General features: G+C 39.3%; 1 protein-coding gene and 1 non-coding gene across 2 annotated transcripts; one reads left to right on the top strand and one right to left on the bottom strand.

The window, feature by feature from the left end:
• Positions 1-23,101: 23,101 nt before the first annotated feature.
• On the bottom strand, positions 23,102-129,914 carry HIBADH (3-hydroxyisobutyrate dehydrogenase). Its single transcript, XM_059396670.1, has 8 exons — positions 129,715-129,914; positions 118,582-118,742; positions 109,439-109,548; positions 106,649-106,770; positions 37,906-38,039; positions 35,563-35,639; positions 28,402-28,558; positions 23,102-24,049 (listed from the first exon to the last, which is right to left on the bottom strand). The coding sequence occupies exons 1-8, from the start codon at positions 129,803-129,805 to the stop codon at positions 23,891-23,893; spliced, it is 1,011 nt and encodes a 336-aa protein (XP_059252653.1). The 5' UTR covers positions 129,806-129,914; the 3' UTR covers positions 23,102-23,890.
• On the top strand, positions 61,773-61,854 carry LOC132017070 (small Cajal body-specific RNA 18). The gene has a single exon (XR_009404147.1). It is a non-coding gene; the product is annotated as a small Cajal body-specific RNA 18 (non-coding RNA).
• Positions 129,915-144,179: the final 14,265 nt, after the last annotated feature.

Here is a 144,179-nt window from a genome sequence, read left to right as displayed (position 1 = left end):
CCAAAAGTAAGGGATCTAGGAGAATGAACTTTCGAAGTTGAATTCAATTTAAATCACATTTAAGGGGGCGGACTGGTGGCTCAGTTGGTTAAGCAACTGCCTTCAGCTCAGGTCATAATCCTGGAGTTCCAGGATTGAGTCCCGCATTGGGCTCCCTGCTCAGTGGGGAGTCTGCTTCTCCCTCTGACCTTCTCTCCTCTCATACCCTCTCTCTCTCATTCTTTATCTCAAATAATTAAATAAAATCTCAAAAAAAAAAAGAAAGAAAGAAAGAAAGAAAGCAAGCTAAAGGGCACCTGGGTGGCTCAGAGGGTTAAGCCTCTGGTCATGATCTCAGGGTCCTGGGATTGAGCCCCTCATTGGGCTCTCTGCTCATCAGGGATCTTGCTTTCCCCTCTCTCTCTGTCTGCCTCTCTGTCTACTTGTGATCTCTCTATATATATATCAAATAAATAAATAAAATCTTTTAAAAAATCACCTTTAATGAATTCTTGGGGTGGAGGTTATAGGGTATATCTGGGGTATTTTCTGAAATGCCAGCAGTCTTTAATATAGTAACTTCAAGATGTCTGTGATATGCTTTTTTAGGAAAAAAAATAATCTATGTTTACGATACCACTTTGGACAAATAAACAACACATTTACATATAACCAGATGATAGTATGTACACTTAAGAAATCTAAAAGGACATACAACATGGTGTTAGTAAAATTAGGAAGGGAGGACTTAGTTTTTTACCTTATACACTTAGTTTTTTGGATTTTTTTTAACATTTTGTTTTTCTTAAGTAATCTCTATGCCCAATGTGGGGCTTGAACCCACAAACCCAAGATCAAGAGTCACACACTCTACTGACTGAGCCAGCCAGGCACCCCTATACTTTGTTTTCTTTGTTCTTACAAGTAAGAATTAGTTTCTAATAAAGATTAAAATTTTTAAAGTAGAGGCTTTAGAAGAATTTCATGGAATGCTCAGAATTTTAAGTTAGATTTAAAATTCTGTTCTGTGATTTATTTTTCATTCATTGTGCATATATTTTTAAATATCACTATTCTTAGCATTTTATCACTAGGTGATTTTTAGAGTTAAAATGGATTGGGTTGGAGGAGAGAAAGGAGAGTAGGAAAGAACCACGAAAGGAAGAGAAAAAAACTAGAAGACAGGTCTTTTCCTTAAACTTACATAATTTATCCATCCCATCCATCCATCGGTTAATCTTCTCGTTGACTACATACTACCTACTACTTGCAGGACCCTGTGCTAAATACTTCAGGGCATAAAGAGATGAGATTTTTTCCTAATAGATTTTCTTTATTTGAGAAAGAGCAGAGCAAAAGAGAGCATGACCTGGAGGGAGGGCAGAAGGAGAGGGAGAAGCACGCTTCCTGCAGAGCAGAGATCCTGACTCCAGGCTCCATCCCAGGACCCTGAGATCATGACCTGAACTGAAGGCAGATGCTTAACTGACTGAGCCACCTAGATACCCCAAGAGGGCAAAGAGAATTTTAAAAAATCACTCTTACCCAAGAAGTTTATAAGCTAGTAGATTCCACTGTCATGGCCCTAAAATGTTTGTACTAGGTCACAGACAGAGTGATGCACCTCCCACAGGCCCCTTCAACAAAAGGCCTGTTGTCCCAGCTGCTGCGAGTGTTGGGCAGACAGCTTTCAGTTTTGCCTCAGTACAGACCACACCATCACGTCTTCCCTGGGACTGCCTCAGCTCCACAGAGCCACCTCGCCCAAGGTCTGGCCGGCCCCTTCCCAGGTGGCCAATATCCCATAACCTACCAATGAAGGGGTGTAAAGGTCTGGAAATCTTAGCCCAACTTGGGAACACTCTGAGGGCCTATTCGAGGTCTAAAGCTCCGTGTGGAAATGGACTAAGTCTTGCTGGGCCTGAATCACAGCTTGGCTTGTCCTTCTGTCCATTAGCCTCCCCTCCCCATCTTCCACAGGTGTCAATACCAAAGGCATCCTTTAATGAATATTCTATTCATGAAACTCATCTCAGAGTCTGCTTCCTTGGGAATCCAACCTGCAACACACTAGCCGTAGAGGCCTAATGTTTACAAAAATGTTAGAATAAGTTAGGTTCTTCTCTTTCTTGGCTTTAGTCTAGCCAGGGCTACAGAAGCAGTAGTGATAGGACATGGTTTGGCCTAGGTAAAGGGCCAGTGAAGGGCTGGATAGTAGGGCTTTGAAGGCCACATGAAGTTCCTGTTGCTTATTCTTCTGTGTGTGTGTGTGTGTGTGTGTGTGTGTGTGTGTGCATGTGCGTTCACAGCTCTTTGAAGTGTGAAGATCACGCTCAGCTCATGGCAGTAGAAAAACAGGCTGCAGGCCAATGGGCTGTAGGTTACTGACCTTGATATAGAGTATTACAAGCACAGACCTGTTAGGAGACAATTCTCCATGGGTCCTTTCTGTTTTTGCACATCTAGCAAAGCAAGGACCTGAATGACACTGTTCCATACTATCTTTTGAAGTATTCTGTATAGCGTACAGCCTCAGAAGATAGACTGTCCCCCTCCACAGGAGAGCTCAGGAATGCTCTCTGCCCAGTGTATAAGACCGAGGTTCCCCTAATCTTAGGATTCCTTTCCTGCAACTCAACTCACAACATGTAAAAGTGTTGCTGGCACTCTTCACACTGCTTTGTGGGAACAAAGTTCAGGGGACTGGTATGAGAAAATGTTGATGCTCTAGCTAGCTACTGCTATTCTGTAAGCAATAAACCGTTGTCTCTGACCCAGGAGTATCATGACTGTGGCATTCCTGAAATTGTAGCAGGCATCCCTGAAAATGCCAGCATCACAGCCAGCATCCCTGAAATTGTAGCAGGCTCATTTGTTAGGCTGCATGTAAAGTAAAACCCCAGACCCTTCCCAGTCCTTCATGTCCTGAGTTCAGATTCTGGCTTTGTCACGTACAGGTTGTAGGACACTGGGCAAGTTATAGGACTTCTCTGAGCCTCAGTTTTCTCATCTGGAGAACAGATGTGGTGATACCACTAATAGCATCTGTCACATAGGGCTCCTGTGAGGATCACATTAGGGGACCCCATCCATGACACATTATAAGAGCTTAATAAAGATGAGCTCTCTTAATTATTATTGAGAAATAGGTTATTTAATTCCCAGGAAGGCTCAGAGAAAGGGATGGGGACCATACCTGGAGACTACCCCCAAACTCCAACAGCTGACCCCATATTGGAACTGCCTCTTGCCCTGGGGCACAGACTCTGTAACTGCCCCCAAGCAAGCTTGCCTAGTCCCTGCATTTCCTCCTCAGTTCATGGGATAGCAGTGGCTGAGTGTGGTCACCAGACCTGCAGCTGGAGCATCACCAGAAGATGAGCTAGAAACTCAAGTTCTTGGACTTGGCCCAGATCCTTTCCATTGGAAACTTAGGGGTGGGACCCAGCGATCTGTTTGAACAAACCCTCCAGGTGAGAGTGATGCAGCTAACACCTGAGCAAGACAGCCCGAGAGCGTCTGGCTCCATTGAGATCAGTTCTGCCTCACAGCCGAAATTCACACTCCGCCACCAGAACTACAAAGGTCTTGGGACCTCCAACACGCTATCGTGCCTTTCGGGTGAATTTCACCCCTTCTGGGTCACTCAGACACCCATCCACTGACATATTCTAAGCACAAATCAAAGAATTGTACATGCTTCAAGGTCAAGGGCTCCTTTGAGCAGACAACAAATTCAAGCCTGAACATGTGTCAGTCTCCAGGTACACATTTTTCCCCCATCTGAAAGCTCATTACCAAACTTTTCTCTGTGTTATTCTGAGAGAGAACACACACCCTTTTGGTAAATAGAAAAAAAAAAAATCTCAAAATTTTCCTTAAAATGTTTGAATTATTATTATCTTGACTTAAAACAACTCAAAAATCAAAAAAAAGAAAAAAGAAACACCCAACACCCTTGTTATTTGTAAAAGGTAGGGCTACAAATGCACAGAAAAGGAATAGGTAACCAACTGTCAAGTGCTGCATACACACTACCTCGGTTAACCACATTTGAAGGCCGGAGCAGAGCCATTCATTTGTTCAGGGGGGCTCCAGTCAGGCTGCACTAGAATCACCTGGGGAAACTTTAACAGACTCGGGCTGCCCAGGTCCCTTGCTACCCGCTCCCCTCCCCCAACTCGATAAGAAACCCTGGTGATGGCATCTGGGCAAACACTTTTTTTTTTTTAATTTTTTTTTTATTTTAATTCCTCACACGGTTCTTACCTGCAGCAGAGTGGACAATGGCTGAGCACTCGCCCCTGGGGTTAGGGTGTTGGCAGAGGACAGCTAGTGGGCCCTGGGGCCGCCAGTCCTGCACCCCTCGGCAGATGGGGTGGAATGGAGGGGGAGTTCCCACGAGACAGCGTCTGCTTCCGCTCCTACCCACGCGCACAGCCCGCTCACTGGCTTCTAGGTGTCTGGGAAACCGCCAGTCCTGGGTCTGCCTGCCCTGGCCCCTGGCCCTGGAACCAAAGGCTTGAGTTCCTCCACAGCTGATGGCACTTTGAGGTTGGCAGTTGCCAGGAACATTGTGTGGCTTCATGTGTCTGCCAAGAAGGTGCTCAATGAAAACAGAACGTGCCCAAGAGGAGAAAGAGCAGTTATTGCCACACTGGGATGCCCCTGGTGTGGGCTAGGGGCTGGAAGCTTACGGGCCTCTTTGGGCCGCTTTCCAGAGCTCGTCCGAATCCACTCTGTGCCCCGCACACTTACTCTCCTCGTGGTGCCAAGTGGGGCTGAGCACTGCAGGTCTCCCCGGTACAAGAGCTGATGATCTAGCGGAGCTCCCGGCTGCTTCCTCCTCCTCCTTCCTTACAGCCTGCCCACCTTTTGGTCATTTCGCTGCTCACTGGTACTTCCTCCAGAAGGTGACCTGGTTACAGGAGGAGGCGAAACTCAAACCCAGCAATTCTCCAGCCTGTTAGCAGCTCTGATAAAAGCCTTGATGAATGAGCAGGTTAATGCAGTCAGCTAAGGCTCTAGCCTCCTGGCAGCCCTGACCACCCTCCCTCCCTGCACCCTCCCTCCCTGCACTCCCTCCCTGCAGCATTTACTGAGCACCTACTGTAGCCACCAGAGTAACAGCTGAAGACCCAAGAGGCGCTCGGGAGTGCCTGAAGCACGGCAGAAGACGTTAAGGCAGGATGTCCTCCCACAGGCCTGTCTTGCCATCTCTCTTCTTTTACAAACGTGGAAGTGCGGCCAGGACAGACAGGTAACTTGTTCAGATCACAGCCAGTGAGTCCACGAGGAATGCGGATCTGACAGAAGTCAGAATGTGAAGTCTACGTGCCTTCTGATTTTCTACGCTGCCACTCTCCGAGGGAGGTTTTCAAGTCCCAATCCTCAAGGGACGTCTGACCCAGTGTGAAAGGAATGGCATCTTTATGTTAAAAAGAAAAGAAAACCACAGAAACAACAGTGCAAGTGGCATGCGGGCACCACAGCTACTGAGCAGAGGATAAGCCCCCACCCAGCAGGAGAACGAGGAGGGGCCTTGTCGGGGCAGATCAGGGCACTTGGAAAGGGGCAGGTTACCACGAGAGGAGATGGGAAACAGAGACAGGAGAGGTGGGGTCTGGGGCACAAATCCCTTGGGACAGATGAGGGTGGTCAGGTAGGGGTGGTGGGGCCGGCTGGCCCAGGCAGTGGAAGTAGGTGCGGTGCAAAGGCCCGCCGCCCTCGCAGCATGGACAGGTCAGGGCCCCGGCGTGGAGCTGTGCTCCAGGAAGGCTCACAGGAAGGAAGCCTGTGTGGGGTAGGCCTCGGGGGAGAGCGTGGAGGAAGCGGGGATCAGCACCCTTGCTGCCATAACCCAAGCTGAGCCAGGAGGGAGAAGGTGGCTGGGAAAGAGGGCCCTGAGGAGCACAGGGAAGCCGCACACGAACAGACCCTGGCCGGTGCTGTGAAACGAGGCCATGGGTCTTCCGTCATGCCAGGTCCCCTTGTTGCAGCATCAAAGGGTTAATTTTTGGTCCCCAGATGGCTGAGATATCTGCTCTGGGATTTATAATTTATAACATAAATATATAAATTATATGTTATAAATTTAGATATAAATATAACTTATAATTTTTCTAGAACACTCAAATTCTTAGAATTCTTAAAGATTTTAAGCCCTTCCATAATAATGTTTAAACTAAGTTCTTCTCTAACAGTTTCTTCCAGGCTTCACAAACTCAGCTCTGCTATTAGGCTCTTTGAAGAGAAGTAAGGGGATCCCTGTCTTCTCAAGGATCGCCCAGCAAATGCCAACGGGTGGGACCCTCTCTCCCCAGGTTCCCCTGGGGAGCTGGAGAATTACATACATTGTTCTCTATGTGTGTATGTATGGCAAGTCTCTAAAGTCACTGGCCCACAGAATGTCTTAAAATGAATGTTCAGTTCTCCACATTCTCCTTCCCCTCTTTCCTACCCTAGAATAGGTCTGGTAATAAATGAATTTGGAAACATTTTCTATTCCTTGGCTCAAAGTGACATTGGCTTTGGGAAGTATCTTTCCCCAAGTGCATTCCGTAGTTCATGCTGGGGCTCTCATAAACTGTGATGAGACTTATGGGTGGCCGAGAGCCCTTCTCAGGCCTTCTCCCTGCCTGCCCACTGAGGGGCAGACTTTCTGCAGACCACTTGCCTGTCCCTGTCCCCAGCTGATCCAAAAGTCTATCTAGTCCAGTGACTCATGGATGCCTGTGAGAAGAGCACCACACTGGGCCAGATTCAAGCTCTTGGATATGATGATGGAGGGAAGGACCGGGGGAGCCACGATGGGCCAGTAGAAGCCAAGGTGGGGAGGCAGCAGAAGCAGGGGGTAGCTTGTCCCTAGCGCTGCCTCAGATCTTCCTTTCAGATTCCGGCTCAGGTCCATGTACATCCCCTTCAAACTAAAAACCTGCCAATGAGACTGAAACACAGTATGTGCCACACTCAGGTATCAGCTCTTCTCAGATTTAAATGTGAAAAAGAATCCTCTGGGGAACTTGTAGTACTTTGGATTCTGATTCACACGTGTGGGCTGGGGCTGAGATTCTGTGTTTCTGTCCTGTTCTTAGGTGATAACCCTCCTGTGGGTCCCCAGCCCACGAGGGCAAGAGGATAGGTGACTGCTCTTACTCATGCGGAAAGAAAGAAAAACCTAAACCAGAAAAGCCAACAAAAACTAGGTTTCCAGCGTGTCCAAAAGATAGCAAAGAGGTAAAACTGATAATACTTTTCCAGTTCTTTTCCTTTCTATGGCAATTAGAGAGTAGATATAGGTAATCAAACCTGAAAAACAATCAATAAATACAAAAATAAAAACAAAACAGAAACAAAAATATAAGGCAAAAGTATATATAAGGCAAAAAAATAAAATAAAATAAAAACCCACAAAAACCCCTGATATGACCAAGGGCCTTGGAAGTTTTAGAATACTAGAATGTCTTCAGGCAATCTTCCTTTAATTTCTTTTAGAGCAGAACTCTTGAGTTTTTAAATCAATCTCTTCTCTGGCATTGATAAATCCACTCATTTTCCTAAGTTGATTGATTTGGAATAATTTCTATGACCCACTCATTTTCCTAAGTTGATTGATTTGGAATAATTTCTATGACTCTAACACAAAACAGACTTCACTAGAAGGCAATACGCTGGAATTTGTAATCTTCCTAAACTCAGTGGGTATGTTTCCCCCTGCACTATTTCCAACAGTCCCGCTTTCTGTGGCTGCTGTCCTGTGTCGAAAGTAGAAGCCTAACTCTTGACTGAATGTAAATGCTAACATCATTCTCCTTTCTGTTCTAACTGCAAGATCTGTCACACCGCACACCTTCTTCAAACACTAGGAAAACCCCACTGGGGTAGAGGTGGTGTGAGATAGGAAGTAAAGGGAAGGCAGGCGTCACCTTTCTGCAAATAGGAAAGCCAACCTTGGATCTGCTTTAATCGAATTAAAAAGCATAAAGTAAAAAGATGAGCTCTAAAGATATCCAGTAGGCTACACACTCCCTCATCTTTTCGAAAAAAAAAAAAAAAAAGGCTTTGCCTCAGTGGCGTTATCATCCGGGTTAAAATCTTGGGCAATGGCTCGTTTAGTCCATTACAAGTTGTGAGCATTTACTGCCTGTTATAAACTGGAAACATGACCACGAGCTTTTAGTGCTTCAGGTAGGCTGATCACAGCTCTCCAAACTGTAAATTACTTGAGGAACTCCTCTAGCAAGAAGGAACTGAATGAAAGAGAAGACCCAAGGCTTAAAGGACCATCCTTTACTCCTTCCCTACCCTGGTGCTTATTGACATGGGACACTTAGGTAAAAGCGGGCTTTCCACCATCCCCCCTCCCCTCCCTGACAAGCCTTTTTAGTCGTATTTTGTGTAAACTTCAAAGCCCTCTGTCAGTCACGCAATAGATGTAAACACAGCTCACCGTGACAATAAACACAAGTGCTGTCGGAGGGCTAGCTGCTGCATTTCACGTAATCACATTTTAAAAATGTTTCTCTTGGTCTTACTGATCTACTTCTTCACTATTCAAACAGCATCTTTAATCAAAAAGGTTAATACAAGGGTAAATGCTTTAAAACCCCACTAAGGTCATGAAAACTATGCCAGCTATACACGAGACCATTCGTATCTAGGACGCAAAATAACTGTAAAGATATCACGCTGATCACTTCCTCTGAATCCAAAGTCAACACACATTATAGAGCATACAGACTTCTTAAGGAAACAACAGGACAAATTACTTGGAAGTGGAACTATTTTTTTTTAAGATTTTATTTTTAAGTAATCTCGACACCCAACGTGGGACTCAAACTTACAACCCCAAGATCAGGAGGCGCGTGTTGTACTGAGAGAGCCAGCCAGGTGCCCAGAACTCACTTTCATTATCTGCCATGGGTTCAACACTTCATGTACACTCTCACATCTCATTTAATTCTTGCAGTAGCTCTCTGGAATGCTTTTCCATTTTAAAGATAAGAAAATGAGGGGCGCCTGGGTGGCTCAGTGGGTTAAGCCGCTGCCTTCGGCTCAGGTCATGATCTCAGGGTCCTGGGATCGAGTCCCGCATCGGGCTCTCTGCTCAGCAGGGAGCCTGCTTCCTCCTCTCTCTCTGCCTGCCTCTCTGCCTACTTGTGATCTCTGTCTGTCAAATAAATAAATAAAATCTTTAAAAAAAGAAAAAAAAAAAAAGAAAATGAAACTTCATGAATAGTTTGCTAACTCTTGGCAAGGCTGGTGTGCAGATACAAGTCTACTGTAATCCAAAGCCCTCCCGTTTCCCTTGTCTCCCCAGATACCAGCCAGGCAATGGTAGTCCTCCATCACCTGTCCTCCAACACTCCCGACCCCTGTCTTCTCCTGGCGCGCACAGCTGCTCTATTTACCTCCTAGGGCTCTGTTATGCTAGCATCAGGCTTGGCTGCCTGTAAACAACCATTTGTATTCCCTTCCAAACAACTCGGAAGGCTCCTGGTGGCTGGAAGCAAGAACGGATAGATCATTTTCACTGGCCCTGCGATGCCTCCATTGACAACCTAACAGATAGAGGATACATTCTGGGGTTCCGAGAGTTTGGGTAGCTCTTCTACCTTTCTTCCACCTGCAGAAACAAACCCTCTTACCAGCTGACTCTGGGCTTGGTCAAGAGCTGGAAAGAGTCTGATAAGGAGACCAAGGCACAGAGAAGGAACCGACCAAATTGTTAATGCTCTAAAACAAAGATGAATGAGTACACCAGTAAATACAGCTTTACGTGTTTAGTTATAAATAGAAGCTTTATTATTTCTCTACAGTACCTTCCTGGGGATGAAATGCTGGGTCACAGAGTTTACTCTGTGGCCAACACTGTACCACACACTACACACAGACTTCTTGAAGCCTCTCTGCTCCCTGGTGATGTAGGTACAGTTATCATCCCCATCTTAAGATGAGAAGATAGGCAGAGAAAGGCTGGCAGTTGTCGAAGGCCACATACTGGCAAATGGCAAATCTGGGATTCCCACTCAGGTCTGACCCCTTCGTGGCCCAACATTACTGTCTCAATGCTGCTATGTTAAAAGATTCTGCAGATGACCCTATTTAGGGTAAATAGCCCTAAAGATACAAATGTAATGATCTGAAGGGACATGTGCACCTGAATGTTTATAGCAGTGATGTCCACAATAGCCAAACTATGGAAGAAAGCCAGATGTCTATTGACGGATGAATGGATAAAGAAGATGTTTTATACACACACACCAACAGACAGACACACACACAGAGAGGAATACTATGCAGCCATCAAAAAGCCCCAAATCTTACCATGTGCAATGACATGGATGGAACTAGAGGGTATTATGCTAAGCGAAATAAATCAATCAGAGAAAGACAATTAACATATGCTCTCTCTGATATGAAGAATTTGAGAGGCAGGGTGGGGGTCGTGGGGAATAGGGAGGGAAAAAATGAAACAAGATAGGACTGGGAGGGAGACAAACCATAAGAGACTCTTAATCTCACAAAGCAAACTGAGGGTTGCTGGGGGGTGGGAGCGAGGGAGAGGGGGGGTGGGGTTATGGACACTGGGGAGGGTTTGTGCTATGGTGAGTGCTCTGAAATATGTAAACCTGGCAATTCACAGACCTGTACCCCTGAGGCTAATACTATATTTATGTTAATTTTAAAAAAAAGATTCAGCAGGTGTGTGGGGGGGAAGAAGGATGGTTTTCATCATTATTTTCAAAAGTCTGATTGCAAGTCTGTAAAATAAAGGAAGGTTTTTAAAAAAAGATTTATTTATTTGTCAGCGAGAGAGCACAAGCAGGGGGAGCAGCAGGCAGGGGAGAAGCAGGCTCCTCGCTGAGCAAGAACCCTGATGTGGCTTGATCGCAGGATCTTGGGATCACAACCTGAGCCAAAGTTAGACGCTTAACAGGCAGAGCCACCCAGTCGTCCCTAAAGGAGGGTTTTGAAACTTATCTCACTCATATATAAAACCTCAGGAAACCAAGACCAAGCAAGGCTCTGGACTTTCTATCATGAGGGGTTCCTGTGTTGGTAGAAGGAGAATCTCAGAGCCACAGGTCATCTCCTGTCACAGATCTTCCCGGCCAGTATCCGGCCACAGACACACTAAGATGTGGACGTTTATGAGTTATCTGCTATAGGTCAGAGACTGTGCTAATAGCTTAACAGGTGCAACTGGCCATTTAGAGGGACTTTTCCTGATGTCTTGGAATTAGCCTTGGGACCCATAATAATAGGGGCTAAGTGTTCTTTGTTTCTAATGCAAGAAAGCTTCCAAACTCTGGGGCCGGACACCATGTACACAGCCCGGTCCCAGGCTGTTTCAGAACCGGCAAACCTGCCTCACCACAACCAGACCCATTCCCTCCAATCCCGCTTGCCCTGGAGCCCTTAGAAGCAGAGCTCTTGGAAACTTTGGCCTTAGCTCTGTTCCCAGTGAGCCAAAGGAGCAGGAGTGTCAAGTATTACTACTAAAAACTGGGGATGCTTCTAAGATAAATTTGGTATCACTCTCATTCATTCATTCATCCATTTTCCCAACAAATGCAGTATTTAATGAGTCCCTACAATGCGCCAGGCACCATACTAGGTGCTTGGACGGTATCAGTGGCAGAAGAATGGTCTGGCCTACACAGAGCTCACATTTGGACATTGGCTCCAGCAGTGGTCTTGCTGACCTGCCTCATGCCAACCTGAGCTGGAAGAAATGAACTGGGCAGCGGCGTCTGCAGAAAGAGGGGGAGGAAGTACAACAGCCCAGATTCCCCCTGTTGTGCACCAAAGATGCAGCTGTCCCCGGGTGTCAAGAGGACCACTGAGAGGCAGACTGGAGCCTTCTTGTTAGTACCCACCTAGAGGGCTTCCCCAGGCAAGCGCACCGGCCTGGGAGACGTCATCAGGTATATTCCCATATGGAAGCTATGAGACATAGAGAAAAGGACAAGCTGGAGGGAGATGGCCCCATTAGGAAACAGTGGAATGGGCTTGCTAGAAAGGGGTTCGGCAAGGCCCTCCAAGGCTGCACCCGCGTTCCCTTGAGGGATACAGGATTCACATGACTCTGCTCTCCTAAGGAGTCTGGGAGTCTTACTTGGTCACAGATGGATTTTACTGAATCCTCTCCTGAGCAGTCTTCAAAAGCAGGCAACCCAACATGGCCTCCTCTTCTTCCTCAGCCTAATCAAATCCATTTGGAGAAGCAAAGGGCATGGCCTCCCTTTATGTCCCCTATCCATCTGAATTACCTGGACAGGGCCTGGAGTCCTGCCCAAATCAGTATGAAATTGTCCCCAGCCTCTCTTCTAACACTTACCAGACAGAGCTGGACCTTTCTCTCTTTTTTACTCCCTGAGTGGAATGTATCCAAGGTGACATTTATAGGAGTGTGCTGACTGGATCTCGCTTCCAGGAAGCAGTGCAAGGCTGAGGTGCTTGACCTTGGTGAGGTAGGACACAAAGGCTGAAGGTTGTTCTTTAAACCCAAGTTCCCAACTGAGCAACTTAGTGTCACCCATGTTTACCACGTCCAAAAACATCTCTTACAAGCAGAATAATGTGGCCGTTCGCCAGACAAAGAAGCAGGCCATTGTCCGCCATCGGCTCATGGCACTTGTGGGAGAACCCGGTTGAGAACTTCCTGTTTTATTTTGAAAGTGCTTCTTTTCCAAGTTACCCTTCATCCCTACAGAGTTGCTCCTCTTGGTATCTATCAAGTCAGCAGAGTAAACAAAGGTTTTGATATTTTCTTCACTCCAAAATTTACAAAGAGGAGATACTCCTGACCACTGACATCAAAGCGATGACTGAGTCTTCTGAAAATCAAAAATAAAACTGGAATTCTATTGATCAGAGGGGATTTTTTTTTCTCTGGGAATACTGATCTTGCCATGTTTCAAGCAAATGGTTTCTAATTAGTAAAAATTTCAGAATGTGGGATTATGCTGGCCTGTTTCCTCTCCTCTACTTCTCCCATTTCTTTACAGTGGCTCTGGAAAGTAGGCTCTGTGAGGGCAGGGCCTTCCTCTGTCTTGAGCACGGAGGGAGGCCGGGCCTAGAGAATCCAGCCTGGCTCCAGGGAGGTCCTCCATAAACATCTGTAGAGAAATAAATATTTGTGGTCCGAGCCTGCAGCTGCATGTTACCTCTTCTACTATAATTTGGATTAATCCTCCCTTATCTCTCAAATAACATAGAGAAGAAAACCTTTGTGTAACCTAATTTTAAACTCATAGCCTACTTCCTTCATTATATCCTTCACCATTTAGAGCAAGCAAAACAGGTCTCAGGTCATCATTTTCCCATTAGCTGAGGACAGCAAGGATTCACTATTCTTTCCCTTTCCCACAGAGTAATTATAAGATTTCTAGTTAGGAAGAAAAAAACAACAACAACGGTGTCATTTCCAACCTGGAAATGGCATTGCTCATTAAGGTTGAAAAAGTGACTGGGGTTTGCTGAGTCCTATGCAAATCAGTCCTGATGAGCCCTTAACTAATCTGTTTACAAACCAGACCTGCTAGACAGGCCTCCGTGATTTTCTATCAAAGCAAAGCACTGCTCTTTATGGGCATCTGGCTGGCCCTGAATGGGTAGTTTAAACATAGACTCTTTCCTTCAAAGTAAGATCAAAGGCTTTATTACTCCTAAATGAGTGCATTATTTCCACTTACTACCTTCTTGTTTGCAATTTGTGTTTATGAACAGCACTGTCTCAGGTTTACTTTGTGAATTACTAGTTTCTGAAAACAGTATGGCAGTTTTATGAGGCACGGTATCCATTTGTGGAGATTATGTAGCATATAATACATAGAATGGCCCATCAGATAGGACATCAGGCGAAGAAAATTCTCTACAAAGATGACAATACCTGACCAAGCAGAATTCATTTATGATTTTTCTATTTTTTTTTAGAAGAGGAAACCATCTGGCATAACAGGTTAACACAAGAAGATTCCCCAACTCTGAAGCGCTGGAGATTAGATAACTCCTTGACTGCCTTAAGGAGAATTTTCTTTGAAGTTTGGTTCCTTCCGAAGAGAGCATGTATATACAGCTGGACCGTGGACGAGGGATGCCATCAGTACCATTCCAGGAGAAGCACGGCGAGGTATTTTCAGAAAAGAATAAGGAGATTATTTTTTAAAACAAAAAAACCCAAAAAAGATATTCCAGCATGAGCCAGACCCTGTCTCGGAGCCATAGCCAGCGGCCTCCCCGGAGCCTAGGTGAGGACGGACAGAGGTGTCCGCCCATCCTGGTCCCAACATGGAGATGAGAGCCCTGGCCTTCACTCCCGCCCTCTGTTCATCTGAGGAAGATGGAGCTACCCAGAAAATTGCATCTTTTAAGATTTGTGGTGACACGGGTGTATAAGCTTGAGGGTGTCACCGACCCGCAGAAGGAGCCAGGCTGAACTGCTTTGAGTACAATGCAGCGGAGGAACACCCAACCTCAGGAAGGGGCAGCTTTTAATGTCCCTAGTTGGGCCAGCCAGAAGTTAAATGGGATGGCCAGGAAGGGCCATAATCAAGGATCGAGCCACCGCTCAAAGTCATACCACTCCTTAATCGTTTTCTCTTTTTCTTTTGACACTGAAGCAAGCATAAATTCACAAGGATAAAAACACATTTATCAGAACCCCATGGTCAGATCCCTACCGATCCAAAATGAGTTGGGCTGAAAGTGGTAAGCTTGAAAACAGGGAAGCTAAACCCATCGTAAATCTCTTTTAAAAAGTCTCTTCTTGCTTATCACCTTGTACGTGTCCTTGATGGTCCAGTTCTGCCACTGCCACATTGGGGGTAAAAAAAAAAAAAATCAGAGAATATGTATTAAACCCTGAGTGAAAAACCCATTCCTGTACTCACAAATAGTATCAGAAATTGGAGAAATGAGACACTCAGATTGCAAAGACACTAGCAGAGAAATGCGTGACTGGCAGACATTAGGAGGGCTGGAGCTCCAATCCGAGCAGGAGGGCATGAGGCCATAAGTGCATAATAAAATACGTTCTCAGTGAACATGTATAATGGATCTGTACCGTGGTGGTTGAGGCTCAGAATATCAAGTCTCTCTCATTCTCCGATAGTTTGCTTTCTCTTTCTTTCCAGTGCAGTGGCTGTGTCCCGACTCGCATGTTAAGGTTCACTGTTCGAACCTCCTTTGTCTAAAACATGGGCCTTGCCTCTGAGACAAAGGGTCAATTCTAGGCAAAAGTAAAAGCCAAATAAATGAGTTAGGAGTTAACTAGTAGAGCATACTTATATTAGCGCAAATAAGCTATCAGGTCTCCTTGGTCATCTTGGCTCATTAAAGGGACAAAACTAAATCAAGCAAGGAGAATGAATCATGTTTGGCACTTATAGAGAACAGACCTGGGGTCAGGGTTAAGGTCACTAAGAGGAGGAGAGAGACAGGGATTAAAATGACGTTTGCTCTTAGAGTCTCTGAGATTGGAGCTCCAAGGGGAAATTTCTGGGAAAGGCTGCAAATAGTCTAAAATTATCATATTTCAAATTCTACCCATAAATGGAATGAAAATTAAGTTCAACAGGCCCAAAACAAATGTAAAAGAATAGGGAACTTGATATTGTCTGAACTCTGCTTAGAGGGCTGAAAAGCTCCATCTGGAGGTGGATTAACTCTTTCAGGGCACAAGGCTATCTCTTACTGGTGTCGGGAGGAGTAATTCACTTCCAAAAGTAAGTCACTTCCAGACCATTCATTTTTATAAGGAGTACTGGCAACAATTATGCCCAATTCCATATGATTTAAAGGGAAAATAAGGAAGGATTTTTTTTTTTTTTAACTTTCTGGTTTGACAACGTCAGTGAGAAGTTTTCAACTCTAAGATCATGTTGGGTACTGAAGCAATATTTGTTCTAACCTACAATAATCCCAACTCTAAAGCATTTTAGGCATTTATCATTTTTAATGACTACAGCAAATGCCAAATTTTGTCCTTTTGAAGATAAAATGCTGCACGCAAAAAGTCATGGGATTTGCATATATAGCCGGGGCTGGGAAGCACACCCCAAACCTGCCCTTTGATTTTATGAGTCTGGCTGTGAGGAAGGTTTCCATCGTCTTTCCCTCTGCCAATGTCATTATTTTACAGAGAGGCCTGCCAAAATGCAGCTCGTAGCTAAGCTTGTGTGTCAGGTTTATTCAAGTGGCTCATTCTAGATGAGCTCTCCTGCCATCTCTTTACCAGGCATGACGGACCATCATTAATAAAAATGTATTGATCTCTGAATCTATTCCCGGCTATAAAAAAACCCCTAATAAATGAGATGCCTCTATGAGCAATAAATAATACCTGACCAGAGAGAGTCCCAAAACTGTCAGAAGCACATGCCTCCCATTTTCTCAAACCCCTAACCAAAAGGAAGCAGAATTTTAGAGCTAAAACAAATGTTGCAGATCAGGGCGCTGCTCTCATTCTCAAAAGAAGGAAACTCTCCACGTGATGTCACACAGGTTGGTATTGATCTGGGGACCCAGGTCTCCTGTCTCCTTACCGGGCAGCTCTGGTAACCAAAGGCACTGGACAGCACAAGGGCTTCTGCTTCACTGTATTTTCCTGTTCACGTTCTGAAAGAGGTGAATTCTAGTTTGAATGAAGAAGTCTTCATCCCTTTTAGGTATTCTTGAATTATGAAATGATGAATACAATTAAATAGTAAAAGGTCATCTTCCATCTCTCTGCCACCAATGAGAGGCAATTCCATGTGTGCATTGGTGCGATGGACACACTGGTTTATGGGTCTGACACCTTGCACGGAACATTACAAATCCCTCTGATGGCCTTAAGATTCCTCTTCAACTGAACTGAAAGTTAAAAACCCCGCCCGGGCAGATGCCTCGCCATTGGCCAGCCCTTTGAAAATGCTCGAGGGTGCAGTTACGCAGCGGAGGCTGGAAGCAAGTTGTGCTGTTTTCCCCCAGCAGCAGCAGGGTCCTGACAGTAGCCTGGGTGGGATTTATGCACACGGATAACGCTGGCCCACCTTCCACTCAGATCTGCTTTATCTCCCGTCGCTTCCCATTCCCCAGAAGAATTGGACAGATCATACACATTTCTGATTGTCTGGAAGAGAAGTCAAGATCAAAATTCATTGCATGAGGGACACCTGCATGGCTCAGTTGGTTGAACATCTGCCTTCAGCTCAGCTCATGATTCCAGGGTCCTAGGATCGAGCCCCACATTGGGCTCCTTGCTCAGTGGGGAGTCTGCTCTTCCTTCTGCCTCTGCCTGCCACTCTCCCTGCTTGTGCTCTCTCCCTCTCTCTGACAAATAAATAAAATCTTTAAAAAAAAAAAATTCATTGCATGAGAAAAATGACCAAGGAGTAGGCCCAAGCTATTTGGAGTTCACTTACCACTGGACTTCACTGGGGCCGAGCATATGCTTCCTTATGGTGATGTCAGATCAACAGAATAGCAAAAGAGTCTCCTAAACAGGAACGAGTCACAGAATTCCTTAAATAAGTCAAACCTGTGTTATTATGAAATTCACCTTCTGTCTCAAGGTCCATGTAGGAGATTACATTTGGAACAACCGTGCTTCATAAAGGAATATGTGCATGCAAGTTGACGTTCAAAGTACATAAACAGGGGTGCCTGGGTGGCTTAGTCGGTTGGGCATCTGGCTCTTGATTTCAGCTCAGGTCATGAGCTCAGGGTCTAGGATTGGCTCCATGTTGGGCTCTGTGCTCAGTGGGGAATCTGCTTGGGATTCTCTCTCTCCCTCTCCTCCTGCCCTACCCCCACCCCACACTCACTGTCTCTCTCTCAAATAAATAAGTCTTAAAAAAAAAAAAAGTACATAAAGAGACAAAATCTTGCTAACAAAAATGTCTATTTTTCCCCAGAATATCTTTCAACTAAGAAAAATTTATCAAAATTTCACATTCTGGAAGACTTCTTGGGCAACCGTGTGTAACAAACTGCATCATGGATAACACAGAGTAAAATAAACCTGATCTGCTAAGGAAGAATCTTTAAGAAAGAAGTTCACGCGCTTAGTTCACCTGACACAAATGCAATGTCATAGCTTCCACTGAAGTCATTCACACATTCACACATTCACTGAGCTCTTACTCAAACACAAGGTGCTGACCTCGACACAGGACTCAGAGCTGAACGCGCCACCTTCTGTGCCCTCAAAGAGCTCATAGACTCCAGGTGTGGAAGGAAGTCGGGCAAGCCAGCACGTGACGTAATAGGATAAGTCCTATGATATAAGAGATGTCATCAAGGAACTATCTATGGATACAGAGGGGAAGCGACTTGGCCTGACATGGCTGAGGAAGACCTTTTAGGAGATACGGCACCTGAGCTGGCCGACTAGGAGTGGAGAAGGGCATTTCAGGTGAAGGAAGTGGCACACGTAAAGGGACTGAATTGTGACACACGTGGTGTCCTCAAAAAATGACAAGTGCTGTGGCTCACAACCTTTGGCACTCAGGGTATCACAGACAAAGTTGGTGAAGAACAACAGGCGCCAGAGCGTGAAGGGCCATGGACGCCATGCTGCAGAGCTCGGACTGCATCCCAGGCTAAAGAATTTCATGCAGGGGAATGATGGGACTGGATGTCAGTCTGAGAAAGATACCTCTTGCAAGGATGTGAAGGACGAACTAAAGAAGCAAAATGGTGGCCAAGCAGCACCTGTGAATCTGAGACAGAAAGATGAGTGGTTACCTCTGGCTAGAGGGTGGGCGGTAAGAATAGTCAATGACCGGGGCGCCTGGGTGGCTCAGTGGGTTAAAGCCTCTGCCTTCGGCTCAGGTCGTGATCCCAGGGTCCTGGGATCGAGCCCCACATCGGGCTCTCTGCTCAGTGGGGAGTCTGCTTCCTCCTCTCTCTCTGCCTGCTTCTCTGCCTACTTGTGATCTCTGTCAAATAAATAAATAAAATCTTAAAAAAAAAAAAAAAAAGAATAGTCAATGACCGTAAACAGGCACAAGAGATGTGGGGGTGGGGGTCGCGGTAACGGAAACGTTCTAAAGTCAGATTGTGGTAATGATTGTACAACTCTGAGAACTTACTAAAAATCACTGAATTGTACATTTAAAACGAGCAAGTTTTATTGTATGTGTATTGTACCTCAGGAAACTGTTAGAAAAAAAGGAGAGCAATTGCAAAGATGGCGGAGCATCTCAGACAAGCAGCCAAGAAGGCCTGAAGCAGGATCCAGGGGTTTAGACCTCACAATGCGGAGTGGGTAGAGGGAGAGGGGAGTTGGGGAGGGTTCCTGGGAGCCTGGATGGGACAGGGGTCAGTCAGAGAAGCAGGTCTGCTGGGCAGGAGGACAGGGAGCTCAGGCTTTGATATACCAAGTCTGAGGTACCTGTGGAACGTACACATTAGCAGGCTCTCTCACACTGCATGGTGGACACTTGGGGCAGGGTAATTTTTATTGTGGGGGGTCCAGTGCACTGTAGGATCTTTTGGCAGCATCCCTAACATATACCCACTGAATGCCAGGAGCACTCCCATCCCCCCCATGACAGCCACACATATGCCCACACACTGCCGTATGTCCCCTCAGGGCAAAACTGCCCCAGTTGAGAACCACTGAGGAAGAGAGAAAGATTGCAACTCATGATAGTTTGCCTTAGTTTTTCTTTTTCATAGGGATATAATTCACACGCCATAAAATTCACCATTTAAAAGTATACGATTCAGTGGTTTTTAATACATTCACAAAGTCATGCAACCATCACTATCTAATTCCAGAACATTTTCATCACCCTAAAAAGTAACTCCACTGAATAGCAGTCACTCCCTATCTCCCCCATCATTAGTCCCTGGAAACCACTTATCTACTGTGTGTCTGTGGATATTCTGATTCCCGACATTCCATACAGAATCCTAGATACATGACCTTTTGTGTCTGGCTTCTTCCACTTGGCATCACGTTTTCAAGATCTGTCCATGTTGTATTACATGGTAGTATTTCATTCCTCTTAATGGCCATTCTTCCATTGCATGGATTTGCCAGTTTGCTTATGCAGTCATCAGTGGGGGGGACATTTGGATTTTTCCTCTTTTTGGCTCTTATGGCTAATGCTGCTATGAACATTTCATGCGCAAGTTTCCGTGCAGAAGTATATTTTCGTTTTTCTTGAATACCTATCTAGGAGTAGAATTGCTGGGTCCTGTGGTAACTCTGTATTTAATTTTTCAAGAACTGCCAAAGTATTTTCCAAAGTGGCCACACCACTTTATACTCCTGGCAGCAACGTATGAGGGTTTTACGTCTGTCCACATGCTTGTCAACACTTGGGATTGTCCTTCACTCGTTATTTTCTTGTTTCAAGTTTCCAAGCAAGCATTGACTATGCAGCTCCATCGTTTATAACAACTTCATAGATGAGAAAAGTAATGGTCAGAGAAGGGCGGACTTCCATATGCTGAGAGGCTGGCCAAGTCCTTCTAGCACTAATAGCCTTCACGTAAGATGCTTACGAGTCCGACACAGAGATCCAACCCTGCCTGTCCCCTTCCCTCTCCGCTGGAAGAAATCGCTTGACAGGTGTCCTCTCTTCCGTGCATCACTTCTTTCCTTTACTGGACCATCCCACTTCCATCAGGATAACCCAATAGCATCTCCAATCTTAAAATGTCAATAAATGTCAATAAAATTTCCCTTGACCCCCTATCCCTGCCAGTTTCTACCCCACTTGTGTTTCCTCTTACAGCAAAACTTCTTGAGAGTTGCCCCTACTCTTTGCATCCAACTTCTCTTCCCATTCCCTCATGCTCAATGCCATTTCCAACACACCAGCACACTTGTCAGAGCCACCAATGACTAGGCCAAATCTGAATCATCAATTTTCAGCTCTTAACATTCAATACTCAACTTATCAGTAGCTTTTGATACAAATACCCATTCCTCCTTAAAACACGGTCCTCATTTGGCTGCCAGGTCACGGCTCCCATTGTTTTCCCAGCCACTGTCACTCCTCCTCAGTCTCACTCGCTGGTTCTGCCTCCTGTTCCCAACCACCGAAAGTGAGAGTAACACAGACCGGGGTCTTGGACCTTCGCTTTTCCCCACTTATGTGGCTAGTAGGCACTTCAAATACAGTTGTTTTTTTTTTTTTTAATTTATTTATTTTCAGCATATCAGTATTATTTTTTTACCACACCCAGTGCTCCATGCAATCCGTGCCCTCTATAATACCCACCACCTGGTACCCCGACCTCCCAACCCCCGCCACTTCAAACCCCTCAGATTGTTTTTCAAATACAGTTTTTTTCTCCTAAAACCCTCACATCTTCCCCACAGTAAATGGTGACTCCTTTCCTTCACTTTTCCCACTAACCTTGGATTCTTCCTTGGACTTCCTATCCCTCAGTTATTGGATCTTTTATATTCAACTCTAACCACTTCTTGCCTCCCCCATCATTTACATTCTGGCCCCAGCCCCTACTGCTTCTCATCTGGATTACTACAATTCCCTCCTACCTTGTCTCCTTGCTTCCACCCTTGCCCCTACACTCCACTTTCCACACAGCAGCCAGAATGATCCCTTTAAAGAGTAGGTGAGACCACATCAATCCTCTAAATGAAATGTTCAATGGGCTGGCATGATAGGATGTTTGCAAACTGGCCACCTTAGTGCCTTTCTTTGTGCCCATACTCTAATGTTGTGCACTCCTCCTTGGACTTTGGGCTTGACTATGTGATTTGCCTCGACCAATGGGACAGTAGAGCCATGAAACAAGCAGAACCCCGCAAAGTGTCTGTTCACTGGGGCTTGTCCTATGTTGCTGTTGAGAGTCTTTCCACCACCAGGTGAAGAAATCCAGATTAGCCTCCTGGACCGTGTGGAGAAAAGCCCCATCCATTCTAGCTGTCCCAGCTGAATGAGGCCAAACTAGACCCTCCAGCTCCAGAGGAGTTGGCCCAGTGTAGAAGAATAATGGAGCCAACCCAGAGAATCTTGAAAAATAATAGACATTTGTTATTTTAAGCCACTAAGTTTTTGGTGGCAATGTAGCAGTTAGCTTTTGTTTTGGCTGACTGATACAATGCTAATTTTGCTCGGAATAAAAGCCAAGGAGCGCCTGGGAGGCTCAGTTGGTTAAGCATATGACTCTTGGTTTCAGCTCAGGTAGTGATCTCAGGGTCTTGAGACTGAGTCCTGCACTGGGCGCTGTGCAGAGCGCAAAGCCTGCTAAAGTTTCTCTATCCCTCTTTCTCTCCCTCTGCCCCTTCCCCACCTAACTCTGCCCTCTCTCTCTCAAAAAAAAAAAAAAAAAAAAAAAAAAAAGCCAGTATCCCAACCTAGCCTAAAAGGCCCTACAAGATCCGGCTCCCCTCATCTTGTGACTTCACTTACAGCCTCCTTGTAATTCATCATATCTAACATTATCCTACCTTTGGGCCTCTGTACATTGTTACTTGTTCCTAGAATATTCTTTCCTCGGACACCTGCATGGCTTGTCTCCTCACTTCCTTGTCACATCTCCGTTCAAATGCCACCTTAAGCACCCTAACAGAACGGACAGGCACTTCCCAACCTCCCCCCTTATCCTGCCTTCTTGCCTTATTATTATCTGACATATGCATGAAACATTTATTTCTTGTCTATCACATTCCCTCACACACACACACACGAGACACCAGAATTTATGGTCTACAAGGGCAAGACTTTGTTCTGTTCATCGCCATAGCCCCAGCCCTTTTAACAGTGCCTGGAATTTTTTATGACCAGCAAAATGATGACAAGAGTAGTACTTCTGCCAAATTTGGTGTCTAGGTCTATCAACAAGAATACTCTTAGGGGCTGTGGTAGGGAAAGTGGCAACTGTACTCAACACTGGGGGATATTCCATTTAATGCAGGCTGAGTTCCCATGCACCCACAATCTAGAAAATATTCAAATGAATGCCCATTAAGGATTCAAACAGAGCCCAGCAGGACGCTGACCTCCACCGCCCAAGCGAAACTCTGTTCCTTTTGACTTCCCTCCCGTCCTTTTCTTCCCACCCTTTCCCCATCAGTCCCTAACACCAGTTTGTCAGATCATTTCGTTGTTCACCAAATGGCTGGAAAGACACAAAAACTCCAAGAAAGTATTATCTGCATATAAATTTATTTGAGTTCAAAATAATACAGTTATATTTAGAATAATGTAATAATTATCTAAAGCATATATCATTGGCTCTGAAACAATTCTAAAGATGTCATTCTTTTGAAGTCAAAAAATAGGTAGTAAGAATGTACAAGGAAGCAAAAATATAAAAAACAAGTTTGCTGAGTATTGGGAGTTGTAACAAGGACACACTAAGGTAATGTAACAGAGTCCAAATTCTAAAACATGCAGCAAGGAGTTCTCTAGCTTTATCAACTCCCTGGAAAATTGGTGACCCCAATACTGCACGAATACCACCACTTGGGTAACAGGACAAACTTCCCGAGGGACACAGGCAGTCACTCACTATACGTCCCCCTATTCTCCTTCCTTTCCCCAAATCAATTTCTTTTCTTTTCTTTCAGATCAGTTTCATCCTGGCGAAAACATGTTTGGTTTTATTTGCGAAGTGGAGTAAATAACACCCTGATTGAAGTATGCAATGATGTAGGTGAAGATGCTCAGGGATCAAACTTTTGAAAAAGGTTAATCAGCTGGTTAGCAGAGACCATCAGTGGCTTGCAGGAAAATAAATTCCAATAACACATTTGCTAAACAGATAAAAAGAATTATCAGTTAAAAATGGGTGAAAAAATCCTACAGTTTACTGGGACCTAGACAATCAAAAGCAGACGGGTGACCTTTGATTAGACCCATTTACTTGTGGAGTGAGCTAAAAGGAGGCTCCAAGATAGTTTGGTGTTCAACAGTATCCACGGCCAAGGGCAAACTCAGAAGCTCTCCTCCTCTCGTAGAAACTGGAAGACGGCCGAGAAGTCTTTCTTTGAGTAACCCTTCGCACACATCATCCTGTAGATCTGATGGGCTTGGCTGCCCAGAAGGATTGGGCTCTTTGTGCTGGTGGCAGAGTCTTGTGCCAACCCCAGATCCTAAATCAAACAAGGGCAGGAGGGAACACATTGAGACTGGCAGTCAGAGCTCATTTTGGAACTGTGGCTCCTAATGCTTTGGTTTCCAAGAAGGAGAAATGAGGTCTGAAAAAATGAGATACTTACGAATACTGTGCCAAGTTATATGTATTTTTGTAAGTACTTTCATAGAGCTGTAAAACTGCTCTGGACAGAAACCTTAATTTCTGAGCGTCCTCTCCACTCCTCCGCCCAGACCTGTTTTGTTTTGACTTTGGACAGGGGTTACTATACAGATGAGAGCACATGGGAAATGTTTTTTCAAATCTGCAGAAGCCTGGAAGCCTAAGACAAACCCCATTATGACTGAATACCCGTTCAATCTCTTATTCAACACATTTTAGCAGTTGCTTTGGGTTGGGCACTGTTCCAAGGGCTGGTGATACAAGCATGATGAGACCCAGTCACTGTTCTCATGAAGCTTGGGGAAGATGGACAACAGAACAAATATTAGAACTTCAGACAATGACAAGCACTATAAAGAAAAATAAAGCAGGGCAAGGGCTTGGGAAGTGGCGAACAGCAAGGGCCGGGTGGAAGGAAGGGAGTCCTGGTAGAGGATATATTTAGGGACGCCGTCTCTGAGGTGAAGACCCCTGACCTACAATCTGAATGTCGGGGAGTAGTGAGTTCTTTGGAGAGTAAGGGGAAGAGAGTTCAGGTAGACGGAACATCAAGGTGTTGGGGGACATGGCTTGGATATTCAAGAAATAGCAAGCAGGCCAATGAGGCTGCATGTGAGCCAGGGGGCTGGAGAGGGAACTGAGTCCAGGATGGACACAGGTAAAACACGGCAGCTTTCAATTGTGTGGTAAGGAGTTGGGACATTAAGTGCAATAGGAAATCTGCCTTCATGACAAACAACCTTCAACATCTAAGAGAGCGAATGCTTCATTCTGAGGGTTTCAGAAAACTTAAAAATAGGCAAAAGTTAACATTATACATCTTTGATAGTTAAACTGTAGCTAATGAAAATCCACTACCATAAAAATGGAATTTTGTCCAAACCTGAAATACATGGGGTTGCTGGGAGACAATGAAGGCTAGGATAATTGAAATAATATCCCCCAAATTTCATTTTATTTATGATTTTATAACAGCTGCAAACTGGTGGCAAAACCAATTAGATGATCTTCTTATCATTACCATCCTAACTTCTCCCCCCAGTGGAAAAGTCAGCAAAAAATGAAAGGGGAAAACAAGAAGCAAGATGAGAAACACTTCTACTCTGAGGAACATCCTTGATAACAGAGCAGTTATCAATACTACCCACTCAAAGGAAAACCATTATTCAAAGGAAAAATAAGTCTCTTGAATTTGTATGATGGTATACGTGCAAACATGACTTTGTGCTTATCTGTATAATTTTCACAGGTAGACAAGAGATTTGAAAAAACTGCTTAACCTTAAATTCTTCTATAGCTTCCTAAAACTAAAAAGGGAGTTTAGTCATTACCCCCCCAGTGAACAAACATACAAGTGCCGTACTGCTTACGCCCAGCCAAACCTCTCTTGTTGCTATTGTTTGGCAGCGTATCTGCAAGATGTGTTATTTTCAAAAGATGGAGAGAAAATCTACATAGACTGCATTCAACTGTTACCCTAGTTAACTGGAACAGAAGAACTTGGACTTAAACATAACATACCGAAGGGGACACAAAACTACTGAAAAGACAAGTCAAGCGATTTTCAAATGGCAAGTGCATACCCCAGATAAAACCTAACAAAACCACAGACACGGACAGTGTGATAGCTTTGGTGCCTGCTGCCTTAAAGGGTGCACATTCTGAAAAGAGAAAAATGGTTAGTGTCTCAAAGTGTGAGAGGCTTGTCCATCTTGAAATGCAAACGGCATAAAGAAGGTGTCCTTTGAAGCTTATAATATGTAATTTAAAGTAAACAGATTTTCCACTTCACTAATCAAATAAAATATTTATGAATCCAAAGCTAAGTGGCTAGTTCAGGAAAAAATACAAAATAACTGTAATAAGGTTTCAACAAGTTAATGGAGGACCAAGTTGTTATGTTACCAGGAAATGGTCCTCCCTTGGGGGAGGACCAAGAGTCATCATGCTTTTCCATACGTTGTTCTGCAGTGGCCATCACAGACATCTAGGCTGGAGAGTGCAAAAGATTAATCTAGTTTTCATATTGACTATGTTCTGATTATATACACATAGCATGTTAGAATTTTATGATGTTAAGACCTAGAAATAAATGTATAAGCCTCTACTTCAACAACACACTAACATCATATCCCCTAGAACAATACATTTAATAGCAGTTGAGTAAAACATCTCTTAGGAAGTAAAGACTTGATCTGCTCAAGCAGGAAGGACTGCTTTAATCAATGGGGCATCAACGGGGATTTCTTTAATCTCCATCAGTTTCTCTATACGAGTTTAATTAGCTATGGTGCGTTTTTGTTAATAGCAATCCAAAGTGATGACAGATTTTTTTTTAAGTTCCTTTTAAGTTCCTTTCTAAGTCCTCGCATTCCAAGCAAAATTGGTAAGTCTTCCTCTTTATAAGGGAAATTGCAACTGATGAGAGCAAAGGAGAACAGTAATTTCCGTCTGTTTCACTCCCGTGCGGTCTCATGCTGTTAGTGGAAAGTGCTATCGTTGATGATCAAGAACATCGTTTTAAAGAAAAGACCTTAACCGTGGCAGCTTCTTCCTGGGGAGGGTCCCCACAGCAAACGGCAAAAGCACAGGTGTACCACACAGGGGAGGACAGCAAGGGCGGAGTTCCCAGACAAAGTCAGCACTGCAGAGGACCTGAGGCCAGACAAATCCACCTGACCCTTTTGACGAGAAGCCTCCTACTTCTTACTACTCTCCTTGTTAGCTGCTTGCTCTGCTCTGACCATTAGCGGTATTGCCGGAACCGAATAAGCTAGTGCCTCACAACCCACTTCATATGGAGATAGAATGGAAACTGAGCATAAATGCGATTCTTCCATCCTTCCACGTGCCCTAATAAATCACCCGCAGCTTCAATGAAAACAATACACTTAAGGAGCTACTTCCTGTTTCTAACAACAGCCACACGGCACAAGTACAAAAGCCTGTGTGGAGGCTATGGATGCAGACGGGCATAAAAATCAGTATTTTCTTAAATGAAACACGAGGGGAAATCAAACTGCAAAATAAGAAATGGTTCAAGCACTGCTTTATCCCATTAATGCTTAAAGCATACTGACCATACGGCAGGAGCCGTGCCAGAGGCTGGGATGGAGGGCGCAAGGACAAACGGGGTGTAGGCAGAGGGGAGCAGCCAGGCTGGGGGTTTGCAAGTGAGAGCCAAGGAGAAATGAGTTCAGTACGGCCAAAGCGAAGAGAGGGGCTGCAATGGCAGAGACGAGCAGGTAGGCCAAGCAAAGACTAAATCATCAGCTTGCTGGTGGACTTTCACCTACAAGTGATTGGAAACCATGAGAGAAACATGGTGGGAGAAAAGGGACACTCGGAGTTTTAGATCTCAGGGGCCCTCTCTTTCCCGTGATGTAGAAAATGAACCAGAGAGGACTCTGAAAGGCAAGGAGACCAGTAAAGGGCTGATGTGGTATAATCTAAAGGAAGCTCAGCCAAGGCACTCGTAGTGGCAGAGGAGGGGACTGCATGAATTCAAGGCATACTAAGGCACAGAATGGACAGAAGGCCATGGAAATAAAGGAATGTAAGCTGAATATGGTGTCCAGGTATAGGCTTTATTACTTTTGTAAAGAGTCAGGGCGGAGAGTCAATTATGGGGGCAGGGTGGGGTAAGGAATAGCTCTATGCAGAAACCTGGAAGGCTATTCCCCAACAAGCTATTTTCTAAAGTTGAGATCACAGATATGAGGTCAACAATTTGTTTTTTCAAATGACTTTTCACATAAATACACACATGTTCTTAAAGCAGGAAGATGTATTTAGAAATCTAGTATCACAAGAAAGATCTCTCTTTTGTGATGGGTACACCCAATATCAATGTATTATCAGAAAATTCTTAGCCCTCCCATTCTAAGGACTTGGTAAATTAATGGAAATTACTGATGAAGAATGAAATTTTACCAACTCATATTACAAACAAACCCCAAAACACACAAAATCAAACTCCCAGCCTATTCTTCTCATCTGAAATGAACATGATAAGGGTTTTTAATCAAAGCTTTTAATTGAAGTTTTTAATCATTTCCAGTGAGTGAGTGAATCACTATTTTAGTAATTTTGCCTTCTATACACATATGCTTTGTTAAAAGGGGGTGGGGGATTAGACCACTGAGCACTTCTTCCCTCTCCCTTGGGTCGTCTCTGCATTTACCATACCTTAGCCATGAGTGTTGCTCCGAATCCACCCTGATAGTTATTAGCCGACGGTACTCCATCCATCACCCCCGGCACAGGATTGTAAGTGTCACTTGACCAACACCGTCCTGAGCTCATATTTAGGATTTTAGCCAATAGTTTTGGGTCAAGCCCTAACCTGTCAAAGGTCAAAGAAAAGAAGTGTTAGATGTCAAAATGTACAAGTCATGCGTGACTTACTTATGTATGAGGATGTTCCATCTTCTTTCTCCATTTATTGTATGTCTTCAAAAATCAAAGCAGATTGATGAGAGCAAAGAACTGAATCTTAAATTATAGGGCATTAAAAGCCAGTGATTTAATATTTCAGAGCCAGGAAGTTCTGCCCTGAGAGAAAACCCTCCACACTATCCTACTTTGGAGAAACATCCCACAATTGCCGAAGTGATGTTGGTTTATCACACACATGGGTTTTCTAGTCTTTTGGATACTATTGCATTTATGTGTCACACAAGAACCTTAAACCAATGTGATCATCTAAATTCTACATTCTTCACTCACAAATGATATATTTCAGAAAGAAATAATGACAGATAAACTGTGCATCATGGGAGTCCTTGTGGATGCATTTATATGCATGTTTATTCTGTTAGCTTTTACAAAAATGGATGCAAGAGATGAGCCATGTGCCATAAGATGAGCTTAAGTTATCCTTATAAAAGAAGACATTTCTTGCCGCAAACTTTTCCTTATTTATTAAATCTTCATTAGATGATCCTGCTTATGAAGCAAGTCTGCACAGAGCTGTGACATATGCTATCTATTCAGAGACATGCATTATAGTTCTGGGTCAACTGCTGATAAGGTTACTGATCCTGATAAAACAAAGCTTGCCCAAGCGGAAACATCATTTGTTCTATCACTGAGCTGATGGCATCAACGGCTGTTCAATGTGGACCCAGAAAAAAAGAGCATCAGAATGCTGTAATACTTTGATTCTGAGTATCTTAATGCAGCTTGGGAAGCAGAGTTTGACTAAGTATCACTGAATCGAGTTTCAAATAAAACTTTCTACCTAGCAATCTATTAGTTTCTTTCATACAAAGAGCCATTATAAGATAATTGTCATACAAGCTTTCTGCTTTTTCTTAGGACCAATCTCTTCCAGAATTTAAAACAAAACAAAACAAAACAAAAAGGCTGAAAAGAGACACACAAAAATGTAAAACAGATTGCGCATTTTGGCATGCCCAAGTTCTTGTTTACTTCCTGTGTTTGAAACCTATGTCTTTATTTCCCAGTGTGAGTATCATAACCAGTACAACATTCTTCCAATGCTAGAGCGGAGGGCTAGGGCTCATAGTCAGGATATATATGGATTTACCACATAATACAACTGTTACATGATCAGGCTTTCGAGAAGTAGCCATGGTCCAAGGAATATATATGACATGCCACATATGTGAATCCATATGCTGGGCCATATTATTACAGTGGGTTTTCTTAAGGATTATAACAGAGAAGATTCACTCTAAATTGGCTGCCATACATTCCATTCAATGGTGGACGGCCAGAAAGAAACCCAACAGTTCATTCATTCTTTTATAAAAATCCAAGTTTGTTACTGGTGTAGTTTGCTATTGCTGCTTTCTTTCCCCTTTTAAATAAAATGAGGCCATCAGTACGCTGTTCTAGCAGATAACTTGGGAAAAGATAAAGCTGATGTGCATAGGGAATAATGTGAAAATTATTAATTTTTTAAAAATCCCATGTATATTAACAACGAGTTCATCTGCTCTAACTGCAAAAATATTCTTTAAGCACCACTGTTCAAGAATGTCGATGCCTATTGTGTTCCATGAGTGGGGAACATTTTTAAGACCCCAAAACGTGGTTCTTCCCTTTCACTTGAAATATCATTTAGGCGCTTCGGAATTTAGGTTTTCTTTCAAAATGGCTCATCATATTTAAAGCAGCAGAGATGCTCCTCTCTTTGTAATCTCCCTGGTTATACTCAACAGTAGCTCACAACAGTATTTCCCGCTACAGCAGTTCATGCTCTCTCTCTAGTACTCACCAAAATGGTAAGCAAAGCTTATTATCCTTTGTAAAACCCTACATTTCATTTTTCTTGAGTGTTCAAGGAAAAATACTGGCACTGATTTATGGAACCCTGTTTGGTGAACATAGTACTATTTAGAAGCATCCCGAGGGGCACGCAAAAAAAGCCAGGTGGCAGTTGTTATGTGCTCACTTTCAAATCTGATGCATCCCCACTGTGCTGACTCCCCTTTAGGAGCCGGCTGCTCCCTCTCTGCTTTTCCTCCCCCGACTCACCACCCTACAGCAAAATGTATCATTAAAAAGAGCAAGTTAGAAGTGTTTTGCATTTCATCTTTCTGAGGATTCTTTCACTGGCACATATATAACTGACAGTTAAAATTAGACATAATATTAAAATCAGTTACTGAAGTCCTCTGTCTTCCACTGTGCCTAAGGCTTGTAATGGTCTGAAACCAGCTAGAATACACAGTAATTGTCATTCAGAGAGTCTATCCTAGAACGTCATGCTTCACTGGAGAAGACTGAGTTTCCATTTGAAATCAACAAATTAATCCAAGACAGGTATCTGAAAGGGCAAGTTTAATAGGAAGCAGCTACTGGGCTCTCAACCATGATAAAATGTTATTGCTGTTTCCCTGTAAATTGGCTGGGAACATATGATACTTTCTGCATAAGAGCCCCATTGCTGTTCAGGAGATATACAGCTCAAGCCATCAAAAGGATGACAGTCTGTCAGTCCCCATAATAACTTGCCACTGGATGTGGTTCGAGAGTGTGCGCGTGCATGCATGTGGCTTTACAATTGCTGGAATGTTCTCTGGTATAAACAGAGAATGAATTCATTGCTCTGACCGCATATATAATACAACTCAAACAAACGTCACTGTGTCAAATCTACTCACCTTTAAATCACAAGAATTCTAAATGAACTTTTGAGAGAAGTAAAAATGATGCATACACTGTAAAAAAAAATATTTTTAAAGAGAATCCAAATGTTTGCCTTCACGTAACTGAGGCTTTTAAAAAAGACCAAAAAAGTTTGTTGACCTTTTATTCTCTAGAAGTATCTATGGTGTCTGGTTTTATGGAAGAACAAAACAAATTATGTCACTAAACTGAGATGTTTGTATCACAGAAACAGATCTGAAAATGAAATACTTAAGACTATGTCAGTTTTAATCAATCATTCACTTACTCATCATTGTTTACAGGATCTGCCATGTGCAGGCACTGTGCTTGGAGCCAAGGAGACAGAGTAAAGAAGCTAAGAAGAGGCTGTGTCTGCCTTCCAGGAATGAGCACATTGAGACACATACACACAGGTCACGTTCACCTGAGGCAAGAGAAGTGTCTCCCTTCTCTATCTCTTCCCTTTTCATCCATGTGACAAACCTTCACTAAGGACGTACTATGTGCTAGGTATGTCCTTAAGATGCAGCAATGAGCAGATAAAACCAACCCCTCTCAGGGAGCATGCATTCTAGTTGGGGAGACAGGCAATAAATAAACACACAAATAGACACAACAGCTGGTGAAAAGTGCTATGAAGAAACTACTTTAAAAGTAAAACTCAATTCAAACACTAACCACCAGCACCGCCAACAATCACATCGATATCTATCACATAGAGCATAATAATGCGCCAGGAACTGCTTTCAAAGATTTACATGGATCAACTCATTTAATCTTAGCAACAACCCTGTAGCTAGGTACTATTATTTCTGTCATTTTATAGATGAGAAAGCTTAAGTCTGTAGTGGAGCTGGGATGCAGGTATGGACAGACACCCAAAATCCCACCATCCCGAGTCTCATGGCATTACACAGGTAGTGAACTTAATAGTCAATAAGCCAATACGATGGTGTTTTGTCAGTTTATTAAGAAACTCGGTCAAACTTTTATTATGAATCTTTTGCCACTTGGTATCTACTGCGTATGGATTAGGTATACAACTAAGAGGCTTCAGGTCATCATCACCTAAATGAAAACCTAACAGCATCCAAAGGGCAGTAGTCAAGAAACTAAAATTATGCTTGTGGGAAAGTTCTCATCTTGAACAGCCTTCCAAAAGTTCAACTGTTTTAAGTTTCCTTTAACGTGGGAAGAAGACAATGTGGTTGTTGCTAGAGGGGCCTGGGCCCTCCCTGGTTAGTAATGCAAATGGCCTGCTACACCACTAATATCGAATAAAGAGAAAAACAAAAAGTCAGATCCAGTGGAGCAAAAATAAAAACACAGTAACAAACCCTCCATTATCACAATTCTTCCTTCCTGATGCACAGGAATAAAACTTCTCTAATGCAAGCAGGTCACCTTTGGTGTCAGAAAACTAACGTTCTAAGTTCCAACTAGAACCCAACTGGAAGGTAGAAAGGTCCAATAAAAAAGATTCTCAAAATATGTTGTATACCCATATTTTTTATACTTCACTTTTTTTATAGCATTTTAAAAATTTCACTAACATCCATAAAGAATCACTGTAAAAGATCATAGGGTCAATAAGAGTTTTAAACTATAAGATTTTATTCTTCCAGTTTTTAAAAAAAAATGGGAAACAGCATTCTAGGAAAAATGCTGACTTATGAGGATGAAGTTAATCAGAAATGATCACTTCCTAGGATTAGGTGACTCAATTTGTAAATGTTGACATTAATGTTCTAAAAAAATTTCACTTCAGAGTGAACAGAATATAAATGTGGCTGAGCCACTTGGATGCTATACTACTTTGTGGGAATTTACTACTTGGGAATTTATGTTGCTGATGCCAATTTTCTCTTTCACCTTGCAAAGCTCAATAAATCGTGGCCACTCTCTATACTCTATTAGAGAACAATCCTGTCATTTTAAACCACGTCTGTAAACCACCGAGCAAAGACAATAGCAAAAGCCATCATTTTTAGGACTTTCAACCCACTGAAAGTCTTTGTAAGACAAAACTGATAAAATCCTAATGTTATGAAAATAAGCAACCCATTAGTATAACCGGAAGCACCAGAAACTTACAAATTATTATAACAGTTAAGTAAAACTAGGGAGTTCCTAATTGTGTCCGTTCTTTATGTGTAGTATATGTAAATATATAAATATATAATGGTACAAATTTATATAAATATATATGTGTGTGTGTATAGAAAGATATTTAAATATAGATATATACATAATTACTGTATGTACAGTTTCCAAAAAAATTAAACATTAAAAGGTTCATCTTTCTAAACACTGTTTTTATCACAGTGTATTAAGGTCAATTATAAAGGAAAATCTATTGTTGCTTTTGCTCTTAACATTTCTATTTGGAATTTTATCACTTTTCATTTTCTCTTTGTAATCACAATTCACTGTAATAGCCAATGTATATATTTCATTGTACACATTTATTCAATTCATTTGATTCGAGTGACTTTCATACTATTCTTTATTACCTGGTGTTTGGAGTTAGACTTCTATAAGCACTAGCCATATAAAAATTTCATTTTAGAATAGCAAGTGACCATCTAATAAGAATTTTGCTAGGAACATTATCTGAGGAAGACCAGAGGATGTATCATTGTGCCTCAGGAATACCCTGATCCAGTGATGCTCAGATAAGAAGCAGGATATAAAACAAACTGGCAAAGATAGAGAGGGAAATTTCAGTAGAGCATAGCCTAGGTGATCTATGCTTTTGCTTTTTTATTATTCATTTATACCCAGAAGAATGAAGATAAAATTCTGAAAATGCATATGCATCCTAACGCTCTAATCCTATTGTCAACACCAATTAATTTTGTATGCAGTTTTGGTTCCAGAAGTTTACATATTCCTCTTTCATGAAATTAGTCTAGAGGACAGACATGAAAACAAGTTACTGGTAACAAGTTTCTCACTTATGAGGAAGTGACCCATAGCCTAAAACTGGCTACAGTACACACCACTCTGAACAGTTCCCTGTATACTACCAGTTTTATTACGGCTTTGTACAGATATGCCTTACCATCTTACAGACATTCAATTTTAAAATGTAAATGGTACAGGATATTGATAAACCAATTAGCACTGATGCAAAGCAAATTCCTCTTTTATCTCAATTACAACATGACAACTTAATAGGTCAAGATAGTTTAACATCTGAGACAAGGGCAATTCAATAAACAACGGCATCTTGATATGGTAATTAAGAGGAAATGTGAATCCATTACTGTGTTTTAAAAAATATCTCAAGCACTTTGGCTCTTTTTATTGCTTTTATCAAAAGCTGTGATATGAAACACTATTCTGATTTGTGATATATCTGGTAAGCAGCCGGGGGAAGTGTGAAGAAAACACCTGAATAAAGCATCTGCCTAATTAAGCATTTTCTAAAGTAAGAAACGTAAATTTATTTTCATGAAATACAAAACATTCAAAAAATTAATTAGGTGATTAATCATATGTAACATTCCTAACCCAAAAGATTAAAGGCTAAAATTAAGACATTAACCTTAAGCATTCTAAAGGATGATGATCATCACAGGAGAACAAAATTCCTGAATCACTTTAAGCAAAGTATAAATGCCAATTTATTTTAACGGAAAGATAGGTCCTTAAGGTAAAGTAACAAAACCACAAGCAAGTTAAAATGAAAGAATTATGCACATGAGCTGCAGCTCTATGACTGCCATCCAGTTTGTCCCAAGACTAAAAAGCCGAGGGCCCTTTTAATGTAGATTTTGGAGACTATATTTAAAGTAGATACATAAAACCAGTCATGTGGTATGATAACACTTGGAAGTGACTATACATTAAAATGCTGTTTTATACAAATTTGTCCTACACTGCCAAAGTATGCTTAAATTTTATAGTAAAAGTGTTTCTTGTATTTCAATACAATAGCAGAAATGGAGCTCCTATATAAAAGGGATAATGTAACTTCGAACATACAGCACAATACATTTTATGGCTATGGCAGAGTATTCATGCTCTCCAGGGTCCTACTGGTCGTCAAATAAGCAAAGTCTATTAAAGTTCAATAATGAAGTACTTTCATAATGTTCCTGGATCAACTCATTTATCTCTCATGAACTTTTTTTTCAACATCAGAAAATCAAATAGGGAAGCTCATAAAAATTGTTAGTACATGAAAATATATAGTCAACAAACCTGATTCCAAGATTCATAGCTTCAGCAGTTCCAATCATACTAATGGCTAACAGCATGTTGTTGCAGATCTTTGCAGCCTGAAAATAAACAGAGTACATATTAAATACCTTTTATTTTCAAGTCATAGCTCACAGGAAGTTGTTTTTTACCCAACTCTCAGAGCATTTAACTGTTGATCCTCTCAAATGGGCAAAGGAACGTGGTGCCACATGCTTCCTTCTGAGCTTACCAGGTCATCTGGGAGCAGACCCTTCCACTGGGTCAGAACCCCACTGTGGTGACCAAGCACCTCCTGTGGGCTCTGACTATAAGGCATACCGATCGATCGATCTTATGTGGCATGACTGCTCTTTTTTTTATCAGTTTCATTGAGATAGAGTTGACATATAGCACTGTGTAACTTTAGGTTGTCCAGCATAATGATCTGACTGACACACATCATGCAATGGTTACCATAAATTTAGTTAACATCCATCATCTCATACAGATACAAAAAAATACGTGTACATATATATTTTTTTCCTTGTGGTGAGAACTCTTAGGATTTACTCTTAACAACTTTTATATACATCATACAGCAGTGTTAGCTCTAGCCATCATGTTATACACAAAATCCCAAGCACAAGTGCTCTTTATGGAATGGGGCTGACATTCTAATTGGGGCAACAGAGTTAACACAATAAAGATAAAGGCAACAAACACACGAACAAAAACAACTGAGTGGAAAATTGTATGGCTATAAGACAGAGACAGTAGAAACTCCAAGATCACTGAGGGCAGAAGCAGAGAGGAAATGGAGCTGAAACCCATCTCTTAGAAGGCCAGGCAGGAATCTAAATAGGCAAGAGAGAGAAAGGAGGAGATCAAAGAAAAAGACAAATATGTAAGAGGGATTAAATATATCAGAGCATGGGATGTTCCTGAGAGCAGTAAGAAAAGTGACTCATGTACATATGTTTTAAGGAATGGTGAGAAATTTAATAGTTAAGACTGGGGTAAGAGCCATGAAAGCAAGGGTGGAGAGTTAAAATTTGACCTGACAGAAAATAGGCATCTATTCAAAGTTTCAGAATGGGGATGTCTATGTATACAAACATCTTAATGGAGTTGGTCTCGGTTATAGTGTCAGGCAGAGCAGTAAACCCGGCATCCACGGTTTCTGAGCAGTACACAGAGCTAATGAGAAACTGGACCAGTTATTGTGAGGAATAGAGAAGACTGTCAACAACGAGAGACACTGAAGCAAAAATCAGCAGAACTTGGCAACTGGACAAGAGAATGGAGACAATAGGTATATCTGAAATAATACCAAAGTCTTGAGTAAGATAAGGAGGATGCCAGTGACCAGGACCAAGGATTAAGATGAGGGGAGATCTAGTGAGAGCATGTGTTTTGGTGAGAGGAGGACAGCTAGTTTGATTTCAGAGTTCAGTGTTGTCATTCGCCTCTATCTGATTAGAGAATTGATATATTTCTAAAGGAAAATTATTTGCTTTTCAAGAAAAAAATTAAAGTGTGTAGGTTATTTCTTCCTGACTGTATTACAGACAGAGCTTATAAAATAATTAGATGGAGGATAACAGCAACTCAGATTCCACGAGCACTTCAAATGGAAGCAGTTTTAAGAATGATTTCTGTGGTCACTAGGATGATACATCAGAATCTGAATGATAGAACTTTCAACATCTTTTTATTTTTTTATTTTTATTTTTTTTTTAAAGATTTTATTTATTTATTTGTCATAGAGAGAGAAGCGAGAGCAAGCACAGGCAGACAGAGTGGCAGGCAGAGGCAGAGGGAGAAGCAGGCTCCCCGCCAAGCAAGGAGCCCGATGTGGGACTCGATCCCAGGACGCTGGGATCATGACCTGAGCCGAAGGCAGCCGCTTAACCAACTGAGCCACCCAGGCGTCCCTCAACATCTTTTTAAATAGTTAATTGGCTGATGTCTGCCAACAGGAATGATGGAAAACTAATTTATTCCAAATTAATTTAAGAAAATCTGAGCAAAAAAGGGGGCACCAGGGTGGCTCAGTCGGTTAAGTATCTGACTCCTGATTTTGGCTCAGGCCAGGGTCTTGGGATCGTGGGATCTGGCCTGGAGTTGGACTCCACACTGGGCATGGGCTTGGGATTCTCTCTCTCTTCTTCTTCCTCTGCCCGTACCCAACCCCAACCCCATGCGCACTCTCTCTCTCTTTCAAAAACAAACAAAACAAAAACTCTCAGCAAGGAATCCACAGATTGAACAGAGTTGAGAAGAATACAAATGTGGTTGGAAAGAGAAATAAACATTAGCCAATTCTATATCATCAAGTCAGTGTCATTAACGTAAAGATGTTACCTGCCCGGTCCCAACAGCTCCACAATACACCACATTGGAGCCCATGCACCCCAGCAACTCCTGGGCAGCAGCAAATTCATCTTCGACTCCTCCCACCATAAATGTGAGGTTCCCAGACCGAGCAGCTCCCACACCTGAATGGTTTGGGGGGTAAAGGGATAGAACAAAAGGACACATTTCTTCAAGTGTTTAAGTAGATAATAAAATTACAGAAAATCTCAAAACAAATAAAAATATCTTGCCTCCAAACTGTATTTATGTCAGGCATGTAAAAGATAGTCTAAATCGCTCCTGGAATATGTGTGTGTGTGTGTGTGTGTGTGTGTGTGTGTGTGTGTGTGTATTTTTAAGGAAGCGCTACACCCAACATGGGGCTTGAACTTATGACCCCAAGACCAAGAGTCACGCTTACAGACTGAGCCAGCCAGGTGCCCTCTTCTAGAATATTTTGAAAATTAAGTAGCATGGAGTTTAATCCTAAACCAAAAGGGACATACAGATTCAAACTCTTATTCTCAGTTCATGGCATGAGTAATATGGGAAACTAAAATATGCATTAATTCACATGCACCTATTATTCTAAGAAATCTATCCAGTAACAGAAAGTATATGAAAAAGGTAACTTGTGCCCTGACCAGTACAAGAACAGCCAGAGCGGTCTGCTGCCTAAGTCTGGATTTGGGGGGTCTCCGGCCCATTTGCTTGCTCTCCGTGTACCATTTGCAGATGATATCTACAAAGTGGAAGACCTGGCTCTTTCCCCTGGCAAGAGTCCTTTTCAAGGTAAAGAAAACAGTTGCTTATTTAGACTGATTATTCTGATGTGCATTTTCCAATCAATATTATATGATTTTTCTTTTCCTTCCTCCTATATGCCTTTTGGGCAATTCTTCCTAGTGCTGTGAGCAGGAAGAAGAAATGAGCTTTGGTCTGGCTACTCCTTCACAGCTCTTAACAAAGGTCTGATGCATATTCATTGATTGAAATGATTGGTTAGCACACAAAACCTGTCCTAGGCATATCCTAAAAAAAGGAGGGGAAGCTTCATTCATCTAAATTGTTATTAACTCTAAATAAAACCAAGAGTATTATTATTGTTTTTAATATTAGAGAAATTTTAATTCATAATTTTCAAGTTAGATTTTGTTGATCAAAACCAGAAAAGCATGTGGGAGAGCTGTATTAATATGATTTTTGCCTTTACACTTTATTTTATAGTACAGCTAGGAATAAAGAAATCGTAATTGTCTGTGCCATGTATCAAACCTGGCCATTAGAACAGACAACTGCAAGTAATGGCCTACTTTTTAATTTAATTTATTCAATGAAATACATAGTTTATATATAAAAAGCCCAAGTGGAGAGATCCATATTTCACTGAAATTGTGAATATTTTGCTATTGCCAAGCCAAGCAGCCTTTTCCACTTTACAGTTGATGCTATTTTAACTAATCATTAAAAGCAAAAGAGGTCAGCATTATGTTAGCCAAATAATTGTGGAAAAGGGAGTGCCCATGTGTTATGAAAGCCTGAGATGCTCACGCATAAGGTTAAATTACATTTCACAATATTTTCAGACACACTTTGGAAATGGTTATGTACAAAACCCAATTATAACAAATGCTTTTAATTAGCCAGTTTGTGTTCTTTGAACATTCTATAATGTTGAAGTTTAAGTGACTGTCACTTTGTTAGTTTCTAATTTACTTCACTAAGATGGTAGATCATCATTACTATTTTCCAATTCTTTTGCTCAATTTCTATACCCATTTTTATTCAAACCACATAACCACCCTTAGTCCTAATCCTGTTGCTCTGACCTAGGAATTAAGTAGACAACTTAAGTCAAACCTTACAAACAAATCCAGCACTATCCATCATAGGTCATAGCTTTGTATCTAGATTACAGATTACTAAATAGCTTCAGAGAGTCATTTATTAAAGGAAAATTAATGCTGACGATGGTTCTAAGCTGGTTAATCTTTTGACAGGTATACTTTCTCACTTGTTCAAACACATGCTTCAAAAAGAAGAAATAAGTTACTTAAGCAAGAGACCACAAAAGAAACAACTCATTTTTCAAGTCAGAGGTCTGTGGTACTTCCACACTCCTTCTCTCAAGGTGGTGGCATCATTATTAGGACTTTTTCATAGCCCACAATCCAATGTCAGGGCCTACTAAACTGGGTAATTCTAAAGGTTTGGAATTCTTCAGGACCAAATCCTGTCTTCCATACACATTCCTCTAAATGTGTGACTCTATGAAGCCTAGTCCCACTGCAAAGAAAAATTAAGATCTAAGTAATCCTAAAATAAATGGAACCATTTTGAGCTTAGGAAATACTATCTAGGAAGGTGGAACTCTAAAGCTATGTAAGACATCCTATAGAGGGGCGCCTGGGTGGCTCAGTGGGTTAAGCCTCTGCCTTTGGCTCGAGTCGTGATCTTGGGGTCCTGGGATCGAGCTCCACATCGGACTCTCTGCTCAGCGGGCAGCCTGTTTCCCCTCTCTCTCTGCATGCCTCTCTGCCCACTTGTGATCTTTCTCTATTAAATAAATAAATAAATCTTAAAAAAAAAAAAAAAGACATTCTATAGATTATAGAAGATCCTGTACAGATTTTGGATTCTATCAGTAATAAATAATACATTTATTATACTGTCATGCCACTTTAATTCAAGTCTATTTCCCAAAACAGACTACACACTTACACAGTTGCTAGAATATTGGGAGTATTTTAACTTTACATTTTAGTAACTGTATATACAAAATCAAAATATATCCTGTACTTAATTGTATTACAGCATTTACAACTCCAGTGCTTCTCGCCCATGACCACAGAATCAGAAAAACTGAACGCATTTGTACAAATGAAAAGGCAAATGTCCAAACCATACAAAGTAGGTGGCTGGACCATCCTGTTTTTAAAAGGACAGCCACCTACCACTTCTCCTGGAATCTACTTCAATTTCAATCAACCTTGGCGGGGAGAAACACTTTAAATCTAATCCAAGTCTCAAAGTCAGCCTCTTTCTTTCTGTCAAAGATATCACAAGAAGCCTCCATTACCTAAACTGCCTTCCTTCTTTCTTTCCTTCCACTCCTATTTATGGTGGACATAAAAAATGTGACCACTGGAGAGCCATCTGTCAGTGGTTCTTAACCCTGGGAAGAAGAAATATCCTTGTCCTCAAGGAGTTTGAAACCTAGTCTTTGTGGTGGTGGAAGTGTGTGTGCACATGTATATGGAGATGGGAGAAGAGAGAAGGCAAACAACTGTAAAGAGTAAAAGACAGATGCATACTACAGGAGAGGTCTGCATATGGTCATCTGGAGGTTCAAAGAGGAAAAATATCATCAGCAATTATCTGTTCAGTGCCTTTAGCAATTTGCTCCATCCTTGTGCATGGGAGAATATTTAAAATACAACTATTCCAGAAGGTCCAAAATAAAAGGTCATAGTAGGTATAAAACACAGTCTTTTGCCCTCAAAAGGTATAAAATACAGTTAGGGAAAAGAGACACATACCACCTACTCAGAAGTAAAGGCCAAAAGTGTACATCATGTACCAAGTGTCATGGATGAGGACAGCAGCCACCAAAACCTGATTCCCTCTTTCCTCCCATCTGTTTACCTCCATCATTGAAAGGCTAAAGAGTTCTCAGGAAGAGAAAGGGTGAAAAAAGAAATACTGTTCTCAAAGAGTAATGGTCTTGCCATCAACTACCGGTAAGCTTTGAAAACTCTGACAAGAATATAGGTATTCTGGGGCGCCTGGGTAGCTCAGTTGGTTGAGCATCTGCCTTCAGCTCAGGTCATGATCCCAGGGTCCTGGGATTAAGCCCTGCATCAGGCTCCCTGCTCAGTGGAGGGCCTGCTTCTCCCTCTCCCTCTGATCCTCCTCCCCAGTTGTGCTCTCTGTCTCAAATAAATAAATAAAATCTAAAAGAAAAGAAAAAGATTACCTCCCCCTTTCTTTAAAAAAATAAAATAAATAAAATAAAAAGAATACAGGTATTGTCAATCTATTTGCAGACCATGTTCAGAGCAGTTTAAAACAACATGAACTGAGCAAATGATTTTGTATGTTTTACATATGGACACTGAGTTCTGCCTATTATCTAAATACACACAAAACCCTATTTCTCTTCACAACAGACTCAAGTTTGCTTATTAGACAAAAAACAGAAAACTGAGGATCAGGATTAAGAACAAATATGAAACCATAAGATTTCACAATGAATTTTAAATATGGGTCTGAGTATCTTAGAGGTCCTGGCAAACACTGTTTGGGAGTGGAATAAAGCAGCCTCAAGGGAAATGGAGTTCTTCCTTAAATTGAGTTACACGGTTTAAAAATTCTCATGGTTACTTTATGAGGGAGATGGTAAATCAAATAGAAAATGTTCATCATATTTTTGTATCAAAAGCAGAGGTAATTTTTTCAAGGTAATTCAATTCTTGTTTTATATATGTTTCTAATTCAGCCTACCCACAATACAGATCAACATTAACAATAATCATCTCAGTCCAATAGTTTATGTTTATCTGTGTCTCAATCTTTGGCAGTTTTATTTGTTTTAAAAACCAAAACAGGCTTAAGTTTCAAATTATGTGTCAACATGAACATAACTAGCAGCTGAAGACATTATTCACTATTACTCAATATTTGTACATAGCGTCTCATTATCGTTTTCTTTCTTCTTCTTCCTCTTCTTTTTTTTTTTTTTTTTTTTTTTTAAGAGAGAGAGAGCACATGCTCAAGCAGGGGACAGCGGCAGAAGGAGTGAGAGAATCCCAAGCAGGCTCCAGGTCCGGTGGGGAGCCTGATGGAGCACTTGATCTCACAACCCAGAGATCATGACCTGAGCTAAGATCAAGAGTCAGACGCTTAACTGCCTGGGCCACCCAGGCATCCCACACTACTGTTTTCTATTAAGTAAAAGTTATTCTTTCTGAAGTACTTGTGCATTTATGTTCACCAAAAAGAATTACACAACTCACTCTTCCCTTTGGTCTTGAGTCATAGGAAACAATGAACTTTCTTTTTTTTTTCTCCTAAAATGGCTTCTGATTTTTTAAGTTTTACTTCTGTCAGTGGGCTCTAGCCACTTCTCTGGTTTTCTCATCTATTCTCTGGAACAAAAACCACCATGCTAGACATACCCAACTATTTACAGTAGCTGGTATGTGTAGTGATTTTTTTTTTTTTAAATGTATCCACGCCTTTCCTGGGCAACTCCCTTGTATGAAATTCCCTGGCCCTCTTTGCCTGGCATACTCCCAATTATCTTCCAATGCTCAACTCAAGTCAACTCTAAAAAGCAATTCACGACCATAATCCCCTTTCTCTATCTTTATAACGTTCCCAGTGGTATCTGTAATAAAGCACTTACACTACTCTAATCAATGATTTTTCTGGTGTGTCTTTATGGGCAAGAGCTGTTTGAATCTCAGCACCTAGCATATAACATGTGTGTGATAAATGTTCATTGTCTTTTTAAGAGGTGAGCAGAGAAGAAATCAATGGTTACTAAAATAACCAAGAATACTAAGTAAGACAGTGTTTTCTAGCTTATCAAAAAAGCTCAACTTTGGAGTAGGATTATTTTAAAGGTAATAGCATGTTCACTTATTGTTGCATATACACACGAAAGCAAAAATGCGTATGTACAGAGACGTTATCATGAAGACACCAAAAAATGAAGAACATGTAATCTGAGTTGACACCTGAAGTAAGGTCACAATTCAAGGTCACCCCACTTGGATAAGTTTGGTTCCTCCCTCTGAAGACAGTGATAAAATCACTTGTCATACACACTCAATGTAAGCTCAAATGTAAGCTCAAATGTAAGAATACTTTGGAGAGGTATTTTACATGGTTATCACACAAATGTTATAAAAAAATTAAATATAACAAGTAAACTTACGCAGCCTGAGTATCTCAAGGTCTATGGCCTAAGAGCAGCACAGAACTGAAATTTGGAATTTAGCCTTACTAAGAAGCTGAACCAAGGGTTATGACAGAAAATCCATTATGCAAGTGCTGATAACTTAGAATAACCATTTACAAGTCACAAATAAGGAGATCATTTTTAATCCTAGGACTATCAAAAAGAGACCTTCAAATCCAGAGAGAGAAGAGACTAAAATCTAGAAAGTACAATCAAATTGTATTTATTTTTGGTACTGTAAAAAATCTTGCCACCAAAGCACTCTCACTGATATATAGCAAAACGCAGTAAATCACTTAATTTACTCAAAAGAACTTAAATGTTTTAACCAGTCTGCCATCAAAAGAGATCAAGAAGAGGACCAATGGGACTTGGGCTGCAATGTGAGCCGTCTTTAAAATGCAATTGTTCTAATCATTTTCTACAGATGCAGCCTCACAAGGGGCTGCTGTCACAGGGACCATTTACGACTTGTTATGGTGTCTCTATTGTTTACCGGGGACATTCACTGAAACAGGCGACAGCTGGGACAGAAAGCTGCTACTCATCGAACAATATAATCCCGTGAAAGTAATCAACAAATTTAAGGGTGTTAATTAACTTTACACTTTATCATGTTCAATTAGTTGTCCTTTCTAGAAAAGATTGCCGTGCAGAATCAGTTTAGAGCGTGCCATGTTTGATTTGTAAGTGATCACTGTTTCTGTTTCAGAGTCCATGTCAGATGTTCTCTTGGGTTTTGGTGACACAGATGAATGGCTCTGCACATGTTAGGGGGTGATCTGGTTTAACATAAGCCAGCATAACATAACCCCTTGTTAACACTACTTCTGGCATTATCTGTGCTGGAAAGAGAAAAGCAAAAACACTCTCGACACTACTGTAGAGTCAGATAAACAAAGTTTAGTTAGTTTTTCCTGAAATAAACACAGACACGGACACATGGGAGAAATAAGCAATTTTTCATCATTATTTTTCAAAATAAGACCTGTCTTTCAGGGGCATGTTTGGGATCATTTCCTCCCAGCAAGATCTCAAAGCTCTGCTGCATTATGCACAAAGCAGCACTGCAGCCTCGTGCTTTACATAATGCAGATCGCCTTTTCCGCAGGTGAACAAATGCTAGCGATGTGCTGTTAAGTACTCGCTGCTGTTAAAGTCTAGAATGTGACTTTTAAATCCAGAAGCTATATTTTGTAAGTGTGGGAAATCTGCAGGGAAGGACATTCATCTATGAATGTAGTGTGCCTTTTCTCTTACCTTTCATACACCTGTCCCTCCCCACTTGCTAATAGGACAAGGAAAAGCTCACGATGGAGTGACAATATATTCAATACTGCATTTTAATATAAATCACTGAAGTTCCTCTGCACTGATAGAGCTTTTGCATCAAAATATTTCGGAAGTCCCTGATGAGGTGAACAAAACCAGAACCTGAGGTTTAACAGCAGGCGTCTTCTTAACTTTAGGAAAACAATACCAAGGGACAGGTATCGATCTCTTAAAAACAAAACCAAAACCAAAACATCTACACAGCCTTCTGAAACATCTTCATAAAGCTATACCTTGTTCTTCTACGACTAGCCGTTTCCTGCATAATTCAAATGAAATGCATATAAATAAACTATAGCTGGTTAGCTAGTTATAGCATGCGTAAGGACAAAGCCGAACTTCTTCAAAATAGAAAAGTTGTTAACTCTGAAAGCTAATAATGTCCTAAGTTAAATATTAAAGAAGGAAATTATAGGCTATATCTGAAACAGCTGAAACCACAATACACAGCAGCAGAAAACATTAGTTTTCTGCAGAAGATCTGCAGGGAGAAAGGAAGCGGTCGATAGATCCTTAAATTGGAAGCAATAGCCGTTCTTCTATCCCAAGTTGGCAGCTGCTACATTTGCAGACCTGGTTCATTATTTACCCATAATGACCATCAAGCTGCAGTCAAAGTCAGATCACAACAACTGTCAGCAGCTCTTTTAATTAGCCTTGTTTGAATTCAGATAAATATCACAATAGACCTGCTTATGCTGAAAGAGCAACAGAACGTTCCACATGGAGCTGGGCGGGCTTGAGAAGGACCAGTGAGTGCAGTATGGAAGCCATCAGACAGAAACACAGTGGGGTTTTTAAAGGATGGGGAAATCAGAGAATAAAATGGTTTGCTTTCATTTTAAAAATCACTTTAAAAACCAATTCCCTGACGTTCACCCCAGATGAAGATGGTGCCCAGTGTTGAAGTGCAATGTTAAGTCTAGGCTTCTGAAAGCTTGATGTCTGGAGTCCAAGGAGAAAGTTAACTTAATGCCACTGGAGACTGTGATCTTAAAAACTCCACCTTGTAGACAATGTGTCTTTCAACTTCAAAATTAATTTCTAAAAGCCAAGTTTTTTAAAAAAAAGCTTTCAGGTGCCTAGGTGGCTCAGTGGGTTGGGCCTCTGCCTTCGGCTCAGGTCATGATCTCAGGGTCCTGGGACTGAGTCCCGCATAGGACTCTCTGCCTGCCTCTCTGCCTACTTGTGATCTCTGTCAAATAAATAAATAAAATCTTAAAAAAAGAGAGACAAAAAAAAAAAAAACAACACCTTTCATTAAATGCTTGCAACTTTATTAGACTTTTCTTATTTCTATTTTACTTTCTTTAGGAGCTGCATAATTTGCAACATTTTTCTGTGATAGGAATTTGTTATCTTCTATACATTCTTTGTGTTCAGCATTAACAATCACAAAGCAAAAAACAGGGCCAGATTTTGAGTAATCCAATTCCTGCCATATTCCACCCGCTCTGGGGCTTTCCCCCCTCCAGTCTGCTTGAGAAAAAAACAAGTGTGATGATCACCTGCCCTCTATTTTACAGAGAACTGATTGTTCACATATATTCTTTACAACTTTGGGGGTAGGTAAAAAGAAGAGACGGTAGAGAGTAAGAAAGAATAAGAAAAGGCAAGATGATAACCTCATAGCAAACCAAAGTAAACTGAGGACAGCAAGAAACTAAAGAGAAGGCTGTGCAAAAAAGCTACGCTCAGCTAACGAGGAATTATAGTCTCTGAATCCACTCAGGAATCCCTTTGAGAATCTGGACTCTTGAATTTTGGAGTGGGCACAGCTGAAGAAGAGGTGCTTCTAAATGGAAGCTGGACTCCGTCCACTCTCATTCCTTCTAGGCCTTCAGCTGTTACTTATTGTTCTGTAACCATTTCTGATGCTGCAAAACGTAACATTAAGGAAGAGTAACCACATTTGCATGTGGGTCAAAGACATGCTGTTTACACAGGGTTTGGATCTCAGTTGTTATTTCCTTATTAAGAAGAAAAACACTCCTATAGGAAGCAATAAAAAAAAATCATTATATTTGTGGTCGACTTCAAGTACTGAAAACCTGTGTAATAAAACATTTACAAAGTGTTGTGAGACCAAGTATGTGATAAAGGCAACTACTGAATGTTGACAATATAAGTGGGGAGAATTCTTCATCTGGTTTCATGAGAACAAATCATAGCAAAAAGGAGTACTTCTTCCCCCTTTTTTGAAAATAAACAATAAACTACACACATCACCATCTCATAGACAGCCTTCCCTCCTTACCCTTTAATACACCCTACCTCCTGACTATGTGCATAGCCAACCGTTGTGACTTCGTCAGTATGTCAAGTACCAAGACAACAATCAACTTGTCATTCAAGTCTAGACTCCAGCTCAATATATATGAATCAGAATTCATTACCAAACAAAGCCTCATACCCATGAGGATGGCTACTATAAAGCAAAATAGATACAACAAGCAGTGGCAAGAATGTGAGAAATCAAATGCTTGTGCACTCTAACTGCACAATTAGAATATAAAATGAAGCAGCCACAATGGAAAACAGTATGGCAGCTCCTCAAAAAATAAAAATAGCATCACTGTAAGATCCAGCAATTCCATTTTTGGATATATATCCCCAAAGAACTGAAAGTAGGATCTTGAGGAGCTATTTATACACCAGTTTTCATAGTGGCATTATTCACAATAGCCAAAAGGTAGGAATAACTCAAATGTCCATCAATGTATGAATGGATAAACAAAATGTGATATATACACACGATGGAATATTATTCAACCTTAAAAAAGAAAGAAACTCTAACACATGCTGAACATGGATGAACCTTGAGGACATCATGCTAAGTCACATAAGCCAGTCACAAAATGACAAATACACTGTCATGGTTACACTTATATGGGGTGCCCAGATAGTCAAATTCACATAAAGACAGAAAGTAAAACAGCGACTCTCCTCCAGGGGCTGGGCAGAGAGGGGAATAAGGGGTTGCTGTTTCATGAGCATATAATTTCAGTTTTGCAAGATAGAAAGAGTTCTGGAGATAGATGGTGGTAATGGTTGCACAAAAATGTGAATGTAGTAAATTCTAGTGAACTGAACTGTCTACTCAGAAATGGTTAAGATGATAACTTTTATGTTATGTATATTTTACCACAATTAAAAATAAAATAAATTTTAAAAGAAAATTTAAAGAATTTCTTTTTGTTGGTGGTATTCTGATTCTCACACACTAAAACCCCAGAGGATTTCAGTGAAATGCTATTAACTTTTAACATGCTAGTAATGTTTAATATAATGATTTTTATGAACCTATATGTAGTTGTCTAAAGAAAACTGAGGAAAGCCTAGTCTTATAATAATTAATAAAAAATAACAATTAATAGAAAATACATAAATGTACACAGTTGAGGCAAATGGGTAAAACTAAGATCCTCCAATTCCCAGCACTATCTTAACTTAACTAGGCCAGGTGGCTCCCTCAAAGACAATATGTACAAGTTCTGCTAAGAGGTCATCGAGGAGTTAAGTTGAAAAAAGCAAGAGACTAACCAAAGCACATGACCTACAATCAAGAACTGGTTAAGCCAAAAACAGGCTACAGAAAGAAGCAAACGATTATAAATCCATAGGAACTGGTATTTAAACTTCAGCCACAAACATGGTAGTTGGGAAAAAAAGAAGTTCCACCATGTTGTATGTGCCACAGATAGATATAGATATAGATATAGATATGCCAACATTCATAAAAATTAGATGCCACCTAGAGTCTTGGCATGGTTGGGCTGAAGGGTGGGGATATAAAATATGAGAGGATGTAAAGTGAAATGAAATGACTCTAAGATTTTAGAGAAGGCAATAATCCCAAGATAATAATTGGGAGCAAGGTGAGGGCTGCTGCTCTGCCTAATTATGAAGCCAGATTTAGGCCAAGAGGCTACGTTTATTTAATTTCCTTTTTCCCTATAGGTATAAGAAATGGTGGTGCCTTTGTATGAATTGTAGAATGTTTCAATTCAAGGCAGACCACCTACAAAAAGGCAGCCCCTGTGCAGAAGCAAATGGGAAAAAGGCTTTACCCTAAGCAGGCAATTACGTAAGAAGACCCAAGTTCTGCATATGGAGAGTGAGTAGCAGTGTAGGGAAGGCACAGCAGAGCTCCATTCAAGCTCCAGTTCTGACACTAACAGTATTATTTTGTGCAAATCAACAGCTTGGAGCTTGGAGTAGAATCCCATCTCCAATTCTACTAATTTGTGAAATTGATCAATTTATCGCAGCTAATTCATATATCCTTTCAACTTTAGTAAACTCCTACTATAGTTCACAGCACTGTGCCAGGCAACTTCAAGGCAGGATGGTATTTTAATAGTCTCTAGGCTCAAAAATCTTCCAATCTAAAACGAAACAAACAAAGTATTTCCAATCTAATGAGCTCCACATGTTTAAACAACTTTTGTCTTGCCATTCTCTCACGCAGACACCAAACTGGTTCTTCCTCCTATGTGTCCTCTCTCAGTTAAGACACTACTATAGCACTAGAAATCCCAGGGCAGCAGTTCTCAAGGTCAGTTCCCAAGAATATGACTGCCACAAGATATTAATGGATATTTACAGTTATGTGGCAGCCATGTTTTGTTTCCAGCCAATAACCTTTCCCATCCTCCTTCTGTCAACAAATCGTGCTACTCTGGCCAAAGGGCTGTACTCACGGACAATGAGGGCATCCCATCCTTAGGGCAACTAGCCCATGGGGCCAAGCAAATACAACAAAACCGAGAGGTCTTCCCTGGGTTGCTAAGCTATGGCTGCTGAGGGCTCACAGGAAGAGTGTGTGCAGTAAGGTAATGGGGTTGACATGCAAAGCATAGCAGAAACAAGCAAATAATAAAGACAGAAAAAAGGAGAGTGTTTTCAGCAGCACCATGTGGTCAATTCTTGGTTCCTGAAGCTCTTTTTTCCATTTGAAAGCTTTCTTAGTCATTTCCAAATTCCCACCCAATAGTTCCTCAAATTGATTAAAGATTTTCGGATAAAATAGATATACCTTGCTAAACAAAGTTAAATGTCTAAGAATTTAACGACTTAATATGCAAATATGAACCTGAATATTTCCAAGAGGGGGATAGGAAAATACACCATTTCTCAAATTTATTTGATCACAAAATTCCTTTTTTTAAGGAACATCCTCAGAATTAAGTTTTCCCTAGGGCTATGCTCCAGGAAATGCTACCTTAGAGTCATCTGACATCTTCCTACCTTTCTTTCTTTTTTTTTTTTTTTTAAGATTTTATTTATTTATTTGTCAGAGAGAGATAGAGAGCAAGAGTGAGCACAGGCAGAGTGGCAGGCAGAGTCAGAGGGAGAAGCAGGCTCCCTGCGGAGCAAGGAACCCGATGTGGGACTCGATCCCAGGACGCTGGGATCATGACCTGAGCCGAAGGCAGCTGCTTAACCAACTGAGCCACCCAGGCGTCCCAATCTTCCTACCTTTCTATATCCACTAATCTATTAATTTCTGTTGATTCTGGTCTGAAATTTCTCTTTCTGTTAGTACTTTCTCAGTTGGTTATTTTCTTTCCCTTTTGACATAGCTTTTCCTTTTTAAAGACAACTGGGCATGTCTCAAGAAGAGTAGATAGCTAGATTTTTAAATCATAATTTCATGAAAAGTAATTTAATTTGCTTACATTTATTGTGATTAGACATATTTCTAGCACATTTTGTATTTATTTTCATTTTTCCTTGAAAAAATTTTTCCCTCCTCTCTTGCCTTTTATTGTATTGATAAAAGTCTTCTAAATTCCTTTACTTTCCTGTGGTTTTTTTCTAGCTATCGATTGCTTTTCTGTTCTTCTAAATGATAATCCTTTAAAACTTTAAACACATATAACTAACTAATAACATCAGAAGTTTTTCAGGATTTCTATTTTCTCTTAAATATGATGTGAGCCTTAGTATGCATTAAGCCAGGAGACATCACTCTACTCCCCCAAACACAATACATCTTACTGTCCAGAGTTTTAGTTTTACCTTTTTTTAAAGATTTTATTTATTTATTTATTTGACAGAGAGAGAGAGAGAGAGAGAGAGAGAGAGATCACAAATAGGCAGAGGGAGGGGGAGAAGCAGGCCGCCCACTGAGCAGGGAGCCCAATTTGGGGCTCGATCCCAGGACCCTGGGATCATGACCTGAGCCGAAGGCAGTTGCTCAACCAACTTGAGCTACCCAGGGGCCCCTAGTTTAACCTTTTTAAACACACACAATAACATGTTTTTTAAATTGTCAATAAAGTTAATAACGACTTCAAAAAATCATTCTGTGCTCATCATTGTTCCTTATATTCTCTTTCTCCTTAGACTGATTTTTTCTTCTTAGATGTACTAAAGTACATCATTTAATAATTCCTTCGGTACAGTTATTTTGTTGTCTATTTTCTTTCTTATGTATGTAGAATTTCAGTTTGCAGACTCATTGTGCCTGGAAAACTTTTTGTTTACTCCCCATGCCCTTGCCCTGGCCATCTGTGCTCACTTCTCCCTATGATTTTATGGTTTTCTCTTTTTGGTTTCCGAGGTCCCAGTTTAGGACCAGTTCTTAACACTGGCTGGGGGTTGGGGGGTGTCTGCTCTTTAGGGATACTAGGAATCACAGATCTTGTCATGGAGCCAGCAGATGGCTTAGTTCAGTGCCTCGTCTTACCACTGCAATGTCTTTCCATGTCCTAGGTTCAAAGCTTGCTAAAAACTATAGCCCTAGGCAATGGTCAGTGGGGGATTTGAGCTTCCTGGTCTGCCAGCTGTGTACCTGGGACCAGTCCCCATCACTCCCATGGAGTACTTTTTTCCTAAGAACAGAACTCCCACCCAGTATTGCCCAGTTCTGGACCCAGAACTTAGCTAGCAGATGGTTTAGCGTCACTCAATACACTGTATTTCCAGTCTGGTTTTGGTCCATGGAGACATGTATCTCATCCTGGAACACAACTATGTTCCTACTTATCTTCTTGTATATTCTATTACTATATTCTATGATTTTCATGCACTCTGAACAGAACAGGTACATCGAAACATGAATTTACTCTACCAACTTAACAAAACACATTTTATTTTTCCTCCACTTTTCTTTCCATTCCCAGCTACTGGCTCTAGTCATGGCTCTGCTCATCTTTCACCTAAAATACTAACACCTTAATTGGTCTTCCCCTGCCTGCACACTCTCCCCTGAACCCAACTGTCACCAATGCCATGAGAACCATTCATCTTATCTGTCTCCTTGAAATCTTTCAACATCTCTAACTTACCTCAAGATTACAAGTTTCTCAGCATGGCATACAAGGTTCTTCCAAGTTTGATCTCAGCTCACCTTTCTAGATTAACTTCTCAGCCCCTGACACCCACCACCCGACATTCTAGCCAAATCAGATGATTCCTTTTTTCCCCTATGTACAAAAGATGAACTTCCTCTTTCTTGCCTTCCTATGCTCATGCTGTCTCTTCCTGGTATGCTATACTTACTCCCAACTCCAGCACCCATCTCAGGCTCTGCTTAGCTAGCATTACTAACTCTTCTAAAGTTCAGCCAAGTGTCATTTCCAACCCCCACCCCATAAGTACCCAATAAGCCTGTCTGTGCATCCCCCACACACATTTTATTTGATCACATTGATCTCTATTATAGTTGTTCACCTGTTTGCTTCCCCTCGACCCAGAGCTCTTTGCATAATAACCATCTACTAAACTGAGAGTAAGAAATTTCCAGCAACAACAACAACAAAAAAAAAAGAAGAAGAAGAAGAAGAAGAAATTTCCAGCAACACGAGAAGTGGAAGAGGTCTTATAATGTAGAAAATAATGAATAGCATTTTATTAAAAATTTTAAAGTTTTAAAAATGTTTATTAAAAATTTTTCCTGATTTGTTAATGAAAACAGAAGATGAGGAAAATCACAGAAACCTGTAAAGTATGGTTTAGAAAATATTATATCCAGAATACGTAAAGAACTTATACAACTCAAGACACCTGAGTTTAGCTCAGTCAGTTAAGCATCTGCCTTCAGCTCAGGTCATGGTCCCAGGATTCTGGGATTGAGTCCCCACATCGGGCTCCCTGCTCATCGGGGAGTCTTCTTCTCCCTCTCTGCCTGCTTTCTGCTCTCTCTCTTCTCTCTGACAAATAAATACATAAAAATCTTAAAACAAAAAAAAAACCTCTATAACTCAAGACCAAAAAAACCCAAATACTCCAATTTGAAAATGGGCAGAGGACCTGAATAGACATTTTCCCAAAGACGACATTCAGACAGCCAAGACCCATAAAGAAATACTTAACATCACTAATCGCCAGGGAAAAGCAAATCAGAACCACAATGAGATATCACCTTACGCTTGTCAGAATGGCTAAAATAAAAAAGATAAGAAATAAGTCTTAGTGAGGATGTGGAGAAAAAGGCACCCTCATGCACTGTTGGTGGGAATATAAATTGGTGCAGCCACTGTGGAAAACATACAGAGGTTCCTTAAAAAATTTAAATAAGAAATACCATATGATGCAATAATTCCACTACTGGATATTTACCTGAAGAAAACAAAAACACTCATTCGAAAAGATACAGACACCCCTACATTTATTGCACAATAGCCAAGACAGAGAAGCAACATGACACCATAAAAAGGTCCAGATCTTGACATTTGCGACAACATCGATTGACCTAAAGAGTATTATGCTAGGGGAGCCTGGGTGGCTCAGTCCGTTAAGCAACTGCCTTCGGCTGAGGTCCTGATCCCAAGGTCCTGGTCATTAGGGAGACTGCTTCTTCCTCTCCCTCTGTCCCTCCATCCCCCCACTGGTTCTCTCTCTCTCTCTCATACTCTCTCTCAAATAAATGGATAAAATCTTTTAAGAAAAAGAGTATTATGCTAAGTGGAATACGTCAGAGAGAAAGACAAATGTCATATGATTTTCATTCACACAGGGAAACTTAAAAACAAAACAAAAGGATAAACAAAAAGCAGAATGAGACCTATACAGAGAACAGACTGATGACTGACAGAGGGAAGGGGTAGGGGAAAGAAATCATACAATATTTGTCCTTTTATGTCTAACTTATTTCACTTAGCATTACATCTTCAAGGTTCATCCATGTTGGAGCCCGTTATCAGAAATATCATTCCATCTTAAGTCTGTTAACATTTTATTATATGTACACACCACATTTTGTTTATCCATTCACCCATCAATGGACACCTGAGCTGTTTCTACTTTCTGGTCACTGTGAAAATCGCTACTATTAGCACTGGTGTACAAATAACGTTTCAAGTTCCTGTTTTCAATTCTTTTGGGTATATGCTAGATTATATGGTAATACTCTGTTTAATTTTTTGATGAACTACCATAACATTTTCCACAGAGGGTGTACCATTTTACTTCCCATGAGTAGTGCACAAAGGTTTCCACTTTTTCCACATCTTCACCAATACTGGTTTTTGTGGTGGGTTTTTTTAATTTTTTTCCCCCAAAATAGCCTAGATTCTAATGAGTGTTAAGTTGAAGTGGTATCTCATTGTGGTTTTGATTTGCATTTCTGTAATGACTAGTGATGTTGAGCATCTTTTCTTTTCTTTTCTTTTCTTTTTTTAAGATTTTATGTGAGAGAGAGCATGCATGAGTAGGGGTGGGGCAGAGGGAGAGGGAGAAACAGATTCCCCACTGAGCATGGAGCCCAACATGGGGCTTGATCCCAGGACCCTGAGATTATGAGCCAAAGTCAGACATTTTAACCAACTAAGCGTCTAAGCCAAAGTCAGACGCTTAACCAACTAAGTCACTCAGGTACCCCATTTCTTCATTGTTGTATTGACTATTTGTACACTTTCCTTGGAGAAGTGTCTACTCAAGTCCTTTGCCCATTTTAAAAATTGTGTTACTTGGTTTTTGTTGCTGTTAAGTTCATTTTATCCTTTAATATATATTTCATTTTTATTCAGGAAATTTTTTTTAATTTTAGAAGCTTTTTTAAGATTTCATTTATTTATCTAACATAGAGAGAGAGCACAAGCTCTCTCAGCAGCCAAGGGAGAGGGAGAAGCAGGCTCCCTGCAGATGTGGGGCTTGATCCACACTAGTATGGTGACCTGAGCCAAAGGCAGACTCTTAACCAACTGAGCCACCCAGGTGCCCCTAGAAGCTTTTTGTAACACTCAGCTTGTTTCTTTATCATATACTTTCAAATTCCATTCAAAATTTGCATTTACTTTTTCCTAAAAGTTCTGTGTTAGCTGCATCCCCACTTTAGAGTTCTAAATATATTTTCTTATATGACTTCTTTGATTAAAGAATATGAATTCTTTAGAAATGTGATTTTAAATTTCAAATGTACAGAAGATTTATTTATCTATTTATTTATTTGCTTTTGATACTAATTAAATTGCACGTGGTTAAAGAATACAATCTATAAGATATAGATGCTTCAGTACTGAAGACTTGCTTTGTGGTCTATTGTGTGATTAACTTTTTTTTTTTTTAAGATTTTATTTATTTATTTGACAGAGAGAAATCACAAGTAGGTGGAGAGGCAGACAGAGAGAGATAGAGAGGGAAGCAGGCTCTCTGCTGAGCAGAGAGCCCGATGCGGGACTCGATCCCAGGACTCTGAGATCATGACCTGAGCCGAAGGCAGCGGCTTAACCCACTGAGCCACCCAGGCGCCCCTGTGTGATTAACTTTTAATAATTTTTCAAGTCTTTTTCTTTTGTTTTTTGTTTTTTTTTTTTAGTTATCTCTATACCCAATGTGGGGCTCAAACTCACAACCCCAAAATCAAAAGTCACACGCTTCTCCAACTCAGCCAGCCAGGTGTCCCTAATTTTTCCAAATCTTGGGAAATACATTTCTCTTTCAATTTCTGGGTAAGAGGTTCTATATACACCTCTTATGGTGTGTGTACAGTGGTAAACACCACTATGATGGTATGCCATATCTGTCAATTTCTCCTTGTGGTTCTATACTTGTTTGCATCTTGCATTTTAAGGTTATTCTATTAGGTGCAATACCTATGTTTTTAGAGCAGCTCTTCAGGAGGTAAATTTTCTTAGTTTTCCTTTAGCTAAGAATATCCCTTCATTCTTTAAGAATATTTTGCCATATATGACTTGGGTTTCAGCACTATAATGTGTTGTTCCACTGTCTTCTGGGATTCATAGTTTCTCTGAACTCATTCCAATCATTGTTGCCCCGTTAATGCATCATTTTTCTCTGATTGCTTTCAAGATTTTTCTTCTTTTTCTCTGGTTTTCAGCAGTTTGATTATACTATATCTGGGCATGGGTTTCTTTGTTTTTATCCTTTTTCAGGTGCACTGAGTTTGTTGGATTTATAAGTTTGTCTTTTGTTAAATTTGGTGAGCTTTCAGCCATTTTTTTCTTCAAATGCCTTTTTTTTTCTGTACCACACTCTCATCTCTTTTAGAACTCCAATGTCACAAATGTTAGGCCTTTTGATATTATCTCATAGGATCTTGAGGCTCTATTTTTAAAGTCTTTTTTTCTCTCTGTTGTTCAGAATGGATACATTCTATTCAAGTCATTTCTGTCTTCAAATTCACTGACTCTTTCATTTGTCATAGCCACTCTGCTTTTAAACACACCCACTATTTTTTTTTTTCAAATTTCTAGTTACTGTATTTTTCAGTTATAAAATTTCAATTTGGCTTTAACTGCTTCTATTTCTTTTCTTCTCAGAACATGGTTATGATAGCTGTTTTAGAGTCACTGCCTTGTAATCTCAGGTTTGGCATCTTGATTGTCTTCTCACTTGAGAATTTATCAGACTTTTCTGGTTCTTCCTGTGTCAAGTAATTTTTATTTTAATCATATCACAGAGATCTGGAATATTTACATGAGACTCTAGGTCTTGTTCAAATTCTATGAAGAATATTTGGGGTTTGGGGTTTTGTCTGTTTGTTTTACCAAGCAATCAACCAGGTTAGGGTCAAACCAAATTGTAACATGCCTTTTGTGAGCTGTGGTCCCAATGTCAGTTCAGTTTTCAAAGTCTCTGCAGTACTATTTGAATCTGTTCTACACATGCATCAGCCAGGGGCCAATCTGATACTTGGAGGGCTGTCTAACCCATAAAGTTCTTATATCCTTTGGTATGCTGTTCAGGAGAGATCCATACTGTATGACTCAGGGGGATCCCAACAATTTATACAACATACAGGACCCCTTTCTTGAGTTTCATCCTATGAACTGCTCCCCCATGGACACTCTAGTTCTCCCACTTCCAATCCTCCCTTTGTGGTCCTCTGTATATAATGTCCTATGATTCCTGAAAAAAGGTATGTCTCTGGGGCCAAGGATAAGAAGAATAAAGAAAGTAAAAAGCAACAGGGATTCCTCCCCACTCTTTTGACCATACTTCCTCTGGTCAGAGAGAAGGAATCCCCTGCTCATTTTTTTTTTTTAAGATTTTATTTATTTGAGAGAGAGAGAGAGAGCGTGCAAGAGCATAAGAGGGGAGAAAGTCAGAGGAAGAAGCCGACTCCCTGCAGAGCTAGGAGCCCCATGCGGGACTCAATCCCAGACTCTGGCATCACGACCTGAGCCAAAGGTAGTTACTTAACCAACTGAGCCACCCAGGCACCCCCCAACCCCCACTCATATTTTTAAGAGTCTGCATGGCTACCATTGCTTCCACAAAATTGCAATTTCAGGAGAAAGGCTCGTCAGTTTGGCAGTGCTAAGAGTAAAATAAGAAGTGAATTGTTTCATAAGGCCCCTGTTCCTGCTTCTTAGACCAGAAAGTTCCTTTCTCTTGCAACTTTTTGTTTTGTTTTGTTTATACCCATGCACAGTTCCAGATTCACACTGCCTTAGATTCCAGGCTGGAAAATACAAAGTGCAGGGGAAGGGTTTTAGGGAGTTTGTTGGCAGAGCTTTTGTACTTCAGGTTCTCTTCTCCTTCTCCAATCTACCTCCTACCACTTACTTTTCTGAGTTCTCAAATAGCTGCTCCATGCATTCTGCCCAAGGTTTTTAGTTACATTCAATAAAAGGTCAGTGTTTTTTCATTCTATCTTAACCATAACTGGAATCTCCCCAACATTCTTGAAGAATAGCTTTGCTGGATGCAAATTCTAAGTTGACAAGTTATCTGTCAGTACTTTGACAAGATTGTTCCATGTCTTCTGGCTGCCATTGTTGCTCTTAAGAAAGTCTGCTATTCACACAAAGACTATATATTGTATGAACCCAACAGGCATATTTATATGATGTTGTTACATATTCTAAAATAGACAAAACTACAGTAATAGAAAGCCATCAGTGATTACTAGAGCTGGTGGCAAGGAGTGACTACAAAGGGGCCTGGTTCAGTTGGTAAAGCATATGACTCTTGATCTTGAGGTTGTAAATTCAAGTCCCACATTAGGTGTAGAGATTACCTTTAAAAATCTTTCAAAATGGGGGGCATGAAGGAACTTTCTGGGGTGATGGAAATATTCCATGCTTAATTGTGATGATGATTATCAGTTGTCTAAACTCATCAATTTTTAAAACTTAAAATGGGTAAATATTATTGTACCAAATTATACCTCAATTATGCTCAGAGGAAGTCTGGTATCAAACTCTTGTTCTTCTGTAGGTGATCTGTCTTTTCTTTCTAGCTATTTTCATCTTCTATCGGTATTTTACAGTTTTACAACCATGCCCTTAGTAAGATTTCTTCTTCTTCTTTTTTGTTTTTACTACTATTTGGTATATCTTGTGCTTCCTGTTTCTGTGGATTTATGCCAATTCTGGAACATTCTCAGTTATTATTATGTTGACCATTTTCCTCCATTCCATATGGAACTCCACTCAGATGCATGTTTGACTTTTTGTTCCTAGCTATATATTCATTTTTCTTAATCTTTCTTTCTTTTTTCATATTTTCTTTCTTTTCATATTTTCATTTTATCTTTTCCATCTCTAAGTCTTTCAGTATTGCATTTGGGTTATTTTTTTGGATCTCTCTTCCAATTCACTAATTTTCTTTTCAGCTCTCATGCGTCATTTAACTTATCTACTGATTTTTAAATTTCAATATTTTTTCCTCAAAATTTGATTACTCTTTTCTAATATTCTCTTCTTCCTTTTCCACCTATTTTTAATTCCACCTTTTATTTATTTAAATGTTTTATATATACTCATTTTGTACTCTATTTGAGGAGCTTCAGTATCTGTAGGTATTAGATATTGAATTGTTTGTTCCTATTGACTCTTGCTCTGATAACTTATCTGGGCCTGGGGGTTTTTTTTGGTTTGTTTGTTTGTTTTCCTTTTTTTTTTTGCTAGCTCACATTTACTGTGTGAATTTACTTTGTGAATTCTGAGAGTCCTGGATTAAAGATGATTTTCTCCAGAAGGATTTTTATTTTTTTTGTAGGTGACAGGCCCTACCAGCCTTACCAACTCAAAACTGCTTAAATTTGGGGCACTGGGGTGGTTCAGTAGGTTGAGTATCTGACTCTTAATCTCAGCTTAGGTCTTGATCTCAGGGTTGTGGGTTCAAGCCTTCCATTGGGCTCCATGCTGGGCATGGAGACTACTTTTAAAAAATAATAATGAGGGGCGCCTGGGTGGCTCAGTGGGGTAAAGCCTCTGCCTTCGGCTCAGGTCATGATCCCAGGGTTCTGGGATCGAGGCCCACATCGGCTCTCTGCTCAGCGGGGAGCCTGCTTCCTCCTTTCTCTCTCTGCCTGTCTCTCCGCCTACTTGTGATTTCTGTCAAATAAATAAATAAAATCTTAAAAAAAAAACAATAATAATAATGATAAAGCCTTTAAATGTATTGATTGAGTGTTCTCCCAATTGGGTGCACTGTTTAAATCTGAACTCTTCATCCATGAGAGCCAAATTACAAAAATTCAAGGGACACTGATGTATTTTATTTCTTATAACCTATAATCAACAAAGACAGATAGATTTACCAGTTAGTCCCCTTTACCAGCAGGCACACCAGGCCACCCTTTTCCCTGAGGGAATGGTCCCTGGGTATTTTGGCTTTGTACAGGGGGTGAATGGAATGCAGGGATCAGCTTTCTTACTTTCTGTGAGCACAAGGCCGAGTTTTCCATTAAACCCATGATCTTGGGGCGCCTGGGTGGCTCACTGGGTTAAAGCCTCTGCCTTCGGCTCAGGTCATGATCCCAGGGTCCTGGGATCGAGCCCTGCATCGGGTTCTCTGCTCAGCAGGGAGCCTGCTTCCCCCACTCTCTCTCTCTGCCTGCCTCTCTGCCTACTTCTGATCTGTCAAATAAATAAGTAAATAAAATCTTTAAAAAAAAAAAAAAAAAAAAAAACCATGATCTTTCACCCATGAGTATAAATACCCCAAGCTCCTGGTTCCTAGAATCAACATTGCCCCAAGAGCAGACAGAGCTTCTGGGTTCCCTCACTCTGATTTCAGGCTACTCTTCAATTATTTAGTCATTAAGGATTTCCCTTATTTTTTGAGGACTCTGAAATGCATTTAAAAGTATGCTAGCTGTAACTGATCCAGCACGTGGATGTTTTATGACAGGAGGGTATTTTAACACACCTAATCCACCATACTGCCAGAAGCAGTGGATGGCTATGCAAAGAAACAAAATGGGTCCTTAAATGTCAAAGGAAAGATTGATTCCCATCTTATTTTTATGCCAGGATATCTTTAACTCTTTTCTGATAATAAAACAGGTTTCATCTTTGCCATTAGTACCTGTATTACACTAAAAATTTACAACAGAATGTTGCTTTTATGACATCTACTTTTAAAAGTGAAATCAAGAAATTTCATTCAACTAGATACAGCAGTCAATCAAGTTTATGAATACTCTCCATGAAAGTAATCTAAAAGGAAACATTAAGTACTGGGAATCTCTAGATCACTTTAATGTTGTGCTTTACTTATTTAGTTTTGTTTGTTTGAAACATCTCATAAGATATTTACTATACACAAATTAAGTATTTACTGAATATCTTCGATATACAAGTTACCCATTCTTGGCTCTTTGGGGTATACAAAAATAATTAAGACAGGATTCCTGTTCAAATTAAGTTCTGTGATCCAAACAAGAGTTATTGCACCATAAAATTAACTTTAATTATAAGAAAATTAGTTGTCTTAAAAATGTTCAAAATTCAAAGGAGGAAAACTTTACAGCCATTTGTGGACTGAAATTAGGAAAAATGAATAGGCAAAACTTTACTGAAAAGATCAGATCAACATGGGCCAGGAAAGATGATTAAGATCCTGATATGCTGCGCCTGGTGAGGGTGGGGATGGGTGGGGGGGTGGGCATGGGTTGGGCGGGCAGGTCAGAGGTGGTGGCGATCAGCGTCCCAGGGAGTGTAGCAAGTGTTGGAGGGCAGGGAGTCCCCAACCCCTGAGTCCCCAATGTAGCCCCCATATGAGCTTGCAGTATTCTCCTTGTATGATCAGTCCCATTGTTGGTGGCACTGTTCGCCTGGAGTGTGGCTCAGGACTGGGGTGGGGAGATGAGTGGCAGCACGCTGGGCTGGAGATGAGGGAGAGTTAGGGAGGCCTCTGCTGCTGTGACTGTGAGCCCTGGTCAATGATGACACGACCACTGAGCAATCAGAGTTCTAGAACCAGATGATGGAATGTGTGCTAAGAATGGACTGAGACCAGAAGAGAAAAAAGAAAAAAAAGAAAAAGATCCTGATATGCTGGCAGGGAGTGACTTGGGGCAGAGAGAAATTCTCGGTGAAGTGAACTGTGAAAGTAAATACATAAAAACAAAAAAGTATGGGATGTGTTTAGAAAATAGTAAGCAGGGCACCTAGGTGGCTCAGTCAGTTAACTGACTCAATTTTGGCTCAGGTCATAATCTCAGGGTGGTGGGACTGAGCCCTAGGTCAGGCTCAGCGCTGGGGGTGTAGCCGGCTTAAGAGTCTCTCTCTCTGTCTGTACATCCCCCTCTTCTCTGTCTCCCTCTCTCCCGGAAGGAAGGAAGGAAAGAAGGAAAGAAGATGGACATCGTAAGTAGCTGAATATGGAACAATTAAAACTCCAGATACACTGACTCTAGTTTAATCTTCTTCAAATATGTCATGCCCTTTTCCAATTCCAAACCTCAAAAATTATCTCTTTTTCTTGGAACATCCTCACCCAACTCCACAATGCATGATAAATACCTATCAGTTTTTTAGGAAAGCAACTGGCCTACAAATCAGATTCAATAAATACAAATAACCCAAAATATAGCATCAATTTATCACGGAACTCATTTATGCCTCTTATGGCAATTATTAAGCTGTACTATAATGTAGTATCTTTTTCCATGCCCATCTCACTTTACTAGAGTGTGAGCTCCTGAAAACAAGGACTATGACTTACTCCAACCCACCAATTTATATCATATACATATATGTGTGTGTATACATACATTTATAATCCTCACAATAGGAAGAGAAGGATAGGAGGAGGAAAGGAGGACAAGCCTGTAGGTTTCCATGCAAGCACTGCAAGAACTTTGGCAGACAGTGCAGAACCACAACACGCCACAGGCTGATGAGGAAAGATGTAATGAAAAGACTCAAAGGCTGTGCAGCACCCAGGACAGTAGCTATAAGCCGTGTAGGGCTACTGAGAACTTGAAACAGAGTTAGTTCAAAATGAGACGTGCTTGAGGTATAAAATACACACTAGGTTTCAAAGACATGAGGGGGAGAAAGGTGTAAAATATCTCAATAATTTTATAATGATTACATGAGAAAGATAATATTTTAGGAATACTGGGTTAAATGAAATATATATTGAAATATATATATTAAATGAAATATATTATTAAAATGATGTTAGGGCACGTGGCTGGTGAAGTTGGCGGAGTGTGCGACTCTTGATCTTGTGGTTGTGAGTTCGGGCCCCACACTGGGTGTAGAGAATACCTAAAAATAAAATCTTTAATTACATAATTAGAGAAATAATTAAATAATTATATGATGTTCAGCTGTGTTTCTTATTACTTTTTTTTTTTTTTAAGATTTTATTTGTCTCAGAGAGCAACCAGAAGCACACAGAGTGGCAGGCAGAGGCAGAGAGAGAAGCAGGCTCCCTACTGGACATGGAGCTGGATGCAGGACTTGATCCCAGGATCCTGAGATCATGACCTGAGCCGAAGGGTAGCGGCTTAACCAACTGAGCCACCCAGGCGTCCCTCTTATTACATTTTAATGCTGCTACTAGAAAACCTAAAATTACCCATGTGGCTTACATTGTATTTCTCTTGAACAGTGCTATTCTCAGAGTATTAACCTAAAAGATCAGAAAATTTGGAAAACTATGGTACGCTATAATAAGGGAATCAAGAGGAAGAACGGTTTCATAGAAAAGATGAGCTTGACTTAGAATAAGTTTGACTAAAGGGATCCAAGAGATAAAAATGCAGGGCTAGAAAGAAGAAAAGTCTATCATGGGAATACAGAATTAGGAAAACTCTACAGGGATAAGACAGTTGAAATTCTGGAAGAATATGTGAGTCCCCACAGAAAATTTTTAGATCCCTCAGCTTAGAAGGAAGAAGAGGAAGATGTACGTAGTTTTCTCAAAGGGCAGGAAGAGCTAGTAACCTAGCTGGCATCCCAAGTTGGATCTCTGAAATCCTTACCTGCAGCAACATCATAATTTCAGAGTATTCTGGGCTGAATATATTTGAAGTCAAAAACAGGGATTTAAATATATTAGATGCTGTTGCCAATGAAAAGTGCATTCTGAATTCGAACAGATAACTCTCTACATGTTTGATTTATAAACAAACAAAATCCCTGCAAATTAGTTTCTGTTATAATAAAATGGATACATAGGTTTAGGCATGTGAACCTTTTTACTTATTACTCCTCCAGGACAGATACTTCTCTGTTTAATAGTATGGAATTTATATACTACATTAAACCACTGAAAATAGTAACTGAAAAAAAAAAAATTTTGAAGTTCAAAATCCACATATCCTCCACATTTCTTTTTATTTTTACAGAACACAAGAAATTTGCAGCATTTTTAAGCAAAAGGTTGTTTTTAACGAAACTCTCAAATTTCTTCAATATAGAACTATGCAAATATAAGGAGCATCATTTCAAAGTATAAAATACACTTTTCTCCCAGGAGATTTAGTAACTCCTGTAGCCCCAAAGATATAACAAAGTGCATAATCAAGAAAAGCAAGTTAACTCTTAGTTCATAAGTGTTCAGCTATAACGCATTTTAATGGACAAAAGTCTGTGTTTTGTGAAAAAAATTTCCAGCAAAGGCTATCCCACAACTCACAAACTTTGGCATTATAAAATTATTTTAATTTTCCCAGCATAAAATTATAAATCAAGACACACTGCCAAATGGGTTTTTTGTTGGGAATTTTAGCATTTTTAATTTATTTGCCAAGAATCCCTGGACTTAATGGATATACAATGTAGATGAGGGAAAAACACACGTACATGTGTCATTACAATGCAAGGTATGGTAAGTCCCTTACATATGGTTCACAGGCATGATCACCTCTGCCTGAAGAGAAAATCACAGGAGGAGGCATTTGTTTGGGCCAACACTGACAGATAAAAAAAGATTAAAATCCTAGCAGGGGGAACCTAAGTGGCTCAGTCGGTTAAGCATCCAATTCTTGATTTCAGCTCAGGTCATGATCTCAGGGTCGTGGGATCCAGCCCTGCACTGGGCTCCACACTCAGCATGGAGACTGTTTGAGATTCTCTCTCCCCCTCCCTCCGTACCTCCCTCTCACCCCGGCTCTTGCTCATCATGCTTTCGCTCTCTCAAATAAAAAAAGATTTTTATAAATAAATAAATAAAATCCCAGTGGAAGAAAAACATAAATAAGAGCCAGAGACTTGAGTAAATGAGGTACACATATGAGAAAGAGTGAGTGGTCTAGGTTGGCTAGAAGTTACAGCATGTGGAGAAAAGTAGTGAAAAACAACAACAGAAAATTAAGTTGGATCCAGACTGTGGAGGGCACTGAAGGGCAGGCTGAGAAGATGGCGCAGGCTTGGGGGAGCAATGTATCAGCTGTGAGCCTAATGCAGAGGGAAGCAAATCCCAGAACAGTGGCTGTAAGCACACAGCACTGGCCACCGGGTAGTGAAGGCAACAGGAAGCCGAGGGAGCCTGACCAGCGCCATGCCAAGGTACCTGCTCTCTGAGCACAATGTCGTACTGCCCGCAGGCAAAGGAAACAACATGTGCACGTATTCAGTTTTTCGCTATGTTTCAGAGGCCTCTTTTGGGGCAACCAGCCGAGCCTTTAAGAAAGAAAACAAATTTTTATCACATGCGTAGGGAAATCTGCCTTTTCCTGAATGGATTCCAGGCTGGACAGGCTGAGAAGAGCCATCTGCTCATAGCGGCGGCAGCGGCAGGAACCGGGGCGGCACACTTGCTCGCACGCATGGGCTCTTCCCTTTGCTGGCTGCCTCGGCCCAAGCTGCCTGCCCTGAGATTCCTTTCAGATGTGCAGTGAGAGTCACATTCTACTGCTCACTGAATGAAGGCTGGGAAGCTTGAGGGGAAACATTCAGTCGCTAAGAAAACAAAGCAGCTGATTCACACCAAAATGGAAAAAGAACCCAAAGGAGAGAGTTAAGACACCAGGTGAAACACAGCAAGAAGCCGGGGATGGAAGCAAGAGAAACCAACAGACATGAAGTCTTTAGACAAGGGAGAGAGGGAAGAATGGACCAGAACCATTACACCTATGATGATGTAAATGTAACTTTCCCTTACAGTGAAACTTTATTTTTAAAAGAACTTTTGGCCCATGAAAGGGGTGGAGGTGGTAACAAAGTTAATTACGTCTCATAATTAGTCATTAGGATTAGATAACAAAGCCTTCAGCAGTGTACTACTCTAATGATGGAGGACCAGCATCTGAGAAACAGAATAGTGTATTAGCATAACCACGTATGCAAAATACATAGAACCACTGCCACAGTTAACTTGTCATTGAGTGATTAAATATGAATTCATAATTAGAAAAATCCACATTGTAATTTATTGGCTTTCCTGACGGTTTTGGTTCATTAAAAGTTGATTACTAAACAGTGACCTCTAGTGGCCCATAATCTTCTAACGCTATATTGTTTCTTTTAAAGAGGCAACCAGCATACATTCCAAAAACGTTTTTACCTAAATAAGGCTGTTATTTTGAAGATGTTAATATTCCTTTTCCCTATAAAGGGAAGTATTGCCTTCACTCGTTCTTCTCTCTTTAAAATTCATTCTGTGTGACAAATACAAAGGGGTTAAAAAAAAAAAGCTCTCTTGCTTCCACATATTAACAATTTGTGACTGAACCCCTATGTGGGTGTTTGGGGCATTTTATTAATACTTGGAAACTGTATTAGATAATAACAGAATGAACTTCATTCATTCTATATTATCTAATTAGAACTTATGTCAAATTAACATGACAGTCATGCTATTATCTAATCACTCACTATACACACGGGACATGCTGAAAACACGTTTTATTTTCGTTTTATTTTAAAATTCAAAGGTACCCGTAATTTCAGATCACTGCGTACCATACTACTGAGGTTTATCTTAAAAGGTAATTGATTAATAACTGTAACTGTGAAAAAAAAATCCAGCTCATTTCTTAAATTTTTCTTTTTTCTTTTTTCTTTTTAATTTATTTGACAGACAGAGATCACAAAATAGGCAGAGAGGCAGGCAGAGAGAGAGAGAGGAGGAAGCAGGCTCCCCGCTGAGCAGAGAGCCCGAAGCGGGACCCGATCCCAGAACCCTGAGATCATGACCCGAGCTGAAGGCAGAGGCTTAACCCACTGAGCCTTCTTAAAGAGGTTTTTTTTTTAAATAATAATGATGACACTTATCAAGAAGTCTACTTCTGTAACACAAAGCAAACTTTCCAAGCATCATCTCTCCCATAGCATGATTAAATCTTTTTAAAGTATTCAAAGGCCTATAGTAGTACTTTAAGTTAAACCCAACTTACAATTCTATAAGCACATATGATTTTATTACTTCCTACCCAGTTATACTCATTATTCAAACAAGGTTTCAGAAAGGCTCACAATATGAAAAGACGACTTTGGATATATTATTAAAAGAATGATATGCATATATCTTCATTCTCCCCCAAATCAGACATGGTATTGATCCTGATTCTCTAAAGTAGTGGCAATGCTGTAGCTTCCTTAGATAATATGACTAAGCCTCCAATAAATTAAAGATGCAAACAAAAGAAAGACATGTACTGCCTCATGTACTACTTCTACAGAACATGTGGGTGTGGGGTGCCAGTTGTTTCCTGTGATGATTTAAGATAGTAGCTGGATAATGAGTTATACCTTCTGTAAGAACCGAATCACCATTTAATGCTATTATCAACAGTTCATGACCCACCAGCAAGAAATGTCAACCTGATTAATATAAACACTGCTGACCTCAAAAAAAAAAAAAAAAGGAAGAAAGAAAGAAACTTACTCCTCACTGTTATTAACATCTACTGTTCTTTAGTATGAAAATATAAAGTCAAATCTTTAGGTAAAAATATTTTTAGAGAATTTGCTATGCAAATTTTGCTAAGTGAGAGTTGGTAAGGTTCTGAAAAGGTAGAACTAAAGGCAGCATGTAAATATACACATTGGTTACAACTAAGGGAAACATCGTTTAGGAGATACATGATTTTATAGTTCATTGTGTCATTTAAAATGTTTGCTTTATCTTTTTAAACAGACAGCATTAACTAGGGTTAAAGCAAGATATCATTTTGGTTACAAAGCTCACTGTTAAACTTACTTCTGATACACAAGTTTCAAAACAACCAGAGATAAGATCAGAAAGATCTAAAAACAGAATTTAGAATGTCATATTTCCTTCCACGAGCACAGGTATAAGAAGGCTGGTGTGAAAGTTCCTTTTTCTCAGTGAATTGTAGTATATTCACTTGCAATTTAGCCTGTTTCTGCTTTACACAATGAGCCATTTCTGGCTGTAGGTAAACCTGTAAAGCTGAAATTTCATTAGAGATTATTTAATGCTGTCATTTCCAGATTCCAAGAAGTAAGAGGAAAGAATATATGCTACAATCAGGTTTCAGGAAAACTCATTAGTTCACCCAAGAGACAGCTGGTCTTTACTAAAAACAGGACGAAATTTTCCTCATTACAATAAGCTAGGTTTTTAGAATCTACAAAAAGTAAACCAACTTCTGCTTCTTTGTAACACTGAGAGGCTGGGCCTCTAAGATCATCTGACAACAGGCAGAACAAGTCAAGATTCCCTACCAATGAATGCCAAGCTTGCAAAGATTTTATTTAAATTGGGATCCCATTGGTAACCAAGAGTTTCACCTGAGACCAATATTTAGGAAACAATCCAACAAATCCAGAATGAGGAAAATTCCATTAGATAATTGATCTGGACTCCAAAACTGTCAACATCACGGAAGACTGTTTTTTAAAATGGAGAGTATGGGAACTGCTCTAGATTAAGGAAGGCTGAAGACACATAACAATGACATGTAATGCATGAACCTTTATTAGACACTGTATCAAAGAAAACCCACTTATCTGGAGGATAACTGAAAACAATATGTATATGGGCTCTTTATTAGATGACACTGAATCAATGTCAAATTTCTTGGATGTGATAGTTTTGGAGTTACATATGAGGATGTCCCTGTTCTCAGGAGATTTATTAAAAATATTTGGGTGTGGGTGAGTAGTTCAGGCAAAGAGAAGTTTGGGAAACTGGGGGAAGAGCCTATTAATTGAGATCAGAAACAGAACAATAAATTAGATAGCAGAGCACTGATCCACATATAAATGGAATCCCTATATACTGATGATTTAGAAATGTTTCATGAATTCTATTTTTACTATCTTTTAAAAAGGCAGGAGGTGAAGAAGGAAAAATTCTGACCCAAAAACCAATGTAGATAAATACCTGCACTTTGATTAATCAAAGATACTTTCTTAAAACAGGAGTTAAATTTCTATAACCTGAATAATTCTTCATTAATTTAAATTATTATATTGCTGAGTTCCTCTATATCTCCATTTTAACAATCAAGTTTATATATATGCTTTCTCTCTCCAGTAGCTTTGAGTATTCCCTGGCAATAGCTTCCCAAGCAAATGAGTAACCACACTAATGGTATTTGTTCTAGGGTATCTACCAGAGCATTATGTATGGAAATTACCTCGCTGAGTTCCATCTGAGGGTTGTTTTACAAATAAAAACTCAACCACCAAAAAAAGAAGCTAAGTATTTTTATCCTACTACTCTCTGACTCATATTAGTAAAGAAACCTGGAAGTAAGGCTCACACACAGGCTGATTTTTGTTGTGTGGGTTTTTTTTTGTTTGTTTTTTGGGTTTTTTATTTTTAGATTTTATTTATTTGAGAGAGAGAGAGAACACAAACTGGGGATGGGCAGGGAGGGGCAGAGGGAGAAGTGGGCTCAATCCCAGTATCCTGAGATCATGACCTGAGCGGATGGCAGATGCTTAACTGACTGAGCCACCAGGGCACCTCTCACAAACTGTTTCTATGACATACTGCAAGCTACTGAGTTACAGCTTATGTAATTCCGTAACACTTACTTCCAAACTGAAACTACACTGTATGTATATTGCACTTATATACTTTCAAAATACACAGAAGTCTATTTGAAGAACCAGATTTCTATAAATTAGGGTTTGGTGAAAAGTGATACAAAACCAAATTAGAATATATGTAGTTGCTTTTCCTGTGAGTTTTCATGAAATAATGGTGTCGAGCAAATAAATTCTTCCCGTGATTTTAATGAATGAAATGTAATCAATTATACTAAGACCACAATAGATATAACTCAATATAAAAATCACCATCCCTGGCCTCCTTAATAGATTTAGAAAAAGTCACAGAGCAAGCATCTGCACCCAGGTCTTCTAAGCAGCAGTGCTGGGTAAAAAGAACCTTGGGATTTATACAGATGCACTCATTTGTGAAACTGCCACTAAAAAGAAAGCCTGAGCACTTAGAAATCAGGAAAAAATAAATTAAAAAAATCTCAGCTCCCAGAAACCAAAAAACTATCTAGGTAACTAGAATTATTTGCCTAAAAATTCTAGGAAAATTTTTCAGGTAAGCTTATTTGTAGGAATTCAGTAAAAAAAAAAACTCTTAAGAATCAAATTTCTGGTAAGATTTTTAGCTTCCAATTTGGTAAAATGTATCTACCAAAATACTTGGTAAAAATGATTTATTAGGTATGTTTTGTGCTCTTCAGAATTTATATTCTAATTTATATCTTTCCTTTTTAGGAAGATTCATACCTCCACTCACTCATCGATTCACTCAACCCAAGTCTGGGTACCTACCATCTGTTATGTTCTGATCTAGGCAGTGAACAAAACAGAATAAATCTCTACTTTTGTGTGCTTATAATCTAGTAGAGTGGTTATCAACTCAGACTACATATTAGAAACAACTCTTGGAGATTCTGATTTAAGTGGGGAGAAAGAGAGAGAGGTAGAAATCGGAGTGGAAGTAAAGAGGTTAGCTTCAGATAAACCCCTGATGGTTCATCCAGGGACAGGAAGGCAGAGTATATGTCAGCTTGTAGATGTGATCATAGGGTCATGTGGATGTTCTTTCATAACTGTCTATTTTCTCTGTGAAAGTAAGAAGGAAAGTTGCCACTGGGGAAGGTCACTGGTGGTTGGAAGAGAGAAGAGAAGGTATGAAATATCATTTAGGTGATGGAAAGAGTGAATGAACTGTCAGGCTGTCTTAAGAGTCCACTTGCGATCAGTGATCATTAATTTACAAGTGAAACCAGGCCAACATGGTCATCCATTTACTCCACCATGTTCAGCTACTCAAGGGCAGGTACAGGGCAAATGAATAGCTGGATTTGCTCCGGGATGGGATCTAATTCAATAGGGAGAAAGAGGTATAAGAGAGACATTTATCCTATACCACAGAACATAAACTGGATTGGAAAGGAAGCGGAGACTGAGGAAGACAGGGATGAAGAAGAGGCTGGTTCATTATTCTCCTTCAGTTCTAGCCCCCTCAGGCACTGCCGTCAACTGTATTTCTTATCCTTTTAACGCCTAAAGTTCCCTTCCTTTAAAATACTCAATTCTTCTTCTTTTACAAAAGGTAGCTTGATTACTTTTGTTCAGGAATGACCAAACACAGCCTATAAACACAGTTTCTTTCAAATTTCAGGAAAATTTAGCATTTGCAGGTCTTTCAGCATTTAAAGACCAAGACACTGAATATCATTTTTCCACTTTCACCAAAAAGAAAAAAGATTCTATCGTAAGTAGAAATCTGGAGAGACAGACCAATTCAAACAGATTTGGTCTTTTATGGTTTCTTTGATAAAGGGAGATCCTCTAGAAGAAATACGGTACTTGATTTTGTCCCCAGCTTTACTAAAAGAGAGGTCCATTTATTTGAGAGACATGAAAGAAGAGGTACTTGTTTCCTCTCTTTGGATACAATTAGGATTTGAGATTGGGGTCAAGAAGACTTACTGCAATGATTTAGGATTTAGAGTCTCCTTTGAACAGAACTATCACCTGACAATGTCGTCTTCAATTGGCAGGTAACCCATGCTTCCTTATCTTCTTCAAACATCACTGTATGCTTTCTTACAACTGTTATATAAAAATTGCTAAAAGCAAAAGATCTTTTTCTTCACTCATTTTACAGCAAAACCTCACCTGAACTGAGGTGAGGTTATTTATAGTCTCCATTTATTCTGCTTAGTTTGAATATTCAATTATTTCACTGCAGAAATAATGTGTCTGATTACAGAGGGCTGCCTTGGACCCTACTAGGGATGTCACATAATATATGGTAAATATAAGGTTACTATCTTCCTAAAAAATCAAAAACAAACTCACAATGCTCCGAGAGTTTCAAGGAAGGGATTATGTACCTACAGTGACTTTTTTTTTCTTTTCCTTTTCTTATTTTAGGAACAGGAACCCAAACTTCTGGCTTGGTCAGAGTTAATAATTACTTCCATTTACTGAATTAATCACTTCCATTTACTGAATGATTATGATGTTTTACATACTATTTTAATTTAATTGAACACTGAGGAATGAGTCAATCTGAGATCTTAGAATTTATGACCTTTTTTTTTTTTTAAGATTTTATTTATTTATTCGACAGAGAGAGATCACAAGTAAGCAGAGAGGCAGGCAGAGAGAGAGAGAGAGGAGGAAGCAGGCCTCCCGCCAAGGAGAGAGCCCGATGCGGGGCTCAATTCCAGGACCCTGGAATCATGACCTAAGCCCAAGGCAGAGGCTTTGACCCTCTGAGCCACCCAGGTGCCCCAGAATTTATGAACTTTAATCAAATCTTTTCCCTACCTCGGAATCCATCCAGCTGGTAAAGAGCAGAGCTAGCCATTTCTTGTGCTCATCTGGTGGTTATCATTTCTCCTTAATCAGAAGTAGTATATTACATGGGTAAAATGCAGAAATCTCAGAGTCAGCTAGGCTTGGTTTTAAATTTGTTACACCTCCACAAATGTCTAGGACATGATCCTTAACCTCTTTGTTCAATCTTTTCTTCTATCAGCAAAATGGGAGGGGGGGCAGTACTTACCTCATAGGATTATAAGCAAGAATTAAATGAGATAATGTCTGAAAAGCATTCGGCTACATTACAACAGTACCTGGCTGGGGACTTACTATGTAATTGCAGCTCATGAAATAATAGTCTCCCTTACCTATTTTTACCAAAGGCAAGTGTATGATGCTATTTGCTTTCTGAATTATAAAGGTTATTCATAAAATTTTTTTCACCAAAATAAAGTGATAGTCACATGATATACGCTCTTCTTGTTTTCAAAGGACACTTATTTTGATTTCAAGAGGAGCTTTATTAGCCTCTAACTGTCATAGACACACTGCTAGTATACAGAATTTTAGAGCTAAGACGAATGTTAGAATGAAGTATATTTAGTGATCAACTATTATATCCCAGGCATATGACACTTCAGTTCTTTCAACAAGCCTAACAGGTAGCTATTGTTGACTGAATTTTTAAAATAAGAGCGAAAAAACTTCAGCTTAAGTAACTTAGACAATGTCACAAAACTAGTAAAGAAAAGATGTTTTCAGGGTGTCTGGCTGGCTCAGTTGGTACAGCATGCGACTCTTGATCTCAGGGTTCCAAGTTCAAGCCCCATGATAGGTGCAGAGATTACTTAAAAATAAAATCTTTTTTAAAAAAAGGTCTTCTGGGGCAACTGGGTGGCTCAGTCGTTAAGCGTCTACCTTCGGCTCAGGTCATAATCCCAGGGTCCTGGAATCGAGCCCCATGGCAGGTTCCCTGCCCAGCAAGAAGCCTGCTTCTCCCTCTCCCACTCCCCCTACTTGTGTTCCCTCTCTTGCTGTGTCTCTCTCTGTCAAATAAATAAAATCTTTAAAAAAAAAAAAAAAAAAGATGTCTTCATCAAAAGTCTGGAGGAAACAGTATCTTGTGATATAGCCCTAACACTCTCTCTCTTTTTTTTTTTTATAGATTTTATTTATTTGACAAAGATCACAAGTAGGCAGAGAGGCAAGCAGAGAGAGAGAGGAAGGGAAGCAGGCTCCCTGCTGAGCAGAGACCGATGCGGGGCCCAATTCCAGGACCCTGGGACCATGACCCGAGCAGAAAGCAGAGGCCATAACCCACTGGGGGCACCCAGGCACCCCAGCCCTAACACTCTAACAATGTTTTTAAAACTTTATCACCTTGCTGGGATGCCTTGGTGGCTCAGTCAGTTAAGCGTCTGCTTTTACCTCAGGTCTGAACCCAGGGTCCTCGGATTGAGTAACCACATCAGGCTCCCTGCTCAGCGGGGAGTGTGCTTCTCCTTCTGCTCCTGTCCCCACTCATGCTCGTGCTCTCTCTCTCTCTCTCACTTTCTCTCTCAAATAAATGAAATCTTAGAAAAAAGAAAACAAAAAAAACCTTTCCCTACCTTATTTCCCGAGAAAACTGCTTAACACCCTAGCATCAGAGAATACCTTTGTAATAAACAGAGAATCTATAATAATTTTTTATAAAAATTAAGCCATATTGTGTCTTGTTTTACAATCTCCTTTTCCTAACAAAACACTGCAAAGTTTTTTTGTGTCCATTATTAATCATTTTGATTCATATTATGTCATTTAATCCCTAACTATTAATTCCCTCCTCCTGGCCTCAGGTTTTTCCAAGTCATCATTATTTTAAATCAGTGGTTCTTAAAGACCCCAGAGCTTTTGCTTATGTGGATTCTGTCAGTATTTGTCAGTTAGAAATTAAAACTAAGAAAGTTATAAAATATTTCTTAATTTACTTAAAAATAATAAACCCACCATTATGTTAACACACTTTCATGAAAAATAAAAAGACTTTCCAAAGCAAGAGAATATTTACTAAGAAGAGTATCTCTGTCGTAAATTTTGCAAATCTTTTTAATTTGGCTTAATAGGAAACAACTGGATTTTCATACTAGCTTGCATGCAGAAGCAGATATATGTTGTTTTGGTTGAAATATATAAAGGAAAAGCTGATTTCATACGGATATGTGGTAGGTAAAGGGAGGATTAATTTAATAATGTTTCAGATCATTGTGGATATCTTTAATATTATACCAGAACTTGACACATGGTGGTTTCATAAAGACTAATTGCACATATGTAATCTAAAATTGTTATCAACAAACTTTTTTCAGTCTGCTACATTAAAATCTGTTTTGCACTTTGAATGCATATTTTAATCGGGCATAATTTTTTTTAAGATTTTATTTATTTACTTGATAGAGAGAGATATCACAAGTAGGCAGAGAGGGAGAAGCAGGCTCCCTGCTGCACAGAGAGCCCAATGCAGTGCTCGATCCCAGGACCCTGAGATCACAACCTGAGCCAAAGGCAGAGGCTTAACCCACTGAGCCACCCAGGCACCCCAGTCAGGCATAATTCTGTAACATCATACAGTGGTCTTTTGGAAATCAGTGGTTCAGTGAGTTACGTAGATCTTCCAAATTCCTAAAATGTGATATGAGTAATTCACATTCTTCAATAATACAACAAATCTCATCGTAAGTCTTTACCATTAGAAAGCTATCAGGATCATAGCATCAGACACAAGTTTTCAAAAATTCTAATTTTTGCCTGAAAGATTCAATTTTTATCATTGGCAACAAATAACTATTAGTTGCTTTCCTTGAAGTAAGAGACTCACTTTGTTCTTTTTCTATAAAATGTCTTGTCAGTTATTCTTTAAAATAAAATTGGCATTCCACAAAAAGGTAGATACTTTAGCTGGGACGTCAATCACAAAAGTATTAAATCACACTATCTATAGTAGCAGACGTGTTTTGTGCATACTTTCCATTTCACCACACAAGATATTAAAAAAACACATTTTATTGGTTCATCAAGGACAGTCTTAAGCAAAACTACATGTGTGTCACAGTGAAGAATACACTGACACTGTCTTGATTCATGCTAAGGTCTTATAGTTTTACCCACCATTCCATTTGCCCTGTAATATTAGTATTATTATGAAAGGAATGTAGACCTCATGGTGCCCCGGAGATCCGTAAGAACACATGAGAACCAGAGAACACGTGAGGTTCATGAGAGCACACTGAGAACCAGTGTTAACAATGCTCTAAGTACATTCGTAGAGCTAAATCTTTACATACATTCTCAATGTGGGGGATAAAGTCTTAGAAGTAGAATTACTAGAGGAGTTATTTATTTATATACGTATTTTAAAGTTTTTGATGCATACAGCCGAACTGTTTTCTGAACTGGCTGAAATAATTTGCATACCTATCAGCAGCCAACAGAGCTCCATATTTCCCCTACCTCCAGTAAAGACAGACTTCTGTACCTTTGCCAATTTGAAGGTTAAAAATGGTAAGTCTTCTGGACTGTTCTTGCTGTCATAAAGTTCAAGTTGCTCCAGTATGGACTGCTTTGTTTCACTAGAATTTGGTTGTACGAAAAGTGAGCTTAGACCTTCTAACAGCAAGTTTCTCACTTTACTGGAAAATGCTTCTAAGTAGAGTTTTCCTGCCCTTAAAAAAAGTCCTGTTGTACAGTTACATGATTTTTTAGAGTAGGAATGTTACAAAATGACAAAATTCTCAATTTAAGAACACACGTAAACTTTTTAATAACAAGCACTAAACTGGCCTTCTTCCATGTTTATTCTAATCTGAGAAGATGAGTGGTTATACAATTCCTCCATATAAATGCAGTCCACCTGGGCACAGGAGGGAGGGTAATCTGAACACACTGACTTCCTACCAGTTCACTTACTTTCTTTGCAATTTATTCTTTAAACAAGTCTTTTTTCCCTCTGAGCAATAAATCTGAGGTAAATTATTATCACCGATTTCCCAGAAAGAAAACACGCCCTTGTTATAAATATACAAACACAGAGGGAGAAACATGAAAAACAATATTCTTTTCTACCTCAACTGATGGTCAACATGGGATCTCAGAAAGATGGCCAATCTGATTTGAAGCGTTTAAGAATACAACATAATCCAGAATGACTGCAGTCTAGAGCAAACGTGTAAAAACAGCCGTAGCATCTTTGAAAAGGAGAGAGAGGAATCACTCTGGGAAGTGTGAGCTTTGTGGATGTAACGGTGACCACCTCTACTTCCCTGGGACAGATTTCTTTAGCCTAACAACCCTCGCTGGTGACTTGTGACATTCTCCTGCCGGTCCCTGCAGGTCCGGTACCCTGACAGGCCATTATGAAAAGGCTCTCTAACAGGGCCGCTGGCTGTCAGAAGCCACCAGCTGGCCTGCCACAGCCCCGCAGTCGCCAGGGTCCAGCTGCCAGTCTGGGCGGTGCTGTCCATGCTGAGCAACGTGCCACCCAGCTGCTGCATGGTCACGTCCATCTGGAGCTCTCTAGCTAGACAAATCTCTAGGCCTGTCAGATCTCTTCAGCAAGCCTTGTTATGCAAATTCAATTACTCAAGTGTGCCCTATTACTGCTGGCTAACTGCTCCTAGAACCAATCTCACACTGACAGTCAGTTCACATTTTTTGCTCACCAAAGAGTACCTCATTTATTCTTGCTTTGCTATTCCCTTGTATCATTAAGCAGAACAGCCAAAGTCCACGGTATTCTAACCTCTCTGCAGTGGGCTACTGTTCTCCACAAAGAACGCAGAGGAAAATTAATTACAAAAGAAAACCTTCTAATCAGACATGAAGTGGTGTTAAAGCTGCAGCCTCCCTACGCTTGACACAGATGATTTTACTACCAGAAATGAGAAATTTAAATCTTAATGGCTGAAAGGAAAATCCGGTATAACAAGTTAAACAGGACCAAAAAAAAAAAAAAAAAAAAAAACCGGAATTATTAGGAGAAAAATGCTGTAGTAGTACTTTTACTAATACCCACTTTTAAGTAAAAAGGAAGAAGTGACAAGAAATTCAGGTAAAGTTCACACTGATGGCTCACTGCCTGCCCGGTCTGCACTTTGCACTCCCTTCTGCCCCTCCCCAGCCATGCACACTTCCTCCCAACATGCACTTCCTCCCTACATTTTCCTCCCTCCTCTCAATGTACCCTCTTTGCCTCCCCCTTCAATTAGGTTTCTTTCTCTTTTAATAACTCATCTTAACCAATAAATAATTTGGAGATGATATGGGTTATGGGTACTCAAAAGCAATTAACCATTTCTAAATGCAGCTTAGGAGGAAGAGAGTCTAAGTAAATGCCTGCTTATGAGTCATGCAATGATACAAATACCAACACAAATTTAGTGAAAACAGGTATTAGAATGATATTTGGACCCCATTCCCTAAGGAATGTTTCTAGCACAGGAAATGCTTAGAATCTTTGCTTTAAAAATAACACTTCACTGTTGACTGCAAAAATGAAAGAATGAAGACAGCTGGCCAAGCAAAAGCCAACCCTGAAACATCATTCAGGTTTAAAGCCTATAATACAAGGGACGGAAGTTTACTGGTTTTCCTGGTTTTTTGCCTAATTTTCTAAATAAAACTAGAAATAAATAAGGAAAGGAGGTCCAAGGTAAATACAAAGCAAGAAATTTTGTTAATTTATGTAACTGTATAATATACACAGTATTTTTATATCAGCCTGTATACATAGTATTTTTTTTAAAGATTTATTTATTTATATTTAGAGAGAGCACAAATGGGAGGCGGGGCAGAGGGAGAGAGAGAATCTTCAAGCCCAAGCTCTGTTGAGGGCGGAGCCCAACACGGGGCTGGATCCCAGGATCCCAGCCACGTAACTGACTGGGCCACACAGGCACCTCCCCAGTATTTTAAAGATATAACAAAATATATAGTACCTTCGAATATATCACAAAATCATCCTAATAACTGATAATTTACTAATTTATATTTCCTTTATTTTGCTTCTAGAAATCACTAACAGTTCTTCAATTAATTATATCTAAGAAATCAACACTCTAAAAGCATAATTTGTTGTATTCTCTACTTGTTTTTACTTTTTTACCCTGATCTTGATCAAACAGTAAAAAGTGTTAGTATCTATATGCATGCCCTTAAAATTCTAAAATCAATTTTTTTTTAAGATTTTATTTGTCAGAGATCACAAGCAGACAGAGAGGCAGGCAGAGAGAGAGAGAGAGGAGGAAGCAGGCCTCCTGCCGAGCAGAAAGCCTGATGTGGGGCTCAATCCTAGGACCTGGGATCATGACCCGAGCTGAAGGCAGAGGCTTTAACACACTGAGCCACCCAGGCGCCCTTAAAATCAATTGTTTTTAAAAACTGCTTCTCGGGATGCCTGGGTGGCGCAGTTGATTAAGTGTCTGCCTTTGGCGAAGACCATGATCCAGGGTCCTGGGATCAGCCCCACCCTCATGCTCCCTGCTGGTGGTGGTGGAGGTTGCTTCTCCCTCTCCCCCTCCCCCTGCTCATGTGTGCTCTTTCTCTCTCATTCTCTCTCTCTCTCAAAAAAACAAAATCTTTTTTTTTAAAACTGCTTCTCAAATGCTTCATTTTCTTTTTTTTTTTTAAGATTTTATTTATTTATTTGATGGAGAGAGATATCACAAGCAGGCAGAGAGGGGGAAGCAGGCTCCCTGCCGAGCAGAGAGCCCGATGCAGGGCTTGATCCCAGGACCCTGAGATCATGACCTGAGCCGAAGGCAGAGGCTTAACCCACTGAGCCACCCAGGTGCCCCTCAAATGCTTCATTTTCAATGATTCTTAAAACCAAGTATCTTTTAACTTTTGAGAAACAAAGGTTTCCAAAAAATTTACACAAGTTAAAATTAAAAGAGAAAAATCATTTCACTCAAATATGTAAAAGTAAAAAATATACTGTATATACAATTTAGGAACCATTCACATTTGTAAGAATAAATAGCTATCTCACAGTAAGACTTTTTTTAAATGTGGGAATGGCAGTATTAGGAGTTAAGGTAACACTGAAAAGGTGTGTTTTTATTTAATGAAATATTTTATCAGCATGTTATATTTCTACTTATAAATTCAAAATAACAAAAAAGGGTAAGTGAAGTATACTTCTACTACATTTAGAAATTACTAAAATGCTTATACTTTAATTAGGAGAACCCTAAGATTTATTTTGTTTACTTTTTATGATGGTGACAGGGTTCAAAACACACTCTCCCAAAATATGGCACCTTGCCATATGATGAAATTTGAGAAACCACAGATGCAGGAAGGAACCCCCCCCCCCGACCTTCTCTTTCTCCCCTGAAATAGGGCACAAGATCCTCAAGTGAGGGGTACCCTCCCCTCCCTATACCTAGAGGAAAGGAACATCCTTATCTCCAGAGACAGAGTAACTCTGAAAGGAATCCCAATGAACATGCCTTGTGAAGCTTTCCACAATTTACTTGCCTTACCTGATACCCTTTGTCCTATCATATTTTTCCACTTTCTAGTCTTCATCAAACTTGATCCAAGGGGCGCCTGGGTGGCTCAGTTGGTTAAGCCACTCTGCTCAGCAGGGAGCCTGCTTCCTCCTCTCTCACTGCCTGCCTCTCTGCCTACTTGTGATCTCTATCTGTCAAATAAATAAATAAATCTTTAAAAAAAAAAAAAAAAAACTTGATCCAAAAACAACTTTAACCATTGGGGCACATGGGTGTTTTCCTCCTTATGAAGACTGCCCATTATGTAAAACTCATATTAAATAAACTTGTACGCTTTTCTCTTGTTATTCTGTCCTTTGTCAGTCTCATTTACTGACAAAAGAAATCAGGAGAATAGAAGAAAAGAACTTTTTCTCCTCCCATTCAGTGAACAAAATCTTTCTCCCAAATCTTCATATACAGTATCAATAAGTAGGACTCATCCTTAAACTACTCTGCCAGAGTCTCAAATTCTTTATCAACTAAGAACTTTTTTTTCACCTTTATAATTCCAGTAGTGATCATAATAAAATAGGAGTAATTGACACTATTGAGCACATACTATCGATCAGCTACTTTTCCCTAAAGGCAACTCTATGAAGTAGGTATTATTTATAATGTCCATAATAGGAAGAAATTGAAGAACAGAGATGTTAAATAGCTTGCTCAAGGTCATATGGCCAGTATGCAGTAGGGAAACTAACTCTGAACTCCACTGCCTCCACTTTATTATATACAGAAACTAAGAGAAAACTAGAAATCAACCACATGGTGTAAGATATTTACCAGATTGTAAATGTAGTCTTGGGGATTATATAAACTAAAATGAAGACAGTTGTGACAGTGGTTTTCCCTCTGGTAGGCATTCTTTGGTTCATTTCTGGAAATGAATGAATTTGCCCAAGTCTATACAACTAGTAAGCAACTTAAACTTGAGTCTAGAATCCAAATCCCATGGATTTGGATCCATGGATTGGATCATACCACACAGCCTCTTCTCAAAGCTCTAGAAGTCCTGTTTTGCAAATCAGAGTTCTGATCCGGGTTTCAACATCCCCAAGCAAACAGTAATGTATATTTTTCCACTCTGATTATGTTAGAACATTCTGGTAAAGTCAACCCTGAAGATGGGGGTTTGGTGAGGGGGGAAGGAAAAAGGAAAGATAGAAATTCCATTATGTGATTTTCACAGAAAGCAAAGGCCTTAAAAACAGCATTACAATAAGGACTGTGCTCACATAGGAGACTCAATGGTCGTCTTTTTACAGACTAGTGAGCTTTCATCTTACATATTATTTCAGTTAAGCCTCAAAATAATCTAACACAGATACACTCAGTACTAATATTCTAATCACTTTTAGTTATACCTAGAAAAGTCAAGGCTCAGAGAAATCAAATAATTTACCTAAAGATACAACAGGTAGTGGGAACAATGGAACTCAAATCTGTCTTTAGATTCCTAATGTAAGTGCTCTTTTTACTATACCCAACTTGCTTTCATACTGTAATTAAATACTTTGCTGCCCTGTTTATCAGAATTTCCTTCCTATGCCAATCTGTCCACTTTTCAAAGCAAAAAATACTGGTCTTCAAATTTCTAAATCATCTGAACAGTTTCTTCTTGGTTTTTTTCAGAAGCGTAAAGCGCAAATATAAAAGTTTCCCACAGAAGGAAGTCAGTCAAAAATAAGCGCAGTCCTTCACAGACCCTCTGGCAGGCAGATTCTTAAAGGAACATCTGCTATCACTTAGCCACGACCCATCTGATCCCTTTAGAGCCCTGCCTCCATCTACCCTTCAGCTGTTGAGGGTTCTGAAGGTATCTGTTAATTCCTTCAGAGTCCTAGATAAGGATCTCACTGAATTCTGTAAACTAGAAATACCATTTTCTTCAAAGTCTGGTCATAATATTAGCATCTGGAATTAGAAAAGCACTTTCTTATCACATTAAAGACATACAACCAAGAATGAATAAGTAAAATTATACTTCCATCCTTTCAGGGAGGCAGCCTGGTGGTTGCAATCCTTGAATGTCTCCCTCAAGGAACAGAGAAATGGTTAATAGGACGCGAAAACATCTCGGGAAAGATGCTAAAGCTGCAAGACAACCACATTAGTTTTTCTTTCTAAGGGACACCCATCCAGTTTTTGGTATCAGATCATCTCATCTAAGCCTTCAACTTTTAATTTTAAGCTTAGCTTTTAGCTTTTCTAAACAGAGATACAATATAAATTCTATTAATTGCATACAAATCACAATTATCATTTAAAAACTTCTCCACAAATCTCAGGTCTCTCCCTGGAAGGAAATTTTAAGTTTGGCAAAGGATGTGGGCCCTCATTGCTCACTTGTCCATCACTGAGCCCACCCCATGGTCCGGCAGCCTCCACTGAACAATATAGGTGCTTTCATCACTTAGTTTTATTATCTGTAACCATTTGTACAGGACACAATGTAAGGTATATAAGGCATTTACAAAGACAGTATTTTTCTAAAAAGTACAACTAAATCTGCCTTCTTGAAACTAAGTCTAACACCTTTCTTGTTAGCCTCAAAAAAGGGACATTGTGGGCTTCCAAAAACTAAATGTACTGCTACCTTAATTTCTCACACAATCCTTTTCTACCCACCGCACTCCCCAATCTAAATAAACACTTTTCTAAATACAGTGATTCTGGAAGAAACTTCCTGTGTCTTACCAGTCTGGCTCATCTCATTTCTTGCTACTTCTCCCTCCCCTCACAACCAGAAACATCAAAAATCCAGAAATATCCAACTGCCACACTTCAGCAAAGACACTGTGCTACTTTATGTTTCTGCATCTTGCATGTGCTTTATTCTGTTGCCTGAAAATAGACCTCCTCTTCTTCTTTGGCAAATTTCTATTTGTCATTTATTTGTTTACAGATTTTATTTATTTATTTGGGAGATGGAGGGAGTGCAAGAGAGAGCACTAGGGTGGGAAGGGCAGAGGGAGAGGGAGAAGCGGGCTCCCCATGGCATTCCATCAGTGGACTTGATCCCAGGGTCCTGGGAGCCATGAAGGCACCCCTCTATTTATCTTTTAAAATGTAATTTAGACCTCACCTATTCCAGAAAGTCAATTATGAGACGGCCCAAATGGATCAATAACTTCATTTTGAACGTTATGTCTGTTACATTCAGTATCATGTATTGCTTTAGGAATATGCATCTGCCTCATCTAATACGTGATGATAACCTCAAAGGCCCAGTCATCTCTTTCCCAGCACCCAGGAGGACAGGAAACAGGAGCTGCTCAATGAATGTTTGCTGGGTGAATGGATAATAGATAGAATAATAGGTAGAAGAATAAATAGAAGAATAAAGAATAGAGATACGATTCACAGGGACTAGATTTTTCATCAGGAAATAAAAGAAGAAAAGAGGAGGAGAAGTGGAGGACAAGGATAAAAACAATAGAGCAAACTATTGGGACCAACTTGGATAGTTCTTATCCCCAAAACTGGTTCCATCCAAGTTAAGAGTCTTTGTGAATTTCATAGGCTAACCTTGTAACGCCGAAATATAAAGTACTTTAAGGAAAACAACCAAACACACATCATGTTACCACTTTTCCTGAAATCATAACTCTAGCTCAAGCTGCCATCCTCATGTGTCCAGCCTATTGCAACAGATTCCTAGTTAGTTTCCCAGCTTTTACCCTTTTTTAGAAAATCCAGAACTGATTGTGCAGCTTCCCTGCTTAAAATGTTCAAGATGTCCCACTGTTCTTAGTACAAAGAACAAAATGAGTAGCATGACTAGAAGGAGCTTGAGAGGCCAGCCCAACTGCCAAGACTCATCCAACACCACACCAACTGTCCAGCCTCATCCAACACCACACTTCTCTTCAAATGTCCTCTGTTTGGAACATTCTTCTCCAGTGCTTAGTTAATTCATTCCCTCTTGGAAGGTCACAAATCAATGGTTACTCTGTCCAATTACACCTCCTGACCTCCAAGAAAATCTCTCTATCCAAATACTACTTTAGCCCAACATATCCCCACTGCATTACAGCAACAAAAATACCGTACAACGGGCGCCTGGGTGGCTCAGTTGGTTGAGCAGCTGCCTTTGGCTCAGGTCATGATCCTGGACTTCCAGGATCATGTCCCGCATCGGGCTCCCAGCTCCTTGGGGAGTCTGCTTCTCCCTCTGACCTTCTCCTCTCTCATGTTCTCTCTCACTCATTCTCTCTCAAATAAATAAATAAATCTTAAAAAAAAAAAAATACCGTACAACTTTTTTGTGATAAGATCAGTATCTGTGGGGCGCCTGGGTGGCTCAGTGGGTTAAAGCCTCTGCCATCAGCTCAGGTCATGATCTCAGGATCCTGGGATCAAGACCCACATCGGGCTCTCTGCTCAGCAGGGAGCCTGCTTCCCCCTCTCTCTCTGCCTGCCTCTCTGCCTACTTGTGATGTGTCAAATAAATAAATAAAATCTTAAAAAAAAAAAGATTAGTATCTGTCTCCTCTCAATTAGATTATAAATTCTAGTAGGGCAAGGATTGTGCCTATTCTGTTGCCAATGGAGTCTTAGACCCATATTAGAAACATATTTATATTTGTTGAGGAAATTAATAATGAAAACACACATTATCATGGGATACTGCCTTAACATTTAAAAAAAAAAAAACTCCCTCCAACCAGAAGCTACCATTGTGTTTATGATCAAATCCATCAAAACATTCTCATTAATATCAGGAAAATGACAAGTGCATCTATTACCACTACTATTATTCAAAACTGTTCTAGAAGTATCAACCAATGTAATTAGTAGCAAGAAATAAGACCTCTAAAAATTTTAGAAAACGTGAGTTAAAATTATCATTTTTAGAACTGGGAAACCAAAGATGGCCAACCGAAGAACTACTAGAAACATAAGAGAATTCAAAAGGAAGTTGAGTTCAGGGATGCCTTGGGTGGCTCAGTTGGTTAAGTATCCAACTTGGGCTCAGGTCAAGATCTCAGGGAGTCTGCTTCTGCCTCTCCCCATACTCGTGCTCACTTTTTTTTTCTCTTTCTCAAAAAAAAAAAACACCTTAAAAAAAGGAAGTTGAGTTCAAATTAACATACAGAAATTGAAATTTCTCATATTTATGAACAAGAATAAATGGAAATGTTAAAAAAAAGAAAAAGAAAGGACTCCACATATACCAACAATAATAATAAAGATAAAAAGACTTTGGAATAAACTGTACAAGAAATGTTTAGGATATACAAGAAGAAAACCTGAAAATCCTAGTAAGAGACATAAAAGATATCAATAATGAGTAAATCTAAAACTTGATTCTGTAAATATATCAATTTTCCATAAATAGTCTAGTGCAACCCCAATCAAGATATTAATAGAATGTTTTGGGAGGAACATGATAAAATGACTCTCGTGTCTATTTAGGACAATAAACAAGCAAAAGTAGTCTGGGGAGTTCTGAGAGAGAAAAAAGACCAATGAAAGACTATCCTCCCAGGTAGGGTAGACAGGAAAATAAAGCAACAGAAAGTAAAAATGTCCTACTTATGGAAAAATCAACAAGAAGATATCACTAGAAGAATATAGAGAGCTTAGAATAGACCCAAATATACATGGGAATTGAGTATATGAAATTACTGGAGTTTGTAAAATCAATGGTGAAAGATTTTTCACTAAATTGATACAAAGAAAAGGTAATCTAGATCTTTACCCTCATTCCCTCCACCGTAATGAATCCCAAATGAATAAAAAATTTAAAAAATGAAATCGCAAAGCAAAATAAAAATGTGTAAATCTTTTTTTAATTTTAATTTTTTTTAATTTTTTTTAAACATATAATGTATTTTTATCTCCAGGGGTATAGATCTGTGAATCAAGTAAATCTTTTTTAAAATCTTATAATCTTGGAGATAAACAGGACATATAAGTCAGAAACCATAAAAAGTAAGACTGGTAATTTCAACCACATAAAAATTCAAAATTTCTATATTTCAAAAAAAAACCCCATAAACAAGATGAATAAATAAGAAAGGACAAACTGGTCAAAAATATTTACAACATATATATCTCCCCACAAATAACACTTGTTAAAATATAAACTCCCTAAGAGCAGGAATACATGTGTATGTGGGTGTGGGTGTGGGAGGAGATCTATGATCTATTCCCAGGCCTAGACTAGTACTTAGTACATGGTAGTCAATAAATATTTGTTTCATAAAGGAAGGAGCATTTGACACTCATACATATCAATTAGAAAAGATCAATGCCCAGCACAGTGCCCAACACTCCTAAGTACTCAACAAATATCTGCTGAATGAATGAATCCAAAAAAAACATGTCCAAAGGATAGGCAGAAACAATCAATGGAAAGAAAACAAACAAACAAAAAAATGGCCAGGAAGCATTATTAAAATGCTCAAACTCGTAATTTGGAATTTTAAAAAATTAAAAGAAAGAAAATCAAAACTACATTATACCATTTTTTAACTATCAGACTGGAAATGTAAAGATAGTACTGACAAGAGCATTAATAAGTAGTTTCCTAACTGTTAATAGAAGATTTACCTTCAGTGAAAAAACTGGCAACATTGACCAAAATTCAAAATATATAAGCTCTCTGACCCAGTAATTCCATTTTTTAGAATTTCTCTTACTGATTAACTTCACATACACTGTACATGAAAAGATTTATGTTCCAGAATATTAAGAGTAGTCATTCTATAATAAGTCTGTCCCCTTAATAGAATGTTTTATAATAATTAAATAGCATAAATCTTTTATATATTAAGACACATTAAATTACATTAAATGAAAAAAATAAGTTGCAAAAAAATCCCATTTGTTTCAGTGTGCATATGCATATACACATAATAAAATCTTTGTAAAATATTAACACTGTCTTCAATTAGAATATACAGAAGTTTTAAGAAGAAAAGGGAGATAAGGGTACTCATTTCATTAAAAAAATCTGAAGGGGAAAATAAGCAAAGAAAATGAAGATAAAGGGAGGAGGAATAAAAGTACACAGAGAAAGATTTTTTTAAATAGAAAAGTGGTAAGAAAACCTGAGGCCCTAGAAATCCAGAGTTAGGATTCATATCCCTATTTCCAAAAAGGATTCTGAGATAGTATATGACACAAATGCATGGACTGTTAAGTACTAAGAGAAAGGAAAGCGGGTCTTTCAGGCTCACTGCGTATTCCCAGTGCCTACCAGACCGTAAGGACTAAATAAATATGTGATAAGCTAAAGCTACAAATGAGAATGGAAACCATAAAGAAAAAGGGAAGGCTGGGAAAAGGTTTGATGATTATTACTAGGTGCCAAAATCTAGCTCTGATTTCCTAGCAGTCACAGTAAAAAGAAAAACTGGGTGCTGCAAGCCAATAATCTTCCAGCAGGTATATAGGCTACTCCCCACTGTGGGAGGTGTTGCCAGAATTCCCCCCAAACCAGATTCATTTGCACCCTCTACCTCAGGTGCTGTAACCACAGTCAAAGACCTGCAAGCACTTCAGACACCACTGAGACCACCTAGTACTCCAATGATGGGTCACCCGTTTTCTCCAACTGGTAAAAAGAAGGGGCTCAAGACTGCAGGCACTCCTACTATCCTTCCCTATGCTGCTTCTAACTATTAAAGCTAGAATACATAAAAGTTAGAACATAAAAAATAAAGGAGCCGGAAAGGGGAGTTTCAAATACAAAATCTAGTCAACGTTTAATTCCCTATATTAAAGAAGTATTAATGAAAATAACTGAAATAGAGGATAATAATTATTTGCAAATCACTCCACAGATTCAGTTCAGGCTACAGCTTTATTCCCAGATTGCATCCAGTTGATCTAGAATTGGAATCCCTCAAGAAAGAAAAAAACCAGTATCTTCAAATGCCAGGTAGTTAGGTTAGAATCTCCCACCTGTTTGTCAAAGGATATGATCAAACATTTGTTTCAATACAATATCTAAGTGGCAGCTAAGACCTTTCAAGTTCAGTGTAGATAAACAACAGATCTGCATAAAAGCTATTAGAAGTACATATTATCTGAAAGTTATACTAATCAAATTAATCAGAATTAAACAAACAAAAAGGTGTAGCCAAAGAGGGATATACCTCTTAACATATTAGAAATATGCACAAGGAAGTCTTTTCACAATAAAACTACAGATAGCTGTGCTGTTTAAGACTTCAACAGCGCATGAACACAAGAGAAATGACTGCATAACATCTCTGCTTCCATTTTTATTTTGCAAAAGAGGAACAATTCTTCGTTATGTAGACATCTCTCCCTGAATGCTTTGAAGGAAAAGGTTTATATTACAGACAAAACTGATCATCATTTCTGAGTTTTGTCCCTAAACTTTGTAAAAGAAGAGGAAAAAATCACTAGCATCTATGAAAAGTAAACATTCTTATTGCTGATCTGCTAATGGGTTTGTTTGTCCATCAGTTTGAATACTATGATTCCATTTTCTTCAGGAAACTGAAAAAAACTGTAATCTTTCCAGATCAAACTTCCACCAAGCAGTTTTAGTACAACATTTATCATACCTAGCAAAACCACCAGAGGACAACTCCAGCTGCTACAACAAAACGGAGAAAGATAAAGGTCTCCAAACACTTAATAGCACTTTCCCAAAAAAGGGCCATAAACCTAACACCACTGAAAGAGAAATACAATCTGTACTTTGCAGACCGAAACAGGAATTGCTTCAATACTATCTTTTTCCCTCTTCCTCACCATAAAAACTACTCACCCCTAGTTGTGATGTACAGATCTACATCCCAAGACTCTTAGGAGATTAGGAACCCACAAGTGCCAACAAAGACAGGAAACAAGGACTTCTTTCCCACACAAACTTTATTGCCATTTCATTTCAATAATTACATACTGAGTGAACACTGAAAAGAAAAGCAGAAAAGTATGCCTACTCAGAAGCACAACCAAGACAAAGTAAGTACAACTCAAACTAAACATACAATAACACATTCACCCCTGCCAAACCAAGGTTAGATGCAGAACACCTTAAGAGAATATGAGAATGATCCCACCCATTTGTTTTAAATCATTCCTGGGAAAGAATAATTAAAGGGCCCATCATAAAGCAAAAACCATTATCAAAGACATGGGTTCACATAAGAAGAGACACCCTTAAGAATTCATCAAAACTATGGTTTAGGGTCTGGAGTAAAAATATTTACTAAATGCCTTTCTTGGGTTCAATTTAGAGAAGGCAGAAAGGAAGGAGCTTACGTTAAGGAATTTCAGTGGGAAATGCAGGGAAAAAAACAGGGGCAAGTACATAAACTTTTCATCCTAACCTTTATTTTGAATCCTTTACATTCACTTTTTAGTTTTTAAAATTATGATTAAAATTCAGCAGGAGAAAGTAAAATAATGCAAATAAAATTAAGTATCGATGACCCAAAAGATGGAGGGGAACAGTTAGGAAAGGTTTTTTCCTCCCTTTAAAAAAGGTTTGCATGAAAAATTTTAATGTTGTTGTTGGTCCTCTCTTTGTAATTGTGAACATTGTGGTTTCATATTAAAAAATCCAAGAACAGGGGCGCCTGGATGGCTCAGTGGGTTAAAGCCTCTGCCTTCAGCTCAGGTCATGATCCCAGAGTCCTGGGATCGAGCCCCATATGAGGCTCTCTGCTCATCAGGGAGCCTCCTTCCTCCTCCTCCTCCTTTCTATCTCTCTCTCTCTCCCTCTCTACCTGCCTCTCTGCCTACTTGTGATCTGTCAAATAAATAAAAATAAATAAATAAAAATTCAAGAACATTTAAAACTCAGACATAAGTAGGGGCACCTATGTGGCTCAGTTGGTTAAGTGGCTGCCTTCAGCTCAGGTCATGATCCCAGCATCCTGGGATGGAGTCTCCCATCCCGCTCCTTGCTCGGCAGGGAGCCTGTTTCTCCCTCTGCCTCTGCCAACCACTCTATCTGCCCGTGCTCACTCACTCTCACTCTCTCTCTCTCTCTAACAAATAAATTTTTAAAAAAGATTTTTTAAAAATTCAGACGTAAGTAAATGGAGGGTCTATCAACCCACATTTTTGTTACTAATGGGAAAAAAATTCAGTTTAAGTTACTATGGGATGTGGAGGATCGCTTCCCAGCCTTTAAGATCATGTGTACTATGGGATGTGGAGGAAAAGAACAGAGAAAATAACCTCTTATTTCTTGATGCTAAAATTTTGTCTTGGCAAGGCAGGGGAGGAGTACCAGGTGAAGATTCACATTCGCACAAATGCACATCTATGATTCTCAATGGAAAATAAGTGGGAAATGGTCAATGGTTAGAGCGTGAAACCACAAACAGCTCATTTCCATAGTATCTTTTCCCAAAACTCATGCCCCAGTCGTGACCCTCATATTCACACGACACATTCTACAAATTAAAAATCAGCAACTCCTCATTTTGGAATTTATTTCAAGGTTATTCTGATGTTTAACCATATTGTAAATACACTCAGTAAGAGGTTTTTGGCATGGACATCAAAATCATTGTTCTGAAGTGCTATTTTCCCCTATTATTTTTAAATTTATATCCATATATAATTGCTAATACTTATGAATTCCCCAGATCTCTCCCTTAACAAAACCAAAATGGTATTTTTCTTCTGAAGTCCTTATTTGACAGAGAGAGACACAGTGAAAGAGGGAACACAAGCAGGGGAAGTGGCAGAGGGAGAAGCAGGTTTCTCATGGAGCAGGTAGGCCGTTGCGGGGTTTGATCCCAGGACCCTGGCATCATGACCCCAGCCGAAGGCAGATGCTTAATGACTGAGCCACTCAGGCGCCCCTCACCAGAAAATTCTTGCCAATATTCTCTGCTCTACCCTTTCCTTTCACAGTAATCCATCCAAAAAGCATTTCTAGAAACAATGTGGATATAACAGGATGGGACAACAAACTGAAATGAAAGAAGCTCCATATATGATGACCAAAAAAACCTGGGAACTGGTACCAGGCTCTTCTTTAGTGCTCTAAGCTAGTGTAAAAAGAATGTTGGTTTGTTTTCCCCTGTTGAACACACCAACATAAGGGAAAGGGCTTCCTCTTCATTCTTCTTTCCAAACTACTGCTAATCACATTTGGAGTTAGAAATCTAAAAGGATAAAACCAGACATGTCAGACTATTTAAACACCTGAAATTCTCAGGGTTCTGTTCGTTTTCCAAATATGCATTAGCATTTCAAACTTCAGCATACTTGATTTTTATAAAATTCAAAGAAAAACTGGCAAAGCAAAATGTTGTAAACATCACATTTTCTTACAACCTTCAATGAAACCTATGTTTTATAGTTGGACTATAATGAGTATGGGTTTGTTCACTTGGTTTATTGTAAACATAATCTGAATTAGGTATAGAAAGCATCTTTTAGAGACTTATCATTAGGATAAAACTATTAAAACACACACACACACACACACACACACACCCCACCCTACTCTTAAAGGCCTTTTGTTAAAAGGTGTTGAGAGATTTTTTTTTTCAGTAATATAACTGAAGAGCCGTGTTAAAAAGAAGGGTTAAAAACACTGACAAAATAAAATCAATTCCCAACACATTGTAATTCAGTAAAATAGCAAATTATAGTTGCAACATCAAATAAGACTGAAGAGTACTCTTTATTACTATTATTATTACTATTATTGACCAATAAGCTGTATACACTGTTAGTCTTAAGTCTTAATGTTAACTACTATAAACTTACCAAAAAGTATACGTGCCCACTGAAACTCACTAATCTTTGTGTAAAGGCCATTTTTTTGGCATTTATAAAGTCGTGACTAAATAACTTATTTTGGAAAAAGAAAAATTTTAAAACACACGTTAAAAGAGAAAACATACCCTAAATAAGATACATTTTGGCTCTTTTTAATACCCAACTTCTAAAGACCTCCCAAGGAAGTTATTTCAGGTTTATAACATAGTTTTTTACTTCCAGTTCCAGATTTTCTTATCTCTTTTATTCCTATAGTTGACTAGATTCAAGAATATAAAACCAAAAACAAAATTGCTTTAAATTACATATGTGGACTTTTTTGGTCGACTAATAATTTTGGTTGACTAATTTTTTGGTTGACTAATTTTTTGGTCGACTAATAATTTTAGTTGACTAATAATTTTTTCTGTATTTTGATTTGGGGTGGAGTGTGTCACTAAGTGGTGATATCAACAGAGCATGAAAAAGTATTTCTACTGATTTTGTTTTTAAATAAACAAATCAAAGCCTTTTCATTATTCTTACAATCTAAATAAATACCAGACTTGAAGGTCTTAGTCCTTTGCAACATTTTAAGATCTTGTACCTAAAATGCCTTCTTTTTTGCTACATTGGGTTAATTCTTATAATAATTACATGCTGTCATATGATCCCTTCCTCAATAAGCCTCACCTTCCTCACTAAAAAATGAGGAGAACATGCATTTCATGAGGTTGCTGTAAGGATTAAATGGTCTAAAATACACAAACTACACTACAGCATGGTAGCCTGACAAACCAAAAATATTTAATAATAAATATTAGTTGCTTTCTTCTAGAAAATTCTGTATTATGAAACTTATTTAAGGTGATTAAAGCAAAGCTATTTATAATCTATTTATTGATATGGCCATGTGCAATTTTATGCTCTATTAAGATTGTCAGATTTTTTTCCCAAGGAGGTGTGGGGGTGGGGATGGGGCAGGGCACAGTAGACAAAAACTGAAAGAAAAATCAGGGATGTTGTTGCCCTTACTTTCATTCTCTTAAAGTATTCTTTTTTATAAGCTTGACTTTTAATCACTTTTATCTGTTTTTCTAAGAAATAATTTTTCTTAGTTTTGTTTTTTTAAGAATTCAAGTCTAAGACTAAACAGATATCCTATGCCAAAGTACTCAACGCAGATACCTTGGTTGCTGAACATTTCACAGTTCAAGGCCTCAGTCTCTTTAAAAAAAAAAAAAAAAAAAAAACCTCTGAAGATCACTGATAACTAAGCATTCTCTCATGGTTATTAATTATTTCACACCTCTTAAAGGTTTAACTTGGTTAATTTTATATGCAAACATACTTTCTCATTCTTTACTCTCATCCTGCTGTGGTCTATGCCGCAGAATCCCCTGATGGCTAAACACGCTGCAACCCAGCCCACTTCTCAACACCCCCTTTTCCACGCAAACATCCACCCCTCAAGAAGAGATGCCCGGCATTGTTTGTGCTGAGTTGGAAACAATACACTTCCATTGCGGTTAATTTACATCAGATGCTGCCTGGCCTGGGGAGCGCTGTGCTGTCTTTTTTACCCTTTTTCTTCCCGGGCTCCGGCCTCCCTCTTTTTAATTTAAATTACTCTTTTTATTTTAAAAACTTCCGTTTGTTTTATTACCTTGGCAGCTTTACTTTTTCTCTGGACTGACTAAAAAGGTAAGTTTAAACAGTTTTTGTAAGGTTGATGTCTTTTCTTTTTTTTACATGGGTATCTGACAACCAGAATCCATACCGTTAAAAGTGCAATGATGATGTTGCTTTTCATGTTGGACACAATTTCACTGTTTTGTAATCTAAATATACAAAACACAAAAATGTTATTTTATATGCGGTTAAATTGGCTATTCTCTAATCATATTTATTAACAGCAACACATGTACTCCTAAAGGATACAAAGGGATTTGATGCTTGCTTCTGCTGTTTTTATTTATTTTTTTTTTAGAAAACCATACAATATTACACAGGCAAATACAGTAAGTCATTGTTTCCTTGAGTGATATTTATAACATTAAAATTATTTAGCTTTTGAAATCTAGTATTAAAAATACTATAAAGCCAGCTTTGTTTTGAAAGCCAAACGTCTCCACCAAAATACAGTTTTTAAAAATTTTCCAGATATCTGAGAATTAAGTATAACTATTTTTAATAAAATCATAATTAAAGCCATCTCAGAAACCAAAATCCTAACCTTCCAATCACATTTCACGTATTAACTATTTTATCTAACATCAAGAAAGTAAAAACACGTTCCATCAACACAGTTAAAAATAAAGTATGCAAAGACTCCCAGCATAGGCAAATGACACAAATAATTAAGAATCACATTTCAAATTTAAAAACACTTCCACCCATGAGATTCCAGAAGCATGAGTACATGGTTTTAACTTTTAACATTTACTCTCTGCACTACTTTCTCTTCCTTTCTCAAACTAGCTTCCCCTCTACCCCCAACACACACATAAAATAGATCATTTAGGCCAGTGGTATTTTAGTACATCACCCCTCCTCCTCCTCCACTTAGACAGTCTTGCCTTTTATATCTATGTGGAGGTTCCCATGGCAACACTCACTTACACCAATACTATTTCCAACTGAAATGAAAGAAGCCAAAATCTAAATGCTCCATTACCAAATTACACACACCCTAAAATAAGTAAAGATTTTTTTCTATTATTTTTTAATGAAAAAGTAGGTGTCTAGAATTTCTATAAAAAATAGTTAATTAATATTACAGAAATAACTAGAAAAACAGTCATTATAGGCAATTTTATATATGTGTATTATTACACGAGATTTGCATGGGCTCTATTACATAAAACTGGTATGCTGAGCCAAGAGGTTTACTCAATTATCATCATGAATGGGAAATATAATTTTTGCTAATCCAGTCTACTGTATCATTTTTTTTTTTTTAAATGTTGGCTACAGAGCTCACAAAAACCCTGGTGAGAAATTCTAACAAAACAAGCCAAGAAGCAATTCATGGACAGCAGGAGGCAATTCCAGAACACAGGCACAATCAATAAAGAGAAACCACCTCAGCTTTTTGATGTTAAATACATAGAAATATCAGCATACAACAAAGCTAAGAAACAGACTGTTGTATCAAGTTTAAAAGTAAAATATTCAGGGTCAAATGTCTTGAGTACCTTTATCTAGACTATTTTCAAAAGTACTACTTTCAAATTTTTATGATTTTTTAAAACAAAATTCTTTCTTTGTAATACTGAAGTCCGCATATATTTAGCTTTAGTACAACACACATTCCAATCAAGTTTTTCAAAATATAGAGAAGTGGGGGGTTATGGGTGTTGCTGTGTGTGGAAGTGTGTGTGTGTGCATGTATGTTTAAAAGCAAGAACATCAAGGTGGGAAGTCAAACATTTACTTTGAAAACATATACATTTCTTAAACAGGTTATGCACACTTCTAAGAAGCCTCACAGAAGAGGTAAGAATATAAAATGAGTAAAATTTCATAAAGCTTTTTGATAAATGATCAAAGCTAAGCATTAAAAATCTCTGCATGGTGAATACATTTTTTAAAAGGATAAAAATCAATACAGTGTACACTGAACTGTTTATTCTGACAACATATCATAGCACCTGGATAGTCTGTATTAAGTAATTTGTTTCTGTACAGTTTATTAATATATGTGGGTTCATAAAACAGAATATGTATTTTAATTTAAAAATCATACTTTCACAAAATTTATAATGAGGGTTTTTCTTCCTTGCTTTTACATTATCACTCTCTTAAAATGAGCTGATTCAAAAGACAATAAAGACTCCCTCAAAATCAGTACAGGAAACTACAAGAATTTACTTTCCCAAAAGCAACTTTTAAGACATGAGCATGAACTGCCTAATGAATCTCATAGTCAGGCTTGTGAAAAGGACCAACTTGCACCTTTCAGAGGTCTTTCCCTCTTTTTAAAATTTCCCATACAGTGAAACCTGCTGACACTTTTTTTATAAGGGCTGGGCCGGGTGTGAGTGTGTTGGGGGAAGGGGTGATTTGCAGTACTGGGGAGTTTCTGCAACATTTGTGAGGGGTTTTATAGGCAGGATCCTCTCTCAAGTGTTTAGAAAAGCAAAACAAAAATAACCAACTACTAAAGTTCATTTTACTTAAAAAAAAAAATCCTTTGCAAATATTTCAATATTAACTACCTAAATGCAGACATCTGCAGAGTTCAGAAATCTTTCCAGGTCTTTGAAGACATTTAATCAATGTTGATATTAGATTTATTTTTAAGCCAACCTCAAAAGCAAAATCTAGAAAAAAGTATTATAACCTCTCTTGAACAAAAAAGAATTTAATTTAAAAACCTTCCTTTATCACAAGCAGGTTTGGATGCAATGCCACCTGGTGGCACAAAAAAACTTTTAAGTAGGCTTTGGTTTTTTTAGAAACTGAGCTGTTTGAAGCTCCACCCATCCCTTTGATGACTCTACCCTCGCCAAACCAGTTATTCATCCCATTGTTTAACAATAAATGATAATTTTTATTTAAGAACTTTAAAATTTTTAAGCAATTAACTGCATGTGACAATTTCTTCAATGTTTATATATCATAAAAGAAGCAAAGTATTTTTTCAAAAACCAAATTATACCACAGCTTTAATTTTTAAAAGATGAAATGTTTAAGAATGGGGGGGAGGCAGGGATGGAGTAACCGAGCTGCTTTGTAAAATTACACTGTATAATTAATTCCATGGTAAGAATGTTTTTATGGCGTGTTTTGGTGACCTTTTATTACCATCAAGTTCACAATGCTGGTGGCCTGCCTTTTAATCCCTCCGCAGACAAAGGCCCTAAATAAACACAGATCCCTTCCTGGGAAAAAGTCCACTCTGGTTAAATGGTAAGGAAATGAGTAAATCATTAGTAATCTTTAAAGCCAAAGCTATAAACTCAAGTTACCTTAAGTTGAAATGAAAGTGTCCTGCAAGAGTTTCAAAGTTCTGTCACAGATAGAAATCTCCAGCTCTTGACTCCAGACTAGGCGCCAGCTGATAAACAAACAATTTAAGTCAAGAGCTGGAGAATTCCCAGCTTTTTCATTTAATGGCTTTGGCCAAGAGTATTTATTGCCTCCAGTTTTATTCTCACTTAGCCCTAAGAGGAAATTTAAACTCATCATTATCTTAAAGCCCCATATGGGTAGCAGTCAGCTCACCTGATAGAGCTCCTCTTACTCTGTACCAGTCTGAGTCTCTAACTAGAAGTGATGTAATAATGTAAACTAATTAACTATAGTTTTAGGTTGACTTTTTAACAGGCTAAATAAACTCTGTTCAATATAGTTTATATTCCCACTCGGGGTAGTAACAATTCCAAAAAGTTTAACTTTACAGTTTTACTCCAAACTACCAGCTAACGTGGAAAAGGACAATGGGATCTCTCTCTCTCTCATTCCCCCACATGCTCCTGCTCAGCCTCTCTCTCCCTTCCTCTCTCTTCCCCCTTGTCCACTAGCCCTTGAATATTATATAAAGTAACTTTTCTGAATCAAATATAGACTATTCCTTTTAATTTTTAAATATCCAGTGTTGTTCCATCTATCTCTTAAGAGAGCAGTGTGCAATATTTAAGATGTAAATGTCTTATCAGGAAAAGCTGTTGAACTTATATTACTACTAATAAGAATATAAAAATACACCCCAATTAAAGATCAATAGAAACCACCAAATATTTCTTAATGCTATATTTAAAAGTTTGCTATTAAAGATTATAGATCTCAAAATCATCATTATGCTGTTGCTCTTAACTCCTTTCTCAAAATTTCATTTACTTTTAGGAAAAAAATCTCATCTCTACTTAGAATTTTATGTTGAAAAAATTCTTTTAACTATTGGAATATTTGCAGATATTTGACAACCTCAATAAATCAACTAACTATTCTTCTTCCTCCACTGCTTGTCTAATGAAAAAAAAAATGCTGCAAGATAATATTCATACTAAAAATAGCTTTGTAGGTAAAGAGTTAATAAAATATGGCATTTATGAGAAGAAAAGTTCTTTGCCTCTCACTTCTTAATTTTCAGGAAGTTTTATAAAACCTATCTTGGCTGGAAAAGCCAATTAACCATTTCAGAGTTTGCCAAGACTATTTTTCTACTCTTTTAATATAAGTACACAGTACATTAAAAATGGCCACTTGAGGACAAATAATACCCTAACACATAAGAATTAGGGGAAATGGAATGTAATTAATGATAAAATTATTTGTATGCCCAGCCTCATATTATGTTTCATTTAAAAAAAAATAACAAAAAACCTCCCTAAGAACAATGCTGTCTCAAGAGACCACAACAGATAAATGTTCGGATGACCATAACTAACAGCCAATAACTCAATAAAAAAGATGTCAGGGACAAATCTTAAAATTCTTAATACCCTTCTAAAAAAGTTCACATTCTCTCATGTTGATAGTGGTAATCTGAGCTAAGTACAAAAACACCACCAACAAAAATCCTCTACCTTCAGGTCAAGTTAAAATCACTGCAAGGAAGAAGAGGGGAGGTAAGTCTGCTGTCATACCTTCACTGGCCCTAATGGAAGGGTCCTTACTATGAAATGCACATTGAATTCAAAATTTTCACAACTAAAATACACAGAGCAATGCAAAACAAAATAGAATCATACAGCAAATATAGAGAGAGGATTTAAACTCTACTTAATCTACTTTTCATCTGCTAACATTACCAAACTTTAAGGAAATCAGACATCTAGAAAACCACAAATAAGTCTGATAATGGTTTGATGGCCATGACAAGGCCCTTGTGAAATTCTTAATTCCATTTCCTTCTCCCACTTTACCTCCAGTACTATCCAGGGATCACAAGTGAAACAAAATAAAGACCTAACACGCAAGCATACTGGAACTAATTTCACAATGCTTAGGAATCAACAGATGTTAATAAAAAATAAACTATATATAATAGCTTCAGAGGATTTATTTGCTAAATATACTTTACCTTTATATAAACACCAGTAGGCAGTTCTGAGCTGTGACCAGACCCAATTGTGTCTGGTCTGACTTACATCCTGAATGGCAATTAAAGGACATTAAAAATACCCTAGGATTACTTCAGACAGGACCCCTGCCTTATCCATGCACTTTCCAACATAACCAGGTGAAGAGAACACAGCATCCCTCCACCACAGGACAGAGCCTGGCAAGAGCAACCCCGGTAATGGTTACTTGACTGGAAATTGCAATGCAATTAAAACCTGGCCTGCAGATTTAGAGATGGAGGAACTGCAAACTGCCAGAAAGTGAATTCTTAGAAATAAACTAGGTTGTCATTAGCAATAACAATTATCACTAACAATAAATGAGAACAACAATAACAATGAGTGAAGTGATCACCTTGCCTTCCCTAACCCATTCTTCTGTTTTCTTAGGAGAAATTATTAAAGCTGTCTCAGCTATGTTACATTGGGCAGTGAGTAGGCAGTCTTCCCTAAACTGTTAAGAACTCATTAACATCTTATATAGAGACTCCTGTCCATGACAACTGTTGTAGAGGAGAATCAGGCGTGCCAAAAAATGTAAAAAGAGGTTTTTTAGGGGGACACCTCTTCTTAGGGATTAATTTCAAAGAAATCCCTGGAATTTATTTACCAAACATTTCTGAACTACTTGTGCAAACTGGAGAAAATCCTAGGCAAAAAGGATACTTACTGGATACAAGGTGGTAAGTAAAATTATGGGTAAATGTAAATGGCTAACCTAATTATCCCCTTTCTGGTATGTTGGTACTGATGAATCTTACATCATTTTTAAGGAAATGGATTTGTCCATGAAACAAAATTAAAGAAAATATTAATTATCTGAATTACTAAAGCTTTAAGTACTGCCAGAATAGACCGAGGAAAGGCTTACTTCAACTAATACTTTTCAAGACCAAATAATTCAAATCTCTCAAACAAAAGTGCGTGCCACAAAATGTCTTTTTTTTTAACTCTTTTTTTTTTCTTTTTTTCAAGTAATCTTTACACCCACCATGGGGTTCAAACTCACTACCCCAAGATAGCCAGGTGCCCCTGCCACGAAGTGCTTTTAAATTTTCTAATAAGTTAATAATGTAAAAAGAACTAAAAATCATCATAGTAATACAATTCTTTAAAGGGAAGAACCCATGAAAATGAATTTTCTCAACCCTGTTAAAACAATTTATTTCAAAAACATTAAAAAAAATAAAATCTTACTGAGGTAAGATTAAAATATAAGAATAAACACCACACACAATACCACTGTGTAATCAAATAGCTTATGAGAACATGAAAAAAGACCTATTGTAATAGCCCTTCTCTCTTCACATATTATCAAATAAGGCAAATTCAGTTGTATGAAATTTGGTAAAAGAATTTACTTTTGGACAGAAATAGCAATGTTTCAGCCCAAAGCCAAGTAATATTGCCAACTTATAAACTTCTCTAAGAAAACGTTTTAGTGGAAAAACCAACAGACCCTTAACTATAATGGTGTTATGTGCTGAAATAGAAGTAATTTTTGTTTTTGTGGTTCCTTTACCATAAATTAGATACAGATCTAGTGGAAAAACAGCAGATATCCAGTTCAGTGAGCAGTTAAAGCCAAGACTACAAATCTGATTTTGAAAACAATAATGGAGTCTATGTGAGACTTTCATTGAGGCATTTAGAAAGTGAGTCTAACACTCTAACAGAAACTCCTTAATAGATTTTGTGCTTACTACTCCATATTCTAAGAATACCTCAAAAAAATTACTAAGACTTAAGCCAGCCAAGTAGAGTGTAAAGTTTGGTTTCCTGATCGGCAACTGTTACACAAACACATACACACCAGTTCAATTATTTAATTTTGACATTAATCCCTAACTGGAGCAATACAGTTTAGCAGATCAATGAGGCTGGCCAGCCCGGACAGCCTTGCGCTAACTGCAAGTGCCACTTCAGAGTCACTTCAATTCAACATCTCTGTGTAACTCTGCAGACATATGAAGCAATCGGTGAATTTATTCCTCAATTATCCAAGCACGGTGAAGGGCTCTAATTACACCCTTGGAGCAGACCGAACAGACCTCTCCACACTAAAAAAAAAAAAAAGCACATATCCAAAACGGTGTGACTAAACAATGTGTGACATTAAAGAAGGATTACAACTTTCAGAAAGATATGATTTACACAAGACAGGTAAACAGACTGGGGCATCATATTTGAGGCGAGGGTCATGGGCTAATTTATATAAAGCTCAGTAGCTTTACTTTGATAATCACAAACAGATAAACAAAGGCATGGGGTCAGACATATGGGAAGTCAAAGTATAGGTGAGTCAATTTAATAAACACTGAGTGCAATTTCCTGCTAAGTCCTGGTGATACAAAGATAAACGTTCCACAAACATACCAACCTTGTTGATACCTCAGAGCCCATACAGAGCAGTCAGCTACTGAAATACTCTTCCCTGGAGTTGTGCACTCAGATTCTGCTTAATGATCACTTCCCCAGAGAAGGCAGCCTGTCCATTTTATGTAAAAGGACCTTCCCCTGAAGTCACTGTTTACTCTGCCATTTTTTTCTTCATAGCACTTATCATTGAAATTATTTTTATTTGTTTATTCTCTCTATTCCTACTAAATCATAATTCATGAGGCAAAAGACTTTGAATATCTTCAAAGCATTACGTCTAGTGCCTAGACCATACCCACTACATAAAAGTACTCAATAAGTGTTTCATGCAATAAAATGAAGAATGAAATGTGTCCCTTGGAATCAAGGCATAACAGAAAAGATAAGAGTGTATAATAGGGGGGCGCCTGGGCGGCTCAGTGGGTTAAAGCCTCTGCCTTTGGCTCAGGTCATGATCTCAGGGTCCTGGGATCGAGCCCCACATCGGGCTCTCTGCTCAGCAGGGAGCCTGCTTCCCCCTCTCTCTCTGCCTACTTGTGATCTCTCTCTGTCAAATAAATAAATAAAATCTTAAAATATTTTTTAAAAAGTGTATAATTGGAAAACAGTACATAATCTTTTTTTTTTTCTTAAAGATTTTATTTATTTATTTGACAGATCACAAGTAGGCAGAGAGGCAGGCAGAGAGAGAGAGAAACAGGCTCCCCACTGATCAAGCCATGCAGGGCTTGATCCCAGGACCCTGGGATCATGACCTGAGCTGAAGGCAGAGGCTTTAACGCACTGAGCCACCCAGGCACCCCAACAGTACATAATCTTGTAAGAATTATATAAATATAATAATATTAAGTACATTTCATTGAAGAAAAAATAGACCTTCATTTTTAGAGTCATCTTCTTTCCCTAAAAGTTCTAGACTCTCCATAATATCATGTGAACTTCTTTAGTTTATTAACAGAAGTATAACAAAACTGAAACTAAAGGTGATAAGAGAATTATATGAGCTAACCAATGTCCTTTCTTCCTTGTTTAAAGAATATTTACTAAAGAACTGCCAAATCTAATACCAAATTCCACTGGTTCCCCTTGGACGTAACTGGGAATCATTTATAGGGTCTTTAGGTAATCTTTAAAATATATTTTCCATTTCCCGAACTAAAAATTCTTCTGTTACCCCAGAATCAACTGTAAGTCAAATCAGGTGTTTCTCTCTCTCTAAATATCCATACAGGTGAGTATAAGGTAAAAGTCCAAGTAAGTTTCAGTAGCCATCCCAGAAAGGACAAAGACAGCATTTTTTTTACAATGCCCAGCATGTTGCTATGGTCAAACTGTTTTTTTTTTTTTAATTTAAATTCAATTAATTAACATATATGTATTATTTGTTTCAGAGGTAGAAGTCAGTGATTTTTCAGTCTTAAATAAAACCCAGCGCTCAATAATACATCATGTGCCCTCCTTAATGTCCATCACCCAGTTATCCCATACCCCCACAGCCTTCCCTCCAGCAACCCTCAGTTTGTTTCCTATTATTAAAAGTCTCTTATGGTTTGTCTCCCTCTCTGATTCTGTCTTATTTTATTTTTTCCTCTCTTCCCTATGATCCTGTTTTGCTTCTTAAATTTCACATATGAGTAAGATCATTTGGTAATTGTCTTTCTCTGACTAACTTACTTCACTTAACATAATACTCTCTAGTTCCATCCATTGTGATCAAACTGTTAAAGAGTTCCCTTTCTGGTTGCTAAGTACTGGAAAGACTGCTGTGCTATGTTATTTTGCACTTTGTTTACAAATCATTTTATTAGTATGTTTTACTAATTTCTAAACTTCTAATGTAAGAACTTTTACTTTAAGTTGTTCCAAATATTATTCTACTTATTTTATCCTACCCCCACTTTTTGACCATAATCACACTTCCCAATGGCATCTAATATTACAATATAACATTCTGAACAGGAAACTACTCATCTTACTAATGTTAGAACGTAGAGGCAGTTACTTGAAATTCAGAGGTTAATAATCTGGAAATAAATAAACTGGAGAACAGCTTGGGAGTGAGAAACTGCAAGACGGCTCAAAATATTTAACAATTACCCTGCACTTTAAAAACGGAAGATTCTTGATTAAATCAACCATACTTTATTACATGCTCACCAGGAAATATAAACTGGAAATATAAAGTTGAGAAAGACATGGTATCTGCCTTTTTTGGAGTTTAGTAGTGGAAGAAACAGGCACAAACATAAGCATAACACAGTTGTCCTTGCAGTGGCATAGACACTATACTATGTGGACACAGAAGAGGGCCATGAAAAAAAGCTTCACTGCCTTCAGGTATAATCCTGTTCAACTCTAAGTCCTTATACCTCAGAACAGATCCTATCCTAGTCAAATTCAAACATGTTAGGAATATGTCAAAATACTACTTTACTTTCTCTTTTTCTGGACATTTATTTGATTAAACAGCACCAGCCCGTGGATCCAAAACAGGAAAGACCCAAAAACCTCTATCCTCTATCCATCCTATCCCAAGACAACTGCAGAACAAAAGACTCCTGATAGCCAGTTAATAAACATTCCAGGATGGGGTCAATACATTAAAACCTAATCTCATCTCTCCAGATGTCTCCTGATCTAAGAATAATGTCCTCTTAACCATTTCTTCTCAAATGACTCTGGAACAGAAATGTTAGGCCCCTCCCAGGTCAGAAGCTAACCTCTAAGAGTCAGAAAAGAAGGCAATTCTCCCTTCACTTCCCCACCAAAGGTTTCACTACATGGCAGTGCCAGTTAACTAAGACAGAAGACAGAGGACCATCCACTATCTAACATTGTTAGAAATGGGATTAACAGCAGGCTACCACCTTCAAAAACAGAAAGGCTACCACAGGGTGGGTGGGACTAAAGGGAAGAAGGTCTGGTGGAGTGTGGGAAAATCCTTAGCCTGAGTTGGGAGAGTAAGATTCTAATTCTAGATTGGTCATCAAACTGTGGAGAACCCCTAACCTTCAGACCTCAATTTCCCATCTATAAAATAACAAAGTAAAATTAAATTATTGCTCAAGTCCCTTCTAATAATAAAACTCAATTCTAAAAGCACAAAAGATACATAAAAGCTAGATATACTATTTAACCCCCAGCAGTCCATGAGAACACCACAATGAGACTTACTGAATTTTTACCAACTTACATTTCCAGATCTTACCAAACATGGGTACCTCGTATTAGCTCACCAGGGCAGCTACTTAGGTAACATTTAGGCAAACATTCTCCTTTGTAATCAGGAATAGAGAGATGTAAGTCTGGGTCCTGTTTACAGCAAACAAAACTCTTTTCTCTACTGGCTTAATAATAAATTTCATTTTGGCAACTTAGCTTTGGCATTCAAGTTGCCCTTTAATGCTAACTACAGTACTGTCATTCTCCCTCAGAAAGGGTTTATAACGCTTAGACTAAACAAGCACAGGTAGCACACTAATTGATATATTAAGTAACAAACACTTGTGTGTAATTATGGCAATATCAACTATATTGGCTCCATCAGTTATTTATTGCTCCATTACACTCTCAAACTTAGTGAGTTTATTTGCTCACAATTCTATGGGTAAGTAATTGAAACTGTCTTAGCTGGGCAGTTCATTTGCTGGTCGGGCCTGAGGTCACTAAATGCAGCTGCAGTTATCTGGGAACTTGACTCTAGCTGGTCAAGATGGCCTCACTCACATGCTTAATGGTTAGCACATGTCCCAGGCAGCTAATCCAGGCTTCAAGAGTCCCCACAGGCAAGACAGGGCAAGACTCAATGAACAAAGTGCTTTTCAAGTCTATCCTATGTAACATTCGCTAACATACTACTGCCAAAGCAAGTCAGATGGCTCAACTCAAAGTCAATGCAGCACACGGACATACAGAGTAGGCTTGGTCATGTGAGCCATTCAAGGTCATTACTGTAACAATGTACCATACTAGCTGTTGGCTATTTTTAGCATTATACTGAGATGATTTTTTTAATTTAAAGGACAATCTTCCATTTAGCAATCTTTATTTTCCTCTTAGAATAAATTAGAACTTTATAGAAAACAGTATTTCCTAATGCAGTGGAATGTGAAACAAATGTAGTCTTGGTCTTGAGCAAATGATTGGTTTCTTCAATACCTTTCTAGAAAGTCCCCAACTAGAAACTGGTCTTCAGCTACAAATTACATATGTATGTGTATATGTTTGTGTGTGTGCATGAGTGTACCATATTTGATTACATAATAATTTTGGAAAACTTGCAAATTATGGAAAATCATAATACCCATGCTTCTACCATTCCAAAATACCCAGATACCTACCATTAAGATTTGATATAATATGATATAATGTGCTTTTAAAATTTTATTAGTGAAAATCCTTGTCCTCTGATTGAGATGATCATAAGATTTTTAAATATGTTAATTCAGCAAAGTAGATTTATAGATTTTCTAATATTAAGCCATCTGAGTACATATGAGATAAACCTGATTGTAGGTTCGATCTCTTTTATACATGGTTGGATTTAGTTTGCTAAGGCACTTTTTAAAACTTTTTGTTTCTGTATTCATGACTGATACAGACCTAAAATTTTTCTCATTTCTCTCTCTTTCTGGTTGAACTATTAGAGTTACTCAGCTCTCATAGAATGAGTTGGGAAGTCTCTTTTTTTCTATTGTCTGGAAAAGTTCATATAAAAGTGAAATGATCTGCTTCTTAAAACTCTGGTAACATTTCACTTGTTAAAAATCATCTGGGCCTAAAGTCCCCCCTGTGAAATGATTTTTTCTTTTTTAACCACTTCCTCAACTTCCTTAACAGTTAAAAGATGATTCAAGTAGGGACAACTGGGTGGCTCAGTTAGTTGAGCATCTGCCTTCAGCTCAGGTCATTATCCCAGGGTCCTAGGATGGAGCCCATCAGGCATCCTGCTTAGCAGGGTGCCTGCTTCTCCCTCCCCCTCTGCTGCTCCCCGTTTGTGTGCGCGCTCTCTCTCTCTCTCTCTCAAATAAATAAATAAATCTTAAAAAAAAAAATGATTCAAGCTAATTAATTATTTCTCGAATCTGTTCTGAAAAAGTTAAATTTTCTACAAATAGCTCTAGCTCTACCCACAGCAATCTGGACCAAAAATTCACAATTCTTCCAAGTTGTGACATCCTTTTGCCTGGACTTAGAGCAAGTTAATGTATTTTGAGAATACTAAATAACAAAAGTGAGTTTTGTTTTATTTTTGTTTTCAATGAGGAAATTGAGACTCCTGTAACAGGTCTAAAAATAACTGGGTATATCTTGGGTACCACAAAACTGTAATTGCTATTTCAGACAAACAAAAACAGGTATGCATAGATTTTAGCTGCCACTTACCACCAGAAACAGGAGCATCCATGAAAACTGCTCCCATTTTCTCAACTTCTTTGGCCAATTCTTTTGAAACTGCAGGGTCAATAGTACTGGAGTCTATCAATAGTGAGCCTTTCTTCACTTTTCTAAGAAAATAAATAAAAATAATAGTCTTTTAAAGCTGTAATTTTATAGTTTTAAAAATATAGTGTGCAATTCTGAATAAACATTTCATGCAACTACCTAAAGAATTAGAATCTGCTAAAAGCTGCCAGATATCAAGGAGGTCTTTGCTTTAGTATTAAAAACATTATTAGAACTGGTTCAAAATCTCACATCCATTTTCAGATCAATTAAAGTTCAAAGTAAACCCAAACTCTTTCAAACAAACCTAAATAATCTAATGAACTCCATGGTATAAATTCTGGTTTCAGGTGAATAACACAATACCATAATAATATAGGTAGGCAATTTAAAACCCCTAATAACTTTAAAAGGTCTATTGTAGGATTTAAATTTTTGTTTGTAAAGTAGCTGAGGCTCTGTAAAAAGTACTTTATTTGTCTTTAACAAGCCATATTGCAAATTTCACACATCCATGTCATTTCCACTAGGCAGAATAAACATAAACCATTGAAATTTAGCCATTTGCTTCAGGGTGGCATACTCTTTAATAACTATAGTTTTTTAAAGATAAAATAAAACATCAAAGAAGCAGAAAGGAAAATAAAGGAATGGGCCTGCAAATCTCACAGATAAAGTTTTTCTGTTCTTTACAGTAAATGTATATACATACTTTGGCAAAGTGGGGAAACAGTCTTTTCTTCTATCATATTTTACATCAATAGTAGAGGGCATTCTTTTTTAATATTTTATTTATTTATTTGACAGAGAGAGAGATATCACAAGTAGGCAGAAAGGCAGGCAGAGAGAGGGGGAAGCAGGCTCCCCACCGAGCAGAGAGCCCGATGTGGAGCTTGATCCCAGGACCCTGAGATCATGACCTAAGCTGAAGGCAGAGGCTTAACCCACTGAGCCACCCAGGTGCCCCAGTAGATGGCATTCTTATAATAAGATATTTTCACTTATACTGTAAGTGCAGATTTTATATAATCACATGGTTCCCTTATAATCTATGCCTATCTTCACTGGCTAGGAAATGGACCTAAGTTATCATTTATTTAAAGGGGTATGGCTTATCTTTAATTCAAACTTCCCAAAGTCCTTACTACAGATTAACTAACCCAGGTAACACTTAATCATAATTACAACTGGAAAATTAGAAATGAATAAATATAAATATTGAAGGAGGAAACAGAAAATCACTGCTAAAAAACAAAGAAAAATCTTTCTATATAAAAAATAGTATACAAAATGCTTTAAACAACAATTTTAATAAACATATGAATTGATCTGGTCCAAATGCAATGATTGGGTATATTCCACAGAAAAGAAATAGCATGCTCTGTATAGATCACCTCAGTATGTGGAAGTTTCACTTTGTGTAACCTGAAAATCAAGTATTACATTTCCCAGTGTTGTGTGACAGTAATATTCTTAAGTTTTTAAATCTTTAAGCAAACGGGAAACTGGCTCAAAAATTACATATGTACTACAAATGGGGAAATGATTCTGACCCAGAAGAAAATAACCACCATGAAAAGCAAATTACAGTTCAACTTGAAGCCGCATTCTTTGAAAGCACTCCTGGACAAAACTGTTCTGCTAGTTGGCTACCATATTCCTTAGTAAAGAATATTAATAAACACAGGATTTTGTCTCCAAACAAATTGTTAGTAACTTAGACGTGACAGGCAACACAGGGCCATATTGGGACAGACTCCATAATGAGACAGCTAGGTTACCTCAGGACCACACACACCATGGGCTTAAGGGCTCCACCCAAAATGAGGGCCTTTCAACCTTCCCTGAAATCTAAACATTTATCTTATCGGTTTTCTGCCTAATATCCCAGCGTCTTTTGCTTCCAAGTCTGTTAGTTTTCTAAAGCAATTCAATTCCCAAAAAACCTCGTATTTCATGTATTACAGCTTCATGAAATTAAACCCTTTCTTTTAGCCCTACATATGTCCACAGGGCCAACCAGTTTGTTCTAGTTCTTTGCTGAAATTCAACAAGTTAGAAAAAGGAACGAGTAAAACCAGAAAATTAAATCGTAAATTCAACCACTGTCATTCTAAAACAACCACAAGGCTTTGGCAATAGACAGAAATTAACCAAAAAGGTTCTCAAAGCCAGGGAAGCTAAGTACTGGCTAGAAAACTCTGACCTAAATTACATTTTATTTAAAGAGCTACTGCTGACCTTTAATTCCAACTTCTCAAAGTTCTTACTACAGATGTACTAACCCAGAGGACATACAATAACTTTTTATAATATAATAAAATGTTAAATAATGGTGTTCTTTCCAATGTCTGGTTTTATTTTTCATAGAAACCTTTTCCTGCATTTCTATAAACCATAAGAAAATTATGCTTGTAACATTTGTATAGTTTAAAATGCAAGCTTTAAAAGTCTCTTAAACATGTTAGCCATGAAAGTGTAAGTTTAATGCAAAAGTTAAGTAAAGAAACAGAAACAAAAAAGAAATTATTCCCAAAAGTCACATGCTTGCTTTCAGTGAAAAAATAAACCCTTTACAATGAGAGAGAAACCATATCATTCACTTTTAAGAAGTAAGAAAACTGTACAGAAAGGTTTAACAAACATAACTATAATTTCCTAAAGTATTAACAAACATGAAATTCATGGACTATCATAACAAGAAAACTTCCACGGTTCAGAAATACATACTTCAGAATTCCATTTGCTCCAGAATAAGCTTCTATTGCATTGATACTGGTGGGCAACATTGTAATAATTCTGTCAGCTTTTTCAGCTACATCTGCTGGGGAAGACACTACCTTTAAAAAAAAAAAAAAAAATTACAAAGGCACATTACTTAAATTAAAATGGAAGCAGTTTATAGAGCACAAGCAGGATCCACTTTTTACGCATGCTGACAACAGTGACTGAATAAAACTTATTCTTGTTTCCAAATGAAAAACAAAAACATTTACTGCCTAAAATAGAGAGTCCATTCCTTATACACATATAGATGCGGTTTCTATGGAATCGAATCTACTGTTTATTTTAAAAAGTGTGAAGTGAGTTGAGGGGGAAAGGGCAAAACCCAACAGTCCTGGGAACAGATGTACTTCTCATGGATTCCTCCAACTTGGGATTCTTAAACCGCATACTTTTTGGTATAAGCTTTGACTAAGAAAAACAATCTAGTGCAAAAGAGATGGAAGCTGAACTCCAGGATTCACCAATGATTCCATAGACAGCAAAATCCCCTAGTAAATTCTCAAGCCCCAATTACCACCATTCCCCAGTCTCCATTTTCAAGAGGAAAAAAGGCAAAAAATTAAGCCTCTAAGGAAAGGAAAAGGTCAAGGACAAGGATATGAGCACCTCCTGAATAAGCTGTAAGAACCACCATTAAAGGCTGAGCATGTGGGCGCCTGGGTGGCTCAGTGGTTGAGCCGCTGCCTTCAGCTCAGGTCATGATCTCAGGGTCCTGGGATCGAGTCCCGCATCGGGCTCTCTGCTCGGCGGGGAGCCTGCTTCCTCCTCTCTATCTCTCTCTGCCTGCCTCTCTGCCTACTTGTGATTTCTCTCTGTCAAATAAATAAATAAAATCTTAAAAAAAAAAAAAAAAAAAAGGCTGAGCATGTGAGCTACCAGGACTCTTGTGGAAACTGGAGATACAAGAAAAACACACAAATAGGCATCAAGGTGTGCTCATTTCCACCCTCATTTCCACCTTATGATAACCACAAACACACTGACAAGGAAAGTTACTGTCCATCCTATGTATGTGTGCATGCATGCAGAAATGTACATGCCTTCACTGGCATTCCCCAAAACCCTGCTCTCTCTCACACATGCCCCTTGATATGCCTGGCCAGCATGTTGGCGACCAAAGAGGTCGGAAGAGGCTGGGAGCTCACTTCTTGATTCAAACGTGCCTTTAAAAAAGAGAACCCGGGGCGCCTGGGTGGCTCAGTGGGTTAAGCCGCTGCCTTCGGCTCAGGTCATGATCCCAGGGTCCTGGGATCGAGTCCTGCATCGGGCTCTCTGCTCAGCGGGGAGCCTGCTTCCCTCTCTCTGCCTGCCTCTCCATCTACTTGTGATTTCTCTCTGTCAAATAAATAAATAAATAAATAAGAGAACCCATCACCCCAACTGTCATGAAAGCTTTAACTCTCTTAAAAAATTTTTTTTAATTTTTTAACTTAAAAAATTTTTTTAATTTTTATTTTTTAATTTAATTTTTTAATTTTTTTAATTTTTTAATTTAAAAAAAAAGACAGAATGGGCGCCTGGGTGGCTCAGTGGGTTAAGCCGCTGCCTTCAGCTCAGGTCATGATCTCAGAGTCCTGGGATCGAGTCCCACATCGGGCTCTCTGCTCAGCAGGGAGCCTGCTTCCTCCTCTCTGCCTGCCTCTCTGCCTGCTTGTGATCTCTCTCTGTCAAATAAATAAATAAAATCTTTTAAAAAAAAAAAAAAAAAAAAAGACAGAATGACTGTCAGGAGGATAACTGAAGATTTTGCTGTAGAATGATGTACACATGTATCAGAAATGGACATATTTTTTGCTAGGAAATGTGAACTATCATATAAGCAACCTAGAAATGGGAATGCCTCTGCTTCTTGTGTGGCAGAATGATACCTAACGTTTTCTTTTTGTCTTTGACGTACAGTTGATGAAAGTGGAAGAATGGAAAGGCAAACAGTGTGTAATCTAAGTATTATGAGCTAGAGGTAATCACAATTCAATTTTCCCTCAAAGACTATTAGCTTAGAAATCAAATTTGAGACAAACACAGTTTTAACATAAACTAATTTCATAAGTCATACTTTAACATGTCAGGCAATCAAGTATCCTAACACTTTGTATATTAACATTAAATGCTAACATAAAATATCTCAGACCCTAAAACAAAAAAAGGGATACCCTCTCTTTCAATGTTTCATTCTAAAGGCAATATGGCATTTTTAGAGGCTACACTGTAGCACATCAACAGTACATTTTGATACATCACTGGGATTTGCCCTAAAAATTCCGAAAAAAAGAAAAAAAAACAACCTTGTTTTTTCTGTAGAATTACAATGACATACTTCAGTTAAGTAAAAACCTTTCTGACACCCAAATAAATGCTGAGATTCAAAGAGGCAACTGTTTGCTGGCAAACACCTCAGGTTGACTCAAGAAAAACAGAGCTGAGTAAGATGAGTATAAGAATAGGAAAAGTTATAGGAGCAGTATTTCTCTATTCCAGGACTGTATCAAGAATATGGGTTACACAGAGCCTCATCTCTTTGTGCCCCCTTCAATGAAGTAAAACAATGGCATACCTATTTCAGTGGCCCTTCCTTCTATCCCAGCTCCATCTCTCTCTCGATCTTTCAGAGACTGTGGTAAGCCCTGAGGTCTAAGAGTCAATTTCAGACTTCCTCTTAGGAATTCAGTGAGTCTCTTCCATGGAAGGAAATTCAATTCCACCTAAATAACTCCTTGAGAGGTGCCCTTAGGGGCACCAACAATTAGTTCACAGATCTAAGTATATATACTTCACACCTCCAAGCTTCTCATACCCATGAACTGGCAGTGCCAATTCATGTAACTGCCAAGTGCATGGGGTGCCCAATCAGCCCCCTGCATCCCTAGCATCTGCTTCTTGGGATGCCTGGACTGCCAGAGTACTGCTAATACCTCAATTATATATTATATAGTGCCAAAGCTCACAGGTCCGGAAAAAACACACAATGATCGTGATAGCTGGAATGTCACCACTATATTGGCCACAACTGCTCCATATCTAATGACTATATACATTTGGTACATTATAGTAAGTCTCTAAGTTGCACTACAGAAGGCAAGTTTATTAGACAGACACACAGACAGGCGTGTCCAGCTATTCAAATCATCTTGACTTCCGTGTGATGACTTCAAGACTCTGAAATAATTGACTGACAAAATTTGGCCATGACTCAAAAGCTGGGGGGAAAAAAACAAATCTTGTTGCCAGTCTGACACTAACCACAAAAGCCTTTAGGAGCCAAACTAATTAGAGTCTCTTCAATTACATTTACTAATTGAATGGATAAGCAAAGACAGCATGGATCAGTGAAAGGAACACTAATTTGGGAAGCCAAAGACCCAGGTTGAGTTGCAGCTCAGCCACCAAGCCCATGTGTGATTTTGTGAAAATCACTTAACCTCTCTGGCTTCAGTTCCTAAATCTATAAAGTAAGAATAGTGACTTGGGTTATCTTTAAGGGCTTCGATCTCCAAAGTAGAAAGGAAACTTAGGTAAAGAAATTTTCCACTTAAGTTCTAGGAAGGTAAAGCCTCTGTGAAAAAGAGCTCATGAGATATGATCAGTACAAAGGTACAGTATTAGTAAGATTCTTCTGCACCTTCTGTCTGCAGACAGTCACTGACCTGGCTGACTTGGTCACTGCTCTGCTCTGTCATGACCATCCAGAAAGATCTCTCGCTAATTCCATCTGCTTCAAATCCTAAATTATTATGAATTAAGATGACTCTATTTTTCCATTATCTCAATTTTAACTATAGGAGATTGGTTCCTTTGTGTACCATGATCTCTTCAGTCTTTGAGAATTTTTGTAGCCAATTTCTCCGGATTTAGATTCAGCTGTATGCTAGTACCCATCAATGGCAGGTATGCAATATAAGGAGTAGAAGACTGGACAAATTAAAGACAAAATCTGCTTTGCTGGATCAGGGGAAGGAGGGAGGCTTCGAGCATCAAGGCCCAGAGGAATCTGAGGGAACTGCACCTCCCTTTTACATATCCATCAGAAGACGACAACTGTTAACTAGTTGCTTTCCACAAAGAAAAATCTCATTGTCTCTTCCAAATAAAACAGTCACATAAATTAAGCTCAGCATTGCTTCCAAGTAAGCCAAGTGGGTAAGAGAAACTTGCTAAGAAATAAGATGAACATGACCTTGGTTAAACCTGCCATTCTGTGTTTTTTAATCTTTCCAAGTAGAAAAGCACACTGTTACTTCAAAATTACACTACAGTAGAAAAACTGACAAAAACAGTTTGTGCCTACATCTTAAAGCATTTGGTCAACAATGATGGAGCACACTTAGTAAGAGGCTTTTAAAGTCCTCGTTTAACAAGACCTGAGTGGATGCCAGCTTAGATCCCAAGACAATTACTTAACCAAACATGCTCAGCCTTACAACCCAGGAACAACAAGATAGCTTCCAAGTTTTCAAAGAGAAAACAAAAGAAAAGACAATCTAATTAAGCCTAGTTCAACCAGGAAACTCACACAGGAGTGGTGTAAAAGTCCCAAGACTGTGGCACAGATCAGCAGCATCTCCAAGGAAATTCCTAGACAATGAAAATGAAGCACAAGTCATATGCCCTTGACCTAACACTTAAAAAGAAACTGGTATCTTCTGTAAAATGAAAGTGGGATGGAAGGGACAGTGCAGAACGTATTCTTAAACAGGGATGCTCTCAAATCACTTTATCTCCTAGTATGGTTTTAATTTTTATCATCATTCTTTCATTTAAAAATATGTCTATCGGGCACCTAGATGGCTCAGTTGGTTAAGCATCTGCCTTCGGCTCAGTTCATGATCTCAGGGTGATGGGATCGTGTCCCACATCAGGTTCCCTGCTCAGTGAGGAGCCTACTGCTCCCTCTCCTCCCAGTTCCTATTTTCTCTTGCTATCTCTGCTCACTCTCTCAAATAAATAAATAAAATCTAAAAAAAATATATATGTCTCTAGTTCTCTTCCAAAGCACTCTGGACTCAGAGACTCAGCCAAGACTAGTATGTTTCTATGAGTGGTGTTGAGGAATGAAGATTTGGGAGAGAGATGGCAGAGATACAACCACCACCACCGTAACAACAGCAGTAGACTAGTAATAGCAGTAATAGCACTCTCTACATGCCAGGTTCTCCACGACTAAAAAGGTACTATTAAAATCACCATCTTATAAAATGAGGAAATTTAAGTAATAAGAGTTAAATAATTTGTCCAAAGTTATACAGCCTTCAAATGGTAGAACTGAGATTTAAGCCCAGGCAGTCTGGTTCCAGGGTTTTTTATACCACTGCATTCACAATTTATCAATTCATGATTTCTAATAAACAAAGCCTTGATAATTACCTTTGTAATGTAGGTTACATTCTTAGGAAAGATTATAAAAGTTGAAATGATGCATCTTTGTAGGTTAAACCTGAGTTTCCAACAGAAATAAGGATATAATAAAGGGACACTGAAAGAGGAATGCCCACATTTTTTGCGGAAAGGACCAAAATCATATTTAACCAAGTATAAATACCCTATCAAAATAGGTTAAGTTTTGGGGGGGGGGGGTTGTTTGTTTGTTTTTTAAGTAGGCTCCATGCCCTCCATAGAGCCTAACACAGGGCTTGACCTCACAACTCTGAAATCAAGATCTGGGCTGAGATCAAGAGTTGGATGCTCAAACAACTGAAGCACCCAGGTGCCCCAAATTCACACTATTTTTTAAAGTAAACTCTATGCTCAACATGAGGCTTGAACTCACAACCCCATCAAGAATCACATGCTCTACTGACTGAGTCAGCCAGGCACCCCTAGAAGAGGTTAATATCTAAAGGCATAATAAATTGATTAAATACCACCAATCATGTCAAACATTTTTAACATGTCAAAGTTTTTATTTCTTTCATAACCCATGCAATATGTTCTACTACTAGACTGGGCTTAAAGAAAACCTCCAGGGTTGGAATATCTAAAGCATTTCTTCACCTGGAACTGCAGGGGGGTATCATGTAGCCTCTTGGAAGGAGGGAGGAGCCTTGGAGCAAAGCAGAGACAAGAGGCAGACAGAAAGGAACCTGATAACGTCTATGCCCAAAATTTGGCTGTGCCATAGGCCAGACCACTCCCCAACTCTTCAGTTAAACGGTTAAAAGAAACAAAAAATCCCCACTTTTTGCTTTACAAAAAAAAAAAATGCACTTCTTCAAAGAAATGTCCAAAGCTCTTTAGAACCTATTTTGGTAACTTCTCTCCCTGCAAATTTCTCGCTGAAAGCACAGTCAGCATTAGAAATCAACTATCCAGTCTATGCAATCGTTGGCGGCAGGGGGACCTCATTTTCTCTGGCTGCCATTTTATCAGCTTCACCTCACATAGCAATGTTGGGAGAAGGCAGGGGCAGTTGCGGGGGGGACACTTGTTCTTAAAATGAAGTATCAACACAGACTCTTGAACTGCTGAAACCTTGAACGCTTCATTGCACTACTGTGCACAATGGCAATAAGTTTCGAGGTTTTCACCTACATTTTTCTATCCTATTCCATGTCTGGTCTTTGTCTTTTAGTAGAAGAATGAAACTCATTTGCTCTTTTATCCAAAAATTTTTTAAACTAAATATAGCTATGAAATAATAGTGCTGACATTTTAATATATCAGAACTTATTCATCCACATTATTACTTTTTGAAGTACTGATCTTAGGAAATCACACTTGTTCAAATGACATCACCACTATTCAAAAACGTTTTTTAGGCAACTTATTCATCCACATTATTACTTTTTGAAGTACTGATCTTAGGAAATCACACTTGTTCAAATGACATCACCACTATTCAAAAACGTTTTTTAGGCTGCCAGCATAAATTATTTAATAAATGTTTTCATTTTATTATGGCATGATACTCAGGCTCAAAGTTTTCTTATCCTTTATCCTTCTCCTTTCATTCGTCTAAGTTTCATATTCTCCTACCCTCCACTGCTGTCATAATCAATACTCAGAGGATCTCACAAAGTCAAGGTCATAGGGGAACCAGAGATGTGAGGAAGAGAAGATGTGGGAAAGGAGGATTCTCTCTTCCAGGCTGTTGCCTCAGAACTTTTCCCACCATGTATTGGGGGCAGGGATGGGAACTGTAGACAAGAAGCTAAAATAACTCTTTACTTTTCACTAATCTGAGAGGAGCAGCTACCCACAATCCATCTTCTTTCTTTCCTCATACCCACTTATAGATCTCAAGGAAAAGGAATATCCAATAACTGAACCAGTGTCCTAGAATCTTCTCATTTTTATTTAGGAATCTGGGAGATCCTGTCTCTACCACATTCATTTCAAACTACATCATTTCTGTTTGGAGGTGAGCAAAGATTATACATATTTTTGTAGTTCCTCTGAGAAACGAAATGACTCTTAACAGTTATAGTTCCCTATCAGAAATGAAGTGATTCTTTTTTTTTTTTTTTAAAGATTTTATTTATTTATTTATCAGAAGAGAGTGAGTGAGAGCGAGCACAGGTAGACAGAGTGGAAGGAAGAGTCAGAGGGAGAAGCAGGCTCCCTGTGGAGCAAGGAGCCCGATGTGGGACTCGATCCCAGGACGCTGGGATCATGACCTGAGCTGAAGGCAGCTGCTTAACCAACTGAGCCACCCAGGCGTCCCAGAAATGAAGTGATTCTTAACAAAATGTTTTTTTTATCCTCAAAAAATGCTTCAATTCTTCATTGTCATCAAAACGCAGTTTTAATAGAAACTTCCTTGTACTAGTATTGAGTCTTGCCACCCAAGACACACCTAACACGCTGCCAGATCCAACTCAACCTGTTTTGTTCTCCGCAGCATTAGGTAGACTGTTAGACATACAGCAGGTATTCAAAAATTCTACCCTAGAGTAGAATTCTACCCTAAGGCAGAAATTTCTAGAAATCTAATCTGCTCTTACACAGGCATTACGTTTCTTAGTATTTGCTTTAAGTCTATCATCCAGAAGTGGGCTGTTTAATTTTATTTTTTGTCTCATTTTTTTTCTATATTTCTCAGAAAATTTTTAGTACTCCCCCAATTCTGGGATTACATTCAGCCTTACCACTCCACAATTTGCACAGAACTTCCTTCGTATCTCAAAAAAAACAAAACTCTAAATTCAGTTACTAATATATGATCTCCTGTTATATGAGTTATTGGTAAAGGTTAACAAATTCAAACAGGAACTGAGCAGTAGATGCTATCATCTTTCCTATATAGCTATTTGAATTTTACATTTGAAGAAATTAAGGTACTATAGAAAATACTATATCTGAATCATAAAATTTTTACATGACAAGGTCTTGAAACAAAGCATTCTGAGTTTCTGAAACAAGTGCTACATCTGTAATTAAAAATGAGTAGGATATACTCTAGTCCAGAAATTCTTCAAACAAGCATGACAGCCTAAAAACAGAACACTTGAGATCCTTCATCCACTCAGCTCTGTACTTCATATGGCACACAGTGTTGCTAGGTTGTCTCCTGGTTTAATGGCCAATAACATATATTCACAAAGTGTTGCCACACAATATTTATGAAATACATTTACATATATTCTCATTTAAGCCTCATAATCTAATGACACAGGTTGTCATGATTCCCATATTATAGATGAGGAAGACAGCTGAAATAACTTGCCCCCAGTAAGAAAGCAGGTAAGTATCTAAGCTGGGATTCAAACTGAGTTTCCTATCCCTAAACCTATTCTTGTCCTAAGACAAATTATGCCTCTCAATACCATGGGAAGCTATTTCTACCAAACTACCTGCTTTCATAGCACAATCAGTAAAGTTACAATCTCAGAAAACTAATATAGAGCCAAAACAAGCCCTTTGACCCAACCTGAGAAATGCTCGCAGTCACCTGCCAAAGAACAGACCACCTCAATCTTTGTTGCACAGACGGATGCTGGATGAAAGTTAACAATAACAACAATACAAAAATAAATATATAACATGTATATAATTAACAATGAAGTAGGTTTATAATTCCATTGTGTACACTCATTTGTCATATTTATTTTTAAACATCAAAATCTAGAAAAAATCTAAAGAAAAGGCCTTACCTGTTCACCTGCATCTTGAAACTCCTTGCATGCATCAGGGAACACATCATAAATAATGAGTGGATAGCCATGTTTCATGAGGTTTTTTGCCATTGGATTCCCCATGTTGCCCAGTCCAATGAATCCAACTGGAGTCTTAGAAGCCATTGACCTAGAACATACTGATTTCAATAAATTACTTTCAGTAAGGCAGTGACATTTCTTATTGTAAACAGTCAGTATTAGTTAAGTCAATTGTTACTGAGATAAAAAATAAAATAAAATAAAAAATAAAATAAAATAAAGGTTTTCTACTTTAATTTTTTTTTTAGATTTTATTTATTTGATAAAGAGAGACAAATCGTGACAGAGATATCAAGAGAGAGCACAAGCAGGGAGAGCAGCAGGCCGAGGGAGAGGCTGAGCTTGGAGCTAGAAGCAGGACTCCACACCCTGGGATCATGACCTGACCTGAAAGCAGGTGCTTAACAAACTGAACTACCCAGGAGCCCTGAAATGTTTTCTGTTTTAAAAAAAAAAAAACCTTTAAAAAGCTTTACTTTTCCTTTGTCTTTCAAGGACTCTAGTTATACAACTGTGTAGTACACCAACTAATTACAGTCAGTCACCCCTTTGAGTTTCAGATCCTCTCAACTGATGGATCCCTGCTCATCCCTGAATTTAATTTAAATGCAATCAGATTTCCTAAAACCAAATTATTTGAAGCTCTAAAGCTTAAGAAATAGAGGCCTTGAGGGGCGCCTGGATGGCTCAGTGGGTTAAGCCGCTGCCTTCGGCTCAGGTCATGATCTCAGGGTCCTGGGATCGAGTCCCGCATCGGGCTCTCTGCTTAGCAGGGAGCCTGCTTCCCTCTCTCTCTCCACCTGCCTCTCCATCCACTTGTGATTTCTCTCTGTCAAAAAAATACATAAAATCTTAAAAAAAAAAAAAAAAAAAAGAAAGAAATAGAGGCCTTGAGAGAGACAAACCCTAAGAGACTCTTAATCAAACAAAACAAACTGAGGGTTGCTGGAGGGGAGAGGAATGGGTGATGGACATTGGGAGGGTCTGTGTTGTAATCAGCTCTGGGTATTATATAACACTGATGAATCACAGATCTGTACCTCTGAAACAAATACTACATTATATGTTAATTAACTGAACTTAAATTTTAAAAAAGAAAGAAAAGAAAAGAAATAGAGGACTTCTGGGTGCCTGGCTGGCTCAGTCGGGGAAGCATGCAACTCTTGATCTCAGGGTTGTGAGTTCGAGCCCCATAGTGGTGTAGAGATTATGTAAAGTAAAATCTTAAAAAATGAAATAGAGGTCTTCTTGGGTTAGAAACATATTTAATTCCTTTTAACTTGACGCTTGACTCTAACATTTCCATTAAACATGGGTGTCATTCTTGTGCAACATCACCCTACCAGTGCTAAGTTTAACACCATGGGTATAATAGGAGTCCTGTGGCTGACTTTCTGGCCCACAAGGGGTTCAATGACAGAGAAATGACACCTAATTTAAATGCTACAATATTAAACAGAAAGAGAAGCATACTTTGTAAGAGAACTCTAACACTAATAACTAACTCCAGTGCCTGAGGAGACAGTTCTAGAAAAATGTTGCTAAGGCTGATGATGTCAAAGATCAAATGTACAACATTTTTCTAGAACTGTCTCCTCAGGCAAGACTAATAATAAAAATAAACCACTGAAACTATATAAAGACTAATATAAAAGTAACAGTATTATTAGTGCAGGTCTCTCTTTGTTCATTTGAGCTGCTTCAACAAATATGCCACAGTCTGAGTGGCTTAAACAACAAACATTTATATCTCACACTTCTCCCATCCAAGTACTAACCAGGCCTGACCCTGCTTAGCTTCCAAGATTAGACGAGATCGGGTATCTCACACTTCTGGAAGCTGGGAAATCCATGATCAAGGTGGCAACAGATCCAGTGTCTGGTGAGAACCCACTTCTGGGCTTGTATATGGCCATCTCCTTATATCTTAACGAGGCCAAGAGCAGCGATCCAGAGGACAAGCTCTCCTGTCTCTTTTTATAAGGATACTAATCCCACTCATGAGGGCTCCACCCTCATAACCTAAATTACTTCCCTAAGGCCTCACCTCCTAATACCACCACAGTGGGGGTTAGGATTTTAACATATTGGGGGGGGGGAGCAAACATTCAGTTCATAACATTTTAAAGCCATAGACTGGATAGCAATAGCATAGAAATAGATTGGATTATGGGTTAGAATAAAGGAAAGACCAAAGATGACAGCAAGAAAACAGGGCTAGTAATAACCTAAGTGGAGAAATCAAGAAAGAAAGCTATCACCATCTTAAATAAAGTAACTGAATTATCAAAGAGCTGGAAGACATCCCACAAACTTAGAAATATAACCAATTAAGATCATCTCAGAGATAGGATGAGAAAAAAACACACATATTTGGTAACAATCTGCTTTAAGGTGAGAACTGAAAACGTGGTAAAATGAGAGTAAAAGACACTGAAGAGCAAAGCCCAAGGGAATATCAACATTTAGAAGTCAAAAAGAAGAAACCAACTCTAAACCAACACAGATGTTAAAATTAGGGGACAAGGATATTAAAAGTGATAATAACTGTAGTCTGAATTGTTCCAAAGATAGAGATATGAAAGATACAAAAAAAAAGAAAAAAAAGACCCAAAATTGGGGGTGCCTGGGTGGCTCAGTCAGTTAAGTGACTGGCTTCAGCTCAGGTCATGATCCCAGCATCCTGGAATCAAGCCCCAGCTCGTGCTCCCTGCTCAGCAGAGAGCCAGATTCTCCTCCCTCTGCCTGCCGCTCTGCCTACTTGTACTCTCTCTATCTGTATGTCAAATTAATTAATTAACTAATTAATTTTTTAAAAAGACCCAAAACTGAATTTCGTAATACAAAAACGGCCATGAGTAAAATGAAAATCACACTGGGTTAAAAGCAGAACAGATACTGCAGAAGAAAAGATTAGTGCTCTTAAAGACATAACAATATAAACTATCCAAAACAACATGCAGAGAGAGAATTTAATAAATAAAAAGAAAAGCAGTGAGCTGTGGGACAGCTTCAACTAGCCAAATACACACGTAACTGGAGTCATCAAATGAGATAAAAGTAGAGATGGAAAAAAGATATGAAGAAATAACCGCCAAAAATGTCCAAATTTGACAAAAACTATAAACCCTCCACCATACACATCTGAGAAGCCCGAGGAACCCCAACATGGGAAACAAACACAACTATACCAAGACACATCATAATCAAAATGCTCAAAAGCAGCCAGAGAAAAAGACTTTATACACAGATGAGCAAAGATAAGGCAGATTTCTTGTCAGAAACAAGGCAAGAGAGAACACAGTAGAGCATCATCTTTAAAGTACTGAAACAACAACTATCAAGGAAGGAATCTATATCCAGTGTAAAAATACATAATTACAAATGTTTGTGTATGTGAAGGGAGAGGAGGAAATTTGGAGGCATGTCGGATATGTTCACAATCTTGATTTTGGTGATGGTTTCACAGGTACATACATGTGTCAAAACTCATTAAATTGTATGCTTTACTTAAAAAAAAAAAAGATTTATTTATTTATTTGAGAAAAAGAGAGAGTGCAGGAACGGAGGGAAGGGGCAGACTCCCTGTTGAGCAGGGAGCCCCACGTGGGGCTCAATCCCAGGACCCTGCGATCACGACCTGAGCCAAAGGCAGATGTTTAACCAAATGAGCCACTAGGGCACCCCAAACTGTATGCTTTATATATGCACACTTTAGGGGTGCCTGGGTGGCTCAGTTGGTTAAGCATCTGCCTTCTGCTCAGGTAATGATCTCAGGGTCCTGGGATCAATCCCTGGAGCAGGCTCCCTGCTCATCAGGGAGTTTGCTGCTCCCTCCCCCTCTCTCCCTCTGCTGCTCCCCCTGCTTGTGCTTTCTCTCTCAAATAAATAAATATGTGCAGTTTATTATAAGTCAACTATATTACAATAAATCTGTCTTTAAAAAGTCAACATGTTGGGGTACCCGGGTGGCTCGTCAGTTAGGCATCTGCCTTCAACTCGGGTTGTAGTCCTGGGGCCTTGGATCAGGTCCCACATGGGGCTCCCTGCTCAGTGGGGAGACTGCTTCTCCCTTAGCCCCTCTACCCCACCCCCCAATTGTGTGCTCTCTCTTTCAAATGAATAAATAAAAATCTTAAAAAAAAAAAAAAATCAACATGTTTATAGAACAAACAAGAGGGGCCCTGGGTGGCAGTCAGTTAAGCTTCTGCCTTTGGCTCAGGTCGGGATCTGAGCCTACTTTTCCCTCTGCCTCTCCCCTCCACCCCGGCTTGTGTTCTCTTTCTCTCTCTCTCTCTCTCTCTCTCTCGCTCACTCTCTCTCAAATAAATAAGATTTTTAAGAAGAAAAAAAGAACAAGAGAAGACAGCTCTCAAATAAGATATTAAAGTGATGTATCAATCAAATGCAATGCATAAAGTTTGGAGGGATCCTGATTTGGAAAAAAGAAAGAAAAAAAGAACAAACTATATTTTTTTTTTCAAGATTTTATCTATCTCTTTGACAGAAAAAGATCACAAGTAGTCGGAGAGGCAGGCTGAGACAGAGAAGGGAAACAGGCTCCCTGCCAAGCAGCGAGCCTGATGCAGGACTCAATCCCAGGACCCCGGGATCATGACCTGAACCGAAGGCAGAGGCTTTAACCCACTGAGCCACCCAGGTGCCCCTATAAAAGATTTTTTTTTTTAAGATTTTATTTATTTGACAGAGAGAGAGAAATCACAAGTAGGCAGAGAGGCAGGCAGAGAGAGAAAGTGGAGGAAGCAAGCTCCCTGCGGAGCAGAGAGCCCGACATGGGGCTCGATCCCAGGATCCTGGGATCATGACCTGAGCTGAAGGCAGAGGCTTTAACCCACTGAGCCACCCAGGCGCCCATATAAAAGATATTCTTAAGAAAATTATGGAACTTTAAGCATGAACTAGATATTAAATGATGTTATGGAATTGCTAATTGTCTTAGGTAATAATAATTTGGTTATTTTAGCGACCATCCTTATTCTTGGGAGATTCACTCTGCATTATTTAGGGCTGAAGTGTTACGATGTCTGCGTTGTACTTTCAAATGATACAAGTGGGATACGAATATATAGATATGGGATATGAATATATTGGAAAGAAATAAAGCAAATAGGTCAAAATGTTAACAACTGTTAACACTAAGCAAAGATTACACAAATATCATTGTATTATTCTTTCAATAATTTTGCTTGAAATTTTTCATAATAAAGGAGAAAAAAACTCAACATATCTATATGGAAAAAATACCACAAACATGACAAAATACAAATAACCAGGAAAAACACCTGCAACACACAAGAGAAACAGCACTTTTTTGGTTTACATGCAAATAGCTCTTTAAAATCTAGAAGAAAAATACGAATAACTCATTTTTTAATTAGACAAAAATCACAAAATAGTGTACAGAAAATATTTAAATGACAAAAAAAACTTTAAAATTATATTCAATTCTGTCATAATTGGAGTAATATAAAACAAAGCAATGTAATATCATTTTTCAGTTATCAGATGAAGAAATTTGTCTCTTTGATAAAACTACAGGCAAGGAAGGACTAATGAAAATATGTACTCCTGCACACTGCAGAATTACATATTAGGTCAGCCTTTTGGATAGCAATTTGAAAAAAATTTATCTACATTTGAATTTTATTATGAAAATTAAAATTAAAATGTACCTACTCTTTGACCCAGTAATTCCATGTCTAGGAATTTATGATACAGGGAGGTCTCACACTTTTTTTAAGGGGTCAGGTAGAAAACATTTTCAGCTTTTTGGGCCATGAGGCCCTGTCACAGCTATTCACCTCATCCACTCTAGTTTTAAAGCAACCACAGACAAGCTATAAACAAATGACCAAGCTTGCAGTCTAATACTATTTTATTTACAAAAACAGGGGACCAGCTATAGGCCATAGTTTTCTGACTCCTAGTACACATAAACTCTAAACACAAAAATATATTTTATTATAGTACTGTTTGTAACAACAGAAAAATTGTAAACTAAATACACATTAACAGGGCACTTGATAATCCACAGGAAAGCAATACAATGAAATATTATGCAAATGTTCAAAAGAATGTGTTATCTAGAAGTATAGTGAAAAAAATCTCCAGGATAGGTTATTAAGTGAAAAAAAGCAAGCTGAAGAGCATTAGATATAATTACATATAATATATAAGGAGAAAAGAATATATATGCATTAACTTTTATTGAATTTCTGTAAGAATACATAAGAAATAGTTGTTACATCTAGAGAGGCCAGAGATAGAGAAAAGACTATTTTTTGTAACCTTTTGGGTTTTTACTCTATGCATCCAATTTTTGTTAACTACTTTTATAATAAGATAAAATACAAGCACTGGTACACAGTGTTTACTAATGTTACATGACTTTCTAGAGAGAACTTTCATCAAGTGGACATATGGGGATAAAGTCAGTTCTGAAGCAATCAGAGTAAAGACAGTGATAAAACAGATCCAGCAAAGTGGATTCACGGCCATTAAACGTTGCAGGTTGACTTTCCAACATCCCTTCTTCTCAGAGCCAGAGGCAAGCTCCAAATAACCTAACCCAATAATGGTAATTCTGGCTCTCTACAACTGACAGCTTCCACACACTGGCAGCCCAAAATCAATGATTTGGCAATGCTGTGGGTAATCTGAATATGTAACAAGAAATGTTACAGAGATTAACAAAAGGATTATATCTAATCAGCAAGTTTCCTTGACTATCAGTGGTAACACTACTTAAATGAACAGCCAGGAGGAACACAGACCACAGGCAATACAAGTCATCCAGAAAAAGAGCAGGAGTTGGAAAAAAGATAATACTAGAAAGCTATCAAAGGCATCACTGAAATTTCTGATTATAATTAAGTCTGAGGTCTGAGATGGTTACAGATAAACCTAGAGAGGGACTTGATGCAATGAGGGTGCAGAAAAGTATGTCTATGTATTTGGAGGGGGAAAGGAGGGAGGGGTCAAAGGACCAAGTGAGATGACAATGATATACAGCACACTGGTTAACAACAAGGGGGCAGGAGGTGGTGTAATATTAACCAGAAGGCTAGTTCAGCTTTTGAAATATGGGTAGTATAGCAATTCCTAGCAGTGAGATCTTGGAAGAGGTGTAGGAGAGCACTGATGTTAGTTGTTATAGTTGAGGCTCAGCTTTGGATAAGCCAATATGAAAATCAGTGAAGATAAAGTTTTTTAATGATGGGCTCAGTTGTTCTCTTCATTTCATTCTTGCTTGTGGCAAAGATAGAGAAAGGGTAGTATAATTACATGATTTAATGTCAAAAGAGAGGAGCTTTTACTGATGGTGATAATATTTAAGAACAACTCTGAAGGACAGCCATATACAAGACCTAGGTTCCAACCCAGGCAAGGTCACTTCTTAGACATATGCCCCTGAACTAAGAAGTTACCTAACTTCCCGAGACATTAAGTTTTATCAACAAGAGTCACTACTTCAGGTTATTAAAAGACATTTAAGGACTCCTTGAAATAATACACGTAAAGTGCTGAGCAGTGCCTGGCACATGATAGGTCATTAAGTATTTGCTACTTTTACTATCAGTAGTCAAGAAGCAGTATGGGGGTACAAGTCCTATGCCAAATGGCCATTTTGTCCAGCAGGTAAGAAGAGCCAGAGTGTTAGAAAAGGGACACAGCGTATTTTAGAGGATGCTCTCTAGGAAATAGAGCTCTTACTTAAGGTGAAGCATCAGGAGTGCTTGGACAATGAAGAATATGCTCCTAAAGAGGCAGAAATTCAAATAAGCATTAAAGAATTCTTACCCTAAATTCTTATACTTTCAGACTTAACACATTTTCCTTTAAGTACATCACTCACATTAATGTGTAGAAATAGAATCAGATGATAGCTAAAATCAAGCTGGCAAGAAATCAGTCAACACAATACAAAAATGACCCTGGTTGACTGGTAAACAAACTAGCTAGAAAATTTGGCAAAATTAGGCTCTAAATCTATAGATGTAAAATTTATCGGTTATGTCCTTTTTCTCTAATACAGGGGCAAAGTTATCTACAGCTTCGTAACATGCAATGCTACCAAAAACCAGCCTACTCTAAATATCAAAATACAAAAAAACTGTAGAAAACTGGAAAATATGAAAAAGTATCATCATGGGGGAAAAGTTAATCTCACTACACAAAAATAATCACTATTAGCATTTTGCATAGCCCTGCCAGTCTTTTAAGTGCATTTTCTCATTATATTGAGATTATATTGTATACACAACTTTTATCCTATTTTATTACATAATATTATGCCGTAAGTATTCTATTTGCTTTAATACTAAGCGTTAACCAAACTAAGGGTGGTGACTTACTCTACAAAGGCCTTTACTGTTTGAGTTATTTTAGAAATAATGTAACAAGTATGTAATCTCACAAGTCTAAGGTCAACTTTTGGTCCAAGGACCATATGCAGCTTTTCAGAGCTTTATGTGCAACCCTAGAGGCTAATGTTAAGGAATAAACTTCTGTGTATCTTATTTATACTATGCATTGCTTTGAAAGTAGATTTCATATACACAAAAAGGTCCATAACAACAAAAAAAAGTTATTCCCACTTCTGTATATGATTCCGGTTAATTTTCCCATTCCACTTTTGGTCGGGGGTCATTTTAAGACCGTGATACAAATTATTTTTCCATGTACATGTTGATGAGACACAATGAATACAAAGGGCCTATAATTATAGATTTTTTTCTGTCAGTTTAAAGAAGTCTAAACTACAACTAATTACCTTTTAAGATAAAATACAAAACTTTTAAATAAATGGTGATGAAATAGTAATATATGTAGAGTTTAATATTTCTTTTATTTTTCCTTTTTGATGTTTTTAATATTTTAAAATTAAAGTATGCTATTAACTAGCAACCTTTAGTTCTCTTTTTTTTAGTAAGCAAATTGCATGGATCTTTGTAATAGTATCATCCATATGATATAAACACACTAAACATACAATAGAGACAAATCTCCCACAGAATTCAGAACACTTCATAACATTACTATTTGAACGTGTTTCTTTCTGTCCCTAGACTCTAGATTTCTGCGTAAATTTATTTATTTTTTAAGACTCCAATGTCAAAAAAAGGTAACACAAAAGTAAATTTAGTGGGGTGCCTGGGTGGCTCAGTTAAGCATCTGCCTTCGGCTCAGGTCATGAGAGCCCCATGTAGGGCTCCCTGCTCTGCAGGAAACCTGCTTCTCCCATCCCCACTCCCCCTGCTTGTGTTCCCGCTCTCGCTATGTCTCTCTCTCTCTCTCTCTGTCAAATAAATAAATAAATAAAATCTTTGGGGGAAAAAAAAGTAAATTTAGTGAACTAAAATTCACAGAAACGTTTAAACAATTCCAAGTAAAAACAATTGTTGAAATGTTTGTAAGCAATCATCACAAAATGAAATATTTAAAATTCATCATAAGTCTACCTCCATACATCTTTGGGTCAAAAGGTCAAAGAACAAGATTATACGCCAAAGTAGTCTAACCAGCACTATGGTAGGCTCTCCCAGTTGAGAGGCAACTATGACAGTTTGGGGCCTCAGGCTCTTCCAGCATGAATTCAAAAAACTTTCATATCTCTACTGGGTACATCCAAGGTTCATTAAAATATCATTAGAACACCTTATAAAACCACTAAGTAGTACATATATCTTCCCTGGCTAATCAACACTGAAACAATAGCTCATTCATGTGAAAACTGGAGTTACATTTAGTACTGGAAAAGTGACTAACAGATTTAAGTATCTCCAAAGTGGGAGGCATTTTTTTGTAGCTCAATACATACATGTAGCTCAAATACTGGTTACACTCAAGTTTAGCAGATTCTGTGAGTTTGTTATCTTCTTACTGTGATTGTGTAGCAGCTGTTCTCTTGCATCACATAGAGCCTAAGCCAGACAGGAAATTCACAGTTCTGCTTAGGTATTACTGAGCCTGAGAAGGGAAGCTATCAAGCATTAAATTCCCAGCCTGGTATTTTTCTACGTGATCAGACAAATATTAGTACCAAGGCTTTTTAAAAAATCCTGAGTATGAAACTGCTCAATAGTGCATTGTTACACTCTCAAACTTTTACAAAAAGACAATGGCAATGTCTCCATAAATCAACCAATTTTTTTCAATTAAAGAGGAATGCTGGTGTAGTAGAAGCTGCAGGAATGAGAAAAAAAATCAAGAACTACTTTCTGGATCCTGATGGGATACCTTAATTCATTCATCCAAGGGGCCTCAGGTTCTCCATTGGGAAAACGACAAAGATTAGATCTCTGTGCATCTAAGAAAGTGCCTCTTCCTAAGTCGATGGTTGGCTTCCATAAGTTATAATGGTGTGCGGGGAGAAACAGAGTATGTGCAGGCCACAATTTTAAGGACGCCGAAAGTGTCTTGGTTAATAATCTGACAGAAGTGCCAATTTCAGGTAGCACAGTTACCAAAAAAGCAGGGCAGAGGAGGCAACTCGTGCTAGTCAAGGGGGTGACTTAAAACTTTGCTGGAATGACTTGTCACCTGGTTTGTATAGACGACCACTTGCGTGTAAGACCATCCTACGCGATTAAGGTGGTTAAACAAAAATCAAACCCCACTGCCCGACGGCACGCCCACCAGGGTGCATCGCTGGGGGCGTTGAGAGTCACAGGGATGGGGCCAGGTCCACCCTGAGGTTGGGCCCTCCAACTGTCTTCGCAGCCTTTACTCCAAAGAAACACGCCCCAGAGCCAAACATTCCTCCCTTAACCCAAGCTCTTCCCACCCCTTCCTAAGTCCCCAAAAAGGCGCTGAAAGCCATTCATCTGGATCCCGGGGGTGTGGAGAGGGATTACTGGGGGTGAGGGGGAAGACTAGCTGTGCGAGAGGTGACCGCAGAAGAGGCCAGGCCTTGGGACCAGCCAAAACTGGGGGTTTTCAGCCCCGACCCAACCGCAGCGCCTCCCGTGAAAACACCTCTTCGGCCGTCAGGGCGCGAGAAGCGGGTAGCCGGAGGAGGGACGGGGGGAGAAGGCGCGAGGTCCTTACCCGCTGCAAGGCTGTACGCTGCCGGGCGCTGCCGGCGGCTCCAATACCGGAGGCCGGAGACGGCTCCGCGGAGCCGTAAGGAGGCTGCCATGCTGCCCCCGCCCCGCCTCCCCGCGGTGACCTCCGCGGCTCCCGGCTCACCCACTGACTGCAAGTGTGCGCCGCGGAGCGGGCGGGACCCACCACGGCGTGGGGCCGCACGCGCACGCGCTCTGCAGCTCGGGGCGGGCGCCCACCGACGGGGGGAGGAGCGCGACGCGAAGAGGCGCGGCCGGGCGAGACAGGGGTCGTCAGTCCGCTTACGGATAGGGAACCAGACCAATCAGGATTCTCAGGTCTCCGCACTTCGCTAACCAATAGGAAGCCTTTAGGAACCCCACCCACATCAAGAGCCCTGGCCCCGCCCCCAAACTCCTCCCTCGTCTAGCGACTGCAGGCGGGAGTCTCCTTGTTTATCAAAACGCAGCGGGTGTGCGGGAGGCGGTGGCTGCCACTCACTGTTGGCACCAACGAGCGCCTGACCCTCCGGAACCGCCCCCTAGGAGGGTGTAACTGCTCGTGCTGCCTCCGTGCAGACAAGAATAAAACTGATTCGTCACAGCTGCTGTAATTTTTATGCAAAAGCAGAAATTCCTAGGCTAAGTATAGGGACCCATTTTTAAGTTCAATAATACGCGGATCTCCTAATGTTAGTTAGTACTTGTATTTTTAGTGTCTGTTCATTGAAAAACAACAGAAATCTACCACTAATGTGATAACTTTGATACGCATTTCACTTTAACACAACAATTCTACATAAATTTGAGAAACAGTAGGAAAACAAGTTGGTAACATTATTCTATTTGATGGGTAGAATTTCTAGGAACTCTATTCCCATATATATTTCTTTAATGTTTTGAAAATTCTGCATTTTGTAAGCAAAAACTAAGGAGAAATGAAAATACCAAAAAAATAGCCTATATGTATGTGAGCTATTCATTCTTCTTTCTGTGCTTAGTGTTCATATTTGAGTCTCTGAACCCTTTGACAACAACTGCAGGGCTTCCCATCTCCACTGACCCCATAAAAGGGTTGTGAGGCCCGCACACTCCAAAGCAAGACTTGCAACCTTTGCAGAAAGGTAGTATAGGAGAAAAAACAGTGAGGAGTGTCTAGGGCAATAGAAATCCCAAGGTGTCCACCCCCACCCCCAGATTCATTCTATTTATTCATTTGCCTAGATTGTGCTTACCCAACCTTTTAATCTGAGCAGTAAAATCAACAGATTTGACTTTGACCTTATTTTTCACTTCTGCCCAGTCAGTCATGGAGTTGGAAGTACCTAAAGGAAAAGGAAAGAAACTGGATAATTTCCAAGCAGGTTCTTTCATGGTTCTGGGTAGGCTAAAAATGTTTCCAGGAACTAGTACAGAGTGCAAGGTTCACATTTCTAACTGGTACAAAAACAACTCCTTTCTTTGGCTATCTCTCCACAGCACCAACCAAAAAGAAGGAAGAGAGGGAGGGAGGGAAAAATGAAGGGAGGAAGGAAGGAAGGAAAGGGGAAAAGTTATTTCAGCATTGGGACAGTCTCCTAGATTTGGGTTCCTGTCCAAATCTGTTTAATTGGTTTCTGGAGAATGTCCTACCTGATCTCTCTCCAGTTTATTTGGATTTTAGCTGGAATAGACCTCCTGCAACCAATAAATGTAGTCCTATGGATTTCTATAATCTGCTGAAATGTGCTTTGCTTTTCGATTATGTCAGCCTGCATAGCAGAGCTATTTACAACACAGGGCAACATATCAATTGATCTCCCAGATCCTAAACTTTATATCCCAGTCCTCTTGAGATTTTATATCCAATCAGATCGTTTTTGTCATTTTTATGGTGTGCCACTGCTTTTTGTTTCTCCAGGTGGTTTATAGAGACCTTTTCTTGAAAATGAGTGTTTCTTTGCAAAAGGTTGCTTCCTATGTGCAGTGTCTTCCTGGCCTGGAGGAGGAAAAGGAGAAAGGGACTCAGAAAGAAGAGCAGGCAGAACTAAAGCTGGGCATGAGAACTTTTTAATTTGTGCTTTTTTTTTCCCCCTCCAAACTAATGTCATGGCTTTGAAAAAGGAATGAGTGCATTGAAAATTTGACTCTTTTGCTCAACTGAGACCAGGAGATAAGTCACAATTTCTCCATATCCCTGCATCATGTAGTTTAATATCTCCTCTCAGAAGCCCTTTACTGATTCATATATTAAGGCTCTGAGATTTTTACAGAAGTTTATAATAAGCATTATCATTTTTTAAGTAATTACTATTTGAAGGTGCTTATAGCTATTATTATGTTTACAAAGGCTGTTACTACCCATGTTGGCTTTATTTGATTGCCTCCCTGATATCTTGAAGGGCACTGTAGCTTTTTCCTGGATCTCTGACATGTACTTTTGTTTGAAATTGTGTTTCAAGACATTACAGCCTCTTTGCTTCTGCTTCCAGGTAGATGGAATAAGTATATTTTTCTCTATCTCTCCCAATAAGTACAACTAAAAACTTTGGACATTATATATAAAACAAATTTTTAAAACTCTGAAACGTGGAGAAAAAATGGCATACTAGCTAGGGACTTCTGAACCCAAAGACAGAGGGAAGTACTTGGGTTTTTGTTTAACCTTAAGTTCCCATACTGAGTGCTAGAGAAGTCAAAAGCTAGAAACCTTGAAATGCCGAGAGGCACAGACAAAACTGCCCCAGTGAAAGGCTATTCTCTTTAGCCAAAGTATGAGGAAGGGGCAGCCTACCAAAATATCACTTTTACACCAAAATATCACTTTTACAAAATAATTACTCTGCTATAGACAAGCACCACACAATAAAAACCTATGACCCCACCCATGCCTGGGAAGGCCAAGTGAGGAGCCTAGACTTGCACACTCTATAGGCTATAATGAAACACTTCAACATCCTAACATCCCAATCCCCCATTCCTCAATCCCACTGGTGTCATGTCAGAGAAAGCCAAGTAGAGGGCCAAGACTTATATACCACTGCTGAGTTATAACAAATAATCCTCTACACATATCCCTGATCCCTCTCCTTACAGAGACTATGTTGGGAGCCTGGACTGGACTTCCACCCCTACTTGACAGTAATGAGACAACCCTTCTCCCTGCTGAGAGAGTCAGAGAAGGGACCTACTGGAGAGTAAGGACTTTCATCACTCTCTGGTGTAAGGATGCCAACCATCCCCATTATGGTGCCATTGGAGGCCTCATGGGGAGTAGTAATGAGGCTATCCTATCCCTCTCAGCTAAGGAAGTACCAATGGCAGCCTAATGGGAAGTTGAACTCCTACCCAAGCCCACCAGTAATGAGGAACCACACCCCCATGCCATCAGTGTCAACATGGGCAGAATGGAGAACCTTGAATGCTACACTTAATGTCCCATTAACATAGACAATGCCCCCTCTATTCCTTTTCCAGGGCTAGGAAAAGCCAGCTAAAATAGGTGGTTTAAATAAGATCCAGAGTAGAATAATAACCAAACATCCATGTTGCAGTTGAAAGTCGTTCATCGTACCAAGAACCAAGGATATCTTAAACCAAATGAAAAGAAAAAAGATGTCAATATCCCATAAATCAACTATAACAAAAATAATAGAGATTTTTGGCTTTGTTTGTTTTTGCTTAAAGAGATGATTACCAGAGGCCCATGCCATAATTTCCATAGTCTGCGATCACTCTGGTATTTCCTGGGTCAGATCATTTCTACATTTGGCCGAATTTATCTGTAAAGAGTATTAAGCAGTGGCTTGCAATCCCAAAGTCATGTTAAACCGTTTTCAAAACACCAAAGCTCCGTCCTCATGCACAAGTGGCTTCTGGAGTAAGTCGTAGAGCATTTGAATTTGTTTTTAATTTCTTCAAATGATTCTGCTACACAGTGAATCTAGAGGGCCACAGCCATAGGAGGGAAAGCTAGCTAAGGCATAAAAGATGCTCAGGAACTCTCCATGCTGGCAATGACAATGGGCATAGAAAAAAAGAGACGGGTATGAAAGGTATCTGGGAGGCAAATCCAGTGATACCAGTTACCTCTGAAGTTGAAGGAAACTTGAAAGCGAAGTAATCCAGGCAGAGCCCCAGGTTGTTGGCTTGGGTGACAGAATAGTCGAAAATGCCATTTCCCAATATGGGGAACTGGATTATATAGAGTTTGAAGTGAATGTGTCCAAGGGCAGTTGGCCAGATGGAGAATCCACGTTAGAGATTCATATTTAGAAGTCACAGGCTAAGAGATGGTAAAGGAAGTCTTGGGTGGAGGTGGGATCATTATGAACGTTTTAAAGGAACATTTTTGGGGTGCCTGGCTGGCTCAATCTGTAGAGCATGCAACTCTTGATCTTGGGGTCATGAGTTGAAGCACCATGTTGGGGGTAGAGTTTACTTAAGAAAAAAAAGTTTTTAGTATTTTTTTTTTAAGATTTTTTCTTTAATTTATTTATTTGAGAGAGAGACAGTGAGAGAGAGCATGAGCGAGAAGAAGGTCAGAGGGAGAAGCAGACTCCCCATGGAGCCGGGAGCCTGATGTGGGACTCGATCCCAGGACTCCGGGATCATGACCTGAGCCGAAGGCAGTCGTCCAACCAACCGAGCCACCCAAGCGTCCCGAGTTTTTAGTATTTTTAAAAAATTAAAAATAAAGGAACATGGCTGATGATAAAACTCCAGAGAACACCGTAAGAAGTCTGTGGAAGAATTAGAGCTTATGAAGACTGAGAGGGAAGGTCCAACGGAGGAAAGACATAAGGAGCAATATCCAAGAAGTCACAGCAAGAGAAAAGTTCAAGGAGGGAATAGTTCACAGTGCCAGTTGTTACCATGTAAGTGATAAGTACATAAAGGTAAGTCTTTATTGGCTCTTGGAACTCAGAGTTAGTGTTGGCTTTAGTAAGGGAGAGCAGATGTAGTGAAACGGTGGGGCCAGATCACCGTAGATCGAGGAGAGAATGACCAGTGGCAAAATGGAGAAATTCAGACAGCAAATACTGTCTGCTTTTTCATAATACCTGGCCTATGAAGGGAAGAATTTAGAGAGATGTAAATGTCAAGGGAGGCCTTTATTTACTTGTTTTCATTTTAAAGAGGAAAGACATTTGAGTATGTTTAAATCCTAAGGAGAAACAGTAAAGAGACTGAATTGAAGAAAGGGGTGCTGATAGGTGATAGTTTTGGGGTTATTACTGAACAATCCCATGGGGTTCTTTCTCTTTAATTAAAAAAAAAGAATGCTTCCCCATTTAGTTTCTATGTAAGACCTGTAGTCAGAAAGAAAACATGTAGAGAGCCTCAGCTAATAAAGCTGTGGATTTTCTTTCCCATAACAACACAAGCTTAGAACAATCTTACAAACACACAGTGAGGTATAATAATTTTTAAAAATACAGATCAGGGTGCCTGGGTGGCTCAGTCAGTTAAGCATCTCACTCTTGATTTCAGCTCAGGTCTTGATCTCAGGGTTGTGTGATGGAGCCCCATGTCCTGCTTTGCGCTCAGCCTGGAGTCCGCTTGAGGTCCCCTCCCTATGCCCTCCCCTTGCTCATGTGTTCTCTCTCTCTCTCTCTCTCTCTCTCAAATAAATAAATTAAATAAATCTAAAAAAAATACAGATCAAGTTGGGAACATGCATACATTTATGAAAACATTTAAAATATTGTTTCCTAAGTTTTAGTAGTATAGGAGAATTCACATAATATAATGTTAACTGAAAGAATCAAGATACAGGCACCTGGGTGGCTCAGTTGGTTAAGCATCTGCCTTTGGCTCAGGTCACCATCCCAGAGTCCTGGGAAAGAGTTCCTCATTGGGCTCCTTGCTCAGTGGGGAGCCTGCTTCTCACTCTACCTGCTGCTCCCCCTCCTAGTGCTGTCTCTCTCTCTCCCTCCGACAAATAAATAAATAAATAAATTTTAAAAATCAAGATACAAAGCTGTTCTTGCAACATTTTGCAATTTGTATTGTATTAAGTATAAATATATGATATATATATACACATACAATTTGTATTGTATTAAGTGTATGTGTGTGTAAGTATATGCATATATATATGTACATGCATAGGAAAACAAAATGCAGGATAAAAATATTTTTTCTTATCTCTGCTTTTCTTTGCCTTTTCTACCTCCCCATCCATAAAAATCAATTCCAGATGAACAGAAGACTTATGTATAGAAGACAAAATTTTAAATCTATTAAAAGAAAATGTGGGAGAGTATGTTTGGAATAAGGAAGAATTTTTTTAACAAGTCACAAAAACACAAGCAATAAAGAAAAGTATTAACACATTCAACAGTATTATAATTAAGAACATCCGCTCATCAAAATATAACAAATAGAAAGTGAAAAAACAAGCCACTGGAAAAGATGTTTGCAACACACAAAAACATCAAAGGATCAGTAGCCACTATATATTTTTATTTTTAAGTTATCTCCACACCCAATGTGGGGCTCAAACTCACAAACAAATCTTTTTATTTATTTTTTTTTAAGATTTTATTCATTTATTTGACAGACAGAGATCACAAGCAGGCAGAAAGCCCGATGCGGGGCTCGATCCCAGGACCCTGAGATCATGACCCGAGCCAAAGGCAGAGGCTTTAACCCACTGAGCCACCCAGGTGCCCCTCACAAACAAATCTTAAATCAAGAGTCACACACTATACCAACGGAACCAAGCCAGGTGCCCCACCACAATACATTTTAAAATCCTACAAATCTACATAAAACATACAAACAGCTAATAGAATAAAAGAGTAAAAGATATAAACAGACTTCTTATTAATAATCATGAGATGCATATTAAAATCACAAAGAAGAGACAGAGAAACAGGAGCTTTCTTACATAGCTAGAAGGAGTGTAAATTAGGTCAACGACATTGGGAAATTCTTTGGCATTACCCAGTGAAGTTACACAAACTCAGTAATTCCACTTTTAAAAATTCAGCTTTGTGAAATGCATCTATATGTTCATCAGGAGCCCTGTGCAGGAAAGATTTTTTTTTTTTAAGATTTTATTTATTTATTTGACAGAGAGATCACAAGTAGGCAGAAAGGCAGGCAGATGGGGCAGGTTCCCTGCTGAGCAGAGAGCCCAAAATGGGGCTCTCGATTCTAGGACCCTGGGCCAATGACCTGAGCTGAAGGCAGAGGCTTTAACCCACTGAGCCACCCAGGTGCCCCCAGGAAAGATCTTAATATTGTTGTTCCAGTGGCAAAAAACTGGAAACAATGCAAATATCCAACAGAACAAGGAAATACATTGTGATGTATGCATAAAATGGAATGTCATGTTAGCAGTGAGAATGAACGCAATATCACGGCTCTCATTAACATGCATGACCCTCAAAAACAATGTTGAGTGAGTCACAAAAGAAAAAGTACTTTTATAGAGAGCTCAAAACAGGCAGAACAAAGTATTTCTTTGTATGAATACATACACATGTAGTAAAATGATATTAAAGTAAGAGAATGATTAACACCAATTACAATATAGAGGTTACCTCTGGGAGGAAGAGGAAGTGGGGTGACTGGGGAGAGGCACACGGGAATCTGCAGAGCTATTAGCAAAATTCTGGTTTTTAAGCTTTGTGATAGGTCCAGATGATCATTTCATTCTTCTTTAAATAATAATGGGGGCGCCTGGGTGGCTCAGTGGGTTAAGCCGCTGCCTTCAGCTCGGGTCGTGATCTCAGGGTCCTGGGATTGAGTCCCCTATCGGGCTCTCTGCTCAGCAGGGAGCTTGCTTCCCTCTCTCTCTCTGCCTGCCTCTCTACCTACTTGTGATCTCTCTCTGTCAAATAAATAAATAAAATCTTTAAATAATAATGTTTTTACTAAACATGTACATGTCATACACTCTTGTAGGCATGTGATTTAACTTGGAGGTAATTTTTTAAAACTAATCACACACCCACAGTGTGCCTAAGAATGTAAATTTGTGAAGGTTAGGACACACTTGATGGGGATCATTTACAGGTTCAGGCAATACTCAGAGAGTGATGGAAAGAACTTGGGTCTCTGATGGAACCTGGGCTCTGCTAATATGGACCAGGATAACAAGGTCAGCCCTGAATCTTTTACCTAGACTAGTCAAGTCCCTGTATCTTGGGGTCTTTTTTTGTAGCACCAGTTTGTCCCTTGGCTAATAAAGCCACCGTCCTTCTTTATGTGTTCCTTGTAAACATCAGAAGAGTAGGTAAGGCTTGACGGATAATAATACAGGGCTCATATGCCGGTGTCTGGGAAAAGATCAGCTGCTTCCATACCTTAGAAATTTCGTTTTCTCGCTATCTAGGACTTTCAGGCCCTGCTAGACTGGGACAAGTTGGCTAAAAATTACAAGAGACCAAAGTTAACACCAGAAAGCAAATTGATTAATTTATTAGGAAAAGTAAAACAGCAATACCCTAGCAGGCATAGTTAGCATATTCCATCCCCTATAATAAAGCTACATGGAAAGCTAATTCATCAGAAGCTGTTTCAGTGACTTGCCAGAGAATTTTAAAGTTCATGTGGTAAAGTCATTCTCTCCCTGTATGGAGACCTGCATGGAACTTAGAAGGCTGCTTCCTGATCGTAAAATCAAAACAAGGGGAAACAGATGAGTTAAATGTATAGTGATTAGCTTTTTAGTTTTGTAACCACAGGGACAGGATCAAAATCAAAAGCTAAAATCTCCTATCTCTATCTTCACATCCGAAATGGTGTTGCAGCTGAGAGCAAAAATAGGTCAAAGGCAGAAGGTACGGCTTCCTTTTCCTGACCCCAACCCCAATCCTAACCCTTCCTTTTCCCTGAACAACAGACATTACCAATGTTTGCCTCTGGGACGCTTTTTTTTTTTATCCCAAGGGCTGGTCCAAGAGAGTGTTGCTTGTCTTTAATAAGATTTTCACCTGTTTTGGGGGGAAAAAAATATCTCCCGAGACTGTAGACTTTCTGGGAACAACTGCCTTTGTTCTGAGAATATACTATTTATTATTTTTTTGGTGGTAAAACATCTTTTCTCTTATGACATGATGGTGGTGGTTTTTGACAGATATTTCTTGTGTCAGTCTTTGGTAAATTGAACGTTGGAAGCACTTCATCAGGCTCTCCAGTTTTTTTAAAGAGTCATAAAACCTAAAGGCCTGTTTTATCCTCCAGAAGATGAACAACAGCTTTTTGATTGACACGTTTTTAAGATAGGATAATAACTTCAGATCAGTTACACTACAGTTTTCTGAGCCTTCAAGCTATCCTTCAGGTGAACCACTTTTGGTTCATTTTATACTAAACTTGTAGATTTTTTTTAAAGAATTTAATTATTTATTTATTTGTCAGAGAGAGAGAGAGAGAGAGAGCACAAGCAGGCAGAGCGGCAAGCAGAAGCAGAGAAGCAGGCTTGCCACTGAGCAAGGACCCCCCCCAATGCAGGACTGGATCCCAGGACCCCGGGATCATGACCTGAGCTGAAGCCAGCAGCTTAACTGACTGAGCCACCCAGGCGACCCAACTTCTAGGTGTTTTATTTTATGTCTTTCTCAAGTTATCAGGATATAACATGATAACCCTGAGGTATTTAGAACATCCCATGAATTCACTTTCTAAGAGCACAGTAATCATGTCTTATAACAGTAATAATAACATCTGCAATTTCTTGAGCATGCACCATATGTCAGACACTGTAAGTGTTCTATAAGTTCTTTACCTGGATTAATTCAGGCAGTCTTTTCCCTAGGAAGTGATTATAATTATTTGTCAGAAAGCACAAATAATAATCATAATTATAATTATTATGAGCACAAATAATAATAGTAATTATTATTTGCATTTTAAGATGAGATGATCAGGGCGCCTGGGTGGCTCAGTGGGTTAAGCCGCTGCCTTCAGCTCAGGTCATGATCTCAGGGTCCTGGGATCGAGTCCTGCATCGGGCTCTCTGCTCAGCAGGGGGCCTGCTTCCCTTCCTCTCTCTCTGTGATCTCTTCCCTTCCTCTCTCCTACTGTGATCTCTCTCTGTCAAATAAATAAATAAAATCTTTAAAAAAAAAAAAAAGATGAGATGATCAGAGCACAAAAAGGCTATTAATTTGTCTAAGATCACATAGTTCATAATACCTGGAACTCAAAACCAGGCGATCTGATTCCAAAGTCCAAGTTCATTTTGTATTTCAAAAAAATCATGTTGCCTTCTCATTGACAAATTAAACCCCGCTTTTCCATGAGACAGAAATCTGACACTGCCTAGTGAGGCATTGTGTAGTGTAATCTCCAATACTTGGTACTTAAAAAGTATTCAGTGCTATATCTAATCTACTTTATCCATAGAAATACACAAACAGTTTGCATTTCCTAGGGTAGAAAAGTGAAAATCCTTCTCAATAACTCCCTCCATCCTTTTTTACTCTTCTCTTTGTAAACACTTTGTCCCTAAAATAATTCATGACTGTGGCTTTAAGGAGAATGATATTTCTTAAGAAGTTTTTCCCTTGTACTAACACTAGTTTCCTTTTTATTTTTTTCAACTGACTTTCAGATTTTAACCTACTCCGTCAGTGTTACTGAGATAAGGCCTTGTCTCTCTATTGCCTTTTTGGGGGACATAGCCTTTAATTCTGTTTAGGGAGGGTCCTGCTTCGTCTTTCCCCATAGAGTCCTCCAAACCTTCCTTGGCCTTCCCCACACTGACCTCTCATGAGTGTACTCCATCTAACCTTTCCTAACAGGTGTCTTTTGAGAAGTTCACATCATCAGCCAATTTTCCACATAGGGTTAGTCTCAGCTTTCATGCTTTGGGTCTCCCAACACATTCTGTAATGTCAGGCCTAGCCAGGGTTTCTAACTCCTAACTCTTTAAGAAAGAAAACCAAACCAAAAATCATTCACATTCAAGTCTTCCTTTAGTGGGTTCTATATATTACCTAACATGTCAAGGGATCCCAAGACCACCCCAAGTTTTAGGGGTCTACTAGAAGGACTCAGGACTCAACATATAGTCATACTCATAGCTGTGATTCATTACAGAAAAAAAAATACAAAGCCAAAGTACCTGAGGCAAAAGATACAGGATCAAAATCCAGAGGAAGCTATGTTGTAAGTTTCAAAGAATCTTCTCCCAGTGGAGTCATATGGGACACACTTAATTCCCCAGCAGTGAGTTCTGGTGTGTAAAATGTTGTCTACCAAAGAATCTCATTAGAGACTCAGTACCCAAAGCTGTTATGTATGTATGTATGTATTTAAGATTTTCTTTATTTGACAGAAAGAGACAGAGAGAGAGGGGGGAACATAAGCAGGAGGAGTGGGGGAGAGAGAGAAGCAGGCTTCCCGGCCGAGCATGGAACCCGATGTGGAGCTCCATCCCAGGACCCTGGGTTCTTGCCTGAGCTGAAGGCAGATGCTTAACGACTGAGCCACCCAGGCGTCCGTTTTTTATTTATTTCATTTTAAAGCTTGCTACACTTGTGTGTATTTTTTTAAGATGTTATTTATTTATTTGACAGAGAGAGAGAACAAGCAGGGGGAGTGGCAGGCAGAGGGAGAAGCAGACTCCCTCTTGAGCGAGGAGCCCAATGTGGGACTCAGTTCCAGCAGCCTGGGATCAGGACCTAAGCCGAAGGCAGACGCTTAACGGATTGAGCCACCCAGGCACCCCTCAGTGCCCAAAGTTTTTACTGGGGGCTGATCACATGGGCGCCCTCTGCCTGGCACAAAATTCCAGACTCCAGAAGGAAAGTAGGTGTTTGGTATGAACTGTATCATTGGTACAAAGCAGTTTAGGTACAGTGAGCCATTCTTACTAGTTAGGACAGTGGGAACCCTTACGAAATCCAAGTTACCAAACAATAGCCAAGGGCTAACCTTGCCTTTCAAAGTTTATAACGCTTCTTCGAATAGCTGAGGAAGTACAAGTAGAGGAGATCTGGTAGAACAGGTCTAAGGCAAAGTCCTTGAGGGAGAGCCAAGAGTCTGAATCTGGGGCTCCCAGACATATTGCCAAGCCCAGAGGTCTGCAGCCACACAGAAAATGAGAAAGAAAACCAAAAATGGGAAAGCAAAGCAGGAATCTGACAGAATTAAAGCCCACTGAGGGCTTTGATCAGAGCTGATTGATCCTAAATGCCTCTGTGTACTTTGTTCCTGGTACACAGCTGAATCAACGGCTTAAAACTATAGAGTTAAGCCCGGCAAACGCTCTCCAGATTACTCCCACAACATGGCAAGGACCCATCAGAGAAGAATGCCTGACACTGAGCACTGAGGTGAGTTTTGATGGGAGAAAGCCAGTGCCACGCCAGTTTCTGGGCCTCACCTTTCCCACTGTCTCAACTTCTTTGGTACAAGGCAGAGTTTCATGTCTCTATGTTGTCTGACACATATCTAAGCCTCCTTTCAGAGCGTCAAAGAGGCTGACTTCTGTGGACAGCATTCCCACAACATATAGGCAACTATTCCTACATCTGTCCATGCTTGGCAGAGCTCTGGAGAAACCCTGACAGTAGTGTGACATGGAAGAAAGGAAGTCCTCCCATGCAACTCTGGCTAGTTATATGTCCCAGTAGACAGAGCTTGGATCCAGGCCTTTCTTCTATGCCAGGGTGCAAACTGAGAGGGCTACTGGGACCCTCTCAAGAGAACTAATTTGACTCATTAGGGAATCTAATAGTCCCATAAGCAACATAACTTCTTTCATTAGTCCGACAAATAAAGGATACTCTTGGCCAACAGATAAGTCGGTGATTCCCATGGAGCTCTTATTCCTTTTCCTGTCCCCTAAGCCTGCTAGGGGATAGTGTCATGCAATTCAATCATAAACCATATTTCTTTTCTTCTGGGTCTATCTCAGGTTTGATGGGACTACTGATAAAGATAATTTATGTGTCATCTGTTCCTGCTCACATTTGGCACTGAACACTCAACCATGCCACCTGCTAGATAATACCTGCAACCATGTACCCACAAAATGCAATAGAATAGTACAAACCACCAAATGGTTTCCTTTCCTACAGAGCCTTTACAGGGCCCCATACTTGTAAGCCCATGTTTGTAGGGTATGTTAACTCCAGGTCCAAGTCTATTTCCCCTCACTCCTAAACTCATGGCCAAGAATCTATGAACCATGTGCTAGAATATTTCATATTCAGGCCATCCTCTTAAAAGGACGGTTGCCCTTGGGGCGCCTGGGTGGCTCAGTGGGTTAAAGCCTCTGCCTTCCGCTCAGGTCATGATCCCAGGGTCCTGGGATTGAGGCCCTCATTGGGCTCCCGGTTCAGCAGGAAGATTCAGGCCATTCCCCCTATTTGTATTCTCTCTCTCTCTCTGTCAAATAAATAAATAAGATCTTTTTAAAAATAATAATTGCCTTGTAGGTGGCACACACGAAACTTTCAGCTTTATTTGCATTATACAGTCCTTCAGGAATATAATCTCTTGCTGGGCATACTATGAAAAACAGATAAACCAAAAGGTTTAGAATTGCTGTCCCTTTCCTTGAGAGTACCAATATTTACTCTAAATTGGACTAGATTTAGAACAGGCAGAATGTCCATAGCAATTTTAACTTGGTCCTGTTATTAGCAAGGAAATACTCTGTTGCTTACTTGTCAGGCTTTTTGTGGGTGTCTTTCTATCATTTTATACTGTTTCTTTGTAGCAAATCACTAGTGAGAGAAAGTTGAACCTAATGAATTAATTCCACTTTGGGGTTTGTAAATTACTGTACATTAACCATGATGATCATTATTCTACAGTTTCTCCAAGCCTGATACTCTTGAAGGATATAGTACTATTCCCCCAATGGTTACATCCTAAGTGACAGGATGATATAACAAATGACTGAATCTATATCAAATGAGAGTGCATCTTATAAGTCATATCTCTTCAGCAGACATATTATGATCATTATTGTCAGGCTTTACTCTGTTGTTGCAGAGGAGAAATTATTTGGTTTTCTTTGATAATAATTTGATGAACTGGGGTGGTTTTGTGCAGGCAACAGTGAAAAGACTTTCATAACAGCACTGAAGAAGATTAGGGTGGGAATAGTGGTCATTTTGTTGGTTGATACCCATATCCATCTCTGCTTTCTAACCATATCCTAATTCAGGTAACCAGTATGACTCTTCACATGTGTATTGGGGGAAATGGTCACACCCTGATCCAGAGCAAGGCTATTGGGAATGAAGGGAAATGCCATCTCCTTCATTACAGTGACTGGTGCTAGAACCCAGACCTAAGCTGATCTGCAGATAGCATTCCTCTGGTCCCAGGGACTGGTTCAGGAACAACATATAAACCAGGATGGGCCGATAAGAAATGAGAAGAAACATGCAGAATCTTCTGAGAAAGAGTTGTCCTTGTCTCTGAAAGAGAATCACAGATGTGAAGGTAGCATGAGAAAAACCAGTAGGAGGATGAATCCAACCCACAGAGGAATAACAGTCCTGGAAGGCTGGA

This window comes from Mustela nigripes, chromosome 4 (assembly GCF_022355385.1).
Source record: "Mustela nigripes isolate SB6536 chromosome 4, MUSNIG.SB6536, whole genome shotgun sequence".
Classification (NCBI taxonomy): domain Eukaryota; kingdom Metazoa; phylum Chordata; class Mammalia; order Carnivora; family Mustelidae; genus Mustela; species Mustela nigripes.
This window is presented reverse-complemented; position numbering and strand designations above follow the sequence as displayed.

What these genes read in the sequence shown, in the direction of transcription:
- HIBADH (XM_059396670.1), bottom strand. Translation starts at nt 129,805, where the DNA reads ATGGCAGCCTCCTTACGGCTCCGCGGAGCCGTCTCCGGCCTCCGGTAT. An exon ending in GAGCTGTTGGGACCGGGCAG is followed by an intron (nt 35,640 to 37,905) that starts GTAACATCTTTA and finishes GTTTATTTTCAG; the next exon opens with GCTGCAAAGATCTGCAACAA. An exon ending in GCTATGAATCTTGGAATCAG is followed by an intron (nt 28,559 to 35,562) that starts GTTTGTTGACTA and finishes GACCTTTGACAG; the next exon opens with GTTAGGGCTTGACCCAAAAC.